This window comes from Rhinoderma darwinii, chromosome 2 (genome assembly GCF_050947455.1).
Source record: "Rhinoderma darwinii isolate aRhiDar2 chromosome 2, aRhiDar2.hap1, whole genome shotgun sequence".
Taxonomy (NCBI): Eukaryota; Metazoa; Chordata; class Amphibia; order Anura; family Rhinodermatidae; genus Rhinoderma; species Rhinoderma darwinii.
In genome coordinates, this window is record NC_134688.1 from 144,456,401 (window position 1) to 144,600,579 (window position 144,179).

Sequence of the window (144,179 nt, forward strand, 5' to 3'; positions counted from 1 at the left end):
TGCGGTATTTAAATCGTTAGAAAGAGGGGGCGACCCACTCTAGCAGCTCATCGCGCCCCCCGCAATGCAATCGTGGGGTGGTGATGGTTGCTCTGGCTGCCTGGTGGCGTAATGAAGGCCCCTAGATCCGCCATGTTTGTGCTCCTACTAAGCCCAAAAGCCTGACAGAAAGACGATATATACTGCAATACATTAGTATTGAAGTATATCGTGCAAGCGATCCAACGATCGCTGGTTGAAGTCCCCTTGGGGGACTAATAAAAAAAGTCAAAATTTGTAAAATAACACTTTTTTTAAAAAAAAATTACCTTTTCCCATTTTCCCTCTAGAGAATAGTAAAAAATTTAATAAATAAATAAACATAATTGGTATCGCTGCATTCGTAAAAGTCTGAACTATTACAATATATCATTATTTAACATTAATTGTACGCCGTAAAAAAAAAATTGTAAACGGCAGAATCGCTATTTTTTGGTCACCTCATCTCCCACAAAAAATTTAATAAAAAGTGATCAAAACGTCGCATGTACCCCAAAATGGTATCATTAAAACGAAAGCTTATCCCGCAAAAAATAAGCCCTCATACCACTTAATCGACATAAAAATAGAAAAGTTATGGCTCTCGGAATTTGTTGACACTAAATAAATAAACATTTTTATACTTAGTTTTTTACTTGTAGAAGTAGTAAAATATAGAATATACTATATATATTTGGCATCGCCATAATCGTATTGACCAGCAGAATAAAGTTAACAAGTTGTTTTAACCCCTTCGCGCTCAGCGACGGAATATTACGTCGCAGGGAAAATGCATCGCCATTTTCCATCGGCGCGTGCACGAGCTGTGACAGCTGCTGTTTACGACAGCATGCTATCACAGCTCAATACGCAGGGACCTGTCGCGATGGTCCCGCCTCCACGATCGCCACTATTGGTCACTTAGTGAGTAACTGTCCAATAGTGGTGATCGGTCTCTTCACTTCCTCTCCCTGACATCACATCCTGCCGCACCCACCCTGAACGCCACTGTTGGAGTCAGCGAGGCGTTCAGAGCGGTTGTGAGAGGAGGGAGAGAAGAAAAAGAGTGGAAAAAAAGTGAAAAAAAATTGTTCAAAAACAACTTTTTTCTGCTTCCCACCTCCCCAATCCACTACCCAGTCCTGTACCCTTCCTCCTTGTGTTCCTCCCACGTTTTTGGTCAGTGATCTCCTATCACTGACCACTTCTTAGTCTTCAGGACCAATTTCTTGGTCCCTGGGGACTATTTTTATTTTTTTTTCTTTATAAAACAAAAAAATATATAGATTTAAAAAAAAAAAAAATGTTAATTTAGACAATTTAACTAGTTAGTTTAGTATTAAGGGTTAGTTAGTGTCAGGGAACCGTCAAAAAGCATAGTTAGGTATAGCGTCAGGGAATTTAGCGTCAGGAATCCGTCACCATAGTTAGATCTAGTGTTAGGGGTCCGTCACCTTAGTTAGGTTTAGCGTCAAGGAAGCTCGGAATATTCTAGTTAGGTTTAGTGTCAGGCACCCCTCACCGTAGTTAGGTTTAGTGTTAGGGAAACTCGGAATAATCTAGTTAGGTTTATTGTCAGGGAATAGTCGCCGTAGTTAGATTTAGTCTCAGGGAAGTTCAAACAAAATCTAGTTAGGTTTAGTGTTAGGAACCCTCGCCCTAGTTAGGTTTAGTCTCAGGGAAGCCCACTCGTTTTATAAAAACACCAAATTTTTGGCTGGTTTAGGTAACAGCCTATTGCTCCTAGTTAGGGAAGCAATCAAACATGTCCCAAAGGAAATTTACTGCCGAAGAGGCATATTCATTTCTTGCCTCCGACACAGAGTCGTCGGATGGTGAGACTCTGTTTTATTTATCCACCTCCTCCTCTAGTGATGAAGAAGAGGAACCCCCTAGGAGACACCCCAGGACCACCACTGCAGTTGAAGCCCCCGAACGAAATGACCCCGCCGCAGATCAAGCCCCCGAGCGAAGTGACCCCATTTGGACCCCCACACCAGACATTTATGAGCCCCAAATCCCAGAGTACACAGGCAGCTCAGTGATAAAATTTAATACGGCAGGGCTCAGTGAAATGGAATCTTCTTCACTGATGACTTTATAGATCTTATGGTCTCCCAGACTAATTTATATGCCGAACAATATATTACTAAGAACCCCACATTATTTTATGCCCAATCCCACAGGTGGACCCCTGTAGATGCAGCAGAGTTGGGCAAGTTCTGGGGACTTCACTTGAACATGGGGCTTCTGAAAAAGCCATCCATTAGGACCTACTGGAGCACGGACATCTTATACCACACCCCGATGTACCGTATGGCCATGTCCAGGATGCGTTATGAGGCAATACTTTGCTTTTTACATTATATGGATAATGAGCAGTGCCCACCCCGAGATGACCCCAGTTTTGACCGTTTGTACAAACTGAGACCCCTATTAGACCAATTTAGTGCCTGGTTTGCCCAAGCATATACCCCCGAGAACTGTATTTCTATTGATGAGTCCCTGGTACATTTTAAAGGGAGGCTTCAATTCCGCAAGTACCTGCCGAGTAAGAGGGCAAGGTATGGCGTGAAGATGTATAAGCTGTGCGAGAGTGCATCAGGGTATACCTACAAATTTAGAATATATGAAGGGAAGGACAGCAGTATTCAGCCCCCAGAATGCCCCCCTTACTGGGAATTAATACAAAAATTGTGTGGGATTTGGTGCACCCACTGCTGGTCCAGGGTTACCACCTCTACCTGGATAATTTTTATGCCAGCGTCCCACTCTTCAAGTCCTTTGCTTCCAGAAGTACTGTGGCATGCGGCACTGCTAGAAAAAATCTGAGAGGACTCCCTAAGACTCTGCTTGGGCAAACACTCAGAAGGGGTGAGAGCAGGGCACAATCTAGCAGCAACATATTGTGTGTCAAGTACAAGGACAAGAGAAATGTCCTTGTATTGACAATACATGGCCACACCAGTACCCATGTACCTGTACGAGGTACCAGTACAGAGACCCCCAAATCAGACTGCATCCTGGACTACAATAGGTACATGGGAGGGGTGGACTTGTCAGATCAAGTCCTGAAGCCCTACAGCGCCATGCGGAAAACGAGGGTGTGGTATAAGAAGCTGGCTGTGCACATCATACAGATGGCATTGTACAATGCGTACGTGCTACGTGGATGTGCAGGCCAGACGGGAACTTTCCTGGAATTTCAAGAAGTGGTTATCAATAACCTAATCTTTAGGGACCAAGAAGAGGGAGCACCCAGTACTTCTGGAAGCGAGGCCACACGCATCGTAGCAGGGCAATACTTTCCAGGAGAAGTTCGCCAAACTGGCAAGAAGGGAAAAAGTCAAAAGAGGTACAGAGTTTGCTCAAAGAGGGGGATAAGGAAGGCCACAATATACCAATGCGATACGTGTCCCGAAAAACCAGGGCTCTGTATGAAAGATTGTTTTAGAATTTATCATACATCCCATAATTTTTAATTGACCCCGATGCACTCCGTACAGCTTATCCCCCTCATATTTCCCTTCTGAGCCCTGCCGTGTACCCAGGCAGCTGATAACAGCCACATGTAGAGTATTGCCGTACCCGGGAGAACCCACATTACAGCTTATGGGGTGTGTATCTCCAGTGGCAAATCTCACTCTGCACCATCTGCTGCGCATTATCTTTTACACAGTACCTGTGGGGTCAAAATGCTCACTACATCTCTAGATGAATGTCTTAAGGGGTGTCGTTTTTAAAATGGGGTCACTTCTTGGGGGTTTCAACTGTATTGGTACCTCAGGGGCTTCTGCATACATGACTTAGCACCAGAAAAGCTCCAGTATGCCAAATGGTGGTCCATTCCTTCTGAGCCCTGCCGTGTGCCCAGGCAGCTAATAACAGCCACATGTAGGATATTGCCTTACCCGTGAGAACTCACATTACAGCTTATGGGGTGTACATCTCCGGTGGCACATGCTGGGCACACTATTTCGGACACTGACATGTCATATATATAAAGAAAATTGAAAATCTCACTCTGCACCATCTTCTGCGCATTATCTTTTACACAGTACCTGTGGTGTCAAAATGCTCGCTACACCGCTAGATGAATGTCTTAAGGGGTGTAGTTTTTAAAATGGGGTCACTTCTCGGGGGTTTCAACTGTACTGGTACCTCAGGGGCTTCTGCATACATGACTTAGCACCAGAAAAGCTCTAGTAGGCCAAATGGTGGTCCATTCCTTCTGAGCCCTGCCGTGTGCCCAGGCAGCTAATAACAGCCACATGTAGGGTATTGCCGTACCAGTGAGAACCCACATTACAGCTTATGGGGTGTATATATCCGGTGGCGCATGCTGGGCACACTATATCGGACACTGACATGCCATATATATATATAGAAAATTGCAAATCTCACTCTGCACCATCTGCTGCGCATTATCTTTTACACAGTACCTGTGGGGTCAAAATGCTCACTACACCTCTAGATTAATGTCTTAAGGGTTGTAGTTTTTAAAATGGGGTCACTTCTCGGGGGTTTCAACTGTACTGGTACCTCAGGGGCTTCTGCATACATGACTTAACACCAGAAAAGCTCCAGTAGGCCAAATGGTGGTCCTTTCCTTCTGAGCCCTGCCATGTGCCCAGGCAGCTAATAACAGCCACATGTAGGGTATTGCCGTACCCGGGAGAACCCACATTACAGCTTATGGGGTGTATATCTCCGGTGGCACATGCTGGGCACACTATATCGGACACTGACATGCCATATATATATAGAAAATTGCAAATCTCACTCTGCACCATCTGCTGCGCATTATCTTTTACACAGTACCTGTGGGGTCAAAATGCTCACTACAACTCTAGATGAATGTTTTAAGGGGTGTAGTTTTTAAAATGAGGTTACTTCTTGAGGGTTTCAACTGTACTGGTACCTCAGGGGCTTCTGCAAACATGACTTAGCACCAGAAAAGCTCCAGTAGGCCAAATGGTGGTCCTTCTGAGCAATCCCATGGACCCAAACGGCAGTTTATCACCACAAATGGGGTGTTGCCGCACTAAGGACAAATTGGGCAACAAAATAGGGTATTTTGTTTCCTGTGAAAATAAGAAATTTTGATAAAAAATGACAACTTATTGGAAAAAATGAATTTTTTTTAATTTCACAGCCCAATTAAAATACGTGCTGTGAAAAAACTGTGTGGTCAAAATGATAACAACAACCATAAATGAACTCCTTGAGGGGTGTAGTTTCCAAAATAGGGTCTCTTATGGTGGGTTTCCATTGCTTTGATACCTTTGGGGCTCTGCAAATGCGACACGGCACCCAAAAACCAATCCAGCAAAATCTGGACTCCAACAAACACATAGCGCTCCTTTCCTTCTGAGCCCTCCCATGGGCCCAAACGGCAGTTTATCACCACAAATGGGGTATTGCTGCACTAAGGACAAATTGGGCATCAAAATGGGGTATTTTGTTCCCTGTGAAAATTAGACATTTTGATAAAAAATTACATCTTATTGGAAAAAATAAAAATGTTTCAATTTCATAGCCCAAATAGGTGCTGTGAAAAAACTGTGCGGTCAAAATGATAACAACAACAATAAATGAATTCCTTGAGGGTTGTAGTTTCCAAAATGGGGTCACTTCTGGTGGGTTTCTATTGCTTTGATACCTCAACACTTCTTCAAACCTGGCATGCTGCCTAAAATATATTCTAATAAAAAAGAGGCCTCAAAATGCACTAGGTGCTTCCTTGCTTCTAGGGCTTGTGTTTTAGTCCACGAGAACACTAGAGCCACATGTGGGACATTTCTAAAAACTGAAGAATCTGGACAATACATATTTAGTAGTATTTCTCTGGTAAAACCTTCTGTGTTACAGAAAAAAATTTAATAAAATTGAAATTCAGCAAGAAAAATGAAATTTGCACATTTCACCTCCACTTTGCTTTAATTCCTGTGAAACGCGTGAAGGGTTAAAAAACTTTCTAAATGCTGTTTTGAAAACTTTGAGGGGTCTAGTTTTTAAAATGGGGTGTTTCATTGGGGTTTCTGATACATAGGCCACTCAAAGCCACTTCAGAACTGAACAGGTACCTTAAAAAAAAGGTTTTTGAAATTTTCTTAAAAATATGAGAAATTGCTGTTTATGTTCTAAGCCTTGTAACATCCAAGAAAAATAAAAGAATGTTCAAAAAATGATGCCAATCTAAAGTAGACATATGGGAAATGTGAACTAGTAACTATTTTGGGTGGTATAACCGTCTGTTTTACAAGCAGATGCATTTAAATTCTTAAAAATGCTATTTTTTCAAAATTTTCTCTAAATTTTGCAATTTTCACCAATAAACACTGAATATATCGACCAAATTTTACCACGAACATGAAGCCCAATGTGTCACGAGAAAACAATCTCAGAATCGCTTGGATAGGTTTAAGCATTTCGACATTATTACCACATAAAGTGAAATATGTCAGATTTGAAAAATGGGCTCTGAGCCTTAAGGCCAAAACTAGGCTGCGTCCTTAAGGGGTTAATTGCACAGTGGATTCCGTAAAAACGAAGCACAAAAAACTATGGAGGAATTGCTGTTTTTTTAATTTTTCTACCCCACAAATAATTTTTTTCCCGTTTCCTAGTACATTATATGGCAAAATAGATGGTGCTAGGAAAAACTACAACCCGTCCCGCAAAAATCAAGCCCTCATAGGACTATATCGACGAAAAAATAAAAGACTTATGGCTTTTGGAATGTGGGGAGGAAAAAAACTAAAATTTTAATCTGAAAGTTGTTTACAACAGGAAGGGGTTAAGGGACAGAAAACAAAATGTCGTTATAAATGGTACTTACTCAAAATGGACTGAAGTCAGCAGCGGTGTACCACAAGGATAGGTGTTAGGCCCAATTCTTTTCAATCTCTTTACTAATAACCTTGTGGATGGGACTGATAGTAAGGTGTTCGTTTTTGATGACAGTACAAAACTTTGTAGGATACTTAAAAACTCAGCCTGTTTATAAAATATTACAGAAAATCCTAGGTAAGCTGTCAGCATGGGTAAAAACATGGCAGATGAAATTCAATGTTGATAAATGTAAAGTAATGCACCTAAAACGCAATAATAACATTAAGGGCATGACCACACGTGGCGGATTTCCTCCGCAACTGTCCGCATCAATGCCGCACAGAATCTGCGTTGCAGATTCTGCTGCGGATCTGCACAAAATGTGCAGAAAATTGATGCGGACTAGCTGCTGCGGACTGCGGGAAAAGTGCTTCCCTTCTCCCTATCAGTGCAGGATAGAGAGAAGGGACAGCACATTCCCTAGGGAAAGTAAAAGAATTTCATACTTACCGGCCGTTGTCTTGGTGACGCGTCCCTCTTTCGGCATCCAGCCCGACCTCCCTGGATGACGCACCAGTCCATGTGACCGCTGCAGCCTGTGCTTGGCCTGTGATTGGCTGCAGCCGTCACTTAGACTGAAACGTCATCCTGGGAGGCCGGACTGGAGACAGACGCAGGGAGTTCTCGGTAAGTATGAACTTATATGTTTTTTTACAGATACATGTATATTGAGATCGGTAGTCACTGTCCCGGGTGCAGAAACAGTTACTGCCGATCGCTTAACTCTTTCAGCACCCTGGACAGTGACTATTTACAGACGTCTCCTAGCAACGCTCCCGTCATTACGGGAGCCCCATTGACTTCCTCAGTCTGGCTGTAGACCTAGAAATACATAGGTCCAGCCAGAATGAAGAAATGTCATGGTAGTAAAAACAATACGCTCCGCAGCACACATAAGATCTGCGGACTTCATTGCGGAATTTTGACTCTCCATTGAAGTCAATGGAGAAATTCCGCCATGAGTCCGCCACTGCTCCGCAACAGACAGAGCATGCTGCGGACACCAAATTCCGCTCCGCAGCCTATGCTCCGCAGCGGAATTTTACGCCTCGTCTAAACGAACACTGCTAAATTAAAGTGTAAGTCAATGGACAAACGGCACCGCTGCGGATTAACGCTGCGGAGTGTCCGCAGCGGAATTTAAGTGAAATTCCGCCACGTGTGAACCCGCCCTAATGCATATACATTAAAAGGAATAAAACTGGGGATAACAAATCAAGAGTAGCATTTGGGTATTCTGGTTAAAAATAAGATGAGCAGCAGTACTCAATGTCAAACAGCAGCTGCAAAGGCAAATAGCATTTTAGGATGTATCAAAAGAGATAAAAACTTGTGATTTAAATGTAATATTACCACTCTATTAATTCCTTGTAAGGCCACATCTTAAATATAGATTCAGTTTTGGGTTCCAAATTCCAAAAAGGATATAGGAGAGCTGGGGAGGGTTCAAATACGGGCGACTAGTTGAAATCGTCTGAACATAGCCAGTGAGGAGAGATGTTAGATGTATTTATATTATATCTGTAGTAACTTTTATGAGGGGTATTACTGGTTCTCCAGAAATGCAGAGATGATCAGGTTCAGGTTTGGCAGCTGAAGATGGCTGAGTGTTATGCACAGTCATGACACGTTGCAGTCATGTCACTTTTCTTTTGCCCCAATGCACATGTTCATTGGGGCAAATCACAAGACCGCAGCATTTTGCCACTATTCCGGGGTAGTCGCAGCAAAAACAGACATCATTACTGCTACATCTAAATAAAACCTGGGTTCAGATGTCATGGTCAAAATGGCGCATTATTGCGAGAATTGCAGCAAAACTGCATTTTGATTGCTGCCTTCCACATCTTTTTTGCAAAAGTCAAAGCAAAATTGCCGCGATTTCGCAATAATCAAATTTTTTTGCAAAATAAACCAGTTTGACGCAAATTTGGTAATCATCCAATTTTGCCACAATTACCTTTTTGCTGCAGTTTTTACAATATAGATGAGGGAGAGCTTGGACATTTTCTGGAGTTGCTGAGATTCAGCAGCCACATCACAGTAGAGGAAGCAGACTGATAGATATTGGCTGTAGAACGTGTGTCGAGCCCACGGACTGTGGAGTACACTGCATAGTTTTCTGGTGGAGAAAGGAGAGCTTCCGGGTCATATCGCTTGGCTCCTCCTCCAACCCTAGTTACACTTTGAACTACACATGCCATAAAGTATGACAGTTCACAGCTGATAAGGCTCCTGCACAGGCAAAAGGGTCAGCTACCATCCCTACTCTCTTATGCCCTGTGTATGCCATACAGCATCTGTATATGTGTCGTGCAGAGACACACTACACAGATGCTATCAGAGATAGCAGCCCACTGTATAACAAATAAATAATAATAAAAAAAATAAGTAAAGACACCAGTTGAAATAAACTACTTTTAAAAACAAACATACTTTGAAACAAAATAATAATAATTTTTAAAAAAGTCACATTCCCTTTGAGAACCTTCTGTATTATTACAGTAGGTCTCTGCCTCACCAAGGTTGTCCAACCCTGCTATCAGTGGCGTAACTACCGCTGTAGCAGCCGTAGTGGCACGGGCCCCCTCATGCCCGGCGGTGGCGCTAGCAGCAAAGGGGTCCCCAGTGCTAGCGACAGCCATATTCACTACAGGGCCGGCCTTAGGATAGATGGCGCCCCGTGCGAAATTATCTTTCAGCATCCCCCATCATAAGAAAGTGCCCCATAAAAAAGTATAATGCCCCCCACAGTATAATTCCCTATATCGTGCCCCCACACAGTATAATGCCCCTTTTGTGCCCCCCATACAGTATAATAATAATATTTAATATTATAATATATTATAACCCTTCAAGGATACAGTATTTTGTCCCCTAATTGTGCCCACACAGTATTTTGTCCCCTAATTGTGCCCACACAGTATTATGCCCCCTAAGTGCCACACACACAGTATATTGCCCCCTGTAGTGCCCTACACAGTATAAAGTCTGATTAGTGGCCTCCACACAGTATAATGCCCCCCTCCCCTGACAGCCACACACAGTCCCCCTGTAGATAGTCCCCTCTGTAGATTGTGCCATGCAGCCTCCCTGTAGACAGTGCCATAATCCCCCACTGCCTCCTTGTAGATAGTACCATAAATCCCCATACCTCCCCCTTGTAGATCATGCCATGCAGCCCCCCCCCCAACTCCCTTATGTAGACAGTGCCATACAGCTCCCCACCTCCCCCTTGTAGACAGGGCCCCCAAACTAATTTTTTTTTACTCACCTAGGCCCCATTCCCACGACGATCTGAGCTGCTCCACGACGGGATCTTTGCGTAGGCCGGCGTGTTCCTGTAGCCTAGTACAGAGTTTCCCAACCTTTTTGGAGGCAAGGACTCAAGGCACTCCTGGAAAAAATAAAATCCTCAGGGAACCCTTACCAAAAATTGTTTTGAGAAACATAGAAAACGCCTAAAAACAAGCACTACACTCTTAGGGTATGTTCACACAGAGTTTTTTGTAAGGTAGATAAAATCTGCCTCAAAATTCCTTCAGGAACTTTGAGGCAGATTTTTAATTGATAGCATTATTTTCCTTTTCTTTTTCTTCGTTTTTTTTAAGCCGTTGAAGCTAATGCAAAAGACGCAGACAGAAAAAGCCAGTGCCGCAGGTATTTTCTACCTCCTATTAGTTTCAATTGGAGGTCCGAGGTGGAAACCACTTGAAGACCATCATCCCCCACTCACAGTAAAATGACCATCAGCCCACCACTCACATATTCTCCCTGTAGATAGTGCCACACAGCCCCTTGTAGGTAGTGCCACACAGCCCCTTGTAGGTAGTGCCACACAGCCCCCTTGTAGGTAGTGTCACATAGCCCCCTTGCAAGTGGTGTCTCACAGCCCCCTTGTAGGTAGTGTCACACAGCCCCCTTGTAGGTAGTGCCACACAGCACCCTTGTAAGTAGTGCCACACTGTCCCTTTGTAGGTAGTGCCACACTGTCCATTTGTAGGTAGTGCCACACAGCCCCCTGTAGGTAGTGCCACACAGCCCCCTTGTATGTAGTGCCACACAGTCTCCTTGTAGGTAGCTCCACACATCCCCCTTGTAAGTAGTGCCACACAGCCCCCTTGTAAGTAATGTCACACACTCCTTGTAGGTAGTGCCCCACAGCCACCTTGTAGGTAGTGACACACAGCCCCCTTGTAGATAGCACCCCCCTTCCTATAGATAGCACCACTCTAGCTCCCTGAAGGAACGAAATCCCCCTGTGGATGGACCGGTTGATGTCTCTGTCCATATATGGACAGTGACTACTCATGAAGCGGAATCCCCGTCCACAGCGTTGCCGACGCTGTGACCGGGGATTCCACTCCAGGAAAAGCACCCCTGACGTCTCTGTCCATTTATGGACAGTATATCAGGGGCTTGTCCTGGAGTGGAATCCCCGGGTCACAGCGTCAAGGATTCCACTCCAGGAGAAGCCCCTGACGTCTCTGTTCATTTATGGACAGTGACGTCAAGGGCTACTCCTGGAGTGGAATCCCCAGTCACAGCATCGGCAACACTGTGGGTGGGGATTCCGCTTCAGGAGTTGCCCCTGATGTCACTGTCCATAGCGAAGGAGGGGTAGCAGAGTGGCACTATATACAAGGGGAGCAGGGTGGCACTATAAACAAGGGGGGCTATGTGGCACTATACACAAGGGGGGAGCTGTGTGGCACTACTTGGGGGGGGGCTGTGTGGCACTATCTAGTAGGGGGCTGTGTGTCACTATCTACTAGAGGGGCTGTATGGCATTATTTTCAAGGTTGAGGGCTGTGGCGCTATCTACAGGCTTTGTGGCACTATATACTAGGGGGCTGTGTGGCACTATATACAAGGTGGGGCTGTGTGGCACTATACAGGGGGGCTGTGTGGCACTAAACACAAGGGGGAGCTGTGTGGCACTATATACGTGTGACATTACTTAAGGGTGGCTGTGTGGCACTACTAAGTTGGGCAGTGTGGCACCACTAAGGGGGGCTGTGTGACACTATCTACTAGAGGGCCTGTATGGAACTATTTACAAGGGGAAGGGCTTTGGCGCTATCTACAGTGGGCTTTGTGTAGTGCAATCTATAGGGGCTGTGTGGCACTATCTATAAAGGGGCTGGGTGTGGCACCTTGGGGGGGCCCAGTCAAAAGTTTGCTATGGGGCCCAGTCTTTCCTAATTACGCCCCTGTCTACTATAGACTAACAGCAAACATCTGGACAGCATCTTTGGCTCTGAATGCTGTTAAAAACACTGCAAAAACTGTGTGTGTGTGTGTGTGTGTGTGTGTGTGTGTGTGTGTGTGTGTGTGTGTGTGTGTGTGTGTGTGTGTGTGTGTGTGTGTGTGTGTGTATCTGGCCTTAAATGGTAATTTCACCAACACTAGAGATAATTATGCCCAGACTTCAAAGGTGTTACATGCAAAGTAGTGGGTGTAAATGGCTTGTTGTCTTCATTAGATCCTCCTTCAAGCTTATAGCTCATGTAGTGATCCCGGACAATCAGGAAGGATTATGAACATCCCATGGTGCATAGTAACAAACAAATGAAAATGTTTTCCAGGGAAACTTTGGTTTTCCAGACAAATTGGGATGTGTCCTACCGAGGGGGTGTGTTCTAGTGACTAGCATGTCCTACCAAGAGGGCGTTACCTAACAAGGAACATTCTCTAACAAACGGGGTGTCACTTTATCATCTGAATTTTTGCATACAAATAATAAACAATGTTGGAAAAATCTTAAAGTCACTATTTTGCATATGCTGATTAGTTAGATCGAAGGAAATTATATAAAATAACAAGTAGGACTAAATAAAGGGTCCCACAACCTACCAAACCTGAGAATGAAGGGGCCAGAGCGCTGTATAAGCACTGCAGCCACTTCAAAGTTTTTCCCTGCTCTCTTATGCACTCCCAACTACCTGCAGCCACAGCCCTGTAAACTTGCCAGGTATCCCACCAATATCAAAGTAATAAGAACTCTTCTGAATTAAGTTTTTCAATTTCTCTAACACATAGTGTAGGGGAATAAGGAAAACATTTGCAAATCAGTGCGATTAAGGGGTTGTACGAGATTAGAAAAACATGGCTGCTTTCTTCCAAAAACAGCACCATACTTGTCAACAGATCCTGCGTTATATTGCACCTCCATTGAAGAGAATGGACAATTCCACATACAATCTGTTGACAGATGTGGCGCTGTTTGGGGAAGAAAGCAGCCAATAACTTTTTTTCAGGAATGAAACCATGTTTCAACTAAGCTTTGATGCAGAAAATCCTACCTGGTAAATGACACATTACAATTTTCACAGATGACAGGCACCATACTTACTGCTGGTGGTGGCGGCTTGCATGTGATCAGGACTGGTCAGAATTAGAGGATAGCGCTGATCTCACTAACCTAGAGAAAAGACAAAAGCAACGTTCTATGTACAAGGCATCACAGTTAACCCCTCTTCAGCCAGACTTGTCCCCAACATTATTAACCTCTCTGCTACCAAGTTACCCGGCAGTAATTGAGTTTTTTTTGAAGGGGACACAATGCTGTCCGTTTGATTTAGGCCCCCTGCACACGGCCGTGCCCGTAATCACAGTCCATGTTTACAGGCACAGCCGGCCGCGGACGACCACGGACAGTCGCCATTATAAAGTATGGGAGCACGGTCCATAAAATCAAAAGATAGAACATGTCCTATCTTTTGCGGAGGCTTTCTACAGCCCGGACACCTTTCCACAAATATACGGGAAGGTGTCCTTGGTCAATAGAAATGAATGGGTCCGTAATTACGGTCCGTAATTATGGACAAATTCTACGGTCGAAGTCGACTATGCTATTGATTCTGTCAAAACGACGGAACCCTTTCACAACATAGACAACTGGAAACCATTGGCACCGGATCCGTCACCATTGAAACCTATGGTTTCCGTTTGTGTCAGTCAGGGCTCCGTTCCGACGGAAAGCTCAGATGGAACGTTGGAACGGAGCACTGACGCAGATGTGAACGAAGCCTAACACATGCTATTCTTAGATACAGTGTCCCAGCAGATAGTATCACACATGATAGGATTAGATACAGACCCCAGCAGAAAGTTTCACACAAGATAGGCTTATAGGCTTAGATATATGGCTCAAAAGAGAGCAACACATAAGAAAGGCTTAGATACAGGGCCCCAGCAGACAGTATCACACTTGATAGGATTAGATACAGCCTGAAGTGAAGAGGACCCGACTCAGAAGTGAAGAGGACCCGACTCAGGAGCAGCAGTATTAAGTATATGTCTTCTGGGGCCCTGTATCATACAGGACCCCAACAGACATATACTTACTATTGCCGCTCCCGAGTAGGGTCTTCTTCACTTCTGGGCGCAGCACTGGTTCCTGACATTATCTAAAAGGGGAAGAGTACCCAACTCAGGAGTGAGGAGGCTAAGTTCATGGAGATGCTACTTTGACGGGCAGCGGCAAGTGAAGGGTTGTCAGAGGGGGCAGAGTTACTGCGACTGCCCGGGACAAAAAGTTGCTGGGATTGTCGCTTAATAATCGGGGCAGTCCCATCAAATTCAGGACAGTTAACAAATATGTGTGGCGGATCGTTTATTCGTTCTGGCTGACAAAATTGTAAGCTGTTTTTGCCTTGGGAAATAGCTGTGGCATTAGTTGCCTCCCAGGCCAATTGTCCACTGCGACTAGGGAAGAATTCTTCCCTTTGCCCAGTAACAACAGGTCATTGGGTTCAGGTTTGAACTCATGTGACCTGTGTGTACAGGTCATATGAGGCACCTCCAGCCCTGAAAGAAAAGAAGAAGGCACATCCACCTGCCCTTTTGTCACAGCCTCTTTATTAGAAGTTGGGGTAAAGTCAATCACTAGGTGGGTGGAATCTTTCAATGCATTTAATGAGGCCTTGAGCTTATAGCTGAACCCCTGTAAGTTTGGTTGAAATTATTTATTGAGTAAAGTTGACATGTTGAAAATGTACTTTAATAAGAAAAATGCCAAGGCCAATATTTTCCACCCAGCCATGTGTGGTGTGTGTAATTTTAATAGGTAAATTATAAATTAAGTATGTTTTATAATCGCAGGAGAATTATCTTATTATCCTTCTGGGATAAACAAAGGAAGTAATCCAGCGCTGAGTCCAGTTGTGAGTTAAAAAGGAAACATTGTTCCCATCTTTATTGAAGTAGTATGATTAAAAATCGTAGGGAGACGCAGTCCCAGAAAAATTGTGAGTAGGCGGTGTGCCCTGGCCTACGCGTTTCGAGCAGCTCCTGTGCTCTTAATCATGGCAAAGAAGTGTCACTTCTTTGCCATGATTAAGAGCACAGGAGCTGCTCGAAACGCGTAGGCCAGGGCACACCGCCTACTCACAATTTTTCTGGGACTGCGTCTCCCTACGATTTTTAATCATACTACTTCAATAAAGATGGGAACAATGTTTCCTTTTTAACTCACAACTGGACTCAGCGCTGGATTACTTCCTTTGTTTTTTCCATTATATACCGCCAGCCGTAGCGGGAATCCGAGCAGAGAGTCAGGAGACGCACATACTGGTGAGCTGGAGGTTTCCTCCCTTCATTTCTTATCCTTCTGGGATATCAAGATTGTATTCTCACAACTTGAGTTTCACACAGACTCAGAGGGAGAGCTCCTACCGTAGCTTCCCCCTCTTAACACTACCACTCTATCTTGTATGTACGGTATGCTTACATCGCAAATCCACAGTGGATTTTTTTAGAAAATCTGCATCAGGACAAAACTGGAAAAAATCGTGTTTTTGTCACGGATTGACCAGCGGATCCACACGTAAATTAGCCCCATTGTAATTCAATGGAGCTAATCCACGGGTTTTTAGAGCGGAATCCGTGGCAATAATGTTATAAATATCCCATACACATTCATTACAGGTGAAATGATAGTGGATTCTGCAAGGATTTAGGCGTGGAATAGCATCTTATTCTCATTGAATCGTAAATCATTGGGGTTTTTGGTATGCAGACAGGAAAGGGGAACTGAGCTACAGGTTGCTGGAAAGTGAGGAAGATGACACTTTCCTCTAGTAAGATACAGTTGTAAGAAATAGTAAGTGAACTCTTTGAAATTACCTGGATTCCTATATTAATTGTCTATAATTATGACAGACCACATTTTTTTTTAGTAATTAATGCAGAAATCCAGGTGATTCCAAAGGATTTACTTACTTTTTCTCCCTATAGAGTTGATGTTACTCAATAAAAGATATGAGCAGTACAACTGTTTATGTGTTGTTAGGTTAGTAAATGTGTTTGTCTATATCTATCTATCTATCTATCTATCTATCTATCTATCTATCTATCTATCTATCTATCTATCTATCTGTCTGTCTGTCTGTCTGTCTGTCTGTCTGTCTATCTGTCTGTCTATCTGTCTGTCTAACTATCCACCTGTGTATCTCATATATATTGATATATAGTATCGTTTTAGGCTGGGGCTACACGGTGACTTTGGAAACGACACAGTCGTGCGGCAAAGATCACAATGTTCCATAGCGTACAAGTAATGAAATTGAATGTGGTCTCAGTAATTTTACCGGACAAAGCGATTTTTGGCCATGGGACTTGTGTCAAAGTTGTCGTGTAGCCCCAGCCTAAAACTATACTATATATCAATATACAGTATATAAGACAGACAGATATGAGACAGACAGATATGAGACAGACAGATATGAGACAGACAGATATGAGACAGATAGATAGATAGATAGATAGATAGATAGATAGATAGATAGATAGATAGATAGATAGATAGATAGATAGATAGATAGATAGATAGATAGATAGATAGATAGATAGATAGATAGTGTAAAGTATAACTATATAATGCTTTTTAACATGCTAGATGTCTTTTTACAAAAATTGGTAGAAAACGAGGCAGCATAGAGCTGACTATAGCATGCCGTTAAAAATCTATTTCCCTTGAATACTGAGCCATCCTAGATAGATAGACAGACAGACAGACAGACAGACAGACAGACAGATAGATAGATAGATAGATAGATAGATAGATAGATAGATAGATAGATAGATAGATAGATAGATAGATAGATAGATAGATAGATAGATGATTACGATATCTTATATATATATATATATATATATATATATATATATATAGAGAGAGAGAGAGAGAGAGAGAGAGAGAGAAGGAGAGAGAGAGAGAGAGAAAGCAACAGAAGGCAGCACTCCACAGCAAGAGGTTTCAAGTGAAAATTAGCATTTTATTCACCCAATATCATCACTATCTTTCATATATATATATATATATATATATATATATATATATATGGATGTAGATCATATATAGATGTACAGATTTAAGCCTCATGAGCACGGCTGTAATTTTGATCTGCAATTACGGAACGGATCAAAGTACAAACCCATTCATTTTTATTTCCCACGGCTGCCTTCCCGTATAATGCGAGTGACTGTCCGTGCCGGCCGTGCCTGTAATCACCGACCGTGATTATGGGCATGGCCATGTGCAGGTTGCCTTATGCTGGGGCTGCACGGCGACTTTGACCGCGACACTGGTCGCATACACAAAGATCGCTTTGGAATCAGCTTTGGAAAATTTGCACTACAAAAGCCAGTTTGCGCACCATTCATGGTAAATTCCGCCTAGCGCCCAACGTGTATGAAATGTCCACATATTTGGTATCTGCAGAAGTTGACAAATATGTATTCAGGTGTGGAAAAAATTAAAACTGGCATTTTTTTCCAAATGTGTGAATTCAGGTGACCTTTGTTGACATTGGCATGCACCAGATGTCAAAAATGGTCACCTGAATTCACATATTTAGAAGAAAAAAGTCCAGTTTAAATTTTTCCCTTCAAAGTCAATGAATTGTCGAAAAAAAAAAAGAGGGCTCATTTCTTTTATATGTCACTAATCAAATAGCTTTGGGGGTGTAATTTCCTAAAAAGAGTCATGTTGGGGGTGTTGACAGTGTTTTGGCACTTCATAACATCTGTAATGGACATATGGTGTCAGCAAACCACCTTTGGAAAATTTGCTCTCCAAAAGCCAGTTTGCGCATTGTGAGCTCCGCATTGCACCCAGTGTGTAAGAAATGCACACACATTTATTATCGCTGAAGTTAGCAGAAGTTGACAAATATGTATTCAGGTGTGTTTACCCAGTGGCATGCACCAGATGTCAAAAAACATAATCTAAATTCACATATTCACATTTTTTTTAAATTGATTTCCCCTTTTTCCTTTTACATTTAAAAAAAGTAAAATCTATGTATTATTTTTTTACAAATTGTGGAAGCCCAACATGTTCTGAAAAAAACCCAAATAAATACATGTAGGTTGGAAGAGTAATAGAAGAACAATTCGCTTTTAAATTGGCACATGGCTAAAACATAAAAATGGGCCTGGTCAGGAAGGGGGGGGGGTAAAGCCTCTGCTCAGAAAGTGGTTAAAAAAAGGTTGGAGCGAAATTTTAGCCTCGGTATTCATAACCGAGAGAACATAAAACAAATTTATTAACATGAAAAGACACACTATCTATCCACTACAAATGTTTAAAGTGATTTCCATTGGTGACACGGCAGATGTCTAGGCGGTAGTCCAATTCTGTCCAGACGTGTGCCAGCATATCCTCGGATAGGAACTCCACTGTTTCAGTGATGCGTTGTCTCAGGTCGTTCAGATCCTGTGGCTGGGGGGGGGGGCAGATACACTGACTCCTTGATGTAGTCCCACAGAAAGAAGTCTCAGAGTGTTAAATCTGGCGATCATGGAGGCCATTGATGAAATGTTGTATGGCAGATGCAACGCTCCGGTAGAGTTTCATTCAGGTATCGGCGAACATCTAAATGGAAATGTGGAGGTGCACCTTCCTGCTGATAGACTACAATTACAGATCTTCCTCTATCTGTGACATAAGCCATTTCTTTCACATGTCAGGTAGGACTGGCCAGTGACAGAATCCTTGGCAAAAATCAAGGGGCCGTAGACTTTGGGCCTGCTCATTGCATAGAACATTGGGTGAGTCCCTCATGTGCTGATAAGGGCACATGGTTTTTTTGAGCCCTAAATTCAAACGTTGTGGTGATTGACCTTTCCACTGAGGTGTAAGGTAGCCTCATGGCTGAACACCAGCCTGTCAGCGAATTCATGCTCTTCTAATCGGCCCTGCAAGTCAATGCAAAAGTCACAGCATTTTGGTTTGTCATCTGGTTTCATCTCCTGACAAAGATGTAATCTGTATGGCTTACAACGCTGCCGTTTTTGCAAGATACACCATACCGTGGTTCAGGGGCATAGCTAGGGGGGCAATCGGGGCCTTTTCCCCCGGGGCGCAACAAGGTGCTAGTGAAGAGGGGGAGGCCATGGCAGAGCAGCTGTTTGCTGCTGATATGCGGCCTGTATGTCAGACACTAGCAGCAGTGATCAGCGTTAGGAAGAGCCAGAAGTTCATGCGGAGGCGTTCTGACTGGGGTCTGTGATGGCCTGGGAGTGGACCAGTCCAGTCACCTGACCTCACTGGTCTACTCCCGGGCTGTCACCAACCCTAGTCAGAAGGAACTCCGCCGCTGCCTGCGCCGCATGACCTCCTCGGCTCCTCCAGTGAGTCATGTCAGAGCGGGGAGTGGTAGAGGCAGGCTACCGCTCTCCGCTCTGTTTACAGTGTGGCGCTATTTACAAGGGGTGGGGAATGTGGCGCTATTTAAAAGGGCGTGGCGGGCTGTGTGTGGCACTATCTACAAGGGGGAGTGTGGTGCTATTTACAAGAGGGGGAGTGTGCCGCTATCTACAAGGGGGGCAGCAGGCTGTGTATGGCACTATCTACAAGGAGGGCTGTGTTGGTGCTGTTTACAAGGGGGGCTGTGTGTGGTGCTATCTACATGGGGGGCTGTGTTTGGCACTATTTAAAAGGGGGGGCTGTGTGGTGCTGTTTACAAGGGGGGGCAGTGTGGCGCTATTTTACAAGGGGGGTCAGTGTGGCGCTATTTACAAGAGGGTCAGTGTGGCGCTATTTACAAGGAGGGGCTGTGGCGCTATATGCAAGAGGGGCTGTATGGCATTATCTACAAGTGGGGCTGTGTGGCACTATCTACAAGCGGGGACTGTGTGTGGCACTTTCTACAAAGGGGGGCTGTGTGTGGCTCTATCTACAAGGGGGCTGTGTGGCGCTATTTACAAGGGGGGGCTGTGTGGCGTTAACTACAACAGGGGGGCTGTGTGGTGCTATCTACAACAGGGGGGCTGTGTGGCACTATCTGCAACAGGGGGGCTGTGTTGCGTTAACTACAATGGGGGTTGTGTGTGGAGCTATCTACAGGGGGCTGTGTGGCATTATATACAAGAGGGGGGCTGTGTGTTGCACTATCTACAGGCAGCTGTGCGTGGCGCTATCTACAGGGGGCTGTGTGTGGCGCTATCTACAAGGGGTCTGTGTATGGCACTATCTACAGAGGGATGTGTGTGGCCTCTTTAATTTATTTTCTTCTAATTTATTGTTATGGTAACTCCCTTATAGAACTATATTGCTTGTAAAATGTACAAATAGTTTTATGCTCGAGTTACATTAAAAAAATTGTGGGAAAAAAATTACATCTCATTGATTGGTAGAGCAAGCAAACACGGCGAGGGGGAAGGAGATGTTGGGAAAGAAGTTGGGGAGGCGCCAATCTGAATCTTTGTCCCGAGTGCAGGAGAACCTAGCTACTCCTCTGCCGTGGTTTGTGGCACCTGTAGTTCCATACTAGTCAGCCTGGTCGACTATCTAGGACTACGCTCGTATCCTGTTCACTGTCCCTTCCAAAGACTTTGGGCGGCCCAGACATTTTCCATTACATAAATACCAAGTGATTTTGAATTGGTTCACCCAATGTGAAATGCAGTTTCTATGCGGAGCACATTTACCAAACTTATTCTGAAAGTTTCACTGTAGTGTCACAACAGACCTTGTTCTTGCAGATTCCAACATGCAAAAAGCTTTGATGTCGCCATCTTATGTCACACTATGTAAGCACATTTCTAGTTTGGCTCTAATAAATGAATGCTGTGCTGTAATTGGTTGCTATGGGCAACTAAGCCAGTTTTGCTTTGATTTTCAGCCACTGACCATTAACCACTGATGTTACTTTAACTACAGGCCTTTACTTTTGCACAATCCTTTTTGAATCACTCTGTATATTAAAAAATGTAATATGTTCACATGTAGAGTTATGCAAAAAAAATTGTAATGATAGGTATGCTTTCAACATATTTTATGCTAGATTCATTCCACATTTGGCAATTACGTACGGCGTCAATTTGGGATTTTTTTATTTGAGTGATGCTCTTTTCAATACAGTCCTAAAACATGCTTAACCAAAATATACTAACCAAGCGTATGCCAAAATGACAATCTTTTAGTATAAATTGCACTAACGATGGTCTACAGGCATGTCGGTTTATACACTAAAAAGCGTACCTGAAGTAGAGGCCAAACATACATTACATTACATACTGCACACTATAAAAGTAGCAAGTGCATCTTCAAAACTTAAGTCGTCAATTGACTAGAGATTTTAGATGGCTGCTGTCTGATTGAATTGTCGTTCACAGTTGGTCTGTGAAGGTTGATGTTTGGAATGGCAATGCCATGAATTAAAATAATAAATCTCTGACAATCGGCAGATTGATCTTTGCCTTGCGCAGTGACATCAGCTTCTATTGATAAGGTTAGGAAGATGATCGTAGACCCATTTCATTACCATATTTGCCCATACCCTATGGTACACATTAATCGTTTGTCACAAACAACTTTTCAAGTATGACTGCACCCGACAATTACCAAAGAATCAAATATGATAGATCAACTTTTTCGTATACTGTGCATCTGCCTTTGGTCGACATCTGTCACACTCTTTTGTCTCTCAAAAGGTGCTGACAGTTGAAAGAAAATAGTTTAAATTGGTTTGGTAGCTGTTTAAAATCTCTAGTATTAAAATGTGCTGTAATGAGATAAGTAAGTCTGCCCTTCTGAGTGGAGGACCGACCCAGGCTCATAGAAGTTTTTTTTAGGTGCTCTTTTAAAGAAATATTATGGTGTCAAATGTTAGCACCATTAAATATTTTCTTAGGGGTGACTAAGGGTTAAAACATTAATAAATGTGTTGTAAATGTTCTACAGCAAGTGTCACCAACCAATTTAGTATTAGTCATGTCTGCTTTAAGAGTCTCTGTCACAAGTTTAAAACTTCCCTATCTCCTGCCTAATCTAATAGGCGCTTTGATGTAGCTAACTACGGTTTTTTAAAAAAGACAAAAAAAACACGTTTATTATTGACCAAGTTATGAACATTTTTCAATTTATGCACATTTTTTCTAAATGCCCAACTGGGCACTTTTTTTCTATTCACCAAGTGGGTGTGGTATAGAAAAGTGTATGACCAATAAGCGTCATACACTTCTCTTCATTCCAGCCCAGCTTGATTCACAGCACAGCGTGATCTCGCTAGATCATGCTGTGATGTGACTTCCTCCCACAGGTCCTTCACTAGAGCGACGGAAGACGGAAAAACATTGCCTCCAGCCGTGCCAGGACGTTAAATACGAAACTGCAAATGCTGGAGGCGATGTCTGTTCAGTCATCTGTCGGTTCGGTGAAGGACCAGCGGGTGGAAGTCACGTCACAGCGTGATCTCGCGAGATCACGCTCTGCTCTGTGAATCAAGCTGGGCTGGAATGAAGAGAAGTGTATGACGCTGATTGGTCAGCGTCATACACTTTTCTATACAACGCCCACTTGGTCAATAGAAAAAAACCAAACAGTTTTACCCCAGGCATTTACAAAAAATTAGCATAAATCGAAATATGTTCATAGCTTGTCAATAATAAACTTTAAAAAAAAACAAAAAAAAACCAGTAGTTATCTACAGCAAATTGCCTAATAGATTAGGTAGGAGATAGGCAAGTTATAAACTGGTAAAAGAGCCTCTTTAACCCCTTCCCAACATTTGTCGTAAGTATACGACATGGAAAGCCAGTGCTTCCCGCAAAATGTCGTATACTTATGACAGATGCTTGGCACCGGCTCAGAAGCTGAGTCGGAGCCATCATCCCCGGATGTCAGCTGTATTTGACAGCTGACATCCTGCTGTAACGACGGGGACCGAAGTTAGCTTCGATCCCCGCCATTAACCCCTTAAATGCAGCTGTCAACACCGATAGCTACATTTAAGGTGTTTGCAGCTCATCGACACCCCAGCAATGAAATCGCCGGAGTGTCGGTGGCTGTAATGGCAACTGGAGGCCTAATACTGGCCTCCAGGTGTGCCTAGCACGGAAAACTTTCAGCCTCAAAGGCTTCCGTAGCCGCCGGCAAGATGGCGCCGGCTCAGGAGATGAGCCGGTGTCATCAGCGGTGGATATCAGTTGTATGTTACAGCTGACATCCACTTGTAACGGCAGGAACCGGAGCTAGCTCCGATCCCTGCCATTAACCCCTCAGATGCAGCGATTGGATCCGATCGCTGCATCTTTGTGGTTGCTAGCAGATCGGCAGCTGTGCCCTGCAATCACACGACTGCCGACTGCTATTATGACATCAGGAGACCTAACAATGGCCTCCTGTTTGCCATTACGGAAGCCGATTAGGCCCTGCTCGGAGGCGAAGCCTAATCGGCTTGCTGTCAGTGAATGACTGAGAGATTTAATACATTGCACTACGTAGGTAGTGCAATGTATTAGAAAAAAAATCTGACAGTTGGATCTTCAAGTCCCCTAGTGGGACTACAGTAAAGTGTAAAAAAAAATGTGAAAAAAAACGTGAAAAAAAGTTGTAAAAAATATAATAAAAAATTTAAGATAAAACACAATCGCCCTTTTTCCCTTATCAAGTCCTTTATTATTGAAAAAAACAAAATAAACCGCAGCTTATAGGAATCAGGGTTAATTTGTTGCAGGATATCGAAGGGACCAAGGAACCTGGGAGCAAACTTGTATGAAGCACCCTCAAGCGAATGTTCCGAGAGGACAGCCAGACTTTAGTCCCAGGAGGATACTGAGGCGGCTCTCTTCTTTTGGTGTCTGCCTTACGCTTCATGCGATCTACCGCCTGCAAAATAGAGGACCGGGTCTGTTGCCAGATTTGCAGGAAGTCCCCATATGCAGAGTCAGCAGCGGGTACCTGAGATGAAGTCGACACTGGAAGAGGAACTCTGGGATGTTGACTGTACACGATGTGAAACGGAGTGGAGGTGGTGGACTCACTTGTGTGGTTATTATAAGGAAACTCCGCCCATGGTAGAAGCTGTACCCAGTTATAGTGCTGTGAAGAGATGAAGTGGCGGAGATAATTTTCCATGATCTGGTTGATCCTCTCAACTTGCCCATTGGACTGGGGGTGATAGGCAGATGAAAAGTCCAAACTCACATCCAGGAGTTTACAGAGGGCTCTCCAGAACTTGGAGGTAAACTGAACCCCCCGGTCGGACACAATGTGAAGAGGCAAGACATGCAAGCGGAAGATGTGCTGAATGAAGAAGCTTGCCAGTCGAGGAGCAGAGGGTAGGCCGGTCAGCGGGATAAAATGTGCCATCTTAGAGAACCGGTCCACCACCACCCAGATGGTGTTGCATCCTGCCGATAGAGGAAGGTCCGTGACGAAGTCCATAGCGATGTGCTGCCAGGGGGCACTGGGTACAGGCAGGGGTTGAAGCAGGCCGGCAGGCTTGCTGTGAGCCACCTTGTTAGAGGCACACACCGTGCAAGCAGAGACAAAGTCCAGAACATCCTTAGGTAGCGTGGGCCACCAGAAGTGACGAGCGATCAGGTCTTGGGTCTTACGGACACCGGCGTGCCCAGCTAGTTTAGAACTGTGTCCCCAGCGGAGAATTCTCTTTCTGTCTGCCAACCAAACAAAAGTTCTCCCTGGAGGGATATTTCTAAGCTGCAGAGGATTGGCGGTGACAACGCAGGATGGGTCTATGATCGTCTGAAGGGACTCCACCATGTCTTCCGTTTCAAATGATCTGGACAGGGCATCGGCCCTCACGTTCTTGTCAGCGGGAGGGTAGTGGAGCAGAAATTGGAAACGGGTGAAGAACAGTGACCACCTGGCTTGACGAGGATTCAGTCTTTAAGCGGACTGAAGGTAAGTGAGATTCTTGTGGTCGGTGAAGATCAGAATGGGGTGAGCAGCGCCCTCCAGAAGATGTCTCCACTCCTCCAGGGCCAATTTGATAGCCAGTAGCTCCCGATCTCCAATGGAATAATTGCGCTCAGCAGAGGAAAACAGTCTTGAGTAGTAGCCACACACTACTGCCTTTCCTTTGGAGCTCCTCTGGAACAGAAGTGCGCCTGCACCAACAGAGGAAGCGTCCACTTCCAGTGAGAACTGCCGAGATATGTCAGGGTGATGGAGGATCGAAGCTGAAGTGAAGGCTTTCTTGAGGCTAATGAATGCGGACTCTGCCTCCGGAGTCCACACCTTGGCGTTCACACCCTTCTTGGTAAGGGTAGAGATGGGGGCCGTCAGAGAAGAAAAGTTCGGAATAAACTGTCGGTAGAAATTGGCGAAACCAAGGAACCGCTGTATGGCCCTTAGGCCTTGAGGACGTGGCCATTCCAGGACAGACTTTAACTTCTCAGGGTCCATCTTAAGGCCTTGATCCGAGATGACATAGCCCAGGAAGGGCAGAGACCTCTTTTCAAAGGTGCATTTCTCTAACTTGGCATACAAGCGATTCTCTCTTAGTCGCAGAAGAACTTGACGAACGTGCCTCCGATGGGTCATCAGATCTGGGGAGAAGATTAGAATATCATCGAGATAAACTACAACACACGTATAGAGGAGATCTCGGAAGATGTCATTAACAAACTCCTGAAATACTGCGGGAGCGTTACACAGTCCGAAGGGCATCACTCGGTATTCGTATTGCCCATCGCGGGTGTTAAATGCCGTCTTCCATTCGTCACCCCGGCGAATCCGGATTAGATTATAGGCCCCTCGCAGATCTAGCTTGGAAAGAATTTTGGCTCCTCGTATGCGATCAAACAGCTCGGAAATGAGTGGCAACGGGTACTTGTTCTTGACCGTGATCTGATTGAGACCACGGTAATCAATGCAGGGTCGGAGAGATCCATCTTTCTTTTTAACGAAGAAGAATCCTGCCCCGGCCGGGGAGGAAGATTTTCGAATAAAACCCCTCTCCAAGTTCTCCTTGATATAGGCTGACATCGATAAAGTCTCTGGCAAGGAGAGAGGATATACTCGTCCACGGGGAAGAGAAGCATAGGGAACCAGTTCAATGGGACAGTCATAATTCCGATGTGGAGGCAACGTCTCAGCCTCTCGTTTGCAGAAGACATCCGCAAAACTGGCATACTGAGAAGGTAGATTGGAGAGTGACTGCGGCAGAGGGGGCACAACAGGACGGACTTGTGACAGGCAATGGCTATGGCATCTGGAACCCCATTGAAGAACTTCTCCAGAACTCCAGTCGAGTGTCGGGGCGTGTAGACGGAGCCATGGCAGACCCAGCAGGATAGGATTGATAGCCTTGGGTAGTACCAGGAAGGAGATCTGTTCTGAGTGAAGAGCTCCAACCCGTAATGTCACCGGCTCAGTGATGAGCATGATTGGATCAGGCAGCGGTAGACCATTCACAAAGGCAACTGCCAGAGGTCTCTCCAGACGGACTGTGGGTAGTTGAAACCGATCCACTAGATCTTGGTGGATAAAATTAGCAGCCGCTCCAGAGTCAAGATAGGCGGAGGAAGGTTGTGATGCCTGTCCGGTGACGATGGCCACAGGTATCGATAATTTGGAAGAGGTTTTAACGTTTGGAGACGTTCCACCTAGAGTTGCCTCTCCAACCAACCCTAGGTACTGGAGTTTCCCGGTTTCTGTGGGCATTGACGCACAAAATGACCCTTGAGGCCGCAATACATGCAAAGTCCAGAGGAGCGTCTGCGCTGCTTCTCCTGTTCAGATAACCGGACTCTGTCTACCTGCATGGGTTCCTCAGGTAGCGCACTAGGGGTGGACAATTGTGGTCTCTGGGCAGGGGGTGCTGGTCTGTGGGCCCGGCTCTCCTGACAAACCTCTTGAGAGCGCTCCCGGATTCTCATATCAACCCGGGTGGCTAACAGGATGAGGGCATCAAAGATAGAAGGAAGGTCGCAGGCTGCCAGTTCGTCCTTGATGTGAGAGGACAGTCCCTGCCAGAAGGTCGCCACCAGTGCTTCATTGTTCCATGCCAGCTCGGCTGCTAGGGTACGGAAGGAGATCGAATACTCCCCTACTGTGGAGCCTTCTTGCTTGAGGGTCAACAGAGTGGCTGCGGCAGAGGATGTTCGACCCGGCTCCTCGAACACGGCACGAAAGGACTGCAGGAACAAGGCTAGGTCCGCGGATACAGGTCCTTGTTGCTCCAAGATTGGGTTTGCCCAAGCGAGGGCCTTGCCAGCGAGGAGGGAGATAATGAACGCTACTTTAGCCTCCTCGGAGGGGAAGAGATGAGGCTGTAGCCTAAAATGCACCGTGCATTGATTGAGAAATCCTCTGCATGCTCTGGGGTCACCGTCATAGCGAGGAGGAAGAGGCAGAGGAACTGAGGATCCGGAACAAACAGGGGGAGCAACAGGCAGTGGCACGGCAACAGCTTCTGGAGGAAGAACCGGGGGTGGAACAGCGAGTAGATCCAGGCGGACCAGAATAGAATTCACCGCCTCAAGGAGTTGATCCTGACGAGTGCGTAGGTCATGCATCTCTGTCTGAATCTTCTGTACTGGGGTCTTGGGCTGGCCAGCGGGTTCCATGGCCTGAGCGTAATGTCACGGACACTGGGTTTGTGGACCCACTAGGCTGCTCCGCCTTAGCGGGGAGGCAGCTGACCAGGTCACAGTCTATGTGAAAGCAAGATAGCAGACAGTAATGCTTAGGTACCTGAAATAGTCCGGACGGTGACTGTGGCTTCAGCACGGATGGAGGCAGGTGCAGAAAGTGGCGCCAGACGTGGCGGGCAGTATCCGATGAGCAGATGGCACTTGACGTGGCAGATGGCACTTGACGTGGCAGATGACACTTGACGTGGCAGATGGCACTTGACGTGGCAGATGGCACTTGACGTGGCAGATGGCACTTGACGTGGCAGATGGCACTTGACGTGGCAGATGACACTTGACGTGGCAGATGACACTTGAACACGGGTAGGCACAGGAACAATGCGGAATACAGGAACGGTAACAGGGCACGGGTAACAGCTGGAACGGGAGACAATAAGGGACTATTTGCGAGACAGACAGGTGAAAGAGCCAACAACGCTCAGGCAAGGTTCAGAAGGGCTGGGGCATTCTTATAGGGCAGGAAATCATGTGGGTTAATGAACATTGTTTTCATGTGCGCGCGCTGGCCCTTTAAGAGCGGGCGCGAGCGCGCGCACCCTACGGGACCCGGCCGGACGGAGCGGAAGTGAGCGCTGGCATCTCCTAGGAGGGAGACGGAGGCCAGCGCTCACAGATCCATGGCTGCGGGCGTCGGGAGGTGAGTGAACCCGACGTCCCGCGGACATGAGCGCTACAGATAGGTGAAAGCATTACGAAGTTATTACCACATAAAGTGAAACATGTCCCATTTGAAAAATGAGGCTCTGTCAGGAAGGTCAAAAGTGGCTAAAGAGGGAAGGGGTTAAGTCTTAATTTTGCAGTTTTATTTGAAGATGCCTCTTTAGCTAAGGCTTCGTTCACATCTATGTTGGGATCCCGTTCTGACGTTCTATCGGAGCTTTCCGTCAGAACGGGACCCTGAACAGCCACAAACTGACACAAACGTAGCCGACTACGCTACTGCTTTCGGCAAAACTACGGTTCCAGTGCACAACAGAGACAAACGGAAACTAGGGGCACCGGATCCGTCACCATTGAAATCAATGGCGATGGAAACGGAAACCTCTGGTTTCCGTTTTTGTCAGTTTGTGTCTGTTCAGGGTCCCGTTCTGACAGAAAGCTCCGACGGAATGTCAGAACGGGACCCCAACGCAGATGTGAATGAAGCCTAAGTTTGAAAGTTGAAGTTTTGATTGCAGTGTTGTATTAGATCCTTATGTGTAATTTATATCTTGAAGTGGCAAGACAATTTTGAGACTGGTAAATTATCTCCTTCCAGATTAAAATCCTGAGTGACTCCGATGCATTCATCTAAAGCTCTAATATTATTCTTATTTTTTCTGGGAAGGCTCCATCTCAGAGTAAGCTCCATTTCTGTTTAACATTAATAATAATGCTGTTACATGACATTGTAGAAAACAATGAAAAATGCATAAGTTAATAATGTCCTCTGTTATGTTTTATTATCCCACGACTCTCCATTTAGATACATTGACCTAATTTGCCTTGACAGAAACATAGTCCAAGTTTCAGAAATATATCAGTGCGGGAATCACTCAACTATTTTGGGAATTCACTATAATTTTTTCTTTGACTTGCAGTTGAGATATTTTGCAGATCATAATAAATATAATTTAATATTGACACATCTAACACTTGAGGGAGGGAGGAAAACATTTTTAACATTTGATTAAATTACATTTTTGTGAAAATCAAGCATTAATACCCCCTATGCTGTGTGTCCAATATTGTATTGTCATGGAAACCATTTCTCATATGTGTAATTTTCATAATTGAAAAGCATTGTACTGATCTTTCTAACTGTAAGCACATTCATTTTGCTAAATAACACTTAAATAAATTGAGGTTGTATTACTGACCTTCTGGGAAGCACTAAATAGTGTGAAAGTGTTTGATACAAACATGCCGCAACAAGGATGAAATAAAAAATGTCTCAGCCAAGCCTCTGTAGACTCTAGACGCATTTTTGTAGTAGTGATAGCTCTGGTATAAAATTCAGGGAACAAGGCAATAACTGCTATGTGCTTTCCTTCACTGCTCTATTGTAAAATACCCTGGAAATTCAGCATCTGCTTGTTTGCTTGAGAGCACCACAATGGTTGTGCCTGTCACTTGCGTTGTCTTTTAATTAACCAGTTCAGGACCGGGCTATTTTGCGCCTTCAGGACCAGACACTGTTTAGCCATTTTTAGCACGTGTTAGTTAAATGGCTATAACGTTTTTATTTGTTGGGCTAACGACGTGATTTTTGCGAAGTTTTTTCCGTAGACAATGCAGGTTTCATTTTTTATCGTTTTTATACACACCTTTTTTGCTATTTTAGAATTTTTATTCATAAAGTTTGAAAATAATAGTAAAAAAATAAGCTTTTTTACGTTTCAGCTATTTTTTTTGGGTAATAACATAGTTTTAGCCTAAAATAGACCTTTTATTTGTGATCGTCATTGTCTACCGTAAATTTTAATATATTACATGTCTATATTGGGGTAATTGGGTCAGCGCTAGCGTTACAACAATGATTGGCGGGGGGAACGTTTTTTTTTTTGGGGTGGGTATTTTATGTGTATTTATTATTACATTTTTTTTGCACTTTACTTTATTATTTTTTTATTACTATGGTCTGTCCCCCAAAGGTCAAAAAAGACCTTTGGGGAACTTTATATATTTTTTTTCTTTCTTTTACACCATGTTTTTCCACTGTAACTGGAGCTGCACAGCAGCCCCAGTTACAGGGGAAATCAGCCCTCTCATAGTGACGATTGTCACTAATAGGGCTGTGCTGGGTCTTGTAAGACCCAGCAGCAGTCTGTCACTAACGGCACCCGGCGATCATGTGACCTGTCACATGATCACCGGGAGGAATAGAGACAGCGCCGCTGCTGCTGTCTCTATTCCTATACACAGCGTTCATTGAACGCTGTGTAAAAACACATCGGGGAAAACAGAAGCAGTGAAACCTGCTTCTATCCTCTCTTCAGGGTCCCCGGCAGTCACTGACAGCTGGAGACCCGACATTCAGCTGCCCGATCGCGCGGGCAGCAAGTTAAAACCCGAGCCGTAAAAAGTCTATGGCTCGGGTTTTAAGGACCCTGACCGCAGGCCGTAAATATACAGCCAGCGGTCGGGAACCAGTTAACAGTCCAGTTTTGCAAGGTTGACAAGTATTTAATTCCAGACGATTGTAAACGCATCATTCTTTGAACCCTAGAGATCACGATAATGCTTGCCTTCTGAGCTAATATCATCATTGTGAATTCTTTCATGGAACAGTTGAAAATTCCTTAGCAATTATTAGAATTATTTCAAATGTATTTTCAATTGTTCAAATACAGTATAACCCTAAAGTAATCTATACTGGACTAACCATAGGCACATTTCATGCACTGGGCATATGATCAGATTGCTGGTTTTATGCCACCAAAATAGGAGTGTAAAATAGACTTCTAAAAGGGTGGTCCACTCAAAGAGGGCCCAAAAACAGAGTATATAAAGGAATGGGAAATTTGTCACAGAATAATCTAGTCTAAATCGGCGCTGGTCTTTTAGAGAGGTTCATTGTACTTTGTTTAACCTTCTGACTTGTTTTCAAATGTAGTTTTTAATTTCCTTCAGATAGATCCTATACACATTTGTATCTATTGATATGTTAAAAAAATACATATATATATGTATATATATATATATATGTATATATAGAAGCATAGAACACAGCAACGGCACCAGGACTTCAGAGTAGATGAAAGCAAAAAGTGGATTTTATTCACCTCAATACAGCAACGTTTCGGTTCAACAGGAACCTTTCTCAAGCCATAATGAACTAACAGAGTGTCAAATATTTATAGGAGGAGCATACATAAATCAGCAATAAAACAATTACATGTATATTTCCATCAAAACATAAAGAATAAAATATCTCAATCTTGTGACAATGCATTCAAAAAGTGCACAAAGTTCCTCTACTATAGATCATATAGGAGCTATACAGTATACATAACAGGTGCACTAGTAATCATATAAAACACTGTAAACCAAGGCAATTGGAAATGATTGGAAGCAGGCAGAAGCTAATTATAATTAGGCATAATTAAGCAAAGAAGTACTTACTGTACAGCGTTCAGTCTTGCAGGAAATAGGAAAATGCGCCTGACACACTCGTGTGTGTCTACTGCGCATGTCTCAAGATGGCGCCCATACCGGATATTAAATCCGGTGGAACGCATCAGGAGTCACATCGCCACCGCGCATGCGCCACGATGGAGCTTGCGTTCCACCCCTACTGCGCACGCGCTGGCCGGGATATGTTACAAAAATAGAGCAGAGGGATAATTTACTATGGCATCAAATAGATGTTTAAACACACTCTCCATGATGTAGTGGATCACAAGAGCGATCCCCCCGAGAATTATATAGGTTTTAAACCAAATTCTCAAACATCGGGAGGTTAGATCCAAAGTCATACAGACAGATTATTGTAAATGTAGTATAGCACCCCCTAGTGGTAAAAATGTAGATATATGTCATGATAACTCATCTAATTTGTCTGTAGACATCAATAGGGCAGAGTAGAGATATTATACATAAAGGAAAAATGAATATTCCAAAAAGGATATCAAACATTCATATTTGTATGCATGGCAAAAGAATGCAATTCCCAAGATAAGGCTGCATATATAAATGTCAATGCTAACTAACAGCCCATACTAGAAAGAAGACCATAATGGACATACATAAACATGACCAAAGAGGAAGTGCTAACATCCACAACAAAAAAACTGCTTTGGTCTAAATACACATTTTCGGATAGATGCTATTTTTTAATCAGTTATCTCATAGAGGCTTAATGAATATAAATTCTCTCCAGGCGTGACATGAACGTTTTTTGAACATGAAGACTTCTGCCGCTTTCCAATACCCTTCCAAAATTGCTTGACATGTGGTTTTGTGTCTAAAACATACGAAAAAAATGTGACAAGAGAAAAAGGATAATATGTTAATATACATAATATGTGAAATATAAAAACAGAATAAAAGATCTGTATGTTCAAAAAAAGGTCAAAATAAGACCTCAGTTGAAACACACATCATACACACAAATTACACCTTCGAGAACGTCAACCAATCCTATCTCAATGGATCTTTTGAAGAGACTAGTTGTCCCATCCCTATCTCAGATATGTGGGCCACAGGGATATTCGATATTCAACCCCTTAGGAGACATAGTCTCCAATTTAAAAATCCACTCGAGCTCTTTTCTTTTGCGTATCAGACCCCTATCCCCACCACGTCTCAACTGAGGCACCGAATCAATCACTCTAAATCTCAATTGTGATAAGCTATGTTTTTTCTCAACAAAGTGTCTTGACACCGGTAGATCTTGCCTCTTGGTATTAATATTTGATTTATGATTTCTCATCCTGAGACGTACCTCTGTAGTGGTCTCACCCACATAGTGAAGACCACATGGGCAACTCAACAAATAAATGACATAAGAGGATTGACACGTGAAAAAACCTTTTATGTTAATTGGCTGGCCAGTTTGTGGGTGATTGAAGACGCCCCCTTTAATCATGTTGTCACAGATGTTACAACTAAGACATGGGAAACACCCATGTTTCGGAGGTGCCAAAAACATCTGATTTTTCCGATGTGACCCAATATCGGCCTTCACCAAACTATTTTTAATAGTTTTCCCTCTCCTATACGCCATCATGGGCCTCTCCTGGAATTCAGTAACCTTTGGAAAGGCTCTCCCTAACATCTTCCAGTCTCTCCTCAGAATCTCACCAATCTGCGGGCTTAGTGAGGAGAAAGTGGAGATAAATGGTAGTCGGGCATTCTTATCCCTAGCCACCTGACCAACGAGGAGATCCTGTCTATCCAACAATTCAACCTTCCGTCTATTAGAATCCAAGACATAGTCCGGATAGCCCCGATCAGAAAACTTTTTACACATTTGGTCGAGTCTTGAGGATACTCTGTCCTCCTGACAAACTATCCTCTTCACTCTGATCAGCTGACTATAAGGAAGTGATTTCAGCATTGTGTATGGATGGCCGCTGGTAAAGTGCAAAAGATTGTTTCTGTCCGTTTTCTTAGAGAACAGATCAGACACCAATCTGTTATTGACAATAGAGATACAAGTATCCAAAAATTCGATAGAACTTATGGAGCATGACATAGTAAATAGAATTGTGGAATTCAAGCCGTTAAGAAATGTGACAAATTCCTGTAATTGACTCGCTGAACCGGTCCAGATGAGGAAGACATCGTCTATGTATCTCCACCACCGCAGAACATGACTGAAGTGGTGGGACACATAGACAAGGTCCTCCTCAATCCGCCGCATAAAAATGTTGGCATAAGTGGGGGCCACATTGGACCCCATTGCCGTTCCTCTTTTCTGCAAATAAAATGTATCGCCCACCAAGAAATAATTTTTTTCTAGAATAAATTTCAGTAATGATCGTATAAACTCTATTTTATCTTCAGCAAAGCCAGACCTTTCCAAATAGAAAAGCGAGGCATCAATGCCCTCCTGATGAGCAATTGAGGTGTACAGACTCCCCACATCAAGGGTAACAAGAACCGACCGATCAGGAATCACAAGATCTTGAATCCTGACCAGGAAGTCCGAAGTGTCCCTGATGTGGGAGTCTGCACCAATGGCGAACTGCCTAAGAATTTTATCTAAGAATATTGCCGCTGGGACAAATAGGGAATCACACCCTGAAACAATGGGACGTCCAGGGGGCCGGGTGGAATCCTTGTGGATTTTAGGCAGAAGATAAAGAACAGGGGTCACAGGGAATTTCACCTTCAAAAAATCATGTAAATTTCTGTCAATAATTTTACTCTTAAATGCATTGCCGATCAAGGTATCCAATTCACGTAAATACGTGAATTTAGGATCGCCCAATAGAACAGCATAAACATCAGTATCATTTAGTTGTCTAGTCATTTCTTCCAGATAAAGGGAGGTGTCCATAACAACTATGGCACCCCCCTTATCTGCCGGCTTGATTGTAAGATCCCTATTATCCATTAATTCTTTGAGTGCCATATGTTCTATGCGTGTCAAATTTCTCTGACTAAATTGGCCACTCTGCACTTTCCTCAATATATCAATCTGTTCTTTAACAAATGAAATATATGTTTCAACAGCATGAATATTTTGAGGAGGTTGGAATCTACTCTTATTGTAGAGCCCATAATCTCTAAAATGAAACATTTCACTAGCTGAATTAATAGATATATCATTACCAGATTGAGACTGTTCAGCAAAATACACCTTAAGTCTCAATGATCTAAAAAAACTTTCAAGGTCTAAATTTAATTTGAACCAATCTATGGGATTATTTGGACAAAAAGACAGACCACGGTTAAGCACTTTGACCTGTGGGTCAGACAATATACATGACGAGATATTCACCACTAGGTCTGGGGATTTTTCTTCCTGGTCTGGTATTGCCGTATCCCCCGTGCTGGAGTCGATCTGCCTCTGGTTCTGTTGGTATTCATTCTTCCTCCTATACTTCCTCCCGCCCCTGCGGGTTCGGTTTCTCCTATAATTGGGGTGTCCATGTTGTCCCCTAAAAAAGGAACATTATATTGATCGTCCGAGAATTCTGAGTCCGTGACGTATGGCTCAGCTCCTCTGTATCTTCTCCTGGGTCCTCTTTCAATCCTCCTAGGACCCCTTAGGTCAGCATCTTCACCTTGCCAGCAGTAGATTTTACCAGAGGTGTAATCATCTAGATCTCGTTGCCATTTCTGGCGTTTGGTCTTCTCGATGTCGCTGCGAAACTTCTGTAGAAATGCAGCAGCTTTATCTCTCAGGGTAGAAAAATCTTGTATAGGCATCATATCTTTCAGCTGAGCTTCTCTTTCACTCAGACGTATTTTCACCAGGTCAATTTCTTTCTGTAGAAATTCCAGGTTCAGTAACAGCAGATCCTGTGAATATTTATTTGAGATAGCCTCAAATCTCTCCTTAAATGCTGTATTTGTAGGGAAGAGATTGGGTCTCAAGTGTGAGCGCATGCCACGCGGTATACGGGAGCATCTGTAATACTCGCCAAGTGTAGATAGGTGTAGCTCCAAGGAGATAGATCTTTTGGAATCTGCCTCCCATTTTCTCCTTAGGTTTTCAACGGTAGGCACACTTAGGAAGGCAACATCTCCCGATAGACCCTGTAGGATACGGTCGGCGTCCTCTCTGGTGTAAGTAAAAACTTGAGGTGTAATCACACCTATGTCCTGCTCATCTTCAGTAGACATATTTAGCAATGGGTGCACGCGTTCGATTCAAACAAACACAGTCCAAAGGTAGATGAACACAGCACTCCAATGGTTTCCAGGAAATCAGGACATGTGCTCGTTACCTGGGGTTGAATCAATTCCCCAAAGAGATAGACAGAAGCATAGAACACAGCAACGGCACCAGGACTTCAGAGTAGATGAAAGCAAAAAGTGGATTTTATTCACCTCAATACAGCAACGTTTCGGTTCAACAGGAACCTTTCTCAAGCCATAATGAACTAACAGAGTGTCAAATATTTATAGGAGGAGCATACATAAATCAGCAATAAAACAATTACATGTATATTTCCATCAAAACATAAAGAATAAAATATCTCAATCTTGTGACAATGCATTCAAAAAGTGCACAAAGTTCCTCTACTATAGATCATATAGGAGCTATACAGTATACATAACAGGTGCACTAGTAATCATATAAAACACTGTAAACCAAGGCAATTGGAAATGATTGGAAGCAGGCAGAAGCTAATTATAATTAGGCATAATTAAGCAAAGAAGTACTTACTGTACAGCGTTCAGTCTTGCAGGAAATAGGAAAATGCGCCTGACACACTCGTGTGTGTCTACTGCGCATGTCTCAAGATGGCGCCCATACCGGATATTAAATCCGGTGGAACGCATCAGGAGTCACATCGCCACCGCGCATGCGCCACGATGGAGCTTGCGTTCCACCCCTACTGCGCACGCGCTGGCCGGGATATGTTACAAAAATAGAGCAGAGGGATAATTTACTATGGCATCAAATAGATGTTTAAACACACTCTCCATGATGTAGTGGATCACAAGAGCGATCCCCCCGAGAATTATATAGGTTTTAAACCAAATTCTCAAACATCGGGAGGTTAGATCCAAAGTCATACAGACAGATTATTGTAAATGTAGTATAGCACCCCCTAGTGGTAAAAATGTAGATATATGTCATGATAACTCATCTAATTTGTCTGTAGACATCAATAGGGCAGAGTAGAGATATTATACATAAAGGAAAAATGAATATTCCAAAAAGGATATCAAACATTCATATTTGTATGCATGGCAAAAGAATGCAATTCCCAAGATAAGGCTGCATATATAAATGTCAATGCTAACTAACGGCCCATACTAGAAAGAAGACCATAATGGACATACATAAACATGACCAAAGAGGAAGTGCTAACATCCACAACAAAAAAACTGCTTTGGTCTAAATACACATTTTCGGATAGATGCTATTTTTTAATCAGTTATCTCATAGAGGCTTAATGAATATAAATTCTCTCCAGGCGTGACATGAACGTTTTTTGAACATGAAGACTTCTGCCGCTTTCCAATACCCTTCCAAAATTGCTTGACATGTGGTTTTGTGTCTAAAACATACGAAAAAAATGTGACAAGAGAAAAAGGATAATATGTTAATATACATAATATGTGAAATATAAAAACAGAATAAAAGATCTGTATGTTCAAAAAAAGGTCAAAATAAGACCTCAGTTGAAACACACATCATACACACAAATTACACCTTCGAGAACGTCAACCAATCCTATCTCAATGGATCTTTTGAAGAGACTAGTTGTCCCATCCCTATCTCAGATATGTGGGCCACAGGGATATTCGATATTCAACCCCTTAGGAGACATAGTCTCCAATTTAAAAATCCACTCGAGCTCTTTTCTTTTGAGTATCAGACCCCTATCCCCACCACGTCTCAACTGAGGCACCGAATCAATCACTCTAAATCTCAATTGTGATAAGCTATGTTTTTTCTCAACAAAGTGTCTTGACACCGGTAGATCTTGCCTCTTGGTATTAATATTTGATTTATGATTTCTCATCCTGAGACGTACCTCTGTAGTGGTCTCACCCACATAGTGAAGACCACATGGGCAACTCAACAAATAAATGACATAAGAGGATTGACACGTGAAAAAACCTTTTATGTTAATTGGCTGGCCAGTTTGTGGGTGATTGAAGACGCCCCCTTTAATCATGTTGTCACAGATGTTACAACTAAGACATGGGAAACACCCATGTTTCGGAGGTGCCAAAAACATCTGATTTTTCCGATGTGACCCAATATCGGCCTTCACCAAACTATTTTTAATAGTTTTCCCTCTCCTATACGCCATCATGGGCCTCTCCTGGAATTCAGTAACCTTTGGAAAGGCTCTCCCTAACATCTTCCAGTCTCTCCTCAGAATCTCACCAATCTGCGGGCTTAGTGAGGAGAAAGTGGAGATAAATGGTAGTCGGGCATTCTTATCCCTAGCCACCTGACCAACGAGGAGATCCTGTCTATCCAACAATTCAACCTTCCGTCTATTAGAATCCAAGACATAGTCCGGATAGCCCCGATCAGAAAACTTTTTACACATTTGGTCGAGTCTTGAGGATACTCTGTCCTCCTGACAAACTATCCTCTTCACTCTAATCAGCTGACTATAAGGAAGTGATTTCAGCATTGTGTATGGATGGCCGCTGGTAAAGTGCAAAAGATTGTTTCTGTCCGTTTTCTTAGAGAACAGATCAGACACCAATCTGTTATTGACAATAGAGATACAAGTATCCAAAAATTCGATAGAACTTATGGAGCATGACATAGTAAATAGAATTGTGGAATTCAAGCCGTTAAGAAATGTGACAAATTCCTGTAATTGACTCGCTGAACCGGTCCAGATGAGGAAGACATCGTCTATGTATCTCCACCACCGCAGAACATGACTGAAGTGGTGGGACACATAGACAAGGTCCTCCTCAATCCGCCGCATAAAAATGTTGGCATAAGTGGGGGCCACATTGGACCCCATTGCCGTTCCTCTTTTCTGCAAATAAAATGTATCGCCCACCAAGAAATAATTTTTTTCTAGAATAAATTTCAGTAATGATCGTATAAACTCTATTTTATCCTCAGCAAAGCCAGACCTTTCCAAATAGAAAAGCGAGGCATCAATGCCCTCCTGATGAGCAATTGAGGTGTACAGACTCCCCACATCAAGGGTAACAAGAACCGACAGATCAGGAATCACAAGATCTTGAATCCTGACCAGGAAGTCCGAAGTGTCCCTGATGTGGGAGTCTGCACCAATGGCGAACTGCCTAAGAATTTTATCTAAGAATATTGCCGCTGGGACAAATAGGGAATCACACCCTGAAACAATGGGACGTCCAGGGGGCCGGGTGGAATCCTTGTGGATTTTAGGCAGAAGATAAAGAACAGGGGTCACAGGGAATTTCACCTTCAAAAAATCATGTAAATTTCTGTCAATAATTTTACTCTTAAATGCATTGCCGATCAAGGTATCCAATTCACGTAAATACGTGAATTTAGGATCGCCCAATAGAACAGCATAAACATCAGTATCATTTAGTTGTCTAGTCATTTCTTCCAGATAAAGGGAGGTGTCCATAACAACTATGGCACCCCCCTTATCTGCCGGCTTGATTGTAAGATCCCTATTATCCATTTACGTGAATTGGATACCTTGATCGGCAATGCATTTAAGAGTAAAATTATTGACAGAAATTTCCATGATTTTTTGAAGGTGAAATTCCCTGTGACCCCTGTTCTTTATCTTCTGCCTAAAATCCACAAGGATTCCACCCGGCCCCCTGGACGTCCCATTGTTTCAGGGTGTGATTCCCTATTTGTCCCAGCGGCAATATTCTTAGATAAAATTCTTAGGCAGTTCGCCATTGGTGCAGACTCCCACATCAGGGACACTTCGGACTTCCTGGTCAGGATTCAAGATCTTGTGATTCCTGATCGGTCGGTTCTTGTTACCCTTGATGTGGGGAGTCTGTACACCTCAATTGCTCATCAGGAGGGCATTGATGCCTCGCTTTTCTATTTGGAAAGGTCTGGCTTTGCTGAGGATAAAATAGAGTTTATACGATCATTACTGAAATTTATTCTAGAAAAAAATTATTTCTTGGTGGGCGATACATTTTATTTGCAGAAAAGAGGAACGGCAATGGGGTCCAATGTGGCCCCCACTTATGCCAACATTTTTATGCGGCGGATTGAGGAGGACCTTGTCTATGTGTCCCACCACTTCAGTCATGTTCTGCGGTGGTGGAGATACATAGACGATGTCTTCCTCATCTGGACCGGTTCAGCGAGTCAATTACAGGAATTTGTCACATTTCTTAACGGCTTGAATTCCACAATTCTATTTACTATGTCATGCTCCATAAGTTCTATCGAATTTTTGGATACTTGTATCTCTATTGTCAATAACAGATTGGTGTCTGATCTGTTCTCTAAGAAAACGGACAGAAACAATCTTTTGCACTTTACCAGCGGCCATCCATACACAATGCTGAAATCACTTCCTTATAGTCAGCTGATCAGAGTGAAGAGGATAGTTTGTCAGGAGGACAGAGTATCCTCAAGACTCGACCAAATGTGTAAAAAGTTTTCTGATCGGGGCTATCCGGACTATGTCTTGGATTCTAATAGACGGAAGGTTGAATTGTTGGATAGACAGGATCTCCTCGTTGGTCAGGTGGCTAGGGATAAGAATGCCCGACTACCATTTATCTCCACTTTCTCCTCACTAAGCCCGCAGATTGGTGAGATTCTGAGGAGAGACTGGAAGATGTTAGGGAGAGCCTTTCCAAAGGTTACTGAATTCCAGGAGAGGCCCATGATGGCGTATAGGAGAGGGAAAACTATTAAAAATAGTTTGGTGAAGGCCGATATTGGGTCACATCGGAAAAATCAGATGTTTTTGGCACCTCCGAAACATGGGTGTTTCCCATGTCTTAGTTGTAACATCTGTGACAACATGATTAAAGGGGGCGTCTTCAATCACCCACAAACTGGCCAGCCAATTAACATAAAAGGTTTTTTCACGTGTCAATCCTCTTATGTCATTTATTTGTTGAGTTGCCCATGTGGTCTTCACTATGTGGGTGAGACCACTACAGAGGTACGTCTCAGGATGAGAAATCATAAATCAAATATTAATACCAAGAGGCAAGATCTACCGGTGTCAAGACACTTTGTTGAGAAAAAACATAGCTTATCACAATTGAGATTTAGAGTGATTGATTCGGTGCCTCAGTTGAGACGTGGTGGGGATAGGGGTCTGATACTCAAAAGAAAAGAGCTCGAGTGGATTTTTAAATTGGAGACTATGTCTCCTAAGGGGTTGAATATCGAATATCCCTGTGGCCCACATATCTGAGATAGGGATGGGACAACTAGTCTCTTCAAAAGATCCATTGAGATAGGATTGGTTGACGTTCTCGAAGGTGTAATTTGTGTGTATGATGTGTGTTTCAACTGAGGTCTTATTTTGACCTTTTTTTGAACATACAGATCTTTTATTCTGTTTTTATATTTCACATATTATGTATATTAACATATTATCCTTTTTCTCTTGTCACATTTTTTTCGTATGTTTTAGACACAAAACCACATGTCAAGCAATTTTGGAAGGGTATTGGAAAGCGGCAGAAGTCTTCATGTTCAAAAAACGTTCATGTCACGCCTGGAGAGAATTTATATTCATTAAGCCTCTATGAGATAACTGATTAAAAAATAGCATCTATCCGAAAATGTGTATTTAGACCAAAGCAGTTTTTTTGTTGTGGATGTTAGCACTTCCTCTTTGGTCATGTTTATGTATGTCCATTATGGTCTTCTTTCTAGTATGGGCCGTTAGTTAGCATTGACATTTATATATGCAGCCTTATCTTGGGAATTGCATTCTTTTGCCATGCATACAAATATGAATGTTTGATATCCTTTTTGGAATATTCATTTTTCCTTTATGTATAATATCTCTACTCTGCCCTATTGATGTCTACAGACAAATTAGATGAGTTATCATGACATATATCTACATTTTTACCACTAGGGGGTGCTATACTACATTTACAATAATCTGTCTGTATGACTTTGGATCTAACCTCCCGATGTTTGAGAATTTGGTTTAAAACCTATATAATTCTCGGGGGGATCGCTCTTGTGATCCACTACATCATGGAGAGTGTGTTTAAACATCTATTTGATGCCATAGTAAATTATCCCTCTGCTCTATTTTTGTAACATATCCCGGCCAGCGCGTGCGCAGTAGGGGTGGAACGCAAGCTCCATCGTGGCGCATGCGCGGTGGCGATGTGACTCCTGATGCGTTCCACCGGATTTAATATCCGGTATGGGCGCCATCTTGAGACATGCGCAGTAGACACACACGAGTGTGTCAGGCGCATTTTCCTATTTCCTGCAAGACTGAACGCTGTACAGTAAGTACTTCTTTGCTTAATTATGCCTAATTATAATTAGCTTCTGCCTGCTTCCAATCATTTCCAATTGCCTTGGTTTACAGTGTTTTATATGATTACTAGTGCACCTGTTATGTATACTGTATAGCTCCTATATGATCTATAGTAGAGGAACTTTGTGCACTTTTTGAATGCATTGTCACAAGATTGAGATATTTTATTCTTTATGTTTTGATGGAAATATACATGTAATTGTTTTATTGCTGATTTATGTATGCTCCTCCTATAAATATTTGACACTCTGTTAGTTCATTATGGCTTGAGAAAGGTTCCTGTTGAACCGAAACGTTGCTGTATTGAGGTGAATAAAATCCACTTTTTGCTTTCATCTACTCTGAAGTCCTGGTGCCGTTGCTGTGTTCTATGCTTCTGTCTATCTCTTTGGGGAATTGATTCAACCCCAGGTAACGAGCACATGGCCTGATTTCCTGGAAACCATTGGAGTGCTGTGTTCATCTACCTTTGGACTGTATATGTATATATATATATATATATATATATATATATATATATATATATATATATATATATACATATATTTTTATATATGTATAGTTTCGGTTCGTCACAGAACCTTTCTCAAGAGAGTGCTGCAGGACCACCAGCCTGTGTGTGTTCTCGCTGGAGGTAACACAGCGCAAGCCGCCCTGACACTGTCCGTAGCTGATTGGACAGTGTCAGAGCGAAGAGATCACTCCCCCTTGCCATTTAGTTAGATTAAAACGCCCCATTGACAGTTCAGGGGCTTATTTACAAATCGGGCGCCAAATATAATATGGCACCGATAAGTATATAACGAAGGAAGATAGGAAAATAATTTCAAGTGAGACAGTGTTTGTGAAGCCCTGCCTATTACATGCTGCACTCAGCTGCACATGTAAGGGCAGGTGAAAGGTTCTCTTTAATTTTTGTGTTATCTGCTCACTGAGCAGTGAGATAACAGAATACTGTGTACAAGATGTGACTGATCAGTGAGCAGATAACCCAGAGATTCTTTACACACAGCACAGGACATGCAGCTTCCATTGCACGGCACTGCAAGGACCTTTACATCACGGAGCTCAGTCTATGGCTTCTTCATACACTGACAGCTGTTTGCCTTCAGGATATAAGATACAGCAGAAGATTACAGCACAGATTCTAAGATAAAAACTGCGTCTTGTAGTCCAAAAAATACAGTACACATATATATATATACATATATATATATATATATATATATATATAAATATATATATACACAGATAGATATAACAAAATGTAGCTTGACATTTAACGCGCTACGTACCGTAAAGCAGCAAACTTTAGCTTTACACTTAACACATCCTATGCCATTGAAAATGTCAAATTACAGTTTGATACATCTGTAGCATATACAGTATATATATAAAATACACTGAATGGCCTCCTTATTACCTTATTATAGACAGCTGTCCTTTCATGTTCGGAGCTTCCCTGTATGGAAATTAGACACGCGACCCCGGAGTGCAGCATAAAATCAAGTGAGCAAGTTTTCCATGGATCAGATTGTGTGAATCCACATTAGAATTAGAAAAACAAACGATCTGAGCGACTTCGAAGAGTGGTCATCGGTGCTAGACTAGCCAGGACCAGGACTTCAAAAACTGCTGACCTTGTGGGGTATTCTTGCAGAACAGTGTCGAGAGTATACAAAGAATGTTGTGATCGAGAAAAACCATCAAGCCAAAGGGGATCTTATAGATGTCAACAACTTGTTTACGAAAGGGGTAAGGGTGGGATGTAAAGAACTGTTTTGACAAATAGGCGGTGCACATTTGAGCAAATTGAAGTCTAATATAACGCTGGTGCTCAAACCAACGTGTCTGAATGAACAACTCAACGTTACTTAGCCCAGATAAGCTATAACTGCAGACGACAAGTTTGAGTGTCATTGTTATCTAAAGGAAACAGAAAGATAAATCTCCAGTGGGCAAAAGCGCGCAAAAATTGTATCACTAAACAGTGGAAAAACATCGCCTGGTCAGATGAATCCAGATTTCTGTTGCACCATGCTGGGAGGGACAAAATGTGGCGCAAGCAGCATGAAACCATGAACCATTCTTGTCAGGTGTCAACAGTTCAGGCTGGAAGAGGTGGAGTAATGGTGTGGGGCAGTGGCGTAACTACCTGTATAGCAGCCGTAGCGGCTGCTACGGGGCCCGCAGCATGAGGGGGCCCGTGCCACCCGCCGGCACGGGCCCCTCCCCCATGGCCGGAGGCTCCGCTAGCAGCTGCTATGGCTGCTACAGCGCGATGCCACTGAAGGGGTTGTTCCTACAAAACACATGCATCCCCTATCCACAGGATCCCGCCCAGCGATAAGGAGAACGGGGGACCGAAAGTCCCCCGAAGTTCTCCATGACAAACCTCGGACTTCCGGGGTCTGTCTGCAGCTCCATAGAAATGAATTGTGCACTTGTCGCGCTTGTGCGCATGCGTGTCCAGCGCACCTTTAATTTTTATTGAACTGCGCAGACGCCGGAAGTCCGAGGGTTGTCATGGAGAACTTCGGGGGACTTTCGGTCCCCCGTTCTTATTATTGCTGCAAGCGATCACACATGTATCCCCTATCCTGTGGATAGGGGATGCATGTCTTGTGTAGGACAAACTATAGGCCGTTTTCTTTTGGGGGGGCTATATGGCGTTATCTACAGGGGAGTCTTTATGGCGTGATATATTTTGGGGGGCTTCTGTATGGCGTTATCTAGAGGGGGGGTCAGTATGGTGTTATCTACAGCGGGGGTTCAGTATGGTGTTATCTACAGGGGGGTCTGTATGGCGTTATCTACAGGGGGGTCTGTATGGCGTTATCTATAGGGGGGTTCTGTATGGCGTTATCTACAGGGGGGTCTGCATGGTGTTATCTACAGGGGGGGTTTGTATGGCGTTATCTACAGGGGGTGGTTCTGTATGGTGTTATCTACAGGGGGGTTCTGTATGGTGTTATCTACAGGGGGGTCTGTATGGCGTTATCTACAGGGGGACTCTGTATGGCGTTATCTACAGGGGGGTCTGTATGGCGTTATCTACAGGGGGGTCTGTATGGCGTTAGCTACAGGGGGTACTCTGTATGGCGTTATCTACAGGGGGGAATCTGTATGGCGTTATCTACAGGGGGGACTCTGTATGGCGTTATCTACAGGGGGGCCTCTGTATGGCATTATCTACAGGGGGGTCTGTATGGCGTTATCTACAGGGGGGCTGTATGGCATTATCAACAGGGGGGCTGCATGGTGTTATCTACAGGGGGGCTGTATGACGTTATCTACAGGGGGGATTTGGGGTTGTAAGACGTTATCTACAGGAGGCCTGTAAGGCGTTATCTACAGGGGGCTGTGTATGGCGCTATCTACAGGGGGCTGTGTATGATGCTATCTATAGGGGGGCGCTGTGTGGTGGATTCTATAGGGAGGCACTATCTACAAGGGGGGTGGTGTGTTACACAGCGGAGGGGGGGGGCCCAGTCAAAAGTTTGCTATGGGGCCCAGTCTTTCCTAGTTACGCCCCTGGTGTGGGGAATTTTTTCTTGACACTCCTTGCGGCCACTATTACCTCTGGTTGGATATTTGAACAGTAGGGCCTAACAAAGCATTGTGGCTGCCCAAGGTCATCCCTTCATGGCATCTGTTTACCCTATGGCAGGACACTTTAGCGGCAACTGCGAGAAGCTATCCCATCCGCATGGGTTTCAACACCTGGTGGAATTTATGCTGTGATGAATTGCTGCAGCCCTAAAGGCTAAAAGCGGTCCACTGCTGTCTCTATCACAGTGACCACCTTGTATATATAAATATATATATTATATATAACGTCTTGTGAGCATCAACTGAAGAGCTGAACCTCATTTACAAGAAATGATATTTTTAACAGTTGGTTAATGCTAAACAACAGAGACTTCTTCAGTCGGCAATGTCAATCAGAGTTCTCTTATGTTATGTTCAGTTAGTGTTATTCATACTGCGTTTGCAGTGTCCGTTCATCGTACAGTTTTCCTTGCAGTGGAAGCCTATGGGCAAAATATTTAATTGTATGCCTATAATGTGGCATATACGTCGGAGACGTATATCAGAGGTAAATGTCGGGTATTTCTTTATGTATAACTTCGACGTGCACGGAAAACTCAATTTGGATAGACCCTAAATGATCCATACTTGGGAATCTAAAACACTTTTAACAGAAGCTTAAATCTTAGTTTTTTTACCATTTACGTAGGAAGCACAAGAGCTAGATGTAATATTCATGCTGTACTGTTACATTCCATGAACTGCACGTTGGTTGTTTACCTCTGCAGAAAGTAGCACTGAGAGAAAGCTACATTTATGGTAATTACCAATATTTATAATGAATAACTCATGACAAGAGATTGTTTAACAATTACTGTTGGTTAGCAATTTGTTTAAAAAAAAAAATGTGAAGAGGAAGACTATCAAACAGTTCTGGAAGTTCACGCATCTTTACTGAAAGGGACAATGAGAATGTGAAAGGAAAATTATGTGTAATTTTTTGAAGTAATAACAGCAGAAGTAATACAAATAGAATAGACCTTGGTTGATTGTCAGGGCTGATGAATATCTTGATCTGCATGGCAATGACATTAAAAATTGCATTCTTCAAAGACAGCTGACATTATTGCTATAAAAAGCCTTGCTTCTGCTGTAAGTCAAATATAAAATACGCATTCATAGTGGAATTTATGTCTTGTTTAAAGACACAGTGTTCCTCAATGGAAAGAGGCGACTACATAAAGGTTTAGAAATTTTCTCTTGGAAGTCTCTTTTTCTTAGGCACTGACACCAGAATAAATATGTAGGTCATGACCAAGGGGAGTGTATATGATATAAGTGACCATGTGGTTCATGCAGACCAGTTTCCGTAAAGTGGTTGTCCAGGATTAAAAAAACATGCCTGCTTTCTTCCAAAAATAGTGCCGCACTTGTCCATGGGTTGTGCGTGGTGTTGCAGCACAGCCACGTTCACTTCAATAACGCTGAGCTGCAATACAAAAAATAACCCATGTAGGGGTTGTGGCGCTGTTTCTGCAAGAAAGCAGCCAAGTTTTTCCAGGATTAGAAAAACTTATTTAACAACAAATACTGTAGTTGTTTCCATGATTTTTTGTTCTTCTGCTTGATATCTTTTATTCTCCAGTTGGTAGGCCCTGACATTTTCATGAAAAACCACAAAAGTTGTGGCATCCGAGGCAAAGGTTGTCATAATAGTTTTAGACCTCCGCTTTCCTGCATGGGCAATAGAGTAGTGATAGTTTATCCTTTTTCAGAGACTGTGTTGATGCCTAATATCAGGTACAGTTTCCTCTATGTAGTTGGTGGGCTGTGACTGCCGAAGATATCCCCCAGGGTCTGCCCATCCACTTCACACTGCCACATCTTCATGTGATCATCTGCAATACATTGATTAATTGCCAGGAAAGTGGCTTCTATTACAGTATCTCTAGGCTCAATTCTTGCTATCTTTCCAGGCAATGAACTGAGAATTTAATTGGTCATTTCTCCAGTCTTTTGGTGGAGCACAATTTTGGCAGTCATGCTGTGAGTACTACAAAGCAACACGCTGCTTTTATTATAGGGAGATATTCAATGTATATTTCTGGCCTTATTAGTTGGCTTACTGTTTTATTTTTTTATTATTCAATAATTTTGTATGGTGTTTTTATTAGGTTATATTGGAATATTACTAGAATACAAACAGGGAAACAAAACCTTGTTATGTTTTTACTCACATTATTACTTTTATTTAGCTGTTTAAAGTTATGAATGAAAACAACAGAATTTAATGTAACTTACCTTGCCCATTCCATTTATTATAATTACTGACTAGCAATATAATCTACTTTAAATTCCGATCCTTAGGCTACATAGTGGATTTATTTAGTGAAAGTTATTTATGAAAGTGAACCTCAATGCATGTGAATTAAGTTGTACAATCCCTAATCACAAGCTTTGCGAACTTGAAGGTTCGATGCGGCTTCTCAAATTTGCAGCATGATATATTCTGCTGCACATCCCCTGTGGAACTTGCTGCAGAACATTGTAGATTTAACGTAGGGCTCATTCATGCGATGCTCATCCGTGTGCTGTTCATGCACTCCGTTCCGTGAAACTCACTGCATGTCCTATATTGATGTGTTTTTGTGCACCTAGTCGCCCATTGAAGTCTATGGGTGAATGAAAACCATGGACAGCATACAGACGCCATTCACGCATCAGTTACATAGAAATGCAGAGAAATAAATAAAAAACAAGTGCTTGCACAGACGTGAAAAACTCATGCCACACACGCAAAGCACACTGATGGCACATGGACATGAAATGTAGGAAAAAAGCTGCATTTTTTTAAGGGAGCAAATTGGACATGCTCGTCTGAATGTAGCCTTACAGATATTTGATGCAGATTTAGGCGGATTTGTGTCTGATTCTTGCATGGCAAAACCAACACAAGTCAACATGGCCTTATAGTGTACCTATTGTTTTGGGGATTTTTTTCAAACTAAATTGGTTCAAAATTCCATGTTGATTAATTTCATATTGTAGAGTAACGTGGGGTACTCTTGATTAGTTTACCTTTGACCCCTTTGGGACGAAGCCATTTTTTGATTTTTGTTTTTCACTCCCCGCACTCCAAGGGCCATAACTTTTTTATTTTTCCATCAATAGTGGTGTGAGGGCTTATTTTTTGGGGGAGGATTTGTAGTTTCTTTTGGTACCATACAGTGGCGCAGCTATAGGGGTCGCAGCGGTCGCAGTTGCAACGGTGCCCACAACCCTGGGGGGCCCGCAGGGTCCCCGTTGCCACGCAGCGCGCTAATACAAAGTTTGCATGTGCCGTGATGCCGGCACTTCCTGGTTACTGGCATGGTTTGTTTAGACGTCACAGTCACATGGTACACTTAGTGTACCATGTGACCGTGACGTCACGAGAGGGGATCGTTCCAGCCACTGTGGAAGAGCCGATGCGGAAGAGCATGGAAGACTACAGGTGAGTTGCAGTGGGGGCCCGTAATGTATGTGTGTTGTATTGTATTGTATTGTACTGTCTGTTGTATTGTACTGTCTGTGTTTGCGGTGGAGAGAGGAGAGGGGGGCTTTAAATTACAGGCCCCCCTCTCCTCTCTCCACTGCAAACACAAACTGCACGACACAATACATTATAAACTGTGGGTCGCACTCCCCCTGGGGGGTCGTGTGAAGACCTCCGGGGGGTCGCGAACCACTCACCGAGGTCCTGCGACCAACTGTATTTACGTCCTCAGGACACAGATCCAGTTGAATTTAATCCTGGAGCAAGGAGCTGACGGCTCCTTCCTCCAGTATTCACTGCCGTGAGCTATTTGCGGCTCGGCGCAGACAGGCGCGATTTAGTGACGTCATCGCGCCTGTCTGCGCCGAGTCACTCATAACACAGGACAAAGGAGGAGAAGGATCTCCTCCTCCACCCGTCATGGGAACGGGAATAGGTAAGTAACTTTATTATTTTTCTATTATGCACATATGGAGGAATTATACTGTATAAGGAGGGGGGCTGATATGGTGGCAGCTATGAGGGGCATTACTGTATGGGAGGCTGATATGGTGGCAGCTATGAGGGGCATTACTGTATGGGAGGCTGATATGGTGGCAGCTATGAGGGGCATTACTGTATGGGAGGCTGATATGGTGGCAGCTATGAGGGGCATTATACTGTCTGGGGGGCTGATATGGTGGCAGCTATGAGGGACATTATACCATATGGGGGCATTATACTGTCGGGAGGGCTGATATGGTGGCAGCTATGAGGGCATTACACTGTAGAGAGACAGCTATGGGGGCTTTATACTGTGTGGGGGCAGCTAAAGGGTCATTATACTGTATGGGGGCATTATACTGTGTGGGGCATCTAAGGAGGGCATTATACAGTGTAGGGCAGCTATGAGGGGCATTATACTGTATGGGGCTGCTATTGGGGCATTATACTGTATGAGGGCATTTATGGGGGGCATTATACTGTATGGGGCTGCTATGGAGGCATTATACTGTATGGGGCCGCTTTAAGGGGCATTATACTTTATGGGGGGCATTATACTGTGTGGGGGCAGCTATGAGGGGCATTATACTGTATGGGGCTGCTATGGGGGCATTATACTGTATGGGGGAATTTATGAGGGGCATTATACTGTATGGGGTCTGCTATGGGGGGCATTGTATTGGGGCATTATACTGTGTGGGGGAGCAGCTACAGGGAGCATTATACTGTATAGGGGCAGTTATGGGGAGCATTATGCTGTATGGGGGCAGCTACGGGGAGCATTATACTGTATGGGGCAGCTACGGTGGCATTATACTGTGTGGGGGTGGCTATGGGGGGGAAGTATACTGGGGGGGCTGTTGGGCAAGGCGGCTGGCCATAGGCGCGGCAGGGGTCTTGTGGTGTTGGGGAGGGGTAGGGGGGCCCAAGCTGAATTCTTGCACCAGGGCTAATGAGCCTTTAGCTACGCCCCTGGTACCATAGTTCTATACAATGTACTGGGAAGCTGATTTTTTTTTATTTGCGGGCTGAAGTTGGAAAAAACTGTGATTCCTCAATTGTTTTTTGGCATTTAGTTTTTACGACTTTCACCGTGCAGTAAACATGACAACTTATCTTTATTCTGTGGCTCAATATTATTATGGTGATACCAGATTTATATAGTTTTTTTTTATATTTTACTACTTGTATTGATAATAAACTGTTTGTTTAAAAAAAAAATGTTTGTGTCGCCACATTCTGAGAGCGATAACGTTTTATTTTTTCCACTGATTGAGCGGTATGAGGGCTTATTATTTGCGGGACGAGCTGTAGTTTTTATCGGTACCATTTTTTAGTACATAGAACTTTTTGATTACTTCTTATAAAAAAAAATTTGAGAGCTAAGGTGACCAAATAATAGCGATTTTGGTGTTTTAAATTTTTTATTTTTACAGCGTTCACCGTGCGCATTAAATATTGCTATATTGTAATAGTTCAGACTTTTACGGACGCACCGATACCAATTTCGTTTACTATTTTTATTTTTTACATTACTTTAGGGGGAAAAAAAATTAAAAATGTTTTAATATTTATTATTTTTTCACTAGTAAAAACTTTTTTTCACTTTTTTTTTTACCCACTTTATTAACCCCCTAGTTGACTTGAACCACACAATCCACAATGTATACGTTGATCTGAGCCGCTAGACATAATTTCTAAACATGAACATGAGGTTCTTAGTTAACATTTTGATCAAACTGTATAAGCCCACTTGCCACTACACGGCGACCTCTTTTAAAGTGCGTCCCTACTCTAGCGGTTACAGCACCGCATGGCGGCCACCGTCTCCGCAGCACCGCTCCTGCAGATGGAGGGGCAGGAAGTGAGTGACGTCACAGCGTGATCTCTCGAGAACACGCTGTGTCTGCACTGCCAGAAGCTGGGCGTTCTGAAGAGAAGTGGATGATACTTCTCGTCAGAACGCCCAGCTAGTAAAAGTAGTAAAAACGCCCCGATGTACGCACATAATACACGCCCAGTTGGACTTTTACTTTAAACACGCCCACTTGGACTTTTGCAAGCCTCATTTGCATAAATACAAAAATGGTCATAACGTGGCCAAAAATGCTCGTTTTTTAAAAATAAAAACGTTACTGTAATCTACATTGCAGCGCCTATCTGCTGCAATAGCAGATAGAGGTTGCAAAATCTGGTGAGAGAGCCTCTTTGAGTGGAACCCTGAATGTCTCACTTATTATATGACTCGCTTGTTGCTGTTAAAGCCTCCTCTGTTCAGTTTCAAGGTCATTATAAAGGTTTAGTTGACTTATTTTCTGAAAAGGAATGCAATAAATTATACTACCTCACAAAGCTATGATTGTGCTGTTGACACCTTTCCTGGTTCCCATCTTGAAGGAAAGAATTTACCCTCCTTCTCCCCTGAGAGTCAGTCCTTAGAAGACTACATTTCCGAAAAAGGGATTTATACAGGCCCGGACTCGTATAGGGTGGCCAAAAAGGACGGTGGTTTACATAATTTTGTTTATTATTGTGAACTTAACAATATCTCAGTCAAATATCACTTTTCACTGCCACTAAATCTTGATCTATTTAGTCAAATTCAAGTATTAGTTGGTCATCCAGAGGTTTGGCACACATATCCAAATTTTATCGAGAAGAAAGTAAAAGGAGATAGACTGCACGTCATAGGATAACTCTGTTTGAGTTGGGGTATTTGTCGGTATGAGGTGGTAGTAGGTACACTCATCTTTTTGGGTTGTGCTTGAGGGCACAACTCCTGTATAAGTATAACTTTGTAGTTATTCTAATAGGTGGGCTGCCACATGGAGTCCACTTGGGGCAGATAAACGTTCATGATAGAAGGAAGTGCAATATTGCCTACAATAAACTTTGCAACCCTTGCGGTTTGTGGGCAGCGCTGACAAGAATCTCCATTCTTATTTCCTCTGCTAATGCAAATCTACGTGTCACAAAGGTCTGTCCGTTTGCCTTCAAGAACTGTGGCCACTCTAAATAACTCAGGTCTTCTTCAGCCCTTACCAGACGCCACAAGACCATCGATTAATATGTATAGACTTTATCACTGATCTTTCCTTGTTCTATGGAATAAAAGTGGTCTGGGTGGTAGTTGACCATTTCAGTAAACAATGCCATTTTATACTGTACCTCTCTAACAGTTAGAAAATTATCATGTTAGCCAAACTCTTAATTTAACATATAGTCCGGCTACACAGTCTAACTGAAAATATAGTCTTGGATCATGATACACAATTAATTTCTATGTTCTGGATGGCTTTCTAGAATTACCACACTGAAACCAATAGGTAAACTAAGCTGCAAAACGAAACCAAACCAAACAATTCATGTGGTGTCATGTGTCTGAGCACCAGGTTGACTTGATTTATTTTCTTCCATTACCAGAGTTTTCTCTTAAAAAACTTTACCAGTAGTATTTGGTTTGCTTTTTTTCTTCTTTTGAGGTAGTCACCCCAGATACAGGAACATTCACTGACCAACTAAAATCCATCAGGTTAGACATTCAACAGAATCCCAGTAGGTCTGTTAAGAAACAAAAAAACAACGTTACTAATAGAAGATGGTCCCTGGTTCTATCTTTTTAATGTTAAGGACAAGGACTGGCTGTCAACTAAGAATCTTAAGTTTAAGATTTCCACAGAGCTAAGTTAAGACACATTGGCTCATATGAGATTCTGGATATTTTCAACCCTGAACATTTTGTCTGAAATTGCCAGTATCTATGATAATCCCAAACGTTTTTCAGAAAATTATTACTAAAATATTACCGATCTTCAGCTCATACAGGGAACAGTGACATCACTGTGGAATCTTACTACTGTGATGACATTAGGCTTATAATGATGACATCACAGTACCTCACATCACCAATGTGACACACCATTGTGGATCAGACCTATAGTGATTTCATACATTTAACAGCCCATTCAGATGACCATTATTGTAAGGACAATGAATATTTTTATTATTATTATTATTATTAATAATAATAATAATAATAATAATAATAATAATAACAACAACAATAATAATAATTATAACAGACAATAAAAGAACTAAAATAAAGTTTGATCATTTACAAGTGACTTCATTCTAAAAAGCATAAAAATGTAATTGTGCTGCCAGTAAATTCCTTAACCCCTTTACACATAGTCACGTACATGCACGTCACAGGTAGGGTCCCATTCCAATGAAACAACATATGGCGACATCAACGGAAAAATACTAAAGTTATGCCAGTTTGAATGCGGCGATGCAAGAACAAATAATTTTTGTTTAAAAGTGTTTTTATTGTGCAAAAGTAGTAAAAGTTAATCGATATATTATACATGGTGCTATTGAAAAGTTCAACATGTTCTGCAAAAAACAAGCCCTCAAACTGCTATGTCGACAGAAAAATAAAAAAGTTATGACTCTTGGGATTCAATGGTGAAAAAACCAAAAAGCGTATCAGGTCATTAAGGTCAAAATAGGCCTGATCGTTAAGGGGTTAATAACTATTACTAATTTATTACCAGGCTCGGACAGGCCCATGAGAGTACCAGAGGATCCCTCAGTGGGCCTAGCCTAAGACACAATAATAGACCCAAAATACAACAAAGCCACAAATGTCCAGCAGAAGACAACCTCATTTGGGGCTGACTTCAAAGCCAATCACTTGACACTAGGATCTATTTCTAATGCGTTGATTCACAAATAACCTATTAAACCTTATTGAGTATATCCTGTGTGTGCGATACCAACAAAACTTAGGATGGAATTAAATGTGGACGTGCACATATTCTACAGTACTTAGCAAGTGTCCTCTGATGGGCCCAAAGAACCCCAGTTTGACGTAGGATTAGGGAATCACATAACTATAAATCATGTCAGCATATCAAAAATGGCTTTGTCATTATTGCATTAACAGAATACAGGCTGAAATAGCACCTGTTATCTACAGGGAGTGAATGCAGATCAACGGCTAACAAATAGAAATCCATTATAGCCATGCAGGATTACTGGTAAATTCTGGTATTTCTGATAATAGTGTTATATTAAGAAAATACTATTTAAGAAATGTCCAAATATAATTATAATTATAACTTTTGATACTTTTCTATTATACATTTAAAAATATTCCAATGTGTGCATTTTTTATTTTTTTGTGTGTGTGTTTTTTTTTTTAGAAAAAGTCTAAACACATATTTCATAGTTCAGCAAAATCTTTCACTGCTATCAGAATCTCTTACTAATTTAATAAACAACCTATATTGATCGCTGTGACCTGCTTTTCATCCTTCTATGCATGAATTTCTGAGCAACACTAGCAAACAGTCAAATTACCAATGCTAAATTGATTACTTTCAAGTAAAATAATAGTAACACAATGATTGGATATTGGCATCTAAACTTTCCTTCTTCTCCCGATCCTCTTTTGCATTATCTTTTTATTGTGTCAGCAAAACACAAGCAATACTATCTATGTGTTAATATTAAATTAAAACCAATAGAAGTCACATGCTACAAAAATAAAACTAGAGTTCTGCAATTTTCTACATTGATCCGAATACATAGGTCACTGCATTTGCATGATTTGCTGCAAAAATGTCTGCCCACTGAGGAATGGAGGACATTTGGTATCAGCACTGTCAAAGGTCAATTCAAGAGAATTCAATCATTTTGAGGTAAACAGTCAACATTGTTAGATTTGCAAAGTAACTACTGAAGAGTGATTAAGAATCTAACATTTGCACTTGTCCTTGGCAAGAAAAATTTAAGGGAACCTGTCAGCAGTTTTGACCTCCGTAAGCCGCACCTATCACAGCTGTATGTGTGCCAGGAATAATAAAGCCTGCCTTAGAAAATTAAGTTGTAATAACTCAATATACAAATTAGGCGTTTCTTCAGCAGGGACGTGTCCTGCGGTATTGACAGCAACATCTCCCATCTCAGGTTGATCGACGTCTCTAACGCCTTCTGCATCATCCACTGCCCCTTGCATAGACGTAAATCAAGCCTAGATGGAGACTAGTTCCTATATTGTGGTGATAGCAGTTTAGGGGGTGGTGGGGTCAAAGCTGCTGACATGTTCCCTTTAAAAAGTAAAGTAGGAAGCTAAAAGAAGGAATTTAATATTTTGAACTAATGCAGTAAAGTGACCAAAATGATATCTGTATATTAGAAAATAATAACTGTTGCTAACAGTTCATCATTTTAGAGAGAAATTACTGGGGGAATTCTGCTACATGTGGACGGGGTTTTCAAACACCAGTCATATGTATTGTACTATATAAGGCCCCCATGCACATTTCCGTACCCATATTCACGGCCCGCGACGGCCACCCGCATTTCCAGGTCGTGCCCCCATACAAAGTTTGGGAGCATGGCCCGTAAAACATGAAAAAACTGACATGCTCCATAATTCTCGGCACAGTTCTACAGCGCAGACACCCATCCATAGCAGTACAGAAAGGTGTCTGCGGCCAGTAGAGCTCAATGGGGCCGTTATTATGGCCAAATTTACGGTCGTGTGTATGGGGCCTAAACTGTTGCAGATTTTTGGTGTGCAATGCCTGAAACGACCCTGTGATGGCAGGAAGGAGGTGAAGGGAAAGTGAGCCCTAATCTACCCACCGCCCTGTCCCTGCCTACTTGCAACGACCCGCCCTAGGCGACGAGGTACAACTGGGCGGCGGTCCCTACGCTGTCTAAGTGCACAGGAAAACAAACAGGGAACACGCAAGGGAAGGGGCAGTAGCCACGGAACGCCACGAGGAAACGGAGCGGCGAACGAACAGTCAGGACCAGGACGAAGTGAGTAACCCGAGCGGGCACGGAGACAGAAGCAAGCCAGGGGCAAAGCAAAGCAAGCAAGTCAAGTCAAGGAGAACTGCAGCAAGGCAGAAGCACGGCAGAAGCAGGCTGGAGCAAGCAGCAGTGGGGCCAGGAATCCAAAAGAATAACAAGCAATGAGGAAGAGAAAACTGCAGGTATAAATGGACAGGGGGCGGAGCTAACTCTGACTGACCAGGCCGCGATAGGCTCTCCCACTCCTGAGCCTGCCACCCTGATTGGTGGGAGCCGGTGTCAGTCTAAGAGGTCTGGCCTCAGGTGTCGACTGATTAACCCTGGGAGTCTCCACAGACGTAGTGCCTGGCAGATCCTTTACAGTACTCCCCCTTTTATGAGGGGCCACCGGACCCTTACTAAGAGGACCCGGTTTAGTGGGGAAGAGAAGGTGGAACCTCCTGACCAATACCCCAGCGTGAACATCTCGAGCAGGTACCCAAGTCCTCTCCTCCGGCCCGTATCCTCTCCAATGGACCAGGTACTGGAGGGAGCCCTGGATCATCCTACTGTCCACAATCTTGGCCACCTCGAATTCCACCCCCTCAGGGGTGAGAACGGGAACAGGAGGTTTCCTAGAGGGGGACCAGGACGGGGAGCAGCGTTTAAGGAGGGAAGCATGAAAGACGTCGTGTATGCGGAAGGATGGGGGCAGCTCCAGACGGAAGGATACAGGGTTGAGGACTTCAATGACCTTATAAGGCCCAATAAATCGGGGAGCAAACTTCCTGGACGGGACCTTAAGGCGCAAGTTCCTGGACGACAACCATACCAAATCCCCGACGACAAACCGGGGGTTAGCAGAACGTCTACTATCCGCCTGAATCTTTTGTGCGCTCTGGGACGCCTCTAGGTTCTTCTGAACCTGGGCCCAGACAGTGCACAGTTCCCGATGAACATCCTCTACCTCAGGATTATTGGAACAACCAGGGGAGACGGAGGAGAACCTTGGGTTAAACCCGAAATTACAGAAAAACGGGGAGACCCCTGACGAGTTACTGACCCGGTTATTCAGGGAAAATTCAGCAAGGGGAAGGAATGAGACCCAATCGAATTGACAGTCAGAGATGAAACACCTTAAATATTGTTCCAGGGATTGGTTGGTCCTTTCCGTTTGGCCGTTAGTTTCGGGATGGAAGGCGGAGGAGAAGGACAGATCAATCTCCAACTTTTTACAAAAGGCTCTCCAAAATAAGGAAACAAATTGTACCCCTCTGTCCGAAACGATATTGACTGGGGCCCCATGGAGACGCAGGATGTGTTTCACAAACAAAGAAGCTAACGTCTTGGCGTTAGGTAGCTTCTTAAGGGGCACAAAGTGGCACATCTTGCTGAAGCGGTCGACTACCACCCACACCACCGACTTGCCCTGAGATGGAGGCAAATCGGTGATAAAATCCATGGAGATATGGGTCCAAGGTCTCTGGGGAATGGGCAAGGGACGTAGTAGGCCCGCAGGTCGGGACCTAGGGGTTTTGGACCTAGCGCAAACCTCACAAGCGGCGACGTAAGCCCTAACATCTTTAGGCAACCCAGGCCACCAATAGTTTCTGGTAATGAGGTGTTTGGTGCCCAAGATGCCAGGATGACCAGATAGAGCGGAGTCATGGTTTTCCCTGAGTACCCTCAGCCGGTATTGCAGGGGAACAAACAGTTTGTCCCCAGGGACGTTCCCGGGAGCTGCACCCTGATCAGCCGCGATATCAGAAGCTAAATCAGAATCCGTGGCAGAGACGATTATACCAGGGGGTAAAATACAAGCGGGATCCTTCTCGGAAGGAGGATTGGCCATGAAACTACGTGACAGAGCATCAGCCTTAATATTCTTGGACCCAGCCCTATAAGTAACCAAGAAATTAAATCTGGTAAAGAATAGTGCCCACCGAGCTTGTCTAGGATTAAGCCTCCGGGCCGATTCTAGGAAAACCAGATTCTTGTGATCCGTAAGGACCGTTACCTGGTGTCTGGCCCCCTCCAGGAAGTGCCGCCACTCCTCAAAAGCCCATTTAATGGCTAGAAGTTCGCGGTTGCCAATATCATAGTTACTCTCCGTGGGCGAAAACTTCCTAGAGAAGTAAGCACAGGGGCGGAGATGGGTGAGGGAGCTGGTACCCTGGGACAAGACGGCCCCCACTCCCACCTCGGAAGCGTCAACCTCCACAATAAATGGCTCCTCTTGGTTGGGCTGAATCAGCACGGGGGCCGAGATAAAGCACTTCTTGAGAGTCTCAAAGGCCTGGACGGCCTCAGGGGGCCAATGGAGGACATCAGCACCCTTGCGGGTAAGGTCCGTAAGAGGCTTAGCGACGACCGAGAAGTTGGCAATAAATCTCCTGTAATAGTTGGCGAACCCTAAAAAACACTGTAACGCCTTAAGGGAGGCAGGTTGGACCCATTCCGCCACAGCTTGAACCTTGGCAGGGTCCATGCGGAATTCATGAGGAGTGAGGATTTGCCCTAAAAATGGTATCTCCTGTACCCCAAAGACACATTTTTCAGTCTTAGCAAACAGATTATTCTCCCGAAGGACCTGGAGCACCTTCCTGACATGCTCCACGTGAGAGGACCAGTCCTTGGAAAACACCAGTATGTCATCAAGGTACACAACAAGAAAATTACCCAGGTACTCTCTCAGGATTTCATTAATAAAATTCTGGAAGACAGCAGGGGCGTTACACAACCCAAAGGGCATGACCAGGTATTCGAAATGACCCTCGGGTGTGTTGAACGCAGTTTTCCACTCATCCCCCTCTTTGATGCGGATAAGGTTATATGCCCCCCGTAGATCGAACTTAGAAAACCATTGGGCTCCCTGAACCTGATTAAAAAGATCCGGAATCAAAGGAAGTGGGTACTGGTTCCTTACAGTGACCTTATTCAGGTTACGATAATCAATGCACGGCCTAAGACCACCATCCTTCTTCCCCACGAAGAAGAAGCCAGCACCTACAGGAGAAGTCGAGGGGCGAATGAAACCCTTGGCCAGGCATTCCTGGATATACACCCTCATGGCTTCACGTTCAGGACATGAAAGATTAAATATCCTACCTTTAGGAAGCTTGGCACCAGGCACCAAATCGATAGCGCAATCGTAATCTCTATGGGGGGGCAACACCTCGGAGGCCTCCTTAGAAAACACATCGGCGAAGTCCTGAACGAACTCAGGAAGCGTGTTTACCTCCTCCCGGGGAGAAATAGAGTTAACAGAAAGACATGACATAAGACATTCATTACCCCATTTGGTGAGATCCCCAGTATTCCAATCAAACGTGGGATTATGCAACTGCAACCAGGGAAGGCCTAAAACCAGATCAGACGATAATCCCTGCATTACCAGTACAGAGCACTGCTCCAAATGCATGGAGCCAACCAGGAGTTCAAAAACAGGAGTATGCTGAGTAAAATAACCATTAGCAAGGGGAGTAGAGTCGATTCCTACTACAGGGATAGGATAAGGTAAATCAATACAAGGCATCTTTAGAGACATAGCAAATTCCACAGACATGATATTAGCAGATGAGCCAGAATCCACGAAAGCACTGCCCGTGGCAGACCGGCCAGCAAACGAGACCTGAAAGGGAAGCAAAATTTTATTGCGTTTCACATTAACGGGAAATACCTGTGCGCCCAAGTGACCTCCCCGATGATCACTTAGGCGCGGAAGTTTTCCGGCTTCTTATTCTTGCGCCTGGGACAGGTGTTCAGTAGATGCTTGTCGTCCCCACAGTAGAAGCAGAGACCGTTCATTCTGCGAAACTCCCTACGTTGTCGAGGGGACATGGAGGCCCCGAGTTGCATAGGTACCTCCGAGTCCTCCGTGGAGGGGCGAGGAGGCGGGACCTCGGGGGGGATCGCAGAAAAGTCAGAGGGGAGCACACTGAAGCGTTCTAGCTGACGTTCCCTGAGACGTCGGTCAAGTCGTACTGCTAGGGCCATAACCTGGTCAAGAGAGTCAGACGAGGGGTAGCTAACCAGCAGATCCTTCAGGGCGTCAGATAATCCTAACCTAAACTGGCACCTTAGGGCCGGATCGTTCCACTGAGAAGCTACGCACCACTTCCTAAAATCAGAACAGTATTCCTCAACCGGTCTCCTACCCTGACGTAAGGTCACCAACTGACTCTCGGCTAAAGCAGTCCTGTCAGTCTCGTCGTAAATGAGTCCGAGGGCAGAGAAAAAACGATCAACAGAGGAAAGTTCAGGGGCGTCAGGAGCCAAGGAGAAGGCCCACTCTTGGGGCCCTTCCTGGAGTCGGGATATGATGATACCCACCCGCTGGTTCTCGGAACCTGAGGAGTGGGGCTTAAGGCGGAAATATAGTCTGCAACTCTCCCGGAAGGAGAGAAACGTCTTACGGTCCCCTGAAAACCGGTCAGGTAACTTGAGGTCGGGTTCTAGAGGTGAGGTGGTGCGCCCAACCCTTTGGGCCAGGGCCTGGACCTGTAGGGAGAGGCCCTGCATCTGCTGGGTCAGGGTCTCAAGGGGGTCCATGATAGCGACAGCGTAGGAGAAATGGTAGACTAGGTAAGGGCTTGTTATTCTGTGATGGCAGGAAGGAGGTGAAGGGAAAGTGAGCCCTAATCTACCCACCGCCCTGTCCCTGCCTACTGGCAACGACCCGCCCTAGGCGACGAGGTACAACTGGGCGGCGGTCCCTACGCTGTCTAAGTGCACAGGAAAACAAACAGGGAACACGCAAGGGAAGGGGCAGTAGCCACGGAACGCCACGAGGAAACGGAGCGGCGAACGAACAGTCAGGACCAGGACGAAGTGAGTAACCCGAGCGGGCACGGAGACAGAAGCAAGCCAGGGGCAAAGCAAAGCAAGCAAGTCAAGTCAAGGAGAACTGCAGCAAGGCAGAAGCACGGCAGAAGCAGGCTGGAGCAAGCAGCAGTGGGGCCAGGAATCCAAAAGAATAACAAGCAATGAGGAAGAGAAAACTGCAGGTATAAATGGACAGGGGGCGGAGCTAACTCTGACTGACCAGGCCGCGATAGGCTCTCCCACTCCTGAGCCTGCCACCCTGATTGGTGGGAGCCGGTGTCAGTCTAAGAGGTCTGGCCTCAGGTGTCGACTGATTAACCCTGGGAGTCTCCACAGACGTAGTGCCTGGCAGATCCTTTACAGACCCTTCTACAAGAAAATGTTGTCCTCCAAAGCATAGCCAAAGAAGAAAGGTACTAGTGAAGGAGACTGCCAATAGTTGCAGCTTTAAGTCACTGACCTGACATAACTTCTTGATTACACACCATCCCCTAAGGGACGGGATGGCAGCATACTTTGGGGTACATGTAAAAGAAGAGGGAAACATGAAAGCAGGAAAACCTGCTGCAGTCTGCAAGACAACTGCAACCTACTTACTTTTGAAGACAACCCCTTCACTACTAATAGCTGGTATTGTAGTGGAAGTTTTATCGAGCTACAATGAAACCTCTTTCAAATTGCATTGAAAAATGGGCTTCTAGAGGGATGGTCCTCTTAAAGAAGAGAGTTAGTAGGCATAGTATATGAAGAAACTGAAAATGTGTCACAGGAAATCTGGACTGGATTAAAATGTGGTTCTTCTTAAAGAGGTTGTCTTTTGGAGATATCTCACTGTATATGTTTACTCTAAAGTGGCTTTAGCGGGGGAAATGTAATATTACATTCCGGATATTGAATGGCCGACCATGCAACACATGGATGGGCTTGGTCTACCAGAGGTAGAGCCCTACATTGTTAGCATCTGTCTGCTCTAATAGAGGGGGCACCAACTGGGGGAACCCAGTCTATGACGTCCATATGCCCTAATAGGTCATATCAAAAAGGAGTTCTCTTGATAAGACAATCCTTTTAACATCAGTAAATTATTACAGTGCGCAAAATATAGATAGTTTCCTTCAGTTCAATCAAGTTTAGTTCTGCTACTGCTATGTATGATTTCAAATTAAATCTGTTTTGTGACTATTTTGTATAAATATTGGACTACAGTATTACAGTTAATTTTAAATAATAATAGATTTTTACTGCATGTGCTGAATATATTGTATCAGCCCATACTAAAATGAATTGCCTAGATTGTTTTACAAATTCATACCTATATGCTGCATGCAAAGGTACCTAAGTGCTCCATGTGTTTCTCGCTTTACATTTTTATGGTTAATAGGAATACTCTCTTAGTATTTACCACACTATGCATAGCAACTCACAAGCTTCATTGATTTCCTCCCATGTGAAGATAATAATGTTACCAGGTTATTCTCAATATAATTTGGCATTGAGCGAAAAACCCATCCAGTGTGTTAACAGCATACAAAATTTGGATGGTGGCCAGTCACCCTTCATGGTAATGCATACTCCACAAAGTCTTGCTGACACATGGAGATACAGTAGCTATACTACAGATACAAGCTTTCTTTTATCATTATTGCAAAATATAGAAGTCCAAAAATGCTCTATGATTAGGAAACTAAATATTATAATAATAATAATGATGATGATAATAGTAATATAAATATGTTCTACTGTATAACTTTGTGGCCACTACTTTTAAAAATGTACCGTAAACAGTACTGTGGTGTTTAATGAGAACTTTCTGTCCTAGTGCTTGTCCAGCTGGAAAACAAGTGCCCATCTGTCACCACCGATAGGGGAATATGTTTGTTTTTATAGTATACTTTTAATCAAAGAAATGTAATCACATAAAAAATATCCATCCAAAGCCATTTCTTTGAATATAATATATTGTGTATTTGTGTTCTGCACCGGTTTATATTTTCCCAAAATTAATAATTCATACTCTTATTAGGAAAGCAAAACAATAGATTTTTTTTATACCTGTTGCAATTTTTCTTTTCATTTTGTGCTTGTAATTGGCTATGAAATAATGATCTGGGCATGCAATGTATTTTAAAGTGTAATCTCATAATTTTTAGAAAGCGTTGCCTCTAATAATTATTAATACCCAAGCACTAGCAGAGAAATGTTTTATTCTTGATGCCATGGAGCAGGTATTAATGATCCACAGAGGACCGGAAATTACCATATCGGATGTGACCGTAGCTTTAATCCAGTAAACAATCCAACTGTTAGGGACACGGATGATTTGAATCAACAAGGGTGAAAAGATTTGGATAGTATGTGCATTAATGTTAATAGAAATAGATTATAGGGGAATATTTGTGATGTGACCTTCTGCACACTAATTGAAATAGTATTCAGAGTCAGCAGTGGAGTAATCAAGTTAAACATTGACTCATAAATCATCATGAAAAGTGCTGTCACAATTATTGCACTATATATCTGGCCAGACTCACTAAAATGTCGGCTACAGCGATCGTTAGGTTAATAGGAACAGATATGGCATTTAAAGACTATTTGAATCAAATCTGCTGTGAGGTGGGATGTGTTACTCTGTTAATTTAGAGATAATTTAAAGTGATGTACTTAGGGATAGCAGCCACACTGCTGAGCCTTTGCATGAATGTAAGAAGGTGCTGTGTGTATAAATATATACTTTTAGTAGTTTAGATGATCATTATACTATAATTATAAATGGGCTACTCTCATTACACGGGCCACATTATTTATCTAAGCAAGTTTACCGTATGCAGACAAAAATGTAACCTATCTATGTAATATTTGCCTCCAATACTGAAAGATAGAAATCCACCCAGAAATAATGATATAACTATGGCTTATACATTACGTTGCTATAGCTGAATACACATCTACTGTTATATCTCTATTTCGGAGTGATGCCAGCCAAATTATCTCCAATTCTGAATATAAATTTATGCATAAAATTCAATAATGTACACACAGAGTTTATTTATCTTTTTAAATGAAATTCAATACCAATAATGTATAGATAAAGAGAGATAGAGGTGGAGAGAGAGCAGTCTGGTCCCTGGGGATTCAATTCTTAAAGGGAAGCTTGGTTTGGAGACACTAGTGTGCAGTTATGAAGTTGGGGTTTAGTATTCCAAACCTACCCATATTAATAACGGCTGTTTTGGGAAAAGTTGGTAAAGTAACTACAAATTAGTAAGATGAGCCCAGAGGCGGCATCAATTGCATGTGCATTGCGCTCATGAAGTAGGGGACAGTACACTGCACATACACAGCGAATCAAAGTGTACTGTCCCCGGCTTCATATGCGCAATGTGCATGCGCCAGACTCCACTTAGTAAGTTGCAATTAACTTTACTACCTATTCCCAAAATGACCTTTTTTGATGAAGGCAGGTTTGGAACACTAAACCCCTGCTGCATAATGGCATTCTGGTGGTTTAGTAACTTTAAACCTAGTGACAGATTCCCTTTAACAGTACCGGTCTTAATTCCCTATTATACCAGACGATTTTGGCAGCTGCAGTGAGCGAAGATCAACGAGACATCGTTGATCGGCACCCATTTGCTCCTGTCACAAGGAGCTATGGATGGGGACGAGCAGTCGTTACTCCGATCGCTCGTCCCCATACATTATTACCATGTCAGCAGCGCTTCAGGGAGATGTGCTGCCGACAACGATAATATTTTACTTCTTTAAAACTATACAATCAGCAGATGAACGAGCGTTTGCTCACTCATCTGCTGATCGCTGACCTGTGTAAATGAGCGTTCTGCTGATCGCTGCCCTATGTCAATGAGCGTTCTATGAACGCTTGTCTGCCCGATAATCATCCAGTGTAAAAGGGCCTTTAAATAAAGCTGTTAGGCAACATATCACTAACAAACAACCTTCCTTAGATTAGATTGTCATGTAAAAGCAGTATTGCCACTGCACTGAGAGCAGAGAATAGACAAGACTTGGTACAACTTTAAGCAAAGGCAACTTTAGAAAATTACATTATTAACCTTTCACTGCGAAAACATATTTAAACGTTGACACAACTAGAAAATAGGGGCTAGAGCTTAGATCTTAGTATTATGTTAACCACCTAACGCCCTATGACGTACTATTATGTCACGAGCATTGGCATGTTAATGCAAAATGCCGTACTATTATGGCATCGCGTTAACAGGCTACTGTGTCTGCAGACACAGTTTTAAAGCAGTGAAAACTTAACATTATCAAATCCTTCAAGGCCAGGACCGGAGCTAGTCTTCAATCTGGCCGATTCACCCCTTAGATGCAGCGTTCAAAAGCGAGCCCTACATCCATGGGGTTACTAGCAGATTGGAACCCAACTATGCAATCGCAGGATTCCGATGGCTGCTTTAGCAACCAGAGGCCTAACAATGGCCCCCTTCCTGCCAAATAAAAGGCCTCTGATCACAAAAAGGAGATGGCGCAGGCTCAGACGTTAAGCCCGCACCATCAGCCGAGGGTGTCAGCTGTATGTTACAGCTGACACCCTGCTGTAATTGCAGAGAACGGAGCTAGCTCCGCTTGTGACATTAACCACTTAGATGCCGCAGTCAAAAGCGATTGTGGCATCTTAGTGGTTTGTAAACAATCAGCATCGCCGCGATGCGATCGCTGGGGTGCCAATGGTTGCTATGGAAACCGGAGGCTTAACAATTGCCTCCTGGTCTGCCACCTATGGAAGCCCGTTAGGCCCACCCGGAGGCCCAGGCCTTCAAGTCCCCTAGTGGGACATAAAAAAAAGTTTATAAAAATGTTGTACAATAGTATAAAAATAAGTTCTAATTTGAAAAAACAAAAACTTCATTTTTTTCCTATAATAAGCCTTTTATTATAGGAAAAAAATGAAAACATTAAAAAAAAAGTACACGTATTTGGTATCACCCCATTCGTAAAGACGACCCAAACTATAAAACTATAATGTTACTTTTCCCGCACGGTGAGCATCGCAAAAAAAAAAAAAAAAACAATTCCAAAATCACTATTTTTTGGTCACCACCCCTTCCAAAACATATAGTAAAAAGCGATCAAAAAGTTGCAAGAACTCCAAAACAGTGCCAATAAAAACTCCAACCCATCCTGCAAAAAACATGTCCTTATAAAGCTTCTTTGACTGAAAAATAAAAAAGTTATGGCTATCAGAATATGGTTGGTGACAAAAAAACATATTTAAAAAAAAATTTGATTTTATTGTGCAAATGATGCATAACATAAAAAAAACTATACATATGGTATCATCGTAGTCGTATTGACCCGCAGAATAAAGTAAACTTGTCAATTATAGCCCACGGTGAACACAAAAAAAAAAAAGAATAGAAAACAATGTCAGAACTGCTGGTTCTTGGTCACCTTGCTTGCCAGAAAATTGAATAAAAAGTGATAAACCAAAAATCGCATGCAGCAATTCTGATCCCTCCCTTCTGAACCCTACAGTGTGCCCAAACAGCAGTTTATGTCCACATATATGGCATTGCGATACCTAGGAGGACCCGCTTAACACTTTGAGATATTTGTCTTCGGTGGCACAAACTGTGCACAACATATTGTGCACTAAAATGGCATATCAGTGGAAAATTGCAATTTTCACTTTGCACCATCCACTGCGCATTAATATCTAATGAAAAAACACCTGTAGAGAAAAAATGCTCACTACACCGCTTCAATTGCCTTAAGGGTGTAGTTTCCAAAATAAGGGTCACGTCTAAGAGGTTTGTTTTACTATTTGATCTCGGAGACCCGCAATTGTTTGACAATACTGTGAAAATCACCAAAATAGACCTCAAATGCGCATGGTGCTCTTCACTTCTGAGCCCTGTCATGTTCAGGCAAATGATAAATGCCTTGAGGGGTGTAGTTTCCAAAAAGGGGTTACTTCTTTGGGGCTTCCACTGTACTCTGGTACCTCAGGGTTTTGCAAATGTGACATGGCACCCAAAAAACAATCCAGAAAAATCTGCATGCCAAATAGCGCTCCTTCCTTTTTGAGCCTTGCCGTGTGTCCAAACAGCAGTTTATGACCACAAGGCCTAATTCCAATAAATTCTGCAAAAGACCTGTGGGGTCTAAATGCTCACTATACCCCTAGATAGATTCACTAAGGGGTGTAGTTTCCAAAATGGGGTCACCTTTGGAGGGCTCCCACTGTTTTGGCAGTGTAGGGACTTTGCAAATGCGACATGGTGCCGCAAACCATTCCAGCAAAATTTGAGCTCCAAAAGCCAAATGGTGCTCTATCCCTTCTGAGACCTGCCGTGGCTCCAAACAGCAGTTATGATTATATATCTGGTATTGCTGTAATCGGGAGCAATTGTTTTTCAAATGTTGGAGTGTTTTTTCTCCTTTATGCCATGTAAGAATTGAACATTTCTACGTTTCATTGGAAAAAAAAAAAGATTTTCATTTTCACGGCCTCATTCCACTAAATTCAGCAAAACATCTGTGGGGTCAAAATGCTCACAATACCCCTTGATAAATTCCTTGAGGTGTGTAGTTTATCAAATGGTGTCTTTTTGGGGGGGTTTCCATGGTTTTGGTCCCACAACACCTTTTCAAACCTGACATGGTGCCTAAAATATATTCTTATAAATAGGAGGCCCCAAAATCCACTAGGTGCTCCTTTGATTCTGAGGCTTGGGCTTCAGTCCAGTAGCACACTAGGGCCACATATGGGATATTTTTAAAAACTTCAGAATCTGGGCAATAAATATTGAGTTTTGTTTCTCTGGTAAAAACTTCTGTGTTACAGAAAGAAATGGATTACAACAGATTTTCTGAAGAAAAAAAAAAGGAAATTTATAAATTTCACCTCCGCTTTAATTGCTGTGAAACACCTAAAGGGTTAAAAAAAACTTTTTGAATGCTGTTTTGAATACTTTGAGGGTTGCAGTTTTTAAAATGGGGTAATTTATAGGGGGTTTCTAATATATAGGGCTCTTAGTGCCAGGTCAGAACTGAACTGGTCCTTAAAGAAAAAGGGCTTTTGAAATTTTCTTGAAAATTTGAGAAAGTGCTACAGTAATAAGCCTTGTAATGTCCTAGAAAAATAAAAGGATGTTAAAAAAAATGCAAACAAAAAGTACATATATGGAATATGTAAACTAGTAACTATTTTGTGTGGTATTATTATCTGTCTTACAAGCAGAAACATTTAAATTTAGAAAAATGCAAATTTTTGCACATTTTAACTACATTTTGGTGTTTTTCACAAATAAACACTGAATGTTTCGACCACTAACTTAAAGTACAATGTGTCACAAGAAAACAGTCTCAGAATCGCTTTGATAGTTGAAAGCATTCCAAAGTTATTACCATATAAATTGACACATGACAGATTTGAAAAATGGGGCTGCGTCCTGAACATGCCAACAAGTCCATGTCCTTATAGGGTTAAATGATACCAGTGAGTGAGTGTGTGTGTGTGTGTGTGTGTGTGTGTGTGTGTGTGTGTGTGTGTGTGTGTATAGGGGAGTGGTGGGGCGGAGTGGGAATCCTTCCAGCTGTAAGTGACTGCAGGAAGAAAGAATACAGCCTGTTACTATCATCTCTATTTTGAGCAGCCTTCAAATGTCCCCGGGGATTGATATTTGTACTTTTGTAGATGTTATCATCCCCCTCACCAATTAGATTGGATATGTGTGCTCGTATTGTCACATATAGGGGGACTTTTTTTCTACTAAAGGGGTGAGGAGATGACCAGTTGCTTATCTAATCACAGCAGAAGCTGAGACCGGAGGCGTTTAGACATCCAAGCGTGTTGGAAGCAGCACACACACTTGCCACTCCAAGGAATGTAATTGCTCCAAAAACATTTTGGTTTTTTTACTTTTCTGCCCAAACCCCACTCTCTATGGGTAATACCCAGGCTTGTCTATCACCTTCTGCTGTGAAGAACGTTGGGCAAAATCTAGGAGGAAACGCGTCAGTAGGACAGGGACAAATAGGGGTACATTAGGGCAGGTTCAGGTTTAGGGCCGCCCTTTTTAGGGCGATTACCCCAATTTTAAACAAGGGCAGGACTAGGAAAATAATAGGGTAAATTACTTAATTATTTTGGTCCTCCTTGCTTCCACAGGTGTTTTTTCCTTCCTCAACTACTGCATACACTATACACTCACAGAATACAGCCAAATAATTCCTGAATTTGAGTAGGAACTGAATATGTTTTTTTCTGTGGAGCTTGAAATTGCTTGAGTCTTTATTTTTATTTTTTTGAATTATTCTGATAAATGGACTTTAAAAAAAAAAAAAAAAAGCATTGAAAGTCTTAGCACTCTGCACCTTCCAGTGATAACATGGACTTATGCAGCAGAGCACTCCAGCTTGGATTGGTGAATCCATACTATTCACATATACCTACTGCTTATCCTCTCACCCCCTGCTCATAATCCGGACACTTGTCAAGTCTATGACTCAAATGTATACTGGCATCTGGATCTTTTGGTCTATTCAGAACTGGTGATTTGGAGAACATATGTGATAGTGATATAGGTATAAGTGGCAATAATAAACTCTGCACATCTTTAACTGTTTTTTAGGAGATGTGTGTCTTAGACTCTGCTTGGGTCTGCTTTTTGACTACAAACAAAAGGGTTTTTATGCACTTTTTAAATGAGGCTGTGTTGCAGTTCCCTGCATAGGACGCTGCTGGGGACAATGCTGAGCAAGGAAACATTGTGAAGAAGCCGCAGCGAAACACAAGATTTGTGGCCCCATCATTTTCAGAATATAAGGAGAGCTAAGCTGTTGAAGCCCCACAATCAGTAAGTGATGGCATATTCTAGCGATAATCCATCACTTACTAAGTGGGAAAACCCCTCCAAACAAATATAAAGGATAAAAGCAATAATATGGTGGAGCACTAAGTTACCAGCATGGGAAGAGCAATGAGAAAAGGATTGTGTGGTGGGGGGGATTGTTTCTGATGGAATGTTTTGCAACTGGCTCAGTGATAAGCACTTTTGCCATGCAGCATTGGAGTCCTAGATTTTAATCTAACCATGACAACATCTGGAGTTTGTCTTCCATTTCTTTGGGAAGGTTTCTTCTGGATACTCCAGTTTCAGTCCACATTTCACTAGCATAGTGTTTCTTTGGCTTCGTACCATAGGTCAACATACCTTTCATATATGCTGCTGAAAATATGTGCGTTACCTTTAGTCCCCGAGCACACATCGGTTGCTATTTGTATGGCTGTAAATCACGGATCCGTGAAACACGGACCACATACAGATGGCTTCCATGGCGGCTCCGCCGAGACTGATCCGCGAAAAACGGACAGAAGTAGGACCTGTTCTATTTCGTGGAACGGACGCATTGAACCGTTAAAATAATGGAAGTGTGCATAGAAATTAATGGGTCAGTGTGCTATCCGTTAAAAAAATGGATAGCTCAATGAAGCATTTCATTTAAGTGTGCTTGAGGCTTTAGATTGTAAGTTCTTACGGCCAGGTTCTTCTCTCTTTTAGTTTCATTATTTGATGTTTTTTATTATTATTTGTCATTTTGCATGTTTTTTTGCTTTGCTGGTTATCTTTCTTTATTATTATTTTTCAGTGGTAGTAGCCAAAATAATATAAAACTTATATACAAAGGGAATATTATATAGTCTTGCTACTTTCAATTTGAAAAAAATCATAAAAGCTTTACACAAGTCAATTAAAAGTAATTTAAACTTAAGCAGCAGATTTATCATATTTACAATGTAAATACAGACTTTGATTGCCAGCTTTAACATGCATGGATAGATTGCAAGCGGGAAAGGCAAGAAAAGGTAGGAATAACCATTCTGATGACAGCAGTTAAAAGTAAGATGGCTCCCACACTATCTCATTGGGAATTCTAAAGACACAAGTTGTTAACAGTTTGCATATTAATAAAACCTCTTGCTGCTAAAATGGTAACTGCCATAAATGTCCCTCATGAACAGACAGTAATTGCTAACATAAAGATGTAGGTGATTTGAAAAACCAATCACTCTCAGAGCAGAACATAATAAGCAATATGTATATATAAATAACAAGGCAGAAAATGCAAATATTGTAACGCTGCCTTTTTATTTAACATTTTTTATTTTGCATCACAATTCAGTGACCTGGTGATTCTGACACATTGTAGTGTGTGATCATTTAAAATATGTGTTTGTAATTGTACTTGAAGAACACCTCATAAACCCTCTATCACCCCACTTTTATGAATCATAAAGGTTAATGTGGCTTCTCCAAAAGTAAAAGATGTGGTTAGAGCCATTTGTAGATTCGCATTAAACAAAGATGGGAAGAAGCTGAAATAATTCACTTGCTAATTTTGTTTTTCTTTCCATTCATGTACTTTGCAGAAACATTACAAGACATTCTATGTATTGATAATGCTTGCAGATACTCAAACGCAACTTAAAATCTAATTTTGTAAAGATTTATAAAGGTTTTCAAAGATACAAAAAAGCTTGATAAAAGCTAATTTAAACCAATACAGGAATAAAGCTTTTGCCATTGAAGAATTACTGCTTTTGACTCCAGATATAGACACTTTGTATTAGGCCTTTTGACCCACTCTAAGAAGTGGCTTTGCACTGTAGGTTATATTGAAGCAGAATCCAAACACAGTGCTGCTTTTTATCTATTAATAATATTACAAAAGTGAAGTAACAATAAAAGCTGCCCATATACATTAGACTAATATCAGCATGTCCTGCCAATTTTGATGGGATCCTCATGTTTTTTGTTTACATTTAGCGTGTACATTGGGAAATATCCCAACCTACACGCTAAACGTGTCCATAGATCTCCATTGTTAGACGGAGGACAAAGTCTGTTCCTTTGGCCTCCATCTGGCCGATATACATCAGTATAACTTTTTTTTAACTTTGTAGCCTTTGTGTGATGGATGCCACTGTATGACATCTGTCACAAGAATCTGTTAAGTGGATACACCATGAGCTTTTCAATAGCTTTTTATGGCGGATGCCACTACAGCCTTTGGGTGACAGATGTGTTAAACAGATGCCTTACAGTGGCATCCATCAATAATAGGCTATAATGGTATCAGTTTAATGGATACGTCATTATAAGGGTCATGAGAATTCATGACTTATCTGTTAAACGAATACCATTATAGCCTACACGGGATGGATGACATTCTTCACAGCCTACACTTAACGTAGGCCATAAAACATGATGTGATCATGACCTATTGTGCATGGGGGCTTTCCAAGTGTCCCTACTGCCTGACTGGATTTTAACATGCACAATCGCTTGTTCTGACAGTAGATATTTTGCACCTTAGCAATCTCCCTCTATGTATCATTGTGTTTTTTCTGCATCCTATTGGGAACTCTTGTCTGAACCTGCCCATCTAAGGCCCTGTTTACACAGAGTTTTTTGCAGGCAGAAAATTCTGCCTCAAAATTCTGTCTGGAATTTTGAGGCAGATTTTTATCTGCCTGCACGCCCTTTGTCGCGTTTTTCCAGGCGTTTTTTGCCTGTATGGCCTTTTTCAATAATTTTAAATAAATATAGTTCTTTTTTTGGTGATCTGACAGTAGATAAGCCACTAGCAGATGTGTCTGCCAAACAGAGTGTGCATGTTTATGTAGAAATTATGGGGGGGTTAGCAGCTATCTTATGTGTATGGCCATGTTTACAAATAGATCCCAAAGGATTCACATATGCACTGGTGCCCTTGTTCTCAGACTGTGTTCCACTGAAGCAAGGTCTCATTTTGAGTGTGCTGGTTTAGCGCTTAAGTTCCCGAAGCTTGAAAATCACTGCACTACAGTGACGGCATAGTTACATGATGTACTGGGAGTTTTTAGTAAGTATGGAACAGAAAGGATGTAAAAAGGCAATACACATGCAGACTGTAGATAATAACAATACATCTGATAAATGAGAATTTAACTTTCTTTACAACCCAACAAAATAGCTGAAGCTGTGGGATTTCTGTTAAGGCCCTTTTACACAAGCCAGTGATTGCATAATTTATGCCCCCCAAAAAATGGTCGCTAGTCAGTAGCACATCTTCCGGTGTGAACAGGGAATGTGCTACTGAGAAGATACAAAATGTATAGGGACGAACAATCATATTAACAGTGGAGCAAATGAGTGCCGATCGACAAGCTGTATATGGTGAATTGGCGCTCTTCTAATGGGCAAAATATCTGTCCATGTAAAAGGACCTTTAGTGTCTATTAGGGCTTTTAAAATTAGGAAAACCAACGCCACTAGTAAGGTAAAATGCACAGTTAATACCAATACTGTTAATATGTATATGCCACCATTTAGCCATTACACCTTTATATTTACCCACCCACCAATACATAGGCAGAATATCTGTATATAACTGCATACACCACAATTTAGTTAGTACACCTTCGCTCATACACATATAGAATGTACGTTTGTATGTGCAGTGTTCCTAACAAATCTATCTTCTAAACAATAGTTTTATTTGCCTGTACCGCACTGTCTTCGGTAATTGCTACAATATGTTGCTCCAATATTGTGTTATGTAAAGCGCTAAATTTGATGGCATTGTATAAGAATTTGATGGCGCTATATAAATAAATAATAATAGTACACCATACAGCCAGTATGCCTCCATATATTTTCATATACAGTACCACTATATAGCCAATTTTATCTCTATATATCCTTGGACGGAAACATAGAGCCAGAATACATTTATTTAACCTCTCATACCACCATAAAACCTCCATAACTCCCTAAAAACTATAGTAGAATCATAGGCAAAATATAATTTAAGTCTCCTCCTAGCAGATTATACAGCATTAATATAGTTCAGTGTTGTGACATGATGGATCTGTAGTGTTCATAGGATTTCAATTTGTGGATACATAAAATACAATCATGAAGTATTAGCTAAACTTCATGTACTACTCATGGTATGACAATCAAGAGTTAAAAGAACATATTCTTATGTAATTAGAAAAAGTCTCTTACATACATCTGACTTCAATAGAACAATCACATAAACGAAGTCAGTCAATGTTAAGAGGCTGAACTAAATGCTGCCATTGCATTAATCACATACCAACTCTAATTAAAAGAGCCATGCACAAAGCTTTCTTAAAATGTTGCCCAGGTATTGCAATAATTTTTGATCACCCAAGCCTGGAAGACAAATAATTAGAGCTGCCAGAGCATTCTGATGAGTGATGTCAGCATCTCCAAGTGACCTTCCCTTCACTAATTAATTTTCCTTTTAAGAAAAGAGACCCTGTTGTTGCACATTATTAATTGAGTTCAGTAAAAGATGCGCCTGATTAATTTTTGTTGATAATACTTGTCATTCTGAGCTGAGGCTCTAATTATTCTATTGGTTTAAAAAATATTTATTGCTTTAACTAAGCTTTACTGTTTTAATGAGTGGCTTATCCAGTAAACATATTATATAGGTTTTAAGTATTTTTGGCACTGCTAAATAGAGATTAGATTGTGTTGTAGATAAATCTTTTGTTTCATTAAAGTGGACATGTCACCATGAATTCACATTTTCTGTTCCAATATTACATAAAATGTAGTTTATTGGGGCATAAAAGTTTTTTTTCTTCTCTACACCTTCTACTTTATGAGTGAGATTCTTCTTTCGCCCATCATATTTTATCTGTAAGTAAGCTGTTTACTTAGTTGGTTTATTGGTGTGGAGTTGCAACTTTTGGGGAAGCAAGATTGTGTACACTTAGTTTAATACCTTTAGGTCAACATTGCTTGAGCTCCTAGCAAAATGTTCTAGGTTAAGACTGGGGTGATAAGTTCTGTAGGTTTTGGTGTGTTCTGGGGTCATATGATCTGTATGTCTGGATGTGGGCTAGGTTCAGAAGATTTGTATCCAGCAAGGTATTGGTGCAAAATTACATTGACCAGATGGGAGCTTTCTACAATCATTTTTAGGTAATGTTAATGAAGAACTGGATTATAGGGTGGGCAAAAAGGGCACTTGTCCAGGGCCTCCAGTTCTCTGAACCACTTCCCAAACAAAACATGGGTGTCTTAAAAGTTGAAAAAAAAAATTAACGTGACACGTAGACACTTAGTCTGTCTATTGGATTTTATGTACCGTAATTGTTACCTAAATATGATTAGGTTGCTTTCTGACTTTAATGTGTGCTCTCGGCGTTGATCATGAATTATTATTTGAGTCTTTTAGTATTTGAGATTTGCTCATCTCATTTACAGACCTGTTTCTTCGCTCTTAACACTTTTGTGACTCTAAATGTCCTACTTCTTGCTTGGGTAAAGTTAAAGATTGGAGAAGTCCAAATGAGTTCCTTTCAGCTTCTAGTAAAATTAAGTATGAGACATTGCTATTGTAAGAGGGACATTTAGTTAGCATGCACTCTTGAAATGTTTTCTTACAGCAGTAAAAACTGTGGGCACATAATACCATAGGATAAATTGGAAGGTTGTACTGAGTGCATATACACCAGTGCCTCCATACAAATGGGAAAGGGGATGAATGTCCCTCTGCCACATGGGAGAAAAATAGTGGAGGTTCCATGATATTTCATGTTACTTCATTAAAATATATTATAATGATGCTACACAGAGAGCCAGCTTAATATACAAACATTTTCTTAGATTACTTTATACGGATCCCTCAACAAAGTTATCGGTTAATAAAGACATTCTTTATGTGAGAGCATTGGCTATTAGTATAAAGGCCAAGATAAACATTATGTATCGGGACCCGGGAATTTCTAGCTTATCTGTGTACAAAGTGAATATGCATGGTACAATGTTAAGCGGCATCTTCTTAACGGTTCTTCATTTTTTTTTTAAGCGTAAAGTATAACTTACTATCAGCTAAACACCTTTAATTTTGTGCATTTAGAAATTTTTTACTATAAGTCTAAATGTTGTAAATTGATGTAATTTCATACATTGTATAATGTCAAACCCTCATATACGAGTCAGCCCAATCAGCAGCTAGACCTAAAACCATTTCTAAAAATATATTTACAAGAAATCAAAAACCATAGAAGGACTGCACAATGCACTTTAACTATTAGTGTGTTGGAGAAGACCTTTTCTGGGCTGTTTCTCTAGATCAGTGGTGTTCATAAAAGAACGGTAAACGTAAAAAAAAATAATCCAGAAGATGTAATAACTGAACATTAGGACTCTGTTCACACGGGCATAATGGATTCTGTTAATAACAGAAGCCATAACACTATGCCAGATCTGAGGTAGGACGGATAAGAACAGTAACTCACAGACCCCATTGACTTATAATGGAGTCTGTCTGGGTTCTGTTGAGGGTTCCGTCTTTTTGACTGTGCAATTTTGGCCATAAGAAGTGACAGAAATGTACGACCAATGCTTATAATGCAGTTGTCAAGAGAGACTAAATTATAGATGAAATTGAGTCAATGTGGCGTTACCAGCAGTCGAAGGTATAAGTTTCCGGTAAGAAGAGTTTCCAACATTCCTGCTTTGGTGTTTGCGCAGATTGTAGGAGTTAATTTGGGTTACTGACTGTTCCCTAATAACTTGGTAATCATTTTACAATAACACGCAGTGAGTTATTTGGGGATGGAATAGAATCAGCTAACTGTAACTATATCTAGGCTTTGAAAATTTTCGAACTGCACAATGTTACAATGTCAAGATGCTTGCTTTATGTCCCAAATAAAAAGACGCCAGAATATTCTAATGTCTTATCAATGCAGATCAAACTGTTAATTGTACTGCAAAAATATGGAATCATTATGAAAACGTACTCATAATATAAGTTACTTGTAAAACTTGTAATTCCACTCGGCAGCGGCACCATCAAAATCCCTGGTGAGACTTCAGTCTCTGAAGAAGTAGTCAGCATTAGAATAACAACAGTTACTTTCCTTATAAACAACTTCTTTACCCACTAGGACACAGCTATCGCTTCTGTGATCAAAAAGAGTATACAAATCATTCCTGCCAGCTGAATACAAAGTACTGAACATCTGCTGCATCTGTGATCCTGGGAGTTGTAATCATATTTTTAAAAATATGCACACTTAGTTATAAATATTAGAACTGAAGCTCGTGAAAGCAATCAAATATTTATATTAGGAGAGCGTAAAACATTTTTTACTTTGTTGAAGACTTCCGATTAAGAGAGTATTTAACTATTTCCATTTTTAAAGTGGCCATCAGGCTGAGAGACAAAAATCCATTTATATTTTAAGAACCTCAAAAGTCTTTAGAAAACTGACAAGGAGTGAATTCCAATTTCAGATGGCCATAATATGGCTGCATGTTAGGGTTCATATTTTATGGCTGCAGCCCTCCGACCCCGCACAGTTCTACTGGACAGATCTAAGATCACCATAGGACTGTATGGTGAACTAAGTTCAGCTTAGTAGAAACACAGGGTGCTCAAGTGTTATGCCAGTAAGGGTATGTGCACACGCTTAGCTAAAAATGTGAAAATACGGAGCTGTTTTCAAAAGTTTTTTAAGCAAATCGCACTTTTTGCTGCGTTTTTTACGGCCGGTTTTTGAGCTGGCTTTCTATAGAGTCAATGAAAAACGTCTCAAGAAATGACATGCACTTATTTTTTTCGCGGCTTTACATCACTCACATAGGATATCCAAATGTGTCAATCATATAGAAGCCGTTAGGAAAATTCAGTTTCGTTGGTACCTCACACCTGCGCCGTTACAACATATGCAAGCCGGGGCTTCTCCTTTGTGTTGGAGGGAATGTGGAGCAAGGAGCACATTATTTAATCTATGGTGGACATGTAAATCAGTCTACCCATTCTGGAAGGGTATCTTCCGCTACATATCAGAATTAATGGGAGCAGAACTTTTACCTTCCCCTGCATTGGCTTTATTGGATATGCAGATGGATGAGATCCCTTTAGAATATATGTGGCCAATAAGCCATATTCTTATCGCTTCCAGATTCCATATAGCCAAGAGATGGAAAACAGCTGAGGCTCTGAATCTCTCGGAGATGCTAAACAGGGTTTATCTTCACTTCTATTACGAATTGCACTTTGCTACATCTAAAGGTTATAGGCAAAAGTGTTTGTCTCAATGGGCCCCTTGGACGGAGTTACCCCATGTTCAACTTCTGCTCCGCAAGAACTCTGTCACTCTGTGAATGTATCTGTGCTAACTTATACATGGTTTTCGTATCCTGTATCATCCTGTTCCTTTTTGACATCTCATATGTATAATTGCTTGTATTTATCACCACCACTCTTTGTATGTCTGTTTTTATGTTTGTTTGTCTGTTAATATGTCAGTATGTCGACATCCGAGGCACATTTCTGATATCTAAAGGTGCAAGCTTTTTCTGTGTTCTGTATACATCACTGTGAGACTGTATCATTGGGATGTTGTATAAAACCAAGTGAACTTCAAAGCGTTTTTGATATTTGAAGTGTATTTTGAGGCGTATTTTCTAAATACTTTTTTAAGTGTCGAAGGGAAATTTAAAAAATCAGCTTGTAAAATGCTTCAAGAAGTGACAGGTCACTTCTTTTTTACAAAGCATATTTTTACAAGACTTTTTTTAATTCAGCTGTGTAAAAATACGCCTCTCATGAACTACACAGTGTATTTCCAATTGAAATCAATGGTAAGCTGTTTGCAGGTATATTTCTAGAGTATTTCGGAGCAGAATATGAGTGTTTTATGCTCCGAAATACACCTGGAAATACACTTGGAAATAAGCATTGTGAACATGGCCTAACAGTGATATCCACTTTCGCACAACATGTCTTTTTAAGTTCCAGGGATCTGTGCTGATTATTTTCTTAAAGGAAGGGTGTCGCGAAAAAAACAATTTTTAGATCAATTTGCTTTTAATGTTTTATTAAACATTTTTTTATTTATTTGTGTTTGTGTTTTACTTTTTTTCTTTTTCTAACTTTTTCTTCACTATGGAGGCTGCCATTTTTTTTTTCATCTCTGTATGTGTCGATTAACGACACATACAGAGATGGAATACGGCACATACAACCCCATAGAGAACGCGAACGGGAGCCGTTCGCATTCACTATAGTGTACGCCGTCTGTGTGGGAACGGCGCATGCGCTGCTCCCACACAGTCCAAATGGAAGGTCTTCGGCCGAGCGACATCCGGCACCATTTTCTTGTGGACCGGAATCCGCGGCCGGACAGTAAGATGACTACTTCCGGTCGCGGCTTCCGGACATGTGTTCTGAAGCAAGCACTAGGAGTGGAGGGAGCAGATGGAGCGGATGGACCGGAGGGAGCGGCGGCGGCAGGAGCAGGTAAGTTATGTCTGTGTATGTACGTGTTTTAGTGTGTGATTACCACTGTATGTAAACCTGTGTATTCGCTCAAAAAATGGCGGCACACAGTGTAGGAGGTTTGAACATTCAATCCCCTCCTTTCTCCTGGCACTAGCCAGGATAAGGGAGGGGGGATTCTGTGAGCTCACTAGAGCGTGTGTGTTTACACCAAATTTGCAGCATAAAGCAATGTGGTTGCTTTACTACATGCCAATGCTGCAATTTTGGGAATTGCTCCCTCTAGTGACCAGCACAAGTAAATGTTATAAATTAGAATCTAATTTATAATATTTCCTGACTTGTGAAAAAATTAAAAAAATTATAACAATGTCTACTCATGTTTACACTAACTGTTTAACTAAAAAAAAATACACATTTCTAGCGACACATTCCCTTTAATAAATATTTATAGGAGTCAAAGCTTGCAGCGGCCACTGAAAAGAGCTTAGGATCTCACTCTATACTGTTTCATTATTAAGTTCAATATATAAATAGCATGCGGTAACCTTCTATACTCCCTCTAGTTGTTGCTGCAGACGGCCTGATTTATTTACCGTTGTTTATATAGGGCGAAAACATTTCCACAGTACTGTACAGAGATTGTCACCATTCACATCAGTCCCTGTCGCAATGGGGCTCACAATCTAATTTCCCTATCTCGAACATACACACACACACACACACGCACACACACACACACACACACACACACACACTAGGGCCAAATCTATAGGAAGCAAATTAACCTATCAGTAAGTTTTTGGACTGTGGGAGAAAACAGGGTATCCAAAGGACGCCTACTCCAGAGGCGAAGCTAGGTTCTCCGGCACCCGGGGCAAAGATTCAGTTTGGCGCCCCCCCCCCCCCCCCAACCTCTTTCCCGACATCTCCTTCCCCCTCACCATGTTTATTTTCTATACCAATCGACATGACATTTCTTTTTATGTAATGCGAGCATAAAAACATTTGTACATTTTACAAGCAATATGGTTCTATAAACAACACCAGAACCAAGATCAGTACATAAATACAACACCAGAACAAATACAGCTCAATTTAGTGCAACCCCTGTACAGCACAGGTTTGTACGGCATAAAACTACAGCTCCCAGCATTGCCTGAACAATGGTAAGGATATGCTGGGAGTTGCTGTTTCACAAAAAAATAAATCCTATCATAATCATACAACCCATCATCTCGCTGCAGATCATACAGTGACTACAATACTGATTAGAGAAATCTCACAGAAAAGATTTAGAAGTGTCAGGATTCTGAATACACATGACGTCCAGGCTGGATGATCATGTGTATTCGTTATCAGGACACTTGATTAACGTTAATCTCTGTTTATGTGGCTGCACATCGCTTCTGTGTAAATCAATGGAGATGAGTGTATGATGCTGACTGGTCACTGATTGGTCAGCGTCATACAGTTAAAAACACAATACACGCCCAGTTGGACATAACGAAAAAAAACGCCCAGTTGTCCATTTCAAACCTCATTTGCATATATATATAAAATAGCTCATAACTTGCCCAAAAATTTAAGTTTTTTTAAAAAAAAACACGTTACTGTTATCTACATTGCAGCGCCGATCACATGCAATAGGAGATAGAGATGTGAGAATCTGGTGACAGAGCCCCTTTAAACTCAGAAGTTCTTTCATATGAAAACTGGGTTCTGATGAATGCATCATTGCGGAGACCAATAGAGGCCGCGGTACTTCCCCTTCCTCTATTGTATACACAGCACTCAGTGAGCTTTTTATATATGGTAATGCCTTGTCTAAAATTCTCCATTCAGCTGTTAATCTGGAGCAACGTGTCTCTGCAGCACTAAAATATAAGGCCCCTTATTGGCCTTACAGGGAGTGATTGTTAAAGGGGTAAATTTTGGCGTTGCAAAGTGTGACCGGCAGTGCAATGTATATGCCTAATGACAAAGTTTTGTCTTAAAAAGTGGAGTAGTTGTATAAGAGGATTTCCAACCGTCTTTAATATTTAGGCTGGAGTGACACATGCAGTTTTTGTGAGGTTTTTTTAGCCAAACACAGGATTGGATAAAAAAGAAAAAAGGAGATGCATCAGTCTTCCCTTTAGGTTAAGTGCACACACAAAATAAAAAAACATCTTAAAATACAGTGCTGTTTTCAAGGGAAAACAGCTCATGATTTTTAGAAGTTTTTTTTAGCATCTTGCGTTTTTCGCAGCGTTTTTTACGGCCGTTTTTGGAGCTGTTTTTCTATAGAGTCAATGAAAAAAGGCTCCAAAAACATCTCAAGAAGTGACATGCATTCTTTTTCGCGGGCATCTTTTATGCGCCGTCTTTCAAAAATGAGGCGTAAAAAAAGCCCTGTGGGAACAGGACGCCATATTTCCAATTGAAATCAATGAATGGGCAGATGTTTGTAGGCGTTCTGCTTCCATTTTTTCCGGTATTTCTTGAGGCGTAAACGCCCCAAAATACGCCTGAAAACACTACGTGTGCACATACCCTTATACTTTCCCTTCCTTTTGGATCCACTCCTGACTTTGGCAACAATAACTGTACAAAAATCGCATGTGTGTTTCCAGCTTTAGGTATGTTCACACGGAGTTGTGTTAAAGCTAACAAAACCGTCGATTAATCCGACTTCAAAATCACCCTGTTTTCTAGGATGATTTTGGATGCAGATATTTAAATGCAAGCTGAATTGTACTCTGTTTTTGGCGCTTTTCAGCACAAAAAGACAGTGCCCAAGCTAGTCAATGCTCCTATTGTTTTAATGGGAATTTGTCATGCAGAATCCACACCAAGATAGGGCAGCTGGCTTCTTTTTTTTTTCAAGGCCGCTAAATTTCTTTCTCAGTGAGCTGAAAAATCAATGCCATGTGAACTATGCCGCTGATTCCCATTAAAAGCAATGGTAGCCAAAAGCAATGCATTTTCTTTAGTGACTGACACTGAAAAAGCACCAGAATCAGCGTGCAAAAAAACTCAGTGTGAACCCGTCCGTAGAGATGTGAAAAAAACACAACAGTTATAAGTTCATATGGTGTGGTATATGAAAAGCCAAATTTGTGTATTTTTTTCAAAATCCTCTTTGTTTGTTCCTTTTTTTAAATGGTACCATACTCCAGGAGTGGCCTTTTTGCGACTTTTTTTCCCCATTCTTTTTGTTTTTTATACATTAGTGGTTTAGCTCAGAACACAAAGAGCCCAGCAAAATTGAGTGTGTATGAGTCATTATTGTGAGTTGTGCACTTTATAAAATGGTATTACATAATGCAAACTTAATAATAGTTTTTAGCAAAGCAAATCTGCCTTTAGTGTTTTTGACTTATTTCAGCATCTTGAAAGACACCAGAAAAAAAATATCTTACTGTTTTCTACAAAATACGTTAATTTTTGGTTTGGATGTATATATTGTAAATTGCCTATGCTTTGAACAATAAAGCCTTGATTCTGTATTACAATATCTTGAAAAAGAGAAATAACATTTATTTTAGTTCATGTATAATTATTCTTCTTCAGATTGTTTTTTTTTGGTAATTTAGGTATAACTTTACTTTTATGTCAAAAGTCAATTTAAAATCAATGTATCAACTGCATGAACAGTAATTTACAGACGCAAAATGCATAAAAAGAAATAATCCTGGTGCCACTGTGACTAGCATTCTAGAAATACATCATACATAATAAAATATTTAGAGGGTTTTGTAATCTGTATTTCTTGTCATTTAGTTTTAAGACGACAGCTGCATATTTACCACTAGCCGAGTCTACAAATAATATTGACTCATCCCAATACATGGCTCATTTAGCTATAGAGAATCTCCATATTTATTATGTTATTTACATTAATGCAATTAGCATTATTATATTATTGTAATCAATAGGGATAGAAATTAAAAAAACACACATAGAAAATACAAAAAATTAAAAAAGAATCCGATCAGTACCTTTGATGCGATTCTCTTTCATATATTGCTAGCAAAACTGTGAAAAATATATAAAGAACTCTTCTATGTCCCATGGATCAACCATGCCCATCCCCTTCTCATAGACCTCAGATCAGACCTGACTCTGGGAATAAGACAAGAAGCTGTAGCACAAGCCCTCCCCACTTCCACTGCTCTGTGTAGGAGACCAGCATGTTAGGACCCTCACTCTTGACAATGCCCCATCGCTTAAAGAGGCTCTGTCACCACATTATAAGTTCCCTATCTTGTACATAATGTGATCGGCGCTGTAATGTAGGCTACAGCAGTGTTTTTTATTTAGAAAAACTGTCATTTTTGACGGAGTTATGACCTATTTTAGCTTTATGCTAATGACTTTCTTAATGAACAACTGGGCGTGTTTTACTTTTTGACCAAGTTGTGGAGAGAAGTGTATGACGCTGACCAATCAGCATCATACACTTCTCTCCATTCATTTACACAGCACATAGTGATCTTGCTAGATCATGATGTGCAGTCACTTACTCACACATTAACATTACTGAAGTGTCCTGACAGTGAATAGACATCACTACCAGCCAGGACGTGATGTCTATTCAGAATCCTGACACTTCAGTAACGTTTGTGTGAGACTTAATGACAGCAAGCGTAATCTAGTTTTAAATGACAGTTTACAGCGTAATCTCGCGAGATTACGCCTGCTGTGCTGTAAATCTCACACAAACGTTACCGAAGTGTCAGGATTCTGAATAGACATCACGTCCTGGCTGGTAGTGATGTCTATTCACTGTCAGGACACTTCAGAAAGGCTGGGTTCACACGACCACTTTAACGTCCGTAATCGACGGACGTATTTCGGGCGGAAGTCCCGGACCGAACACAGTGCTGGGAGCCGGGCTCCTAGCATCATAGTTATGTACGATGCTAGGAGTCCCTGCCTCTCTGCAGGACAACTGTCCCGTACTGTAATCATGTTTTCAGTACGGGACAGTAGTTCCACGGAGAGGCAGGGACTCCTAGCATCGTACATAACTATGATGCTAGGAGCCCGGCTCCCTGCCGTGTGTTCGGTCCGGGACTTCCGCCCGAAATACGTCCGTCGATTACGGACGTTAAAGTGGTCGTGTGAACCCAGCCTAACGTTAATATGTGAGTAAGTGACTGCACATAGTGATCTAGCCAGATCACTTTGTGCTGTGTAAATGAATGGGGAGAATTGTATGATGCTGATTGGTCAATGATTGGTCAGCGTCATACACTTCTCTCCACAACGCCCACTTGGTCAAAAAGTAAAACACGCCCAGTTGTCCATTAAGAAAGTCATTAGCATAAAGCTAAAATTGGTCATAACTCCATCAAAAATGATTGTTTCTCTAAATAAAAAAACACTGCTGTAATCTACATTACAGCGCCAATCACATTATGTACAAGATAGGACACTTATAATGTGGTGACAGAGCCTCTTTAAGCAGACTGCTATTAGCATTCATTTCTTGGTTGAGTGTTCCTTTGAGGTCTTTTTTTTTTTTTGCTTGATCCCACATTCAAATGTTCCGTAGAAAAACATATATAGGGCTTCAAGGTTATGGACACAATCTTGTTGGATGACATCAAATACAGAGTCACCTCCAATATATACCATGATCAGTACTGGAAGCAAAAAAAATTTCAGAGATCAGTCACTGTACATGACACCCATATATATCTCAGAATTACAATAGATTTAGAACCACAACCTCAGGACTACATATTTGTTGTGTCCATGTTATACTTACATGTGGTTAGTCCACAAGACAGGGTCAGCACTTTGTACCGTACATGTAACTAAGTTAATTTCCTTCAGCTTTTATGTTCAGGGTCCTATACCAATAACATATTATTAGCATTATTTTTATTATTTACATGACTTTTTAATGTATTTTTAGCTAAATAAAATATTTATAATCAAACTGATGGTTGTCTTAGGAGACAACATATTTAAACTCCCTTCTACGTCCTGCTATATACTCATATAACATTCATGACTTTCTTACACTTCCCTTACTGATGAATGTATGTAAATCCATAACCAGAAATAGATAGATAGATGATAGATAGATAGATAGATAGATAGATAGATAGATAGATAGATAGATAGATAGATAGATAGATAGATAGATAGATAGATAGATAGATAGATAGATAGATAGACATCTAGTGTAAAGTATAACTATATAATGCATTTTAAAAATGCTAGATGTCTTTTTACAAAAATTGGTAGAAACCGAGGCAGCATAGAGCTAACTGTAGCATGCCGTTAAAAATCTATTTCCCTTGAATACTGAGCCATCCAGTGGCTTGCCGTGCTGCTGCAATGTACTGACAGAAATATACTGGATGTATAAATATTGCAGATATAAATCTTATTAATGATCTTTCTGGCATACATTAAAACAACATTTGCAATTTGTGGACAGGATTTTAACAGGAGCAAGAGATGTAATTTGTGAAAGGAGAAGAAAGGTTCTCACAGTGAAAGAATGTACTCCTGAAAATACCACTTAATATTTGCATGCTTCTTCTAAGAAACAATAGGAGTATTCTTGTAATATTAATATTTCACTACTACTGCTATTACTACTACCACTACTAGAGATGTGCAAATTTCTCTAAATTTGTTTCAGGGCTGGTTCTACTCAATCGGTTGTCCAATTAGATTCAGTCCAAATTAATTTTCTTGCGAATTGCAGGTGCCCCAATTGTCTGATGTCTTCTAGGACTCCATCCAAGTTGGATAGAATCCTAGAAGACATCAGAGATCAAAAAGGACATTCAGGGGAACTTGCGAATCCAACCCTAAACTAAAAAAGTACCCCGGTCTCCAGAAGAAACGCATCCCTGACGGCCTCCTGTGATGACGATGTTTTGTCCGATGTGACCGCTGCAGCCTGTGATTGACTGCAGCGGTCACATGGAACAATACAACGTATGGTGTTTTTTTTCATCTCTTCTCCCGTATTCCTTTTTAAATCTGTAAAATGGCGGCTGGCATTTTACAGATTCGTGCGGCGCTAACCAGAAAAGTTTTGGATTTTGACGAACACAAAAGTTTTGGGAAATTCAAACTAAATTCGAATTGTTAATAATCGATTAACTAATCTCTATCCACTACACATTTCATTAAAGGCTTAAGAACAAACACCCAGGATCGAGCTGTTATTGATCACATCTAAGGCCTCATGCATACTTCTGTTGGTCATCCTACGGCCGCTAATGACGGATCCATGAAACAGGTACTGCACATGGATGGCTTCCGTGAGCAGTCTGTTGTTTCAACGGACCAAATTAATGAAAAGGCCGAGACTGTTCAGTCAAAAACGGACATGAGTAGGACCTGTCCTATTTTTGTCGGAACGGCCACACAGTTCCTTTAACTGGTTGCCGACACAGGACGAGAATGCTCGTCCTGAGCGGCGAGTACTTGGTGCATTAGGACGAGCATTCTCATCCTGTGTGACAGCCGTCTGCGCGCACAATCGAGAGCGGGGCAACGGCTGTAATACACAGCCATGGTCCCGCTCTCACAGCGGAGAGAAGAGAAACATCTTCTCTCCGCCGTTAACCCTTTGAATGCGATGAATGCTGATCGCGGCGTTCAAGGAGGGGGACTGCACTTTGATCGCGTCACAAAAAATAACTGTGACGCGATCAAAGCCCATAACTCATATGGCCAGACAGCCCAGGGTCCATTGAAGGACCCAAGGGCAGTCTGAACATATTTCCTGTTGTTAGGGCATACTGAGGTATGCCCTAACAACTGCCTGTGTACAATCAGTACACAAGCTAATGTACTAGCATATAGATCTATGCCAGTACATTACAGTTACAAAATCAAAATGATAAATCCCTTTATGGGATTAAAAAAAAAAAAGTTAAATGAATGTAAAAAAATGTAATGATAAATAAATAAAAATTAAAAACAATACACAGAAATACAAATTTTTTATAATAAATAAACTTTTTAAAATATAAGTCCCAAAACATGAAATAATATAGACATATTTGGTATCGCCACGACCGTAACAATCTGTACAACAAATGTATAACATTATTTATGATGATCAGTGTATGGTGTAAAAAAAATAAAATTTTAAGACTGCTGCGGAACTGCTTTTTTTCTGCATTTTCGGCAAAATAAAAACTTATAGAAATTAAACGATAATGTATTTGTACCAAAAAATGGTACCTACATAAAGTACAACTCGTCCCGCAAAAAACAAAGTCTCATACAACTACGTCGTACAAAAAATAAGAGTTATGAGCGTCGGGATGCAAAGGGGGAAATATAAAAAAATTGTTCTGTCCTCAAGGCCAAAATTGGCCGTATCCTTAAGGGGTTAAAACCACGGAAGTGTGCATGGCCCCATTGAAATGAATGTGTCAGGGTGCTACCAAAAAGGAATAATTTAGAACTTTTTTTTCATTTTAAAAAGCATAAACAATCAGACACTGCAGTATGTTTTTAAACAGGCTGTTTGTTACCACCAACAACAAACAAATTTACCTATAGCTATATATGCTCCTTAGAGCAATCGGAGCACTTTAGGATTGCGACAGATTTCTACAGAATCGAGCACAAAACAAATTTTGTGAAATTCCCTAATTCCTAGTACCTAATCTTTCAGGGGAATTTTCTAAATAAGCTCTCAAATGTGTATAAAATATACAAGAACAATTGGTCCGCTCACCATTCATTCGAAGTAATACGCCACATTCCATGGTTATTCGGTGCACCGGCAAGAGAGCTACGTCAGGAGTAGGTGGAAATTCAAGGAAAACAATTTAGAGGTCCAGCACACGATATGATGTGAAAAAATACAAAACTGTTTATTTAAATCAAAATTAAAACAAGAAATTAAAAAATCCCGGGAGTTCTCTCCCGAGATTTTTTAATTTCTTGTTTTATTTTTGACTTAAATAAACAGTTCTGTATTTTTTTTCACATCATATCGTGTGCTGGACCTCTAAATTAGTTTCCTCAAATGTGTATACTTAAGGAATAACACTATTTCTGGCCATTATATGATTTGTATCCTGGATTTATTAAAGCAATTTTCACCTCTGTATGCTCTATCTCTAATTCTCAATTTTCACTAATCTAGTGGGTGAAGTCTAAGGCCTCATGCACACGATCGTAGCCATGTGCACGGCTGTGATTTTCGGGTCGGCCGGTCGCGGAGTGTCACCCGCGGTGAAACCACGGTCGTGTGCATGGCCCCATAGAAATTAATGGGGCCGCAATTCTCCCGTGGATTTTCGGGGGAATTGCGGCCGCAAAAGCATGTTTGTGTGCATGGGACCAAACTGTTATTATGTCTCCTATATTAACACACAGAAAAAAAGAGAACATTCTGCTCCCCAGTCTCTTTGTAGCACACCAACAGGAGCAGCAGCAGCAGCAGCATGGAGGACATTATACAGCAGTACTGAGCAGTGTAGCTGTTACATAGTTAAATAGGTTGAAAAAAAGACACCGGTCCATCAAGTTCAACCTTTCTCAATAAATTACACGTGATTCATTGCTTGATTAATTAAAACCCTCAATGCCATTTGTCAGTAAATAATCATCTAGCTTTTTTTCTAAATGCTGACATAGTATCTGCTATCACTACCTCTAGGGGTAGGGCATTCCATAGTTTGACTACTCCAACTGTAAAGAACTATATTGATGTCTGAAACGTATTTCTTCCACACACAATGAATGTCCCCTGGTCCTTTGTAGAGTCCTTGGAAAGAACAGATAATGTATGTGCTAGTTATTTGTATTGACCACACATATATTTATACATGTTAATAAGATCACCTTTAAGGCGTCTTTTTTTTAAACCTGAACAAGCCCAATTTCTGTTGCCTTTCTTTGTAAGCGACACCTCCCACCCCATTTAATAATCATGGTGCCCGCCTTTGAACCCTCTCCAGTTCTCCTATATCCTTTTTACAATGTGGAGCCCAAAACTGAATTTCATATTCAAGATGTGACCTTACAAGGGATTTTTAGAGGGGTAATGTTAGGTTTGAATCACAGGTTTTTGTCTCTCTTTTTCTACACCCTAAAATACTATTACTTTTGAAGCTGCTGCTTGACATTGAGTACTGCTGCTTAGCTTATTTGTAACCAGAATACCCAGCTCCTTCTCTTGTTCCGTTATCTCCACTTTTATTCCATTTAATGTATATGCATTAATACTATTATTGCGTCCTAGGTGCATTAATTTACATTTATCGACATTAAATTTACTCTGCCATGTTTTTGCCCATGCTGCCAGCTTATCTAAGTCTTTCTGTAATATTGTATAGACAAAATGAGTTTTAAGTATCCTACAAAGTTTTGTATCATCAGCAAAAACGGAAACCTCGCTATCAATCCCATCCACAAGGTCATTAATAAAGAGATTAAAAATAATTGGGCCTAACACTGTTCCTTGTGGTACCCCGCTGCTGACTTCAACCCATTTTGAGTAATTACCACTTATAACGTCTCTTTGTTTTCTGAACCTTAACCGATTCTTTACCTACGTGCATACATGGTCCCCCAGTCCCTGCGTCTGTAGCTTCAGAACCAGACTCTTGTGTAGAACAGTATCAAATGCTTTTGTGAAATCCAAATATGTCCCATCAGCCACATGACCAACATCCAGAATTGCACTTACCACCTCATAGGCATGACCTGTTTTTCATGACTCCATGCTGGTTATCAGTTATTAGACTATTCTCCGCTATATACTGTTGCAGGTCATCTCTTAGAATACCCTCAAATATTTTCGATACCACAGATTTCAAACTTACTGGAGGGTAGTTACTCGGTTCCACCTTCTTAATCTTCTTAAATGTGAATCCAGCACTTGGAAGAAATAAAACACTTACTAGAAGCTGTAGCAGTGTCTCTGTGTGTGTCTGTTTTTCACTCTCTGCCTCCCTCTCACTTGGCTCCTGCTCCCTCCTCCCCTTCTATTCCATAGACTTCTATGCATATCATGTAACCTGATCCCTCAATGAGCTGATAATACAAAGTTTCTGATATTTGCTTGTACTTTTGATTTATGCAAAGCTAGTTAAAAAGTTAGTGATCATTTAAGTAAAAAATTATGTGTTTTATTAATTCATTAGGTTTTAAAGTACACCCTATAATTCAGAACCATCTTTAGCAACCATAACTTCAAATAAACATTTCCTGTAGGAGCTTATCAATCTCTCGCATCGTTTTGGGGGAAACATTTTTTACAACATTGCTTCAGTTCATTACTTCAACATTGATGTTTGGGGGCATATATTTATGCAAGGCTCTCTTAAAGTCTCATCTATTTAATTTTAGAGTCATTAATCTGATAAGTATGTAGTAGAAAGGAAATAATGTGTATGGTCATATATATATATATATATATATATTCCAGCTATTTTTTATTTTTTTTTTAAAACTTCTTTGGGGGCAGTCCCACTTCCTTCCTGTATTGTCTGCTTAGATAGTGCGGCAGGCAGTGAGTCTAGCACAGTCTCAAGAAAGTGATGGAGCACAGCCCTTCCCTCGGAGACTAGGAAGTGGCAGGGGATATTCATACAGAGCTTTATTTGTGTGCATAACTTAGAGTGTCAGTATTCTGCCTTAGCTAAGCCTCCAGCAGTATAATAGAGCAGTGATAAATGGGGCTCTCTAAAATCATAATGAAGCAAGTACCATTCACTGTATACACATGAACAGCGTTTAGTCCATACGGCCAGTAATGCCTGGCGCTGTAGCTTATCCCATCTCCTAGTCCTGTAGGTTGTCATTTAGGTTGGGTTTTTTTTTTGGGGGGGAAATATCTGATTTGAACTTTGAAAACATTTACTGAGTTTTTTCACACAAAGAAAGGCTAATGTTTCTAAACGAAATCAACTGCTATTTGTCAAGACAAAAATATGCAAAAATTACTTTAAAAGCCTAAAAAATTATTTAAAAAAGTTATAGTTTGACCAGTACATGCGGAAAAGTGCTCAAATTATCCTGGTCATTAAGCGCAAAATATTGTGGTTTTTATGGGTTTAGGATACCCAAAGAGGTCCAAAACCAATGCCCAGTCCTTGATTCGGTCAGTCGCTTTAACCCCTTAAGGACTGAGCCTGTTTTGGCCTTAAGGACACAGCCTATTTGTCACTTTATGTGGTAATAACTCCAGAATGCTTTTGCCTATCCAAGCGATTCTGAGAATGTTTTCTCGTGACATGTTGTACTTTATGATACTGAAAAAATTTCGTCGTTAAATTCAATATTTATTTGTAAAAAACACCAAAATGTAGAGAAAATTTGCAAAAATCTGCATTTTTCTAAATTGTAATGTATCTGCTTGTAAAACAGATAGTAATACCACACAAAATATTTACTAGTTAACATTTCCCATATGTCTACTTTATGTTTGCATCGTTTTTTGAACGTGCTTTTATTTTTCTATGACCTCAGAAGGCTTAGAACTGAAGCTGCAATTTCTCGCATTTTCAAGAAAATTTCAAAAGGCTATTTTTTCAGGGACCAGTTCAGTTCTGAAGTGGCTTTGAGGGCCTTATATATTAGAAACCCCCTATAAAACACCCCATTTTAAAAACTGCACCCCTCAAAGTATTCAAAACCACATTCAGAAATTGTTTTAACCCTTTAGGCGTTTCACAGGAAATAAAGCAAAGTAGAGGGGAAATTTACAAATTTCAATTTTTTTTTTTACGAAATTCATTTGTAATACAGTTTTTTCTGTAACACAGAAGGTTTTACCAGAGAAATGCAACTCAATATTTATTGCCCAGATTCTGCAATTTTTAGAAATATCCCACATGTGGCCCTAGTGTGGTAATGGACTGAAATACCGGCCTCAGACGCAAAGGAGCACCTGGTGGATTTTGGGGCCTCTATTTTATTAGAATATATTTTAGGCACCATGTCAGGTTTGAAGAGGTCTTGTGTGCCAAAACAGTGGAAACCCCCCAAAAGTGACCACATTTTGGAAACGACACCCCTCAAGGAATTTTTCAAGAGGTATAGTTAGCATTTTTAGCCCACAGGTTTTTTGCTAAATTTATTGGAACTGGTCTGTGAAAATGAAAATCTACTTTTTTCCTGAAAAAACATACGATGTTTTAGATTTTACAAGGAATAAAGGAGAAAAAGCACCCCAGCATTTGTAACGCAATGTCTCCCGATTACGGCAATACCCCATATGTGGTAATAAACTGCTGTTTGGACCCACGGCAGGGCTCAGAAGGGAACGAGGGCCATTTGGATTTTGGAGCGCAGATTTTGCTGCATTGGTTTTCGATGCCATGTCGTGTTTGCAAAGCCCTGGAGGGACCATAACAGTGGAAACTCCACAAAAGTGACCCCATTTTGGAAACTACACCCCTCAAGGAAATTTTCTAGGGGTATAGTGTGCATTTTGACCCTACACGGTTTTTGCTGAATTTATGGGAATTATGCCGTAAAATTGAAAATCTAAATTTTTTCTAATAAAATTTAGTTTTAGCTCAGATTTTTTAATTTTTACAACAGATAAAGGAGAAAAAACACCCCAATATTTGTAAAGCAAACTCTTATTATGTGGTAATAAACTGCTGTTTGGACACATGGCGAAAGTTAGAAAGGACGGAGCGCCATTTGACTTTTGGAGCTCAAGTTTTGCTGGAATGGTTTGCGGCACCATGTCACATTTGCAAAGCCACTGAGGGGTCAAAATAGTGCAAACCCGGCAAAAGTGACCCCATTTGGGAAACTATACCCCTCGTGGAATTTATCTAGTGGTATAGTGAGCATTTTGACCCCACAGTTTTTTTGCTGGATTATGCAGTGAAAATGAAAAATCTACATTCTTTCCACTAAAATGTTGAATTGTTTTCATTTTCACAAGGAATAAAGGAGAAAAAGCGCCCCAACAATTGTAAAGCAATTTCTCCCGAGTACGGCAATACCCCATATGTGGTTATAAACTGCTGCTTGGATACACCGCAGTGCTCAGAATGGTAGGAGTGCTACTTGGCATGTAGATTTTGGTTGATTGTTTTTTGGGCGCCATGTCGCATTTGCAGAGCCCCTGAGGTACCCGTACAGTAGAAACCCCTGAGAAGTGACTCCATTTTGGAAACTTTGCCCCTCAGGGTAATCATCTAGGGGTGTACTGAGCATTTTGATAGATTGTATTGGAATGAGGCAGTAAAAATGAAAAAAAAAATTTTTTCCCAAAAATATGTCGTTTTGCACCCAATTTTTTTTCCCACAAGGGGTAATAGGAGAAAAAGCAACACATAATTTGTTACGCAATTTCTCCCGAGTACGGCAATACCCCATGTGTGGCCCTAAACTGCTGTTTGGGCACATGGCAGAGCTCAAAATGGAAGGAGTGCCATGTGGCTTTTAGAGCACAGATTTTGCTGGACTGGTGTAGGGGCGCCATGTCGCATTTGCAGAGCATTCTTAGGTACCAGAGTAGAGTGTAAAACCATGAGAAGTGACCCCATTTTGTAAACTACACCCCTCAAGCCATTTATCATTTGCCTGGACATATGACAGAGCTTAGGAGTGACAGGCGCATGTGAGACCTATTTTGGTGATTTTCGCAGCATTAGCCCACAACGGCAGGGCTCTGAGGTCAAATAGTAAAACAAACCCCCAAGTAGTGACCCCCCATTTTGGAAACTGCACCCCTCAAGGCATTTTGACTACACAGGTTTTTTTCTATTAGAAATGAATGCTCAGTGGATGGTGCAAAGTGAAAATTGCAAATTTCCACAGGTATGTGCCATTTTAGTGCATAATATTTTGTGCCCAGTTCGTGCCTCTGAAGACAAATACCTCAAACTGTTAAGCGGGTTCTCTCGGGTATGGCGATGCCATATATGTGGACGTACACTGCTACTTGGGCACGTTGCAGGGCGCACCATTTGGCTTTTGGAGCGTGGATTTTGCTCGCTAGTTGTTTTGTTTGGGGTTTTGCTGGTATTTCAGTTATGATGTGGGGGCATATGTAAGCTGTGCGGAGAACATCAGGGGTATAATAAGAGAGTATAATAATGGGGTAAATAAATAATTATCCACAGATATGTGGCCGGTGTCACACTGATAAATGGCGCCCGATCTTATCCGCTTTTGGACACTTTGCACATTTTGCATCGCCATATTCTAAGAGCCAAAACGTCTTTATTTTTTCTCCACCGGAGCCATGTGAGGGCTTATTTGTTGCGGGACAATCTGTAGATTTCATTGGTACCATTTTGGGGTACATGCGATTTTTTGATCACTTTGTATTTCATTTTTTTGGCAAGCAATGTGACCAAAAACCTGAAATTCTGATGTTTTTTATTATTTATTTTTTTACGGCGTTCGCCATATGAATGACAATTTTACGTTATTCTGCGGGTCGGTACAATTACGGTGATACCAGATGTATATAGTTTTTCTTATGCTTTGAAGCGTCTGCACGATAAAATCACTTTTGTTTCAAATAATTTATTTTTGGTGTCAACGTATTCTGAGAGCCATAACTTTTTTATTTTTCAGTCAAAAAAGCGGTGGGAGAGCTTGTTTTTTGCGGGACGGGCTGCGTTTTTTAATGGTATAATTTTGGGGTACATGCAACTTTTAGATCCCTTTTTTTATTCTGTTTTGCGAGGGGTAGTGACTAACAAACAGCGATTCTGGAATAGTTTTTTATAAAAAAAAAATTACGGTGTTCACCGTACGGGTAAAATAGCGTGATATTTTTATCGTTTGGGTCGTTATGGACGTGGGGATACCACATTTGTGTACTTTTTTTTATGTTTTTTGGTTTTTCCTATAATAAAAGACTTATTATAGGAAAAAAGGCTGTTGTAGTGTTTTTTAACATGAAACTTATTTTTTTTTACTTTTTTACAACATTTTTATTAACTTGTTTTAACTTTTTTGTCCCACTAGGGAACTTGAAGGCATGAAGCCCTGATCGCTATTCTAATACACTGCATTACCTACATAGTGCAGTGTATTAGAGCTGTCAGCTATTCACTGACAGCAAGCCTATTAGGCTTCGCCTCCCGGCGGGGCCTAATAGGCTTCCGTACTAGGAAGCGATTGTTAGGCTATGGTTGCCATAGCAACCATCGGAACACCCGCGGGTGCCGATGGTTGTCATTAGCAACCATAGGGTATGATCTAATCACTTAGATGCAGCGATAGCTGCATCTAAGGGGTTAATCGGCCGGATCGGAGCCTTGCTCCGGTCCTGGCCGTTAGGGCACGATGTCAGCTGTGACAAACCATCGTGGTTGCCGACAGGCTACAAGACACTTCGATGCATCGATCACGTTGATCGATGCATCGAAGGGGTTAATCGGCCGGATCGGAGCCTAGCTCCGGTCCTGGCCGTTGCAGAGGGGCGTCGGACAGCTGATTCCCGGCGGTGATAGCGCTGGCTCAGCTTCTGAGCCAGCGCCATCACATACACTACGTCATGGAGCTGTGATTGGTCAGTCTGCTTTGACTGACCAATCACAGCGATCGCCGGCAGGAGACCGCTGTGAATGGTCCCCTGCCGTCTTACTGTGCCGGTCAACTGTCATAAACAGTTGACGGCACAGTTCTGTCACTTTGTCCTTTGACAGGGTGACAGTTTTTAGCCAGGACGCGCCGGTACGTCCCTGTGCCTTAAAGCACTTCAATGCAGGACGTACCGGTGCGTCCCGGTGCACTAAGGGGTTAACATCCACTGTCCCAATAGTGAAAAACATTGGAATAACAGACAAAACATTGGCAAACAGCAACCTCATGGGATTTACAATAATGCCCTGTGGGTCTTTCCCTATGGTCCAAATATCCCTTCATTCTCACATGGCTGACTCCCTTTAATTGCCAATTAAAATAAAAAAGGGCCATTTAATAGTACTGAATTGCCCATAATTCACCAAAATGATAACGTATGACAAATCTATTGTGTATTGGTATTTAAAGAAAGATTAACATTTCATTGAATTTGTCTCATTTCCAACTTTAATACAAGTGCATGGAGACCTCAAATTCAATACTTTCTGGAGACGTTGCACTACAATATGTAACTTTAAAGGACAAATTTGTACTTGGATTTTTTTTTTAATCATAATTATGCATGCAAATTAATCTGTACAAATAAAGAAAAATGAATAAAGCCCTACTTAGTCATCTGAGAATGAGGTATAGCACTTGAATACTGGCATATGAGCAGTGTCTATAATTTCAGAAGGTTAAATGCAGCAAATATCACAGATAACTCCCACATCAAGCAAGTGAACCAAAAAAAGGGGAGATTTCCTTTGTGAAGGAGACATCAAGGAGATTCTGCTTAATCACTTCTTAATAGACTCAAAGACACTGTAAAAGAAGTTGCTTCAAATAATTAATCCTTCATTACTTCATTGTCTACTGAGAACATTACTAATGTAAATGAAAATAGGACTATAAAGGAGGATTAAGAGGATCATTTAGTGCTGTTATGTTTAACTACACAGACAAACTTTCCCTGTAAAAAACACAACATTATTTAGCACCAAACAAAAAAAGGTATATGAACTGAGAACATCGATATATCATCCCCTTTGGGAAGTGCATGGAATTTTTCTGTATTAAATGTAATAGTTTATGCGTACCAGTGACATTCACACTTCTGCTTGCAGTTGGACATGAAATCTTTGCAAGGTTCGGGTCAAAGCATAGATTCATTCATGTGTATAAACACATAGATGATAGATAACAATGAGGAGAAACTAGCAGAACAAATATTTTTTTCAATATTTTGGAACACTTTCATGTATACAGTTGAGCTAAATTATAGACAGAAACTAATATTTTGCTTATAAACAGTATTTGTATGTGTTTTCTAAATGTGCACTGTAATAGCTTTTAATCACTGTTACATTATGGTTTACACAGTGTAGCAGCCTGTGGCTCAGAGGTGTAACTTGAGGCTCCTGGGCCCCAATGCAATATCTGTAACAGGGCTCTCTACCTAACATGTGCCATTTAAATTACAGGTGCCTTTTTACTGGACAAAGGGACCCTTATGTCCCTGCAGATACCAGAGCCCGTTACCTTTGCACCCACTTTAACTTTGCCACTGCTGTGGCTGTTATCTCCATGATATATATTAACAAACCAGGAAACGTTCTAGTCCTTTGTAAATTGCCTTAACCTTCAGAGTTGATAGCTATGCTCCTCCCTGGGTAGGAAAGATTTAAAATGTACCTGTAAAGAGAAATCACTTTTCAATATATTATATTTACCTGCTGTTGCCTTCTTCCCTGTCTTGCTACTCCTCCGTCTCTTCTACTTTGGCAGTCCCGGCTCGTTGTCAATTAAATATATGGACAGTTATGTCACAGACTTTCCCATTGCCGGAGTCCCGAAACAGAGTTGCTTCAACGGATCTGCCTAGGACTCCTTCTTTCCTCCTGACATCACTGTCCATATATGGACAGTGGTGTCAGGGGCAACACGAGAGCCGGAGTCCCTGGCTCTGCCTGGGACTCCTGCTCTGCTCCTAACATCACTGTCCATATATGGATAGTAACACCAGGAGCTTTTCCAGGGCCAGAGTCCTGGGGCAGAGTCTCTACTAGCGCACTGCCTGGGGATTCCGACTCTGAGGAAGCCCCTGACATCATTGTCCTTATATGGACAATGATGTCGGGAGCTCCCAGAGGTATACGTTTAACGTATACCTGTGATGGATACCATAAAGTGGCATCCCTCACCCATAGCCTTTCATGTTAAAAAATGTATACCGTGTGGTATGCGCTTTTTTGATGAGATCCCGCAGGATGGATTAGCAGAGTCTACTACCATCCTTTTTTTATTACAAATTTTTTATTTGTGTTTTTTCACAGCTTTAGTTGTTGGACTACTTCGGATTCGAGGACTACTTTGGCTTTTTTATTTTATTTATTTTAATAAAATGTTTAACGAGGGATGAGTGAAGGGTGTTTTATTTCAATAAAATATTTTTTCGATGTGTCTGTGTTTTTTTTTACTTTATTACCACTGCCTTAGCAATGGCCGCTTGCTGATTGACAGTGAAAATGCTAACACTAACCCCCCATTATTACCCCAGTACCCACTGCCACAGGGGTACTGGGAAGAGTCGGGTACAATCCAGTACCCGACCGTCTGAAGTGATGGTCAGGCACTGGGGTGGCCACAGGCTGGTATTATTAGTCTGGGAAGGTCCAAACACCGTGGTCCTTCTCATCCTTTTATTAAAAATAAAAAATAAAAGCTTTCATCAAAGTAGTCCTCGAATCTGAAGTAGTCCAACAACCGAGCCTGTAAAAAAAATCAAACACAAAAAAAACAACACACTAGCAACGCACCTGGCACGTGTGTGTGTGTGTGTGTGTATATATATATATATATATATATATATGTATATGTTCGTGTGTGTGTGTGTGTGTATATATATATATATATATATATATATATATATATTCACACACGTGTATATAAATATTTAGATATATTGTGACAACTTGGGGTAAGTTAGCTCACAGGATCCCCATCTCCAGGGTAAGATGGTTGGCACACTTAAGAATTTTCACTCCAACACAGTGGCTCGGTATGAAACTGGCCGCAACCAGCTTTAGGGCGGGTTCACACATAGCGGAATTTCACTTAAATTCCGCTGCGGACACTCCGCAGCGTTAATCCGCAGCGGAGCCGTTTCTCCATTGACTTTCACTTTAATTTAGCAGTGTTCGTTTACACGATGCGTACAATTCCGCTGCGGAGCATAGGCTGCGGAGCGGAATTTGGTGTCCGCAGCATGCTCTGTCTGTTGCGGAGCAGTGGCGGACTGGTTGCGGACTCATGGCGGAATTTCTCCATTGACTTCAATGGAGAGTCAAAATTCCGCAATGAAGTCCGCAGATCTTATGTGTGCTGCGGAGCGTATTGTTTTTACTACCATGACATTTCTTCATTCTGGCTGGACCTATGTATTTCTAGGTCTACAGCCAGACTGAGGAAGTCAATGGGGCTCCCGTAATGACGGGAGCGTTGCTAGGAGACGTCTGTAAATAGTCACTGTCCAGGGTGCTGAAAGAGTTACGCGATCGGCAGTAACTGTTTCTGCACCCGGGACAGTGACTACCGATCTCAATATACATGTATCTGTAAAAAAACATATAAGTTCATACTTACCGAGAACTCCCTGCGTCTGTCTCCAGTCCGGCCTCCCAGGATGACGTTTCAGTGTAAGTGACGGCTGCAGCCAATCACAGGCCAAGCACAGGCTGCAGCGGTCACATGGACTGGAGCGTCATCCAGGGAGGTCGGGCCGGATGCCGAAAGAGGGACGCGTCACCAAGACAACGGCCGGTAAGTATGAATTTCTTTGACTTTCACTAGGGAAAGTGCTGTCCCTTCTCTCTATCCTGCACTGAATAGGGAGAAGAGAAGCACTTTTCCTGCAGTCCGCAGCGGCCAGTCCGCATCAATTTTCTGCACATTTTGTGCAGATCCGCTGCAGAATCTGCAACGCAGATTCTGTGCGGCATTGATGCGGACAGTTGCGGAGGAAATCCGCCACGTGTGGTCATGCCCTTATTGTTTTCATACCGGAAAAGCAGTTTTACAAAACAGTTAAAAAATAAACCCTAGGCCGTCCAGCCTCTAACTAAACATACAGCTTCCCTAGCTATCAGCGTGAAAGGCCTTCTGCCCAGCACCTCACAACAAACATATGTTCTTACCAGAACCTCTGTCTCCCACAGGCTGGCAATACCTGTCTTCCTCATACTGGGAGCCTTGTGTGATCACACCTTTCTTAAAGGAGCCTTAACAGCTGGCAGCTAATAAAACTCATAAGGCAGCCCAAACCCTGGACTGTCCTGAAGACGGAGTGGAACTTTTACTATTCTCTTCCACTCCAGCAACCCAGAACCTTTCCAGGTTTCTTGCCTAATAAATAAGGAGAAAGGACATTTTCTCTTGAAACATTTATTTTTAAATATTTAATTGTGGGACCAAATCCTAACCCCTTAGTAGCTGCACTGCTAGAATATATATATATATATATATATATATATATATATACATGTATATATATATATACAAATATATATCCCTTTTCCGACATCCGCCATATATATGGGGGGGGAACGTGGGATGGGGTAACATGGAGCGGGCTGACAGGCTGAGCCCTCTCCATAGAACAAGCGTATCGGCTGGGTGTTATAGCCGTCACTTCAGAGCGATCCTGCTCGTTTAACTTGTTAAATGCTGCGGTAAATAGTGACTACTGCATTTAAATGACAAGAAACAGGGGGGCGACCCCCTGTAACTTTCCAACGGCCCCCCGCGACACGATTTCGGGGTGGCGTTGGATGGCATGGCAGCCTGGGGGCCTGATGAAGATCCTCAGGTCCGCCGTCTTTGTACTCCTATGAAGCCCTACCGGAGGCAGGGCTTCATAGGAGACTTTCAGTATCACGATATACTGCAATACATTAGTATTGCAGTATATCGCACAAGTGATCTAATGATTGCTGGTTGGTCCCCTAGGGGACAAGTAAAAACAGTAAAATAACTTTTTTAATTAAAAAAAATAAAAACACAAAACATTGAAGGTACAAAAAACACAGTTTTCTAATTTTCCCCTTAAACACAATGTAAAAAGAAGATAAAAAATTAACATAACTGGTATCGACGCGTCCGTAAAAGTGTGAAATATTACAATATATCATTATTTAGTCCGCACGGGGAGCGCTGTAAAAAATAAAAGTGCCAAAATCACTGTTTTTTGGTCACTACCTCTCCCACAAAAATAGAATAAAACGTGATCAAACAGTCTCATGTACCCCAAAATGGTACCAATAGAAACGACATCTCGCCCTGCAAAAAAAGTTGTGCTTGTCTGAATGTCGCGCCAAAACTCAATTTTTATTTTTAACTATCAGTTTTTTCCTTGTAAAAGTAGTAAAACATTAAAAAAACTATAAATTTTGTATCTCTGTAATCGTCTTGACTCGCAGAATGAGGTTAATGCACCGTTTTTACCACACAGTAAACGCCGTAAAAACGAAAGCACCCAAAACATAGAGGAATCACTGTTTTTTTCCTATTTTACCATACAGATATTTTTATTCCCGTTTCCCACTACATTATATAGTACAATAAATTATGCCGTCAAAATCTACAACATGTCCCGCAAAAAACAAGCCCTCATATGGCAATATTGATGAAAATAAAAAAGTTATGACTTTTGGAATGTGGGGATCAAAAAACGAAAGTAAAAATCTGAAAAATGGCTGCGACACACACACACACACACACACACACACACACACACACACGGTGCTAATATAAAGCATCATGCTATATATTAGCATGATGAAAGGATCCAGTGATGACAGCTCTCAGCACTTGTCTGTCTTTACTCTTGCCTTGCAGAAGATGTCTGTGTAGATAATATATGCTGGGGAGAGATTGCAGCAGGAGATTCTGTGACCTGATTAGCTGAACTGATTTGCTCGTGCACGAGTTAAAAGCAAAACATCCTGGGATATAAGGGCACAAGCTCTGGCTTCAATTCCCTTAGCTGATGGCACAATCAGGAAGTGCCCGCCCACTTCAATATGCAGCAAGAGAAGATTTAGCTTTTACTGTCTGACCTGTAATAAGACTTGATTTCGGGGTAGGAAGTAGCTATCTGCATAATATAGGTATCGTTGGAATTGTAGTGAAAGGCTCTATTCAGCTGTGCAAAAAAATATTTTTAAGCAATGTCATTAGAGGTACGCTCTAAGAAAATGCAGCTGGACTTTATGTCTCTTGTATCTTAATGAAATTAAAAATAACAGATCAATGCATTTTCATTTGACAATTTTATAACAAGTGTCCTATAAAAGTTTAATAAAAGTGAAATTATGGCTAGACGCTTTACATGATTGAGCTGCCATTCTTCATGGTTTTAAACCCTCACGGAAAGGCAGGACAAATAAAATAGGTCAGGAGGAGGAGTATTTCTGTATGTTAGAAGTGATATGAAAGTACTGTAAGTGTGTAAAAGGCAATAGTGGGAAAAAAAATTTGGTGTGTAATATATAGGCTCCCCCCCCCCCCCAACATCCCTGAGAGTATAGAAGGTCAACTGCATAAACAAAAGGAATGGGCTGAACATACTGGTAGAGTGGTGGTAATGGGAGATTTTAAAGGGGTTCTTCACTTCGGACAATACCTACTTGTTAGAAGGGTCCCTTAACCCCTTCCCGACATTTGACGTATCTACACGCCAAAGTCGGGTAGGGGAAGTATGGATAGGGCTCACGGAGTGAACCCGCTCCATACGATGCCGGTGTCGGCTGTTTGTTACAGCCGACACTTCAGAGTAACGAGCGGCACCGATCCTGTTCGTTTAACTCGTTAAATGCTGCGGTCAATAGCGACCACAGCATTTAAATCATTAGAAAGAGGGGGCGACCCCCTCTAACAGCTCATCGCGCCCCCCACAACGCAATCGCGGGGGTCAATGGTTGCTATTTCTGCCTGGGGCATAGTGAAGGCCCCAAGGTCAGACATCTTTGTTCACCTATTAAGCCCTGCCTCCAGCAGGGCTTAATAGATGCCTGTCAGAATCACTATATTCTGCAGTACATTAGTATTGCAGTATATCGTGCAAGCGATCTAACAATCGCTGGTTGAGGTCCCCTAGGGGGACTAATAAAAAAATTAAAAATTAGTTAAATAAAGTATTTTTTTTATGTAAAAAAAAATAAAAAAATTAAAAGTTAAAAAAAACAAACCTTTTACCATTTTCCCCCTAGAGCATAGTAAAAAATAAATAAAAAAACATAATTGGTATCACCGCATCCGTAAAAGTCTGAACCATTACAATATATCATTATTTAACCCGCATAGTGAACGCCGTAAAAAAAAAAAAATTTTAAACGCCGGAATCTCTATTTTTTTGGTCACCTAATCTCCCACAAAAATTGATCAAAACGTTGCATGTGCACCAAAATGGTAATATTAAAAACTACAGCTTATCCTGCAAAAAATAAGCCCTCATACCACTTAATAATAAAAAAGTTATGGCTCTCGGAATTTGGCGGCACAAAATACATTTTCTTTTTTACACTTACGTTTTTACTTGTAAAAGTAGTAAAAAATAGAAAAAACTATATATATTTGGTATCACTGTAATCGTATTGACCCACAGAATAAAGGTAACATGTTGTTTTAATTGCACAGTGAATTCCGTAAAAACGGCGCCCAAAGAAACATGGAGGAATCACTGTTTTTTTCATTTTCTACCCCACAAATAATTTCTTTCCCGTCTCCTAGTACATTACATGGCAAAATAAATGGTGCTATGAAAAACTACATCTTGTCCCACAAAAATCAAGCCCCATAGGACTATATCGACAGAAAAATAAGGAAGTTATGGCTTTTTGAAGGTGGGGAGTAAAAAACGAATATATAAATCTGAAAAAGGGCTGCGGCAGGAAGGGGTTAATGAAAAGCTAATCAAAAAGTGTCCCCCCCCCCCTACTAACCTGGCAGCAAGTGTTCAATTGCTCTGCAGCCGACACAAGGGAAATTAAACATTGCACTGTGTCCATTCAAATCAATTTGTTATATGTGTAATGCAGGACAGGACAGGTTTTCCAGAGAGAGAGATGCTCTTTGTAGCCACTCTCCATCCTGCCTGAGATATGAGGGTCCCTGAACAGAGGACCCTCCTCTATTAACTCAGAATTCTCTAAGGGCATGGCCAGACGTGGCGGAGGTTTTCCGCTGCAAATGTTGGTGCAGATTTGGGGCATTTACGCAACGAATCTGCATCAGCATTTGCATATTTGACAGGTAATTCAGACGTTGCAGTAAAGACAGCGGACTTGCCACAGATTTCAGTTTTTGCATTTCAAAGGCTGAAATCCGCAGTGAAATTCCGCTTCTTCTCCGCAACGGTCAGTGCATGCTGCGGAGGGAAAATTCCACACCTCAGCCTATGGTCCGCAGCGGAGTTTTCCGCATCGTCTGAACTAACTTGCCAGAAAATGTATTGAAACAACTGTAAAAAACGGCCGCTGGAGAATTCCACTGCGGACTGTCCATAGCGGAATTCCACAGCACGTGCCCTAATAGGTTGTATGAAAACAGGTTTTCTAAACTGAACAACCCCTTTAACTACCCACCTTTTAATTGGGGCTGTGGACTTGCTTCAAATGCAAAGGGAAGAAGATTTCTCAGCTTGTTGTAGGATCATTTTATGGGCCAGTATGTGGAAGAGCCGACAAGAAGTGATTCTCCGTTGTATAGAGCCATTTCTAGAAATGTAGAATTTGTTGAAAAAAAATCACTGTTCGTGAAAACCTTGGTAACAGTGACCACAATATAATTTCCTTTTGCCTAAACTGTAAAAAAACGCTTCAGGTGTCAACTGTGTATCACAGCTGACACGCTGCTCTAATAGGCAGGAACAGAGATCGCTCTGTTCCTGGCCGCTTAACTAGTTAAATGCCGCGGTCAATAGCCTTGTCGATAGCATTTAAATGGTTAGAAGGAGGTGGCGGCCTCTAGCAATTGCTGGTTCAAGTCCCCTAGGGGACTAATAAAAAGTGTAAAAGAAAGTTAAATAAATTTTTCAAGAGTGTAAAAAAAATATTAAACGTTTGCCATTTTTCCCCAAGCACAATGTAAAAAATAAAAAAAATAAACAAACAAACAAAATAGTCCGAACTGTTACCATTATACCATTATTTAACTCGCAGTGAACAGAGTAAATTTTTTTTTATTAAAACACTAAAATTAATGTTTCTTGGTCACTTTAGCTCTAAAAAATGTGATCAAAGAATCGGACCAAAAAATTATACTAATAAAAACGACAGCTCATCCTGCAAAAGATAAGCCCTCATACCGCTCAATCAACGAAAAAACAAAAATGTATGGCTTCCAGAATGTGGTGAAACAGATCAAATTAGATTTTTAACAAATAGATTTTTCTTTGTAAAAGTAATTAAAATATTAAAAAAAACTATTTGAATTTGCTATCACCGTAATCGTATTGAGCCACAAAATAAAGTTTTTGTTTTTACCCCACGGTTTTTTCCAATTCCACCCCACAAAGAATTATTTTTCCGTTTCCCAGTACATTATATGGTACTTTAAGTGTATGTTCACACGGCCATTTTTTGTGCCTTAAACACCGAAAAACGGCCGAAAAATCGGAAGCAGAACGCCTCCAAATATCTGCCCATTGATTGCAATGGGAAAACGGCGTTCTGTTCCGACGGGCCGTCTTTTTTTACAGAGCCTTACCTGTTTATTGATATTATGGCAACATTATTGCTGTTTACATGCATTCATGCACACACATACTCACGGAGGTCCTCTGGGATTTTAACACTGATGTTTTTCTGGGACTGTAAAACGTCAATCTTTAAAAGTGTGAGTGCGACCTCCACACCATTTACCCCTTCCCGCACCTTGGCGTAACTGTACGTCCAGGTGAGCAGTAACTTCGCGCACCTGGGCGTGCAGTTATGTCCGCGCTTTAACAGTTAACCGCCGCGCGGCGCTACACCGCAGCGGCCGTTAACTGTGCAGGGTGTCAGCCCTGCTCTCCCCGTTGCCGATCAGCGGCCTGTCGCCGCTGAAATTGGCAATTAACCCCTTCGATGCGGTGGTCGATTGCGATCACCACATCGAAGAGGTTTACAGCGGATCTGCAGCCCCCCACATGTATTTGCGGGGGCTGGCGATCCTTATCATGGCAACCAGAGGCCAAACAATGACCTCCGGGTTGCCATGTACGGAAGCCTCGGAGGATCAGCCTCCGACCGGTCCTCCGATGCTTCCTGTCAGTGTGACTGTCACGTCACAATGACAGTTAGAACACATTACACTACGTGTGTAGTGTAATGTGTTCTAGCAGCGATCAAAGCTGCAAGTCTAAGTGTCCCCTAGTGGGACAAGTAAAAAAAGTAAAAAAAAGATAATAAAAATGTTTTTAAAAAGTGTAAAAATAAAAGTTATAAGTGATATAAACAAAGAATGCTTTTTTTCCTATAAGTCTTTTATTATAGGAAAAAACTTAACACGTTAAAAAAAGTAAACATATTTGGTATCGCCGCGTTCATAACGACCCCAACTATAAAACTGTAATATTATTTTTCCCACACGGTGAACACCGCGAAAAAAATAAACGAAAAACAGTGCCCGAATCACCATTTTTTGGTTACCAACCCTCCCAAAATATACAATAAAAAGTGATCAAAAAGTCGCATGTACGCCAAAATGGTACCAATACAAACTACATCCCGTCCCGCAAAAAACAAGCCCTTGCAGCTCTTTTTTGACTGAAAAATAAAAATGTTATGGCTCTCAGAATATGGTGACACAAAAATGTATTTATTTTATAAATAAGTGATTTTATTGCACAAACGCTGCAAAACATAAAAAAATTATATACATCTGGTATCGCCGCAATCGTATCGACCCGCAGAATAAAGTATAATGGTCATTTATAGCCCAGGGTGAAGGCCATAAAAAAAAATCAAATAAAAAACATTGTCAGAATTGATGGTTTTTGGTCACCTTGCTTGCCAAAAAATCAAATAAAACGTGATCAAAAAAATTTCTGGTACCCCAAAATGGTACCAATGAAAACCTACAGATTGTCCCGCAAAGAATAAACCCTCACACAGCTCCGGTGGAGAAAAAATAAAACCGTTCTGGCTCTCAGAATATGGCGATGCAAAATGTGCAGTGTTCCAAAAGCAGATAAGATCCGACACCATTTATAAGTGCGACACTGGCCACACATCTGCGGATTATTATTTATTTACTGCATTATTATACCCTCTTATTATACCCTGATGTACCCCGCACAGATTACATATGCCCCCACATTACAAACTGAAACACCAGTAAAACCCCAAACAGAACAACTACCAAGCTACATCTGCGCCCCAAAAGCCAAATGGCGTCCCTCCCTTCTGAGCCCTGCAGCGTGCCCAAACAGCAGTTTACGTCCACAGATATGGCATCGCCATACCCGGGAGAACCCGGTTAATATTTTATGAGGTATTTGTCTTCAGTGGCACAAACTGGGCATCACATATAGTGCACTAAAATGGCATATGAGTGGAAAATTGTAATTTTCGCTCCGCACCATGCGCTGCGCATTAACCCCTTCGCGCACCACAACATACATGTCTTAGTGTGGGGGGTGATGTATGGAGCGTCTCACGTGAAAAATAAAGAATTTAAAACGGCAAAATCGCTGTTTTTTTGGTCACCTTCACTCTATTTAAAAATGTAATAAAAAGTGCTCAAAAAGTTGTATGTACCAAAAAATGGTACCAATAAAAACGAACGCTCGTCCCTCAATAAATAATCCCTCATACCGCTCTATTGACTGGAAAATAAAAAAAGTTGTGGCTCTTGGAACGCGGGGAGGAAAAAACTAAAAAGGAAAAGAAAAAAAATGGATCAGTCCAGAAAGGGTTAATTACTTTCTAATGAAAAAACATTTATGACCACACGTGGGGTATAGCCGTACTCTGGAGAAATTGCTTTACAAATGTTGGGCGGCTTTTACCCCCTTTATCCTTTGTGAAATTGAAAAAAATGCAATATTTTAGTGGAAGAAATGTTGATATTCATTTTCACGGCCTAATTATAATACATCCTGCAAAAGACTTGTGGGGTCTAAATGCCCACTATATCCCTAGATAGATTCTTTAAGTGGTGTAATTTCCAGAAACAATAGGAGGGTTCCTCCAGCTCACCTTATATAGATGTATGGAATCGTTCGCGCACGGGTCCTCGTGTCGGTACACGTATAGACATAGAAAAAAAGCAGAAATTGGATCCAGCGCTGAGTCCTTTAAGTCTGTTAAAATAGGAAGCTTCTTCCAAGTTTTATTATCAAAAAAGTAAAAAACAAGTGCAGTGAAATAAAGGTATTTCCAGAGTACAATAGAGGGATAATAGAGCAGTGTGAGCGGTGCCTACGCGTTTCTGACGCTGACTGCGTCCTTAGTCATGGCTTCTGGTGTGTCTCGCTCACACTAGGGCCACATGTGGGGTATTTCTAAAAACTGCAGAATCTGGGCAATAAATAATAAGTTACATTTCTCGGGTAAAACCTCCTGTGGTATAGAAAAAAATGTATTACAAATGAATTTTGTAAAAAAAAAATGAAATTTGTAACTTTCACCTCTACTTTGCTTTAATTCCTGTGAAACGCCTAAAGGGTTAATACACTTTCTGAATGCTGTTTTGAATACTTTGAGGGGTGCAGTTTTCAAAATGGGGTGATTTATGGGGACTTTCTAATATATAAGGCCCTCAAAGCCACTTCAGAACTGAATTGGTCCTTGTAAAAATCGCCTTTTGAAATTTTCTTGAAAATATGAGAAATTGCTACTAAAGTTCTAAGTCTTGTAACGTCCTAGAAAAATAAAAGAATGTTCAAAAAACGATGCCAACATAAAGTAGACATATGGGGGATGTTTACTAGTAACTATTTTGTGTGGTATTACTATCTGTTTTACAAGCAGATACATTTAAATTGAGAAAAATGCTAATTTTTGCACATTTTCTCCAAATCTTGGTGTTTTTTACAAATAAATATTGAATTTATCAACCACATTTTTTCACTAACATAAAGTACAATATGTCACGAGAAAACAATCTCAGAATCACTTGGATCGGTAAAAGCATTCCGGAGTTATTACCACATAAAATGACACATGTCAGATTTGAAAAATCGGCTTCGTCCTGAAGGCCACAACAGGCTCAGTCCTGAAGGGGTTAAGGGGCTCCTGTCATTGTTTACACAGTCTCCACGGCTCATTCATATGTGCGGCTATGCATAGTCCTGCAGCTCATCAGATTCAGTCCCAATCAAGTAAATGAGACTATCTGCAGTACCACCCGCTCATACAGAAAACTCGCTGTGACTGTATAAAAAATTAAGGGGACATGGCATTTACAGAAGCCTTCTCTGTGCTGATCAGTGGGGGTCCCAGAAGTCAGAACCCCACCAATCAAACATTAGCATTCATGTCCTATGATTTGGATAGGCTACAAAAGTCCCAGAGAACACCTTTACTGTATCACACTTTAAAAAGTGGTGTAGGTCAGTGCTGACAGAACTTATGCTTGCGTTAAAGTCTACAGTACTAGGGCCATTTATCATAAGGCTTGGAACAATTGAAACAATATTTCACATACATTGCTCCAATTAATGTTTTACATAGCATCAAAACCCATCCTTGCGACCTCATTGTTAAATCTACCCCTCAGTGCTTATGGCAGCACCAAATGTGAATATAATTCTGGTCACTCTCAAACAACAGTCTTGTTCATAACCTGGAATCATCACTAACTGCTGTTTACATATTTTATATCAAAGTTGTCCTTGTCTCTATGCTTAAAGCTTGTAAAGTCATTGTACACTAAATGGCTAATAGTTTTAATGACAGAAAATAATTAAGTTATATTTAAAGTACCTTAAAACACTCATTATAGTTGTATTTAAAATGTCGTATTGAATTAACATTTTGATCTTAGAACAGAATTAGATTTGCGCTTAATAGGAAATCTGTTGGTCATTTCAAACACGGGTGAATGGTCGTAATTGTGTCAAGTGTATTCTAACACACAAAGCCAAGAACCGGTATGCATAGGATTCACTGTTGTAGCACCGATGCATGAAAAACGACACTCAAAATTGAATATTAGTTATTTTCTTTTAGGATATGACTGAGGTTGCCTAAGGACACATACATAGGAAATGACCAAGACAGACTGCTTTTTTGTATATTGAATAGTTTCTCAGTCCGCTCTACTTGCCCACATTTTTTGTAGATGTCTCAAGTCATTCTTGAATTATTAAAACCTTCAATGCAGCTTTTTTTTGGTTATAGAAAAGATTTGTGTATGTCTATCTGAGGCCGAATTGAATGATATCCATTTATATGTCCAGTATCCACAGAGTTAATTTTCTTTATAAGAAATATGCTGCAAGGCTGTAGGGAAGCAAGAAGGTTGATGTAAGAACAAGAATAAACTGATAACTATCTGGTTACAAATTATGTCTTCATAAAATGTGCTGTGTGACATTTCATTACGCTGCCAATAAAAAATATTTCAACTTTCAATCTACTCTAGCAGTCGGTCACTAGAGTCTAATGTTACTCTAGGTCTTTGTCATTTAAAAGCAGTCTCTTGGCTTAAATATAAAGCCCCAGGCTTATGGGGTGAATTGCTGTAAATCTTTAAGAAGCATCTCAACCAGTCCATGGGGCATAGAAGACGGGGATTTGGAGAATCATGGTCTAATGCATCTGAGAGATATTTGTGGAGGACAAAAAATGGAAATAATTATGCACCTTGTATAAATGTTATTTGCCAAGTAAAAAGGTGCAAGGCAAACCAAAATACACCATTATTAGTAGTTGTGGAACATTTCTTAAACTTATGTTTCCTGAGAATAGATAAATGAAATAAGCAAAGAATAAAGCAGAGGTCTGGACAGAAACATGTAACACAGGCGTGTACAAGATGTGTTTCTGGTATGCCAAGGCAAACCCTAATGTGTAGGGGGAGGGGGTTGTCCGCACCGACATATGTAACAATACATATACTTAATATGTATACTGTATATACTGTAGCTCATATACCATGTGACAGCATCACTGCAGCTTTGAGCGTGTTGGAGGGGAATCAGGTACAGTTTGTTCACCAGAAACTTCAATCCCCATCTCTGTATACAATAAAAACATTTATAATAATATATTCAAGTCGTCCATTTGTTTCAAGTAAAATAATGCATACAATATGGAACAAGATATGGAACAAGATGGATTGGCAAATTTACTGTTGCAGGGTGCATGCAGACAAGAATCCCAAAAATAATCCAAAGCTTACTTATTCAAATATAAGGATAATCATCAGTTTCATGTATAGCGCTGCAAAATATTTTGCCTAAACTAATTTTATTTTGCCAAACGCAATAAGAATTACTTAACAAATTAAATAATATAATTTAGAACAACGCATTGCCGCGGTGGCAACAGTACAGGTGCGCCAATCTAACTTTCCCAATCTTATGCGTCTTAGTCTAGACGTAGAGAAAGCTTTTTTGGCATTTCCTAAACAACTACCTACATTTCTGAAGCTTTGGAGATCACTTTTTACAATTGCTTCATCTTATGCAAGCCCAGGTTCAAACCAGTCTAACTATTACTGGCCCCAATTCTCTCCCCCGCCCACACCACTTGGAAGAAGAGCTAGGCTGCCTGCTGACCACCCTCCTATTTAATTTTGCCTTAGATCAGGGCCAGCCTTAAGCTATAGGGTGCCCTGTGCAGAATTGCCATTTGGTGCCCCCCACTCCATTTATCATTGTTATGTATTGTGAGCATTTGGTGCTTTTGTTTGTACTGTAAGGCCCTGTTCACACGACGTGGATTTGTCGCACCGAAACATGCATAAAAAATGCTTGGTTTAAGCTTCCCATTGACATAAATGGGATGGCACGCCGTTAGTGCATACGACGCGTTTTGTTTAAAAACGCGTTGCGTGAAAAAAGAAGCATCAGGTCAATTCTTTGGCACGTAAAACGCGTAAAAAATGCGGCAAAAACGGGCCTAATTTCCATAGCCGATGGGTAGTCCAGATTGACAGTAAAACAACACGCTGAATGCGTGCAAAAAATCCGACCAATACGTGTCAAAAAGGCCTGTAGTTTAATAAGCACTTTACATAAACACTAGTGTTTTTAACAGGTTTACACGTTGTTGATTTGTAGCACCATGTGAACAAGGCCTATGTTTTGTTAAGGCTGTTTTCTCAATACGTCCTGCCTGTCCACTTATAAAAAAAAAATTAAGTAAATCGCCCAAATCGCTCTTTTTTGTTCACATTAGCTCTAAATAAATGTAATAAAAAGTGATCAAAAAGTTGCATGTACCAAAATATTGTACCAATAAAAGCTACAGCTTGTCCTGCAAAAAATAAGCCCTCACCCCGCTTAATAGACGAAAATATAAAAAAGTTATGGCTCTCGGAATGTGGTGAAACAAAACAATTTTTTTTTTAACAAATAGTTTTATCTTTGTAAAAGTAGTAAAATATTAAAAAAACAATATAAATTTGGTATCATCGTAATCGTATTGATGTTAAGTTGTCATTATTACCGTACAATAAAAGCCGTAAAATCTAAATCCAAAAGACAATGGAGGAATCCCACTTTTTTCCAATTTCAGCCCACAAATAATTTTTTTCAGTTTCCCAGTACATTATATAGTACTTTAAATGGTGCCAATAGAAACTGCAAATCATCCCGCAAAATATAAGCCCTCACACCACTCTCTTGATTAAAAAATTAAAAAAAAGTTATGGCTCTAGGAAGGCGTGTAGTGAAAAACGTCTCAGTCCTGAAAGGGTTAAAACAAAAAAGCAGCCCATACTTATCTTTCTCTTCCCAGACGTTCCTGAGTTGGGGGCTCCCGCCACCTCTGTTCTCGGTTTGTATACAGAGTGGTTGCAGTGGTGACATCACGTCGACAGTACATCACCGCTGCAGCCTATTACTCGCCTTAGCTGAACACCGCTGAGGCCATAAATAGGCTGCAGCCTATGTCACCACTGTAGCTGCTCTGTAGCACAGGAACGTCTGGGAAGAGAGAGGTAAGTTTAAGTTCTTTTTTTATTTTAACTCCTCTACTGCTTCAACAGAATTTATTTTTAACCCCTTTAACGTAATGTGTTCTGGGTCTAAAAAGGCAACAGATGGTAAATGAGCACTATGGAGGAACTGAACAAGGTGCCCATCTGCCGTTTATTAGCAGTGTCGTTCAGTACCACCTTGGTGCCCATTTGTCACTTATTTCCTCTTTAGTGTCCTTATGTTCAGTGCCCCCTTGATGCATATTTGCCATTTACTGTCCCTTTAGCACCGTTTGTCACAGAAGAACAATAAATAGGCAATAAATGGCAAATGGGCATCGAAGTGGCACTGAACAGAAGGACACTAAAGGGGCAATAAGTGGCAAATGGGCACCAATGCGGCACTGAATCCTCTGCCCATTTGCCATTTTTGCCCTTATTAAACCCCCATCAGTGCCCCCATACAACAAGCCCACAGTCTGAATGACCTGCACTGTGCCCACTGATGCTGCTGGAGCTGTGCCCTGGGGAAATAGCAGTTCATAACAGACCTGGAACGCATGGGAAGATAGTCTCCTCCCTGTCTTGCGTCCTGAGTAATGTCATCACGCTTGATCATCATTCAGGACGTAAGACGAGGAGAGTGAGCGGTAGTTGCAGCATGGGGTAGCCAGTATTGATGTCAGTGAGTGACACATGACCCGCTAGTGCCCTGAGCATTAGCCGAAGTGCGGGGCATATTCACCTGCTGGCGCCCCCCTTACAACATGTCTTCCGGCGCCCTGTGCCACCGCACTGGTCGCACATAGCTAAGGCCGGCCATGCCTTAGATCATGTGTTAGAACACTTACATTGCTATCAGGGCTTCCAGGGCATCCTCATTGGCATAGAGGAGTTGAAACTTACTGCCTTCGCAGATGATATGATTCTTTTCGTTTCCCGTCCTCAGGGTGATCTGACGCCCCTTTCTACAGGACATAGAAATAAAAGGATCCACGATAGGGTTCACCATTAATAAATCAGAGGCCTTGCTTCTGTTAGGAAACACCTGTTCTGGCTTCTGGGCATGTCTGTTTTACCTTGAGCTTATCACTTTTGTCTGTCCTTCTGTTAAGAATCGCCTGTTCCCTTAAGATTGCCATGACTACGGTTCTGGCTTCTCGGCGTGTCTGTTTTACCTTGAGCCTATCTTTTTTGGTCTGTCCTTCTGCCGGTCAGGTGTGGATTAGTATTTAATCCCACCTTCTTCCACTTCTGATTTCTGGACCTCGTGAATGCTGACCTTGGCTTGTCACTCGTTTACCCTCTGCTTACCGATTCTGTTTATCTATTCCCAGTCAGTTCTGACCTTTGCTTTGCCTGATTACCCCTTGCTCTAGTTTTGGATTTTCAATTAACCCTCTGGCTGTCTGGTTTCCTCTAATCCAACACAGTACTCTGCTAAGACAACCTGGGTTTTAAGCAGCAAAGACCATCCCACCTTGCGGTTGGCTCTGGCGAACAACTTAGAGTAGTCTTAGACTCTGTCAATCAGAGTGGATTTGAGGTTGCGGTTTTACGTGTACGATCTCTCCTGGTAGACTCCAGCAGCCTTTAGAAAATCGCTCAAACTTGTATTTCCATAACAGCTTCTTACAGGACTCTTCCAACACACCTGGTCCCGAACTTTACCTTTAAAATGGCAAACTCAGTCACTATCCTATCTATGGGTACAGATTACACAAACTCCCTCCAAACTTTACTCGCCAAATCTAAACCAATTCTACACTCGATTACAAGCGGACGTGACCGCCTGGGGGTAATTTGTCCCTTTCCTTTTTAGGCTGCACAAACTTCCTTAAAATTATTTTGGGATAATTATTTATCCCAAGGCTCCTCTACCTATTTCAAATGTTACCCATATATCTACATCCCAAAGGCAAATGCATGATTAATAGTCTTTTCTGCAAGTTTATTTGACGGTGGAAAAAAAACATAATTGCTTTGCATTTCCTCCAACAAAAATTAAACCGTGAGTTAATTTCTCAGACATCAGACTCTATGCTCTGGCCACCAATATACCCATTATACAGGACTGGCTAAATAATTAACCGAATTACATACCTATCCCAAATTACAAACCTATCCCTATAAAAGGTCCTTTGTTCACCCATAGTTCTTCCCTGTCTTGTATATCTCACCTACACTTTGCTCCCAAACGCGGGCAATGAAAACCCTCTACTCCTTTCCATCTACAAAACATGGATCACTGCTAGACATCGCCTCCCTCTTTTTTGCTCAAGTATTCTTATATCTCCCATTTTGTCATAATCCAGCTTTTTGGGGAGGTAAACTGCACTTCATTTTCATAAATAAGCAACACAGGTTATATTAAGGGTGACAGATGTAAGGCTCTCTCCACCTTGTAGATAGTGCCTCCTTGTAGACAGTGCCATGCAGCCCCCCTTGTAGATAGTGCCCCCCACCTCCCCCTGTAGATAGTGCCATACAGCCCCCCACTGTAGATAGTGACATACAGCCCCCCTGTAGATACTGCCATACAGTCCCCACTGTAGATAGTGCCATACAACCCCCTGTAGATACTGCCATACAGCCCCCTGTTGATAGTGCCATACAACCCCCCACTGTAGATAGTACCATACAGCCCCCTGTAGTTACTGTCATACAGCCCCCCTCTGGATAGTGCCATACAGCCCCCCTGTAGATAGTGCCATACAGCCCCCTGTAGATAGTGCCATAAATCCACCCCTGTTGATAGCACCATACAGCCCCCCTGTAGATAGTGCCATACAGCCCCCTGTAGATTGTGCCATACAACCCCCCACTGTAGATAGTACCATACAGCCCCACTGTAAATACTGCCATACAGCCCCCCTGTAGATAGTGCCATACAGCCCCCTGTAGAATGTGCCATAAATCCACCCCTGTTGATAGCACCATACAGCCCCCCTGTAGATAGTGCCATACAGCCCCCTGTAGATTGTGCCATACAACCCCCCACTGTAGATAGTACCATACAGCCCCACTGTAAATACTGCCATACAGCCCCCTGTAGATACTGCCATACAGCCCCCTGTAGATACTGCCATACAACCCCCCCACTGTAGATAGTGCCATAAAAAACCCCTGTAGATACTACCATACAGCCCCACTTGTAGATAGTGCCATAAATCCCCCCTGTATATACTGCCAAACAACCCCCCCTGTAGAGACTGCCATACAACCCCCCCCCCCCCGTAGATACTGCCATGCAGCCCCCTGTAGATAGTGCCATACAACCCCCCCTGTAGATACTGCTATACAGCCCCCTTTAGATACTACAACACAACCCACCACTGTAGATAGTGCCATATAGCCCCCCTAGAGATAGTGGTATACAGTCCCCCTGTAGATACTGCCACACAGACACCCGCCTATAGATAGCACCCCCCAAACAAATAAAACAGAAAAACTTTATACTCACCTAGGTCCCGTTCCCGCACCGAATGGGATCCTTGTGTAGACCGGCGTGATCCAAGCCGAACGGCATCTAGCCAATGGCTGAGCAGGGAGATACCTCCCTGCTCTGTCATAGTGTTCAATAGTATGTGTGTCCTAAGGAATGTGACGTCAATACCGCTGTAGCAACCATAGCGGCTGCTAGCGGTGCCAGCGGGCATGGGGGGCATGTCGGTGGGCGGCACGGGCCCCCTCATGCTATGGCTGCTACAGCGGTAGTTACGCCACTGGCTCTCTCATTCTCCCAAGCTTGTGCCAAATACCAGCTCGCATTTCTTTCACTTTTTACAAGTACAAAGTTACAGCATAATTATATACTGCGTTAACTGGTGGAAAGGGACTGGGACGACAATTTCAGTCATAGACTAGTCACCCTGATGGAACCCTACAAGTAAATCGTGGCTTGCTATTTAATTTTTCTAAAGCAAATTTCTTATGAGACAACCGGTTTGGGCCTGGCACAGTGGACTTTCCGTGACCCGAAACTCGCTCCTGATTTAATTTAAGAGGTAAAAATAATAATCAGCAATTATTCATATTTCCTTTTATTCCTTTTCCTTTTATTTTATTTAGAATTTAAATTAAAAATGTTATAAAAAAAAACAACTATATTTCCCATGATTAGTATGTACAGTACAATCTTGTTTATTCCTGGCACAATCTGTTTCTCTTTGAATTTTCTTCAATATGCGCAACAGATACTTCGCTGCCAGATGAGGGGCAATTAAATTCTCAAGGCCAGAGCGGAAAAAAATTCTCAAGAAATAACTTCCAGTATTTTATTCCTATGAGGAAATAAAACTTAGGTATCTACTACCATGTCAGCTTCAGATGTCAGCACACAAATCACACAGTGCAGCTGAATTACATTACAAATTACATCAAGTTTGTGGACAATTTTCAAGATATGAGGAGTGCACATTTTATTAGCACAGGAGAAAATGTTCTCTTAGTACATTGATATCATTGTTCATGTATTTAGCAAAAGCGGTATTCACAAGGTCATCGTTTTATATGCCCACAAACCCGAGTGGACTTTCATCCTTAAATGGTTTTATATATACAGTATATATTTTTATATATATATATATATATATATATATATATATATGTGTGTGTGTGTGTGTGTGTATAGCATGTATTACATGTAATTTATTTATACATTACATGTATATTTATATATATATGTATATACAGCATGTGGAAAATAGTAGAAAGGAAACCTCCAGCTCACCTTGTTTGAGGATTTGCTCAAATGAACCCGCACGGATCCTCGTGTCGGCACACGATGAGTGAACAGCAGGAAAAAAGAAGGGTTGGATCCAGCGTGAATGTATATAAAATGGAAGCTAGTTCCAAGTTTAATTGTATAAAGTCTAAAACAGGACCTGGTAGAAAGGTAATGTCCTGGAGTGTAAGGAGAGATATCGTAGGTAAAGTAAGATTACGCGTTTCAGACGCTTCTTGCGTCCTTAATCATTAGCCAGTATTAAGGACGCAAGAAGCGTCTGAAACGCGTAGGCTTACTTTGCCTACGATTACCTTTCTACCAGGTCCTGTTTTAGACTTTATACAATTAAACTTGGAACTAGCTTCCATTTTATATACATTCACGCTGGATCCAAACCTTTCTTTTTTCCTGCTATATACAGCATGTGCATATAAAAAGGTTTTGGGTATGTTCACATGGATTCTTAAAATAAAGGCGGTTTTTGACATGGTTTTTGAGATGTTTTCTTAGGTGTTTGTTTAGGGCATTTTTTGAAACATGGCTCACTGAGGTTGAACTTGTCACTGGGCAAATAAAACTCAGTCCTGACCAGGACTGATGAATCTTCTCATGCACACCTGCCAATGTTCCCACAGGAATCCCCCCAGCTCCACGTGTGCAGCACCCTTCCCACTTAGTTTACCCATTCTACGTTTCAGCTCAAAGTTACCTTTCTCAAGTTTTGCATGGACCTCCTGGATCAATTCCAGCAAGGCATGCAACATTTCCTAGACTTTGTGCCAGTGCTGCTTTTGACTTCTAGTAAGTGGCATTCTGCCTGCCCTCCCATGGGGCTTCAACTTCCAGCAGTATCTGGTCTATTCGGTGGTATGGGGCACGAGAGACCTAGCTGGTTTTTTTTTGCACTGAAAAAAAACAACCTGTAGTTTAGGGTACATTCCAAAAAGCTAAAAATAAAATCTGACAGATATGTATAGCACATGTGGATAGCAATACTTACATCTGCTGGGAAGTTCACTGGAACAAGGCTGCTGCTGCTATTTAGCCTTGAACTTCAGAGCCAGGAGATGCAGGATGTTATACCCACGGTCGCTGACTGCCGGCATAACCCACCTACTGGCAGGCGTGACCGCAGGCCTCTGGAACCTGGCCCTCGTCTCCTCCCACAGAGATGCCGACACACACTGCTCCCTCCTCCTGCTGTTGCCTGCATGGTGCGCACAAGCTCATCCCTGGTCTTAAAGGGCCAGCGCGCAAAATTATAATTATACTATTTGGACTAATTCAGACAGTGCGCCGGAAAAAAACCACCAAAGGGAGGCGGGTCAAAGATCAAAGCTCAAATGTTACGTAAAGGATACCGCAATGAAGCATCACAAATATATAAATACAGACATCTAAATGCAATTGATAAAAGGGAAAATATAAATAAATAGACATAAGATAATTGTTAATAATAGTAATAAAAACAAACCAAAATTTCAAAAGGCAGTAATTAAAAGCCAGTAATTAAAAAATACATACATAATTATAATAAAAAGAACAGCTGAAGTATCTAGATCAATATAGAATAAGAAGTAAAGACTCACCAAAATTCAGATCCTCGTTTCCCGAATAATCAGATAAACTTTTTAATAAATTGTATTGATTTAATTTTAACTCACAATGTTTTTACATTTGAGGGGTGTTTTTATAGACAGGTCAAGGGCTGTGCGATGGGGTCACGTTTTGCCCCATCGTACGCCAACCTCTATATGGGCGTCTTTGAAGATTTATATATCTATGGAGATCAAGGTTACAAAGACAATACTATTTTTTACAAACGCTATATTGATGATCTTATCTTTGTCATCAAAGGAGATGCATCATTGGTCACTTCATTTATGAACCACCTTAATAATAATACCTTTGGACTTACTTTCACACATGTATCTTTTGTCTGTTATTCCCATAGAAAGTATCCCTGCAGATTTGTCTAATAGATTCATTAGATTAAAACAGAGGGAAAATGTCTGGATTTATAAACTGGGGATTTTGCACCCCAATGGACTTAATGATATAACTGAGTCTGCATTGGATTAGCAATTTTTCACAAACATTATCTTCTATTATTCTTTCTTATTTTATTTACTTTATTTGAATTTTATTTGAATATCATTTTGTTACATATTATATACTCTATATAATTGTATATTTACTAACCTTTCTGCTTTTTCAGTCCTGCCTTTCCCTTCCGTACTTCACGCGATTATCTTTTGTGTGTCATCTTGCATTCCATTTCTTTCTGGCTCCTCTCGGCCTCCGTAGTGTCTGCGGTTGCATTGACTCCGACAACGCTCTTTCTTCTATTATCTATTCACCCTGTTTTAAAGCTGTCACCCTTCCAATTTTTGGTGAGTCTTTACTTCTTATTCTATATTGATCTAGATACTTCAGCTGTTCTTTTTATTATAATTATGTATGTATTTTTTAATTACTGGCTTTTAATTACTGCCTTTTGAAATTTTGGTTCGTTTTTATAACTATTATTAACAATTATCCTATGTCTATTTATTTATATTTTCCCTTTCATCAATTGCAGTTCGATGTTTGTATTTATATATTTGTGATGCTTCATTGCGGTATCCTTTACGTAACATTTGAGCTTTGATTTTTGACCCGCCTCCCTTTGGCGTTTTTTTTCGGCGCGCTGTCTGAATTAGTCCAATTAGTATAATTATAATGTGCTGTCATGTCTCCATATATATATACTTGTGTCAACTGTATGTATTTCACTTGCCTGATGAAGACGCCGGTCCGGTGTTGAAACGCGTAGCATCTATCTTATTATTTTACCTTCCATTAAACATGAAGTTGGGTTAATTTCATTATTAGCCATTGCGCCATTGTGGTCCTTTTTTTCCCTTGTTCCACTTTATCAACCAGTGCAAGATCCACTTCCTGTTGCACGCACACCTCTTCCTCTCTGAGCTTACCAAGTTTGCATTTATTGTCTCCCTCCTCTCTGGCAAAGCTCTGACATAGGCGAACCTTATCTGGAAACGTAAGGGGCCAGAATCTTTCAACCTACAGCTATTCCTGGAAAGTTTTCTCACAGTGTTTGAAGAACCGGGCCGAACGTCTTCTGCAGCTGCTTCACTTCTAAGAGGAGTCGATGGTAGCAGAGTAGGCTATTCAGTACTGTACTTTGGTAATAGAGCTTGCCTGAAATAATGAGGCATTGGCAGCAACCTTCTGGCAAGGATTAGCACCTCAAATAAAAGATGAGCTGGTTGGCCAAGATCTTTCATCTTCCTTGAATGCCCTAATTCCTCTGGCTACATGGATCAACATTAGGTTACTAGAACGAGCGCAGGAAGTTCGTAGGGAAAAAAGTTCCAACAGACTGGCGCCTAGGTTCCAGAGACCTCTGCTACATCCTTCGGTTGTTGTCTCTGAAGAGCCGATTCAAGTGGACAGACTCAAACTGTCTGACCAGGAGCGGCAGTACAGACAATTCGCAGGATTATGTTTGTATTGTGGCCATAAGGATCATTTTGTGCCCCCAGAAGCCGGGAAACTCCGGCACCAAGGGTTGGTAGGAAAGACTACCCTAGGTGGATCGATGCCGACTGCAAAATTCTCTCCCAAACTATAAATTCCTGTGACAATCTCCACTGGTGAAGAATCTTACTCTGTTCCTGCTTATCTGGTTTCTGGAGCAGCTGTGAATTTTATCAAACAAGCCTTAGCAGACCATCTCCACTTTCCCACAATTCCTCTGGAGAAACATCTGGTGGTCGCTACTGTAAATGGTCAACCTCTGCCTGATCCAATTCTTTCCGTCACTAAACCTTTGAAGTTGCAAGTGGGAGTTCTTCACTCGGAACAAATAGCTTTTTATGTCCTGCCAAAAGCTATTAACCCTATACTGCTGGGAAAGCCATTGCTTCGCCAACACGCTCCTGTCCTTGACTGGAATTCCGGAGAGGTTTTTCAGTGGGGATCCCGATGTCTTCACCGATGCCTGCCTCAGGTTCATCCTGTCCTGTCCCCGATGCCACAGTCACTCACTGGAATGCCTCCACAGTATGCCTGTTTTGCGGATGTCTCCAGCAAGAAGGAGGTCCTTCCTCCCCATCATCCCTACAATTGTCCAATTGAATTGCTCCCTGAAGCTTCACCTTGTCATGGACAGTTTATTCTCTGTCCTTGAGAACCTCAAGAGGGGTTTTATCAGGAAGTCTACTTCTCCAGCCGGACCTGAATTCTTCTTCGTAGAAAAGAAAGATGGATCTCTACGAACATGTATCGACTACCGTGGTTTAAACCTAACCACTGTCAAGAACAAATACCACTTGCCGCTAATCTCTGAGCTCTTCGACAGAATTCATGGGGCCAAGACTTTCACAAAGCTGGATCTATGCAGGACTTATAACTTGATCTGTATCCGCAAGGCTGACAAATGGAAAACCGCATTCAACACCCAAGATGGTCACTACGAATATCTTGTGACGCCCATTGGACTGTGTAACGCTCCAGCTGTGTTCCAGGAATTCATAAATGACATCTTCCGGGATCTACTGTATGTTTGTGTGGTATGTCTGGACAACATGTTGATTTACTCCCTAGATCTGACTTCGGAAGCATGTTTGTCAAGTGCAGTTGCGGTTAAGGGGGAATAACCTCTACGCCAAACTCGAAAAGTGCGTATTCGAAAATAAATCCTTGCCCTTTCTGTGCTATGTAATCTCTGATTGTGGACTCCAGATCCGGAGAGAGTGAAATCCGTCTTAGAGTGGCCCACGTCCTCAAGGTCTCTGTGCCATACAGAGATTTCTTGGGTCCGCAAATTTCTACCGTCAATTCATCCTAAACTTTTCACCTCTTACTTCTCCAATCTCAGCTCTCACCAAGAAGGGAGTAAACGCTAAGGTCTGGACCTCTGAGGCAGAGTTGGCACTCATCAACCTCAAGAGAGCCTTCACTTCAGCTTCCGTTCTTCACCATCCTGATGTGTCTTGGCAGTTCTCGTTGGAGGTTGACGCTTCTTCACATTGGTGCTAGAGCACTCTTTTTAAAAAAAAAAAAAAACCTCCAAGGGTAAGGCAGTATCCTGTGGCTTCTTCTCTAAACTCTTTTTCTCCTGCAGAACGCAACTACACCATTGAGGACTGTGAGTTACGGGCCTTCAAATTAGCTGTTCATCCTATTATCATCTACAACGATCACAAGAATCTCACTTATTTACAGTCTGCACAACGACTGAACCATCGTCAAGCCAGATGGTCACTGTTCTTTGCCAGATTCTAGTTCCTACTTCACATCCGTCCTGCTGATAAAAATGTAAAGGTGATGCCCTGTTTCGGTTGTTTGAATCAGATGACTCAGATTAGCACAGCATATCATTGATCCTTCTAGGATTATTTCTGTTAACCCTCTGCAGATTAGAGACACCCTGGAAAAATTTTGTTTGTCCTGCTGACGGAAAAAATTCTCATCTGGTGTCCATAAAATGTGGGACTTTATTTCTCATCACTACTGATGCCTAAAGATATTGTGGACTATGTCTCTTCTTGTACTAACTGTGCCCAAAACAAGGCTACCTATTCCAAGCCTGCTGGTCTGCTCCAACCTCTGCCTGTCCCTGATGGTCCCTGGCAACACATTGCCACGGATTTTATTACCGACCTTCCTCCATTCTGCTGGATGTACCACTACCAGGGTTGTGGTGGATCGTTTTTCTAAGATGGCACATTTCGTCCCTCTGTCTGGCCTCTCCTCAGCTCCTTGTTTGTCAAATTTATTTCTTCAACATATCTTTCGTCTGCATGGACTACCCCTCCATATCGTGTCTGATCAGGGTGTACAATTTACATCTAAATACTGGAGAGCCCTGTGTAAACTTTTGAATGTGAAATTTGACTTTTCTTCTGCTTATCACCCACCATCTGATGGCCAAGTTGGAAGGACTAATAAAGTACTGAAAAAGGATCTTCATCATTTTATATCTGTTCAACAGGACAATTGGGTGTATCTTCTTCCATAGGCCGAATTATCTTATAATTTTCATACGAGTGAGTCTACTTGTTCTTTTCCATTCTTTATTGTTTACAGCCAAAATCCACATGTTCCTCTGCCTGTACTAGTTACATTTGAAGTTCCTGCAGCCAATTCTCCTTTCGGAAGCTTTCTTTACATCTGGCAGCAAACCAAGTTCGCGATCCTGCAGGCAGTTGATTTCATGTAGAAATATACCGATAGGAAGAGAATAAATCCTCCCCAATTTTATCCCGGAGTCAAAGTCTGGTTGTCTTAAAAAAATATCCCCTCCTACAAATTCGCTCCTAGATTTCTTGGTCCCTTTGAGATTCCAGAACACATCAACTCTGTGTTTTATGAGCTATGGCTTCCCCCTACTCTCAAGATTCTTAACTCATTCCATGTGTCCCTCCTGAAGCCTGTGGTCCTGAACCGATACAGTTAGTCTCCTGGCTCTGCCATTTCTCCCAGTGGTGCTTCCGAAGTCTTCAAGGTAAAGGAGTTCCTGGACTACAAGAAGGTAGGAGGGATGACGTTCTACCTGATGGATTGGAAGGGTTTTGATCCAGAGGAGAGGTCTTGGTAGCCTGAAGATAATGTGGATGCCCCAGCTCTCATCAAAAAATTCTTCCTATGCTCTGAACTTAAGAAGAGGGGGCATAAGAGGGGGTACTGTTATTCCCGCATATCCCACTTACCGGCAGCCGTGACTACTGGCCTCTGGAACCTGACTGGCATCTCCTCCCACAGAGACACCGGCACACACTGCTCTCTCCTCTTGCTGATGCCTGTAGGGTGTGCGTGCTCGTCCCCAGTCTTAAAGGGCCAGTGTGCGAACCCGCAACTTTATCCCTGACCAGTCCCAGCACACCCAGACTTTAAGAAGTACTCTGCCCACTTCCATGCCACGGTATCCCATAGCCCATATCCAGTATCTGTGTCCAGTGCCCGTGCTTAGTCAAGTGTCCGAGATGACTTCTGTGTTCAAGTCCATTGTCCAAGACGACTTCTGTGTTCAAGCCCAATGTCCGAGACGACTTCTGTGTTCAAGTGCATTGTCCGAGACGACTTCTGTGTTCAAGTCAAGTGTTCGAGATGACTTTACCATCCTTGTCCGGTGTCCTTGTCAAGTCCATAGTCCAAGATGAATTCTGTGTTTATGTCCATTATCCGGGATGACTTCTGTGTTCAAGTCCATTGTCAGAGATGATTTCTGTTTTCAAGTCCATTGTCCGAGACAACTCTTGTGTTCAAGTCTCGCATCTGTGTCAAGTCCAGGGGTTTAGCACAAGCCTGCTTCCGATTGTCCGGCACAAGCCAGCTTCCAATAATCCAGCACCAGCGTGCTTCTGATCATCCGGCGCAAGCCAGCAATCCAGGTACTCTCACCCTAGCGACTGTTATTGATATTTTGTTTTACCAGCTGCTACTCCGCTACGGCGGATCGGCCCAGTGGGACCACATACCCCACAGACGTGACACAGGATAAGCTGCTAGTGGTTCTTCAACCTAAAATGGTTGCTTTCAGAAAATTCCAGATGTACTAACCCATTGTTGTGGGAATCTTTTTTTTTCTTCTAAAATCTGCTAGTGACAAAAAAAACACGCGTTGAGCCGAACAGAGCATTATTTCCCTGCCTCCTATTGATTTCAATGGGAGCATCAAGAGTAGAAACTGCGCCTAAAAAAACGCCTCTGTTTCCCATTAAAATCAATGGGAAGCAGATTTGGGGCGTATTTGGTCGCTGATTCCAATGCGGAAAGCACGTGAAAATCAGTATAAAAAAAACACAGTGGGTACAAGGCCTTTAACCCCTTCCCGCACATTGACGTTAATGCACGTCAATGTGTGCAGTAAATTCGTGCACCTTGACGTGCAGTAACGTCCGTGCTTTGATAGTTAACCGCCGCGCGGCGCTACACCGCAGCGGCGGTTAACTGTGCAGGGTGTCTGCCCTGCATACCCCGTTGCCGATCAGCGGCCCATCGCCGCTGATTTCGGCAGTTAACCCCTTAATTGCAGCGTTCGATTTTGAACGCCACAATTAAGGTGTTTAGCGCCAATCGGCAGCCCCCATGTGAAATCACGGGGGCTGTCGATGGTACACATGGCAACCGCACGCCAGACAATGGCTTCCGGGCTGCCATGTACAGAAGCCTATGAGGACCAGCCTCTGCTGGTCCTCCTAGGCTTCCTGTCAGTGTGACTGTGGCGTCACAATGACAGTTGGAATGCATTACACTACGTAGGTAGTGTAATGTATTCCAGCAGCGTCTAAGTGTCCCCTAGTGGGACAAGTGAAAAAAGTAAAAAAAAAGAATAAAAATGTGTAAAAAGAAAAGTTATAAGTGATATAAACAAGAACTGCTTTTTTTACTATAATAAGTCTTTTAAAAAAAAATTAACACGTAAAAAAAAAAGTACACATATTTGGTATCACTGCGTTCGTAACGACCCCAACTATAAATCTATAATATTATTTTTCCTGCACGGTGAACACCGCAAAAAAAATAAACGAAAAACAATGCCAGAATCACTATTTTTTGGTCACCACCCCTCCCAAAATATACAATAAAACGTGATCAAAAAGTCGCATGTATGCCAAAATAGTACCGATACAGACTGCAACCCGTCCCGCAAAAAAACAAGCCCTTACACAGCTTTTTTGACTGAAAAATAAAAAACTTATGGCTCTCAGAATACGGTGACACAAAAAATTAATTATTTACTAAATAAGTTATTTTATTGCGCAAACGTTGCAAAACATAAAAAACCTATATACATATGGTATCGCCGTAATCGAACCGACCAGCAGAATAAAATATAATGGTCATTTATAGCCCAGAGTGAATGCTGTAAAAAATAAATAAAAATCATTGTCAGAATTGATGGTTTTTGGTCACCTGGCTTGCCGAAAAATTTAATAAAAAGTGATCAAAAAAATGGCATGTACCCCAAAATGGTACCAATGAAATCTACAGATTGTCCCGCAAAGAATAAGCCCTCACACGGCTCTGGTGGTGAAAAAATAAAAAAAGTTCTGGCTCCCAGAATATGGCGATGCAAAATGTGCAGTGTTCCAAAAGCGGATAAGATCAGGCGCCATTTATAAGTGCCACAAAGGCCACATATCTGCGGATTATTATTTATTTACCCCATTATTATACCCTCTTATTATGCCCCTGATGTACTCTGCCCAGCCTACATGTACCCCCACATTCTAAACTGAAATACCAGCAAAACGCCAGAGCTACTACCAAGCTAAATCTGCACTCCAAAAGCCAAATGGCGTCCCTCCCTTCTGAGCCCTACAGCGTGCCCAAACAGCCGTTTACGTCCATCGATATGGCATCGCCATACCCGGCAGAACCCAGTTATTATTTTATGAGGTATTTGTGGCACAAACTGGGCACAACATATAGTGCACTAAAATGGCACATCAGTGGAAAATTTTAATACTCTGCACCATCCGCTGCGCATTAAACCCTTCGCGCACTATGACTTAATAGCATGTCATGGTGTTGGGGGTGATATATGGAGCATCTCACGCGTTGAGCCCGCGCCATGCGCTGCGGGTGTCAGCTGTGTATTACAGCTGATACCCGGGACTAACGGTCAGAAACAGCGATCGCGCTGTTACAGGAGCCTGTAAAAATGACAATATACTGCAATACATTAGTATTGCAGTGTATTCTACCAGTGATCTAACGATTGCTGGTTCAAGTCTCCTAGGGGGACTAATAAAATGTGTAAAAACAAAAGTAAATAGTTATTATTAGTGGAAAAAATTAAATAAATATTTAAAGTCCAAAAAGAAACCCTTTTCACATTTTTGCTCTAAAGTAATGTAAAAAAATACACAAAATTGATATCGCTGCGTCCGTAAAAGTCCAAGCTATTACAATATACCATTATAAAGAATTTTAAACTGCAAAATCACAGTTTTTTGGTCACCTTCGCTCTACCAAAAAATGTAATAAAAAGTTCTAAAAAAGTCTTATGTATCAAAAAATGGTACCAATAAAAACTACAGCTCATCCCGCAAAAAATAAGCCCTCACACCACTCTATTGACGGAAAAATAAAAAAGTTGTGGCTATCGGAAGCGGGGAGGAAAAACAAAAAAGAAAAAGCAAAACATGGATCAGTTCGGAAAGGGTTAATTACTTTCTAATGAAAAAACATTTATGACCACATGTGGGGTATAGCTGTATTCGGGATAAATTGCTTTACAAATGTTGGGGTGCATTTTCTCAATTACCCTTTGTGAAATTGAAAAAATTCAACATTTTAGTGGAAATAATGTTGGTATTAATTTTCACGGCCTAATTCTAATAAATTCTGCAAAAGACGCGGGGGGCCTAAATGCTCACTATACCCCTAGATAGATTCATTAAGTGGTGTAGTTTTTCAAATGGGGTTACTTTTGGGGGGCTTCCACTGTTTCAGTCTCTCAGTGGCTTTGCAAATTCGACATGACACCCAAAAACTATTCCAGCCAAATTTGAGCTCCAAAAGCCAAATAGCGCTCCTTCACTTCTAAGCCCCGGTGTGGGTCCAAACAGCAGTTTATTACCACATATGGGGTATTTAGGTAATCAGAAGAAATTGTTTTACAAATGTTGGGGTGCTTTTTCTCCTTTATTCCTTGTAAAAATTAAAAATGTCTAAGTTCTTACAGAAAAAAGTAGATTTTTACCTTTACAGACTAATTCCAATGAATTCAGCAAAACAACTGTGGGGTCAAAATGCTAACTTTATCCCTAGAAAAATTCCTTGAGGGGTGTAGTTTTTAAAATGGGGTCACTTTCCGGGGGTTTCCACTATTTTGTTCCCTCCAGTGCATTTCAAACGCGACATGGCACTGAAAACTATTCACGCAAAATAAGAATTTCAAAATCCAAATGGTGCTCCTTCCCTTCTGAGTCCTGCTGTGGGTCCAAACAGCAGTTTATTACCACATATGGGGCATTGCTATAATCGGAAGAAATTGCTTTACATATGTTGGGGTGTTTTTTCTACTTTATTCCTTGCAAGATTTTCATCTTCACATACTAATTCTAATAAATTTAGCAAAAAAACTGTGGGTTCAAAATCCTAACTATGCCTATAGATAAATTCCTTGAGGGGTATAGTTTCCAAAATGGGGTCTCTTTTGTTGGTCTTTACTGTTTTGGTACCACAAGACCTCTTTAAACCTGACATGGTGCCTAAAATATATTCTAAAAAAAGGAGGCTCCAAAATCCACTAGGTGCTCCTTTGCTTCTCAGTCCATTACCGCACTAAGACCACATCTGGGATATTTCTAAAAACTGCAGAATCTGGGCAATAAATATTAAGTTGCATTTCTTGGGTAAAACCTTCAGTGGTACAGAAAAAATGTATTACAAATTAATTTTCAAAAAAAAAATGACATTTGTCAATTTCACCTCTACTTTGCTTTAATTCCTGGGAAACATGCTGAGAGCCGTAACTTTTATATTTTTTCATCGTTTGAGCGGTGTGAGGTACTTATTTTTTGCGGAACGTGCTGTAGTTTTTATTAGCACCATTTTTTGGTACATGCGATTTTTTATAACTTTTTATTTAATTCTTCTTTTTTTTGTTCTTACGCCGTTCACCGTGCGAGTCAAATAATGCTATATTGTAATAGTTTGAACTTTTATGGACGCATCGAGACCAATTTTAATTTATTTTTTTTACATTGTGCTTCGGAAAAGTTTTTTGTTTTTTTTAAACTTTTAATATTTTTTTTACACTCCTGAAAATGTACACTACCGTTCAAAAGTTTAGGGTCACTTAGAAATTTCCTTATTTTTGAAAGAAAAGCACAGTTTTTTTCAATGAAGATAACATTAAATTAATCAGAAATACACTCTCTACATTGTTAATGTGCTAAATGACTAATCTAGCTGCAAACGTCTGGTTTTTAATGCAATATCTACATAGGTGTATAGAGTCCCATTTCCAGCAACCATCACTCCAGTGTTCTAATGGTAAATTATGTTTGCTAACTGTGTTAGAAGGCTAATGGATGATTAGAAAACACTTGAAAACACTTGTGCAATTATGTTAGCACCGTTGTAAACTGTTTTGCTGTTTCGAGGAGCTATAAAACTGACCTTCCTTTGAGCTAGTTCAGAATCTGGAGCATTACATTTGTGGGTTCGGTTAAACTCACAAAATGGCTAGAAAAAGACAGCTTTCATGTGAAAGTCGACAGTCTATTCTTGTTCTTAGAAATGAAGGCTATTCCATGCGAGAAATTGCCAAGAAACTGAAGATTTCCTACAACGGTGTGTACTACTCCCTTCAGAGGACAGCACACACAGGCTCTAATCAGAGTAGAAAGAGAAGTGGGAGGCCCCGCTGCGCAACTGAGCAACAAGACAAGTACATTAGAGTCTCTAGTTTGAAAAATAGACGCCTCACAGGTCCTCAACTGGCAGCTTCATTAAATAGTACCCGCAAAACACCAGTGTCAACGTCTACAGTGAAGAGGCGACTCCGGGATGCTGGCCTTCAGGGCAGAGTGGCAAAGAAAAAGCAATATCTGAGACTGGCTAATAAAAGGAAAAGATTAATATGGGCAAAAGCACACAGACATTGGACAGAGGAAGATTGGAAAAAAGTGTTATGGACAGACGAATCGACGTTTGAGGTGTTTGGATCACACAGAAGAACATTTATGAGACACAGAACAACTCAAAAGATGCTGGAAGAGTGCCTGACGCCATCTGTCAAGCATGGTGGAGGTAATGTGATGGTCTGGGGTTGCTTTGGTGCGGGTAAAGTGGGAGATTTGTACAAGGTAAAAGGGATTTTGAATAAGGAAGGCTATCACTCCATTTTGCAACGCCATGCCATACCCTGTGGACAGCGCTTGATTGGAGCCAATTTCATCCTACAACAGGACAATGACCCAAAGCACACCTCCAAATTATGCAAGAACTATTTAGGGAAGAAGCAGGCAGCTGGTATTCTATCTGTAATGGAGTGGCCAGCGCAGTCACCAGATCTCAACCCCATAGAGCTGTTGTGGGAGCAACTTGACCGTATGGTACGCAAGAAGTGCCCATCAAGCCAATCCAACTTGTGGAGGGGCTTCTGGAAGCATGGGGTGAAATTTCTCCTGATTACCTCAGCAAATTAACAGCTACAATGCCAAAGGTCTGCAATGCTGCTGTAATTGCTGCAAATGGAGCATTCTTTGACGAAAGCAAAGTTTGAAGGAGAAAATTATTATTTGAAATAAAAATCATTATTTCTAACCTTGTCAATGGCTTGACTATATTTTCTAGTCATTTTGCAACTCATTTGATAAATATAAGTGTGAGTTTTCATGGAAAACACAAAATTGTCTCTTGGTGACCCCAAACTTTTGAACGGTAGTGTATGTAACAGTTTTTTTTTTTACACATTTTAGTTCCCCTAGGGGACTTGACCCAGCAATCATTAGATCGCTGGTACAATACACTGTAATACATGGATGAGTTATGAAAACAGTGTAACTCGTTGAGTTACACTGTTTCCGTAACTCCCATAGTAGTGAATATCAGTTACAGAAGCAGCGCAGCATGCTACGCTGTTTCCGTAACTATTATTCAGTTCTATGAGAGTTACGGAAACACTGTCGGTCAATGAGTTACGCTGTTTCCATAACTCATCCATGTATTGCAGTGTATTGTACCAGCGATCTAATGATTGCTGGTTCAAGTCCACTAGGGGAACTAAAATGTGTGGAAAAAAAAACAGTTACATACATTTTCAGGAGTGTAAAAAAAATCTTAAAAGTAAAAAAAAAAAAAAAACTTTTCCCAAGCACAATGTAAAAAAAAAAATAAATAAATTGGTCTCGATGCATCCATAAAATTACAAACTATTACAATACGCTGTTTCCATAACTCATCCATGACCATTTACACTGTTTTCGTAGCTATCAAGTTCCGGAAACAGCGTAGCTCACGGTGCTACGCTCTTTCCGTAACTCCCATTCACTTCTATGGGAGTTCCCGTAACTAGGAAGTGGCCGGGAGACAGCGGACCAGAATAAGATAGAACAGAGTTTAGGGGGTCCCGTTCTAGAGATAGGTGCGGGTCCCAGAGGTAGGACCCGAATCTATCTAACATTTATGTTAATGTCCTTCATGGGAAGACCCTTATAAATGCTGCGGTTGCTATTGACTGCAGCATATAACTAGTTAAACGGCCAGGAACAGCGCCATCGCTGTTCCTGGCAGCTAGAGCAGCGGGCCAGCTGTGAAACACAGCTGACACCTGCAGTGTATGGAGCGTGTGAGCCCGCTCCAAACATCATCCCTTTTTGCTAAAAACTGCGTCTTATAGTGCGAAGAATACGTTACATTTTTTTAAAGACATTATAATGCTATAAGCTTAACAATGGTTGTTCAAATTTTCAACAAACAAAACATATTTTCCATCAGTTCTATAGGCATTAAATGGAGCGGTGGGCGCATGCTCAACCACCCCTTCATTCAAGCTCCTCCTCACTGCAGCGATGGGGCACCCAGCAATCAAATAATCAGCACCTATTTAGTGGATAGTGGTAATTGTCAATTCTGGGACAACACTATAACACTTTAGGTGTTTCACAGGAATTAAAGCAAAATGGAGATGAAATGTAAAAATTATATATTTTTTTGCAGATATTCAATTTTAAAGGGGTTTTCCGAGTTATTCAAAAAGTGTCAGGGGTACAAGGGATGCTTTTACAAAAAAGAGTCATTACTCACCTAACAGATCCCCAGCATTCCAGCACCGCCACTCCTGTCCTCCCCACATTGACATGGCTGCAGCAATGATGTGCCCGTATACCCACTGAGACCAGTTTTTTTTCACAATTTGTTGATCATTATGACACTCCGTTCGGATGTTTGTAAACAGAAAAGCACGTGGTGCTTTTCTGTTTACATTCATAGTCTGACAGCTGTTGCGCGAATCACGCGCGTCACACGGAAGTGCTTCCGTGTGGCATGCGTGATTTTCACGCACCCATTGACTACAATGGGTGCGTGATGCGCGAACAATGCAGAAATATAGGACATGTCGTGAGTTTTACGCAATGGACTCACGTTGCGCAAAAATCACGGACTGTCTGCACTGCCCCATAGACTAACATAGGTCCGTACGGTCCCTTTGAGGCCAGGTCTACTTGCCATGGAACTGCAACTCCGAACCACAGGTGATATACTGTAAATGCAAGTGAATAGAGTTATTTATGGTCATATGTTAATATTAAAATATATAGTATGCAGCATCAAATAGGACAAAACATCGTGCCAGGAGACCGCCTCAACACAAACCAGCTGGCGGAAGCAGGGAGTCTTCACAACAGAAGCACCAAGGTAGGTAAATATATTCTTTTTTATTATTATTTCTTTATTCTTGCCACATTCCGCAAATCCAGCTGAAAAACTGCACCAAACAAAACATGATATGATGCAGACTTTCAGACAGAATTCCCTATGGAATCTGGGTTTGACTTGCTGTAGATTTCTCTGCAGCAAATCCGAATTGTGTGAGCATAGCATAATAGGTAAACAACTTCTGTTCAAAATAGGACGTCACGTCTCTTGTCAACTACTTGGTTGAAGATATATGTAAGTACAGCAGTAAACAGTCTAAAGCCCCATGAACACGACCGTAAAAACGCCCGTTATCACGGGCCGTAATTACGGCCCGTAATTACGGACCCATGAACTTCTATTGGCCACGGGTACCTCCCCGTATGCTTACGGGAAGGTGCCCGTGCCGTTGAAAAATATAGAACATGTCCTATTTCAGGCTGTAATTACGGCACGGGCAGGCCCATAGAAGTCTATGGGGCTCCCGTAATTACGGGTGACTACGTGTGTGCACCCGTAATTATGGGAGCGTTGCTAGGCGACGTCAGTGTATAGTCACTGTCCAGGGTGCTGAAAGAGTTAAACGATTGGCAGTAACTCTTTCAGCACTAGGGACAGTGACAGTTGATCACAATATAGATAAAGCTGTAAAAAAAAAAAAACTTTTAGACTTACCCAGAACTCCCTGCTCCTTCCTCCAGTCCGGCCTCCTGGGATGACGTTACAGCCCATGTGACCGCTGCAGCCAATCACAGGCCAATCACTGGCTGCAGCGGTCACATGGACTGCGCATCATCCAGGGAGGTCGGACTGGATGTCAAGAGAGGGACGCGTCACCAAGACAACGGCCGGGTAAGTATGAATTTCTTTTACTTTTATTACGGAAAGGGCTGTCCCTTCTCTCTATCCTGCACTGATAGAGAGAAGGGCTGCCGATTACTGCAGTGTAATTTTGCAGAGAAAACGTGCCCGTAAATACGGGTGGAATACGGGTGACACCGGACCCGTATTTATGGGCACGGGTCCGTAAATACTGGTGCAATACGGGTGGAATACGTGTGACCAAGGACCCGTATTTACACCAGTATTTACGGGTGGACAAAAATACGGTCTAAGGTCTCAGGAGAATTTGACTGCTCTGTGAGACTTCCTGCTTCTCAGCTGGAAGAAACCATTGAGAGAGAGGAGACTGAGTATGCAGCGTGTGTACAGGGGAGATGTTTGCTGCTATCTTACTTCACCCTGGTTGTTTTTATATAAACACGCAATGTAAGACGGATTCCTGTTGGGTAATCTGAAGAGTTTCTCATTAGAAGCTTTAGCAGCAGAGGTAAATCCTGTCACATCTTCTCTCCTACATTCTCCTCAGTGTGTGGCTGCTACTGGTTCTGTGTGCATGTAGTGAGAAACTCGGAATAATACTTTGCAAGCAGCTGTGTCCTTCTCCACTAGCAGAAAACCCTGTAAAAGCAGCTGTGTCCAGATTAACCCTTTACCATCAATTGTCTACTCCTCTAGCAGATTAACCCTTTAACTGACTATAACCTTTGTCCCCTATCTAGGCTGCATAATACTCAGGAAAATGACGTCTGATAAAATAACAATATTCAGTATGAAATAAAGTCCAGGCTACTGATTAGAAGTGAGACCATTTTTCGTCTGATTTGCCTTTCACTGGTCCACTTTCCATTATGGTGCAATGGTGAATTTCAACTGCATCTGCATTCTCAGGATGCACATACAGTTGAATACAATGGTAGAGCAGGGAACCGTTAGCTCCCTGTTCCACCATTCACCCTGTGAGATCTGCCGTGAGTGGCTTGGTGCGGGCTGTCGAGGTGCAATGATGTAATATCACCTGTCAAGCCACACAACACAGACCGGAGGAGGCCTACTGAGGCATCTCCTCCATTCGTCAGGGGAACAGGGCTAGGAGACTATTTATTTAATTATTTTTAGGAGTCACTATGTGGGCTTACAAAGTGTTGGGAGGCACTATGAGGGCATGATACTGTGTGAGTAGGTACTATGGGGGCATTATAGTGCGTTGGAAGAAACTATGGGGACATTATACTGTCTGGAAAGGCACTATGAAGGCATTACACTCTGTGGGTAGGCACTATCTGGGGGCATTATACTGTGTTGGGGCACTACTGTGTGGGGGGAACAATGGGGACACCATATGGTGTTTGGGCACTATGGTGGAATTAAACTTTGTGTTGTGTCACTTTAAGGGCATTATGGTGTGTGTCGGGGGCACTATGGAGGCATTATACTGTGTGTGGGAAGGCATATGAGGGCATTATAGTGTGTGTGGAGACAATATATGGGCCTGATACTGTGTTGGTGACACTAAGAGGGCATCATTACTGTAAGGGGGCACTAAGAAGATATTATCACTGTATGGGGACACCATTACTGTTGCCATACAAAGATGGCACTATGAAAGTGTTTGGGGCACAAAGTATGGGTATTACTGTTTGTTATCCAAAGGAGTGCACTATTAGGCTTTATTCAGACGAACGTGAAAAAGGTCCGTGCAACGCGCGTGATTTGCACGCGCGTTGCACGGACCTATATGTGTCTATGGGGCCGTACAGACATGTCCGTGGTTTTTCCTCAGCGTGAGTCCGCTGAAAAAAGTCACGACATGTCCGTTCTTTGGGCGTTTTGCATGCATCACGCACCCATTGAAGTCAATGGGTGCGTGAAAACCACGCATGCCGCATGGAAGCACTTCCGTGCGAACTGCGTGATTCGCGCAATAGCTGTCAAAAGGATGAATGTAAACAGAAAAGCACCACGTGCTATTCTATTTACAAACATCCAAACGGAGTGTCTTTGAGAAGAGCGAACCCTGACAACCGAACCGAACTTCACCGGGTTCGGCCGAACTCGTTTTGGCCGAACCCGGCAAAAAAATTTCCGGTACGCGACGTCCGGATATAGTCACTGTCCAGGGTGCAGAAAGAGTTAAACTGTTTCAGCACCCTGGACAGTGACTTCCGATCACAATATACATGAACGAGTAAAAAAAAAAAAAAGTTCTGACTTACCGATAACTCCCGGCTTCTTCCTCCAGTCTGACCTCCCAGGATGACAATTCAGTCCAAGTGACAGCTGCAGCCAATCACAAGCCAAGCACAGGCTGCAGCGGTCACATGGACTGCGGCGTCATCCAGGGAGGTGGGGCCAGATGTCAAGAGAGGCGCGTCACCAAGGACGCGTCACCAAGGCAACGGCCGGGAAGTTCTCGGTAAGTACAAACCTCTTTTTTTTTTTTAACAGGTTGCTAGATATGGTGATCGGAATTCACTGTCGAGGGTGCTGAAAGAGTTACTGCCGATCAGTTAACTCTTTCAGCACCCTGGACAGTGACTGACGTCGGCTAGAATCATCTCTATGATGGCGGCTGCGCGAAAATCACGCAGCCGCGCATCATACATGGATGACACACGGAGCTGGCAAGTGATTTTTGCGCGCGCAAAACGCCGCGTTTTTGCGTCCGCAAAAACGCCACGTTCGTGTGAATCCAGCCTTACTGTGTGCGGGTACAAAGGCAACTAGGCGGGTATGGAGAGAGATTTTGCAGATTAAGAGGCGTGGCTTAACAATAACAAAAATTGCCGCAGGCAAATTTGTCCCTCTTTGTAATCACTGAAAGTTGGGAGGTATACCTGTTTTACTGAGGGAAATCTTATGCTAATGATATATATAGGAAATAATTGTATTATTAATATTATTAGTGTTTTATGTGTATACGTTTTCAAAAGCGGAAATTCATTTTACTTTAAATATCTGCATTGCTACTTCTGTTTACATTGACTTTGTGTTTGTCCTACATTGTAAGGACATACATTAATTTATAAACATATTTAAAAGGCACACACCTATATATTTGCCCAAGGTTTCATTTGTATTTTTTATGCCAATTCTTAAAATGACATTGCTCGACACTGCTTAATATATCCATTCCATTTTTTATTTGTTACACTTGGCTATCCATGTAGAAACAATAAATCCTCATCTTTACAAGGAGACACAAAAAAACAATTGTAATTCACAAGCTCAATGGATTGGTGTCCTAACAACTGACAATTTTTACAGAATTTTTACACGTTGCATTTGTTTTTCTTTACAGAAATGAACATTAAAAATAGCATCTGAAAAAGCATTAGTTCTTTAATAATATTCATCACATGTCATGAAGTGGCTATCAATGGGCAGGTGTCTGATGGTTGATGTAGAAGTTTGCAAAGCTTTGAGAGCATTAATAGATAAAATGTAATTTAAAATATATCTCACATTTTGTTTCTTATTCCAGATGTGCTCCAGGAGACAACTAAAACAACGACATAAATGCCCACAGGAGAATCAGACCATAGATATAGCATTGAATTACAATTTTAAGCACAGACTTTCCCTATAAGTACTAAAGCTCAGCTTTGAATGGCTAAGGAGGTAACTGTAAAGGTAAGAGTTAAATTATCCTGTTCATGAAAAAATGCAAAAGTTTCTGTTCAGATATAAAGTTAAAGTGCAACTAAACTTTCAACAAACTTCTGACATGTCATAGTGAAATGTCAGACGTTTTAGATCGGTGGGGGTATGAGCACAGAGACCCCCACCGATCACTAAAACGAAGTGACGGAAGCACTCGGGCGAGCACTGAGCCACTTAGTTTCTGATCGGCTTTTCCCGGAAAGCCGATGTAGTGGTGTACGGGCCCACAGACTGTTTATTGAGTCCATACACCGTTACATCTGCTTTCCGAGAAAAGCCAATCAGAAACTAATCGACTCAGCGCTCACCCAAGTGCTTCTGCCCCTTCGTTTTAGTGATCGGTGGGGATCTCAATGCTCAGACCCCACCATTAAAAACTTCTGACATGTTAGAAGTTTGTTGAAAGTTTAGTTACCCTTTAAGCCCAAAATACAGTAGCTCTATTTGTTAAATAAATCCAAACCCTGCAGACAGGTGGAGTTGTTAATGGTCTTGTTGATCCTCATTAGTATGTCGTTTTAACTGTTTCCTTTCCAGAGTGCACAGTTTAGAGGGAGCACTGGGTATAAGTGAGCTGAATGAAAAGAAAGTGTTGGTATGAAATCGTGAACTGGATGGGAGAATATGTTAAAGAAACTGATGAGATTACCAGCTGAGCTGTGATATTGACAGTATTAGTACCACTGCAGTCATATTTTTAATGTGGTTGCCTACCCAAGATAATGCCTTTATCAATAAAGCCTGCCTGGTGATCAGCTGATCACCAGGGGTTTAGCTTCTAAAACCTCAGACGGACAGATAATATCAATGAATGGGGTGGGGGATAGCTGTGATTGGTTACACATGTAGCATTACAGACCAGCCATTCATATAAATGGCTTGAGTGAGAGCTGCTCTTTGTTAGTGGCTCTCCACTTCAAAGCACGCATAGGTGCTGCTGCAAAAAAAGAGGGGCATTCCTCCTCTACTATTTGAGTGACTGACCACTTATACCAATAGAATAACACTTCAGGGTGGGAGGGGGAAAGGGAGGGGAAAGGTGAGGTAGAAACAGAGAGGGGCGCAGGCACAAAGGGAACTAATTGCCTGTGCCCGTCTCTATGTGCACAGTACTGGATGTGGATATTTTAAAGATAATATATATATTTTTTAAAAGCATGGGGTTACTAATCCTAGGTACATAGGGTTATTAATTTAGTAACCCCTTGTGCCTCACATTAGTTCCCCTATTGTGCCTCACTTTACATAATTCAAAGTTTTTCTCACGTAATCCCAATTTGCATCATATTACATTGGGGTTACTAAAGTGAGATACATGGGCTTACTTACTATTATAATGTGAGGGATATGGGGTTACATTACTATTATAATATGAAGCACATGGAATTATTAATTTAGTAGCCCTATGTGCCTCATATTAATAGTAAGCAACCCCGTATACATTCCATTGGTAACCCCATGCACCTCGTTTTAATCCCATGCACCCTAATTTTAAAATTGTATGCCTCGTTTTAACCCTCATTGGTGTTCAGCTCAGACTTGCACTTGATAGCAGATCGAGGTAAGTGGACCGTTACAAAAAGTAGTTGAGTACCTTTAACCTAGGGTATGGGTGAAATCAAAAATATTTCTACCTATGTCCAGCTAACATAAGTTTCTGTATCCATTCATTTCATTGCAGAGGAACTGCTTTCTCCACTGAATGCTACGGTAGTAATAGGAACCAATCTCGAGTTTGATGGAGTTCTGATTGACATGACATAAAAGTGTTCCGAGGGCAAAACCTTTTAATTTAACTCAACAAAACCCCTGTGGCTTATGAAAAGCTAAGTTTCTATAGACTATACCAGTAACATAGATGCGCTATGGATAAATTATATGAATATACAACAAAATATAATGTTGTGGATCAATACTTTTAGGGGAGATACAGACGGACGTTGCGTTTTTGCGCGCGCAAACAACGCTGCGTTTTGCGCGCGCAAAAAACATTTGACAGCTGCGTGTGTCATCCGTGTCTGATGCGCGGCTGCGTGATTTTCGTGCAGCCGCCATCATAGAGATGAGGCTAGTCGACGCCCGTCACTGTCCAAGGTGCTGAAAGAGCTAACTCTTTCAGCACCCTCGACAGTGAATGCCGAACACAATATCGAAAAACCTGTTGAAAAAAAAGAAAAAGTTCGTACTTACCGAGAACTTCCCGGCCGTTGCCTTGGTGACGCGTCCTTGGTGACGTGCCTCTCGACATTGGGCCCCACCTCCCTGGATGACGCGCCAGTCCATGTGATCGCTGCAGCCTGTGCTTGGCCTGTGATTGGCTGGAGCTGTCACTTGGACTGAATTGTCATCCCGGGAGGTCAGACTGGAGGAAGAAGCCGGGAGTTAACGGTAAGTCAGAACTTCGTTTTTTTTTCTACAGGTTCATGTATATTGGGATCGGAAGTCACTGTCCATGGTGCTGAAACAGTTTAACTCTTTCAGCACCATGGACAGTGACTATCTCCTGACGTCGCACACCGATAATTTTTTTGCCGGGTTCGGCCAAAACGAGTTCGGCCGAACCCAGTGAAGTTCGGTTCGCTTGTCCGGCTTCGCTCATCGCAAAGACACTCCGTTTGGATGTTCGGAAACAGAAAAGCACGTGGTGCTTTTCTGTTTACATTCATCCTTTTGACAGCTGGTGCGCTGTTTCAGTCGGTTTGCACGGAAGTGCTTCCGTGCAACCTGCGTGGTTTTCACGCACCCATTGACTTCAATGGGTGCGTGATGCGCGAAATACGCAGAGTTATTGAACCTGTCGCGCTTTTTGCGCAGCAGACAAACGCTGCGCAAAAAGCACGGACTGTCTGTACTGCCCCATAGACTTGTATTGGTCCATGCGTGCCGCGTGAAAACTACGCGGCCCGCACGGACCGAATACACGCTCGTGTGAATCCCCCCTTAGAGTATATTTTTCTTCTTTATGTAAACACTATAGTACACATTTTCAGATTTTATAGGTAAATTGTAATTAAATTATATAAAGCATTTCTTCTTCTAAAAATAGGGAGCTGTTTTACTTTTTATTTATAGTCATTACTACAATCTGATGTTTTGTTTTTTATTTTTCTTTCCCAAATTGCGAATTATGGCACATCTCTTCTTTACAACAAATATTCCCAAATCCATTTTTCACCGATATTTCGATGTCCTCTATGGCTTATTGCATTTGTGTGTGAATTATTACAGTGAAAGCAACTTAATTCCGCCATGTAAGTTGTAAATTGTGTCTCCTAGTTGATCTTTTATATCAACTCGACAATTCATTTTGTTTATATAAACGTCAGAAACACATTCACATAAATATGGAACAGGCAATAAACTGAAAGTGGAGAAATAAGATAATATGTGGAGTTGGCATTACCAGAGAACAGTCAGTTAAAAGAAACAAAATGACTGCACTTTTGTACTTTTAGATAAAAAAAAATTTGAAAATGGACATCATTAATACAATTCTATGTCACCAGAAACATTAACATTGATAGCTTGTTGTCTTACATTATTTTATTGGAAATGTAGTATGCTGTATATTTTCTCTGTTAAGTAACTATTCTACATTTCAAAAATAGGTTACATTTCCAACTGTTAGGCCTTGTTCATACAGCAGAATTTTAACGTGGATTCTGACGCATATTCTGTTCCAGTGCCTGTATGCCATGTCAATTTCTCTTCAATCGGAATCCACACTGCAGTTCATACGCATCACAAAAAAAAAAGCAGACAGGCCATTTCTTGACACAATTTCTACGCAGATTCATGCCCTTGCATGCAACAGTCTTTTATTGTGGATTTTCTGCCTGCAAATACAGATGGAGAATCTGCAACCAATTCGCTACATGTATAGGTATCCTAAAAGAGAATTCTTTATCAGACACATCAATGTAAATGAGGGCATTTATTAGATGCCCTAATTAAACCATGCTAGTGGGTGCCATTGCAACCACTGAATAGCCCCCAGCTGCAAGAGTACAAATATTGTATTTTAATCTGCATCTCCCGTTTGACTGATTTTACCCATTCCTTAAAGAGGCTCTGTCACCAGATTTTGCAACCCCTATCTGCTATTGCAGCAGATAGGCGCTGCAATGTAGATTACAGTAACGTTTTTATTTTTAAAAAACGAGCATTTTTGGCCAAGTTATGACCATTTTTGTAGTTATGCAAATGAGGCTTGCAAAAGTCCAAGTGGGTGTGTTTAAAAGTAAAAGTCCAAGTGGGCGTGTATTATGTGCGTACATCCGGGCGTTTTTAATACTTTTACTAGCTGGGCGCTCTGACGAGAAGTATCATCCACTTCTCTTCAGAACGCCCAGCTTCTGCCAGATCACGCTGTGTCGTCACTCACAGGTCCTGCATCGTGTCAGACGAGCGAGGACACATCGGCACCAGAGGCTTCAGTTGATTCTGCAGCAGCATCGGCGTTAGCAGGTAAGTCGATGTAGCTACTTACCTGCAAACGCTGATGCTGCTGCAGAATCAACTGTAGCCTCTGGTGCCGATGTGTCCTCGCTCGTCTGACACGATGCAGGACCTGTGAGTGTACTATAATATTTGGGATATATATCTATTTTTGTATTTATATCAGTATATACTGCTCACTGGCATTGTATTCATACATATCAAACCTGCTGTGTCCCTCATTGTCCTACTACCCTGTTGATTTTAATTGTCTGTGTACAAAAGCTAGAATCGACCCTGAATGTAAAGCAAATTGAATTAGCTTACATTGACCTTACTCACTGCAGGCACCTCACGAGTCACGGTCTGAATGTGGTCAGACCGTGACTCGTCAGCTGCCTGCGCCCAGCGTGAGTACGTCGTTCGGCGCAACAGCGTTGTGTGCCCGGAGTGAAGGAGCGGGACGTGCGCTCAACAGGCAGCACGGCACCGAGCCACCTAGTCACTAAAATACAGACAGACTACTGTGAGTAGAGAAAAGGTGTGACAATTGGAGTAAAAAAAAAATAGCACAAAGTGCCTGGAGACACTAGCGTTTCTAAAATCATAACATAAATGACTTTTATTTTATGATTTTAGGAACGCTAGTTTTTTCAGGCACTGGCTTCTTAAATCTAAAAAGGCCCGAGTGGATCATGCCCCATATGGAATTAAAGGGGGTTTCTCACAAACGTGTTTCCCTAATCCACAGGATAGGGAATACATGTGTGATTGCTGGGGGTTTGACCACTGGGACCCCAGCAATGAGAAGAACGGGGAACCGAAAGTCCCTCGAAGTGCTCCATAAGAATGGAGCGCTAGTGCGCATGCTCGACCATTAATGGAGCGCTGGCTGAGCATGAGCACTAGCTCTCCATTCTCATGTAGCACTTCGGGGGACTTTTGGTCCCCTGTTTTCCTCATCGCTAGGGGCCCCAGTGGCTAGACCCCCAGCAATCACACACTTAACCCCTTATCCTGTGGATTAGGGCTACATGTGTTTGTGGGGAAAACCCCTTTAATTTGTAATATATGATGCTTCAGATTAATTGGTCACGTGCCGCTGCAGCCAATCGCTGGCCTCAATGGTGATGCTGCCATGAATGGCACGTGACTGCAGAGTCCAGCGATTCACTGCAGCTATGGGGGTATTATACTGTATGGGGGGCAGCTATGGAGTACTATAATGTGTGGGGGCATCTGTGTGGGCATTATACTGTACGGGTGCGACTATGGTGGCATTATATTGTGTGGGGGCAGCTATGGGGCATTATACTGTATGGGAAGAACTATGGGAGCATTAGTGCGTCCCACACAGTATGTCGGGGTACTATACTGTGTCAGGCAGCAATGGGGGCATTATACTGTGTGGAAGGCACTATGGGGTATTATACAGTGTGGAGGGTCACCTATAGAAGCATTATACTGTGTAGGGGGTTCTAAGAGAGCATTGTACTGTGTGGGCTGAAAGGGCGGGGTTAGAGGCCTGTCCTAACAGGGGAAAAACTTGCTATGCACGCCGCTTCCATTG